The sequence below is a fragment of the Onychostruthus taczanowskii genome, unplaced genomic scaffold (assembly GCF_017590055.1).
Source record: "Onychostruthus taczanowskii isolate IOZ18803 unplaced genomic scaffold, ASM1759005v1 scaffold65, whole genome shotgun sequence".
NCBI classification, from domain to species: Eukaryota; Metazoa; Chordata; class Aves; order Passeriformes; family Passeridae; genus Onychostruthus; species Onychostruthus taczanowskii.
In genome coordinates this window covers 5250222-5394400 of record NW_024504233.1, presented here as the reverse complement: position 1 = coordinate 5394400, position 144179 = coordinate 5250222, and positions in this window count along the sequence as shown.

Here is a 144179-nt window from a genome sequence, read left to right as displayed (position 1 = left end):
GCCCCTGAATCCACCTTGTGGAACCGAGGTTTTTACATGATGCTCTACCAGACATCCTACTGAGCTGAACACTTCAGTAATCTAAATATGATAAAGTGGCATAATTTGGGGTTCGTTCACAACTCCCCATTCTTTTATGTGGCATTTCTTGCAGAGGAACAGACAGCATCTCTCATCCCTCCTAATTCTGATAAAAACATTCTATAGGCAAAGTATAACATTTAAAATGAAGTTTAAACTGTTAATTGTGCCTTTTATTTCCACTTCTTTTTCTGCCTTTCAGGGTTGTTGGGTTTTGTTTGGGGTTTGGTTGTTGGTTTTTTTTTTTTTTTTGTTTTTTTTACTGTGATTACAATACTTATCTGCAAGAGACAGGCTGTAAAATTAAAAAACCACTTCTTGGTGTAATTGTCTAACACCCAGCCTGGCTGTGCAGAACGTGGGTTTGGGTTCTACAGATGAAACACTCACACTTCCCAGCCCTTCCTGAAGGGCTCGGGGAAAACAGAGCTGGTTTCTCTCACAGCAAGGACACCAGGAAATGGGTGGCACTTATTTCACTGTGAACCACCAGGTCAGAAAGGATTCCACGTGTGGATTTTAAACCTACAGAGAATTGAAATTCCTGTTTCGTGGAGATCCTGGCAGCTGCTCTTTGGTCAGGGTGGGTCTGAGGAGCTGGCAGGTCATGCACACATGAGAAAGGGTGTTAGAGCTGGGGTGAGATGCAGGGAAATGTGGGATTTGGCTGGGGGATCACCACAGCTCTGTCCATTAATTAAATAGGACAAGGTAAATAACCAGGCCCCATTTGCAGATGATGTCTTTTCACTTGCTCAGCTTGTCCCATCTCAGTCAGATTGGTACTGTCTTGTCGAGTGCTGTTTTCATGGGTTTTTCTACATTGGAACTCTCAAGTCAAAGCTTTTCTCTCCCAAGATGAAATCATTGCTTTTTTTTTTTTTTTCAAGATGTGACTCAAGTGCAAACTGTGAAATCCTTTTTGTATTTTTTTTCCTTTTTGCCTGAGACTTCTCCTCCTGTTCCTTTCAGCAGGGTGATATTAAAGTGAATGCTCAATGCTCTTGCAATTGATCAGCATGTCAAAGGAAAAGAGCTGTTCCTAACTGTTTGCAGATCTAGCCAAATTCAGATCTATCACTGCAGGATGATTAGACTCCAATTTTTGGATCAGTCTCCAGGGGAATTTGGCTTGTTCCAAATTTAATTCTTGCTCCTTTTTTCCATCTGGCTGGGGCTTTGCCATGTCCTGCAAACCTTCCAGGAGAGGGACTCCGATATTGCAGCATCCAGCTCCTGTCAGGCCAAGGGTGAGGGGCAGGAAATGAGCAGCTGTGGTTTTAGATAAGAAAGCAGATAATGATAAGCAAGATGGTTTTTAATATCCGAAAGCAGGGCAGGCATCAAACGTTGGCTCTCACTAGAGAAGAAATAATGCTTGTATAACTTACACAAAATTAATGTTGGAGCCAAAATGTTGCTTAGACTCTTGAGAGAAGGTGTAATTTTGACAAATTAGCAGCTATCAGAGCAGACCATTTTGCTAATTTTAGTCTTTATTAGCTTTTTGTGGACTGTGAGAATCCTGCAGATGGCAAAGTAGAAAAACATGACAATGTCTTACGTGCGCTACAATTTTTTTTTGCATATTTTGAGAAAAAAAATACTTGGCATTTATCTGAATTTTCATGAGGAATAAGACTTAACCCACTTGTTGTAAAACTCAGGGTTAAAGATACCAAATTTGGGGGGGACATAAGAAAGTCCCAGGGCACTACAAAATGCTGGCCTGAGATGGCTCTGGAAGGTTTAGGAACCCTCAGCCTCTTTTTCTAAGAAAACAGAACATTAAACATGGATTTTATTTCTGACTGACTGGAACAAAGAGGATCTCACTTATTAAAGAAAATCTCACTGTGCCTGGGGGTCAATACAAGATATCCAAAATATAAAACTGACTAATCATTCCATGAATGTATGAGATCAGCTCCCTGTCAGGGAATGGTTCCTGCATTTCTGGATGCTGATGGCAGCCACAAACTTGAGGGATCCTCAAGGCACAGTGGATTCTTGAGCACAAAGACTGAGGGCAAAAAAAAATCTGTGCCAAAAATACATTGTCCCATGATAAATTTTCCAAATGCTTATCAGCATATGGGACTGTCCAGGAAAAACACAGCATGTGAAAAATTGCATGGAATCCATTGAAAATTGCAGGTTTAACAGGAAATACATTGCATTTAATAATCCTAGAATCCCAGATTGGTTTGGAAGGAACCTCAGAGCTCACCCCCTGCCACGGGCAGGGACACCTTCCACTATCCTGGTTTACTTCAAGCCCCATCCAGCCTGGCCTTGGACACTGCCAGGGACTCAGGGGCAGCCACAGCTTCTCTGGGCACCCTGTGCCAGGGCCTGCTCACCCTCACAGGGAAGGATTTTTTCCCAAAATCCCATCCAATCCCACTCCATCAGTTTGAATGCCAGGCCCTTGTAAAGAATCTCTCTCCATGTTTTCTGTAGATTCCCCTCAAGCATGGAAGGCCACAGTGAGGTCACCCCAAAGCTTCTCCTCTCCAGGTGAACAATCCCAGCTCTCCCAGCAGAGCTGCTCCATCCCTCTGATCATCCTGGTGCCTCCTCTGGGCTGGCTGCATGTCCTCTCTATTGGGACTTTCTGTGGAATAATATTAAGCTAAAAATGTGGTACATTTTGAAAAACAAACACAAAAACAACACTCAAAATATAAAAAGGAAAGGAAGAGGAATTATTTATTGCAGCAAATCCTTCCTCTCTCTGCTCAGTATCACCCATAAGTGATTAATATCCTTGCCAGGGTCATCAAAACAATCCTTCAGGATGCCAGTGGAAACAAGAGAATCTTCTGAAACACCATCTTTGGGAACACCTCTAGGTATTTAATAAATAGATTTCTTGCTGCTGGCTTTTTTATTCCTTTCACGGAAGACTCACAGAGCAGATTTTTGTGCCGTGTGAGCTGTTCAAAAGCAGTGCTCTCTCAGTATCTGACAAATCAGTGGATTACTTGCTGTACTCAGACACTAAAATTATACAGTAATCCCAAATTAACAAGTGAGACAGGCATTAGAAACTTTCCTGCACCACTCAAATGTCTCTTTGCTACTTATAATGACAATGGGCTGCCTTTATCTGAAATCTACCCGTTTCAAAACTAATTAAGTCGTCTGAATAAATTTCCATGTAGATGTCAGAGCTCTGTAACCAAACTGTGAAACAAGCAGGAGGTATTTGTTCCTGTACTTACATTTCAAACCCTCTCAAATCCTGCTTGAGTGAGCAGCATTAAACCAGAGAAAGCACAGAAAGAAGCACGGGGAATCCTCCTGGAGGGGAAAAAAAGGGTTCAGAAGTCTGGCTACTGGGAATGGAGATAGTCTCTTCAGCCTGGGTTAGGATGGTTTGTTCATCCCAAGCTGCTCCCTGGGAAAAATAAGATGTTAAACTATTAGCTTCCAAAAGTTGAGACAAGAGGGAGTTTGGCAGGAAGCTGCTGCCTGGTTCTTGACTGAATTTCCAGGTTCTCATCATTAGCAGCAGCTCAGCCTGAGCCCTCCCAGGTAAACTGGGGAGAGAGACCAAAGGTTAGGTCAACAACATATTTATTACTTTTATTGATCGTGTTTTTTTTTTTTTTTTTGTCTTGTCACTGTAGGTGGAAGAAAAAAGCTTTGCAGGTGATGTTGGAATTAACTCAATTGGCTTGTCTTTCAGAGATCCCTGCAGTGGTTAATGGGAGCTACATTAAAGGATGGCTGGAGCTATCAGCCAGAAACAATTCCCAAATGATCCCATCCCGGTGGGAGGAGCCCCATCCAAGGGGTACATCCAGAAGGATTGGGAAAAGAGGCTGTGAAGCTCAGGCTGTGGCAAGTACACGGCCAGAGGAGTTGTTGCTTGGTGTCCTTGTTACCTGAGTGGTGTGTTTGCTGACAACAGGAGCTTTAGGGATGGCACTGTGAGACTGGAGAATGTTGTATTTGCAGTCCTGTGAGAGACAGAGAAGGGACAGTGAAGAATTGAAACTCTTTTTTTAGATGGTAAATTAGAGAAAAAGATACTGTGTAGGAATCTTAAATCTCACTCTCTACTCCTATCCCTGACTGCTCTTTCCTCTCTAAATGAGTTACAAAAAATTGGAAGGAGATGCCCAGGGAAGTGGTGGAATCATCATGCCTGGAAGTGTCCAAAAACTACGTGGATGTGGCACTTGGGGACAAGTTTTAGTGGTGAAAGTGGTGTTGGTGCTGGGACGATGGCTGGATTTGATGACTTTTCCAACTTTAAAGATTCTATGATTCTATTAAATTTTAAGTCACCTGTTAATTCTTCAGAAGATGGCCAAGACCAGGATGTGGCCTGGTCAGCTCACCTCAGTTTGTGGGAATGCTGGAGAAGAAATTTTCCTCAGGGACTTCCAAGCTCATGAAAAACAATTGAGGTTTGCAAATTTCCCATGGGAAAATCAGCTGACCTGAGAGCTTCCTCCCAGTGTATGTAAAGTTTATGCTGCTGCATTTAAATGTGGAAATGAATGCATGTTGGTGTGTAAAATGGCAAAAGAAGAAAAGATTTTGAAGTTTAAAGATTTTTAAAGGTCCAGGAGAGGCTTGAAGTAGTTAAAAAATTCTGCAGCTCAAAACTGGCTTTGAGTTCCCAGTGGCTGAGTCAGAACCCCTCCTTTCACCAAATCTACATTCCTTGCAGAATGTAGATTTCTTAACAAAATAAAACTGGCACTGGTTTGTTATGCTGAGGTGGCAGGGTTACTATTATGTCCTTTTGAATAGAGCTGGGATTTTAATACAGAGTTTGAGAAATGCTGCTTTGTGCTTGGGGAGCTTGTGTAGCTCCTGTGTGGGAGGCTTCACACATAAGCTTCTTCCCAAAAAAAGGAAAAAAAAGACCCAAAATTGAGGAACACTGAAAATGTGAATGTCTATCCACTTGCTTGCAGTGAATGAAGGAGGAGAGCTGCTAGAGAAGAGATAGTGGCACAAAAAATAAAAGGGAAAAAAGGCTAAAACCAGAAGGGTTTACTTCCACCTCTGACAGGAGACCAGCAGTCATCACTATGTGCAGCTTCATGGCCCTCTCCAGAGTGAGGATGAAGAGAGAGTTGGAATGGGATCTCTCATTTACCAGTTACAGTGCAGTTAAGTTTCTCTTCTCCCTGTGGATCCCAAACCACCCTGATCCTACAGAGCCTTCCTGAGGACTTGTACAGCTTTAAAAGCCATCACTTTCTTGTAGAGATGGCACTGTCCCTGGGAAAATTCTCTTGCAGCAAGTAGTTTGTGGGGGCAATATAAATGGGGGAACCTTAAAGAATACAAAATGCAGGAGAGCATGACTGAAAACAGGCTAAATTAATGAATCCATGGAATGGATTGGGAAGGGAACCCAAAGCCCATCCAGTGGCACCCCTGCCATGCAGGGACAACTTCCACTAGCACAGATTGCTCCAAACCCTGTCCAGCCTGGCCTTGGACACTGCCAGGGATCCAGGGGCAGCCACAGCTTCTCTGGCCACTCTGTGACAAGACCTCCCCACCCTCACAGGGAACAATTCCTTCCCAAAATCTCATCTAAATGTTCCCTTCTTCAGCTTAAGGCCATTCCCCCTTGTCCTGTGTGGTGGGAGAGGCTATTCCATTAACCTTGTCCTTAGACCACGTGCTGGAACACCTTCACCAGCCCCCAGTGCCCCTTTTCCACCCCATCCTGGAATGCTGGTAACCTCCAGAGCATGCCCAGGCTGGCTCAGGTAAGGTATGTCAGCACTGACCTATCCATCTTCCATGCTCCAGTTGTGTCCTTTATTAAAGGAGAGCTCTGCTTGGTTATCCCTCACTCCACAGACACACAGGCTGAGGGAGAAAAATGCCAAAATATTCTGGAGCAGCCCAGAGCAAAATTACAAAATGAATCTGTGGTGCTGGGGATATCCTCTGGCTGAAACAAAATGGTTGGTGAAAAACAGCATGTTTTATTCATAGTGCTGTATTTCAAAGTGTATTTTAAAATATCTTCTTAATATTCCTCCAGAAGCCTAACACAGCACTTGAATGCTCTGCATATCCCATGGCTCTGGTTGGAATCATAAAGCACACGCTGACTCAGCAGAGGCGGCAGGGATCCAATCCCATGGAGTGAAGGAGCACTGACTGCTCAGCTTGGCACATCCCAGGGGATGGAGGGGAGCTGCTCTTGTCCATGGGCTGTTTCTTTCCAGCACAAAGTGCTGGTGTGACATGTGCCAGTCTGAAGGGGACACTGGGCAGCTCTTGCTGGTGCTGCTGGAAGAGACTCAGGATGGGGAGTTTGTATCCAAAGGTGAATATTGCTACTAAAATTATTAATTTCCCCCTGTGCTGGGCACTGCTGAGGCCACACTTGGAGTCCTGGGAGCAGCTCTGGATTCCTGATGACAAGAAAGACGTGGAAGGGGGACTGGAGCATGTCCATGGAAGGCAATGGAGCTGGGGAAGGGTCTGGAGCAGCAGGAGGGGCTGAGGGAGCTGGGAAAGGGGCTCAGCCTGGAGAAAAGGAGGCTCAGGGGGGACCTTGTGGCTCTGCACAACTCCCTGACAGGAGGGGACAGCCGGGGGGGGGGTCGGGCTGTGCTCCCGGGAACAGGGACCGGAGGAGAGGGAACGGCCTCAGGTTTTACCAGGGGGAGGCTCATCTTGGACATTGGAAATATTTCTTCACAGAAGGATCTGTCAGGCATTGGAATGGGCTGCCCAAGGGAGCAGTCACCATTCCAGTGGCTCAAAACCTGTGCACCAGTTGTTCTGGTGCTAAGCAATGCAGCTCAGTGGTGGGCTTGTCAGTGCTGGGTTAGTGTTGAACTCCATAATCCTGCAGGACTTTTCCAATCTTAACAATTCCGTGTTTCTGTGTCAAATAGCACCTATTTCATGCACTGTTATAAAATCCTCCAGTTCAGTTTTAAGATAGCCATAAATCCCTGTTTATTCCTAGTCACTCTTTTGGTTTTGCAGCATTAGCATTTGTAAGCGCCACCTCGGAGAGTTCCTGGTGCCTGTTTCATTTCTTTGTATGGAATTATTCTTGCATGGCATTTGTAATTGTTCCTGTCAGGAAAATGGAAACCTTGCACATATTCAGCAATGTGCCTTGGAGAGCAGGTAACCTTGGAGATCCATGGGATGTGCCCCTGGATAATGGAAATTCTGCAGATAGTTCCTGAAATACTGCTTCCCTCTTCATGAAAGCTGAATTCTTTCCAGAGGTAATGTTTGCCCTTGGCAAAATGAATTTTGATACAACAATGTTTATAAACAGCACAGGGCACCTGAAATCTTTCACATCTGTCAGATGTCCCAGTACAAAACTTCCTGCTTTTCGAGTGTGCACAGAGAGAAATGAAGGAAAAACTTCTGAGTGATGAGGATCCAAGGAATTGAAGCAAAATGGGATCTTTTATTGTTTATATTTGCATATGAAAATTGATTTCTTTTTCTGGAATTGCAGTTTCCCATCTCATTCTGCCCCTTGCAGATTGGCCATGAAACAAAATGTGCTTTTCAGAACAAAGTGAAGACCCTTTTCAAAGGTTCTGCCAGTTTTACGCTGATTCATCAACCTGTCTTTTAATTTAGCTCAAGCAGCAGTTTCTTTTTCACCTCCAATATCTTCATGGAAATGTTTTCATAGAGAACCAATATAGAAACTATGTCTGTGTTTTTCCAATTCCAAATTCCAAACAGCAACATGCCTACATGATATTAATAATAATAATAATAGTATTATTATTATTATGCTGAATTCTATCATTATTTTATAATAATAAAAAAGGACTATATTATATTTTTATATTTTCCTCCTAGATAAACACCATTAGAATAGAATCCATTTCCAGCAGTCATGAAATTTAGGGAAGCCTTTACCCCACAAAACAGTGCCTAGCACAGTAGTGTAAAATAGGCTTAATTTTGCTAATTAATTCTTTCTGTCACTCAATATTAGGTTGCCAGCCTTGGCAATAATGCTTAAAAAACCATTATTTGTTTTTCTGTTTGTCAGTGTGAAGTATTGGCTAGAAGGGTGTTTCCAAGCTTTGCCAGGAGCTGCACCTCAGGACAAGATGCACTCCTAAATTCCACAGCAGGGCCATCCTTTGGCAGTGCTGAGTCTCAGCAGCACCAGGGCATAGAGCCCTGTGAAAACATGTATTTACTTTATGACATGCAGTATTTTATGCAATTTATTTAATTCATGTACTTTTACCTATCATACATATTTTATTTTCTGTAATTTTATAGATATTTCAGCTAATAAGACTTTCACCATACAAATTCACTTTGGGTCTTGATAGCTGTTGGTGAGTGAATGAAAGGGGATTATGTTTTAAAAAAGATACCTTTGATGAAACTGTTTTAAATGTTAGTGAATTACAGAATCCCAGAATGGTTTGGGTAGGAAGGGCCCCTTAAAGCCCATCCAGAGCCCCACCCTGCCATGGCAGGGACACCTTCCACTATCCCAGGGTGCTCCAAGCCCCCTCCAACCTGGTCTTGAATGTGTAATAAATCTCCACAGGTACAGAAAACTCAATGATTTCTTTTGACTCCCAGATAAATATTAATAAATTGGGACAAAGAAAGACAGACAGTGCAGCATTATTAGAACATTTTATCAGAATGCATTTCATACAGAAGTGTAGAAAACCATGAAATGAGAGGATTTTTAATAAAACTGCACAATGTTAGTTTCTACTCATGTACACTAAGATTCTCTTCAAAATTCCTCTTAGTCCCAGAATGAGTTATCTCAAAACCACAAATATTATACAAATATTATATCCCTTTAGGCTAAAGAGAACATTAAAGATAAAAACAAAAGTGAGATATATTTATCCCCTTAGTCTGTTATATAATGAAATTCAACTTTTTTCTTGTGCATGATTTGTCTCCACAGAAAGAAATAACATATCAAAAAGTGAGAAAAAGGCAGAGTTTCTTCTTACTGAAATTTTTGTTTGAGGGGTCTGATTAATGCCAGGAAAAAATATGTCTCTGTCCTCAAGCTCTTTACTCAAAGAAAAATTAATAACTCCCAGTGGCTGTGGTGGTTCTGTTCCAGGGTTCTGTGCTTTCCCAAGCCTCCCTTCCTTCCAGGATTTTTGAACACAATGCTGGGGTTTAGGGTTTTTTGTAGAAAAAAAGAACACCTGTTTCAAGTATTGAGCAAAAACACATCTAGAGAAGGGAAGATGGCAGAATTTTTACAATTTAACATCTTAATGCAGCTTAGTGATGCCAACATCTCTCCTAACCAGGATACTGCTGGTGAGGTCATCCTAAAAAAAAAAAAAAAGGAAAAAAGAATCCATGAAGTTAGAAAATGGCATTAAACAAAGTAGCAAAGCTGGGAAGGGGCTGGAACCGAAATCCTCTGAGTAGTGGCTGGGGGTACTCAGGGAGCTCAGCCTGGAGAAAAGGAGGCTCAGGGCAGTCTTGGATCCCTCTCCACAATTCCCTGACAAGAAGGGGCAGCCAGCTGGGGATCAGGCTCTGTTCCCAGGAAACAGGGACAGGATAAGGGGATATGGGCACAAATTGCACCAGGGGAGATTCAGGTCAAATTGGGGAAAAAAAAAACTTCTTCATGGAAAGGCTGTCAGGTGTAATTGGGAAGGAGCTGCCCAGGGGGGTGGTGGAGTCTCCATCCATGGCAGTGCTCAAACTTCAGTTTGAACAATTAAATATTCGGTTAGAGGCTGGATTTGATGACCTTGGAAGTGTCTCCAACATTAGTGACTCTGTAAGGAAAGCACTGGGGAAGCTCAGCGTGAGGGGACCCAGCAGGTCAAGTCATCATTGTGCACACAGGGAGTTAAAGCATTTGGGTGAATTAAGAGCAAATGACACAGTGAAATCTGACACAAACTCCTAGGGGAATGAGCTCAATTAATTTTGTTACTGATCCCTTGATGATGTTAGGTTCATCTTTGCCACCCTTGCAGCAGGTTTGGGGTTGAAAGGGGATTTTCAAGGCACATAAGTTAGTTTTCCTCAGTAAGGCAAGGTGGTGGATGATAGCATGCTTGGGGACTGAAAAGCACTTTTCAGCTATTATAGATTAACAGCATGTTTACTCAGCAGGCTCTTTCTGGGTGAGTTCCAAAGCTAGCAGAAATGGACTTTTGTAATAATTTTCTTAAACCTATTTAATTAAGGAAATAGCAGATGTTTAGAACTGAGGCTGCCACAACCCCCAAACTCCTTGCTTTGGCTAAAACCATTCAAGCCACTCTCAACAAATAATACCTCATCAATCTTAAAAACCCTGTGTGCAAGTCAGTTCTGTTGTCTGCATAAATTTTCTCCTGTGTTCTCCTGGTTTTTAGCAGATTTAATTAGCCTGGTTATTTTTTGCTGGTTCTCTAATCCTTATTTTTCAAGCAGTGACTGTTTAGTTGTGTGAGCAGCTCCTTGCCCGTGCTCTAAATCCCTGTTTATGAAATATTTGGGTTTAATGTCTTCCTAAAAGGCACTTAAATAATTGCCTTTAATTTACCAAAGAAAAATTATTGGGAAATAAATCTTGTGATGTTTTTGGTAACCCTAGGCAAATGTGTATTGCAAATGTCTGACTGAAGTGAAGGATCACCAAAAGCGAAATTTGTGTTCTACCATGTCATTCAGTTCTGCCTAATCTGTCTGGGCTTTTCAGGGTAACCCCAAGATCTCCTGAAAACCCTCCTGAGCCTCCAGCTTTAGCTCAGTAGATTGTAAATATGTCATTTACAAGATGATTATTATGAAAACTCTTCTGAAGGACCTGAGAAAGAGGAATGTGGTTGTTCCTCTTTGAAATCTGATTTTGGTTTACAAGGCTGGAGGAATGTGTCTCTGAAATGGGGATTTTTCTCAACATTTCAGGATTCTGCTGAAGGAAAACAAGTAAAAACACAATTTTAAGCCCAAAATACTTAGTCGCAACAGGCCCTTAAAAAAACCAAGTTCTAAAATTCCTGTAGTTTGGAATCGTTCTACTTTACAAAGAGGAACTATATCAACTGATACCAACAGTCTTACAGCACCACTCCATTACAGCAGGTAGGACTATACGAGGAATTTTTTTACCTGATTGCTTTTTCCTCATCTAAAAGCAACTTCTGAGTTCTGACTAAACTTTATATGTTGTATTTTCTACTTAAAAAACAAACAAAAAACCCACCAAATAAAAAACCAAAAAAAAACAAACATGGGCAATAGGACATTCTTTTTCAAATCAATTTTTATAATACTGCAATTTCAGAATATCACAAGAGTGACAGGACAAGGGGGAATGGTTTTAAGCTGAAGGAGGGCAGGGTTATATGGGATATTGGGAAGGACCTGTTCCCTGTGAGGGTGGGCAGGCCCTGGCACAGGGTGCCCAGAGAAGCTGTGGCTGCCCCTGGATCCCTGGCAGTGTCCAAGGCCAGGCTGGACAGGGCTTGGAGCAACCTGGGCTAGTGGAAGGTGTCCCTGCCATGGCAGAGGTGGCACTGGATGGGCTGTAAGGTCCCTTCCAAGCTAAACTGTTCTGAGATTCCACAATTCTGTACTGCTAAAAGAGGTGCTGATTAGGTAAAAGATTCCCAGCTGAAGGAATTAATTAGGAATCAGGAGATAATTTGGTGTTTTAAATGGACTCAGTGCAGAGTGTGACGTAAAATGTTCCACCAAACTCCCTGTGACTTAAAGCTGCATAAGGCAGAGATTTCCACCCCTGTTCAAAGGTGCTGTGGTCAAGCTCTTTGCTCCTTCATGCCAGGAATGTCTCTGTGGTGATTTTGGAGTGGATGTGCAGACTGGGAGCAGAAAATGAACACACAGAGTGAGCTCAATTAATAAACCAGAAACTCAGTACAGCAGTGAGGAATGCAAGATTAGCACAAGCACTGCTTGGAACCATCTGGCTGAAATCAGCTTCTCCTCAGGAGTGGTGTCCTGCAGCTCTGTCAGGGCAGGCACCAGCACTGCTGATGTACCCTGACAGGCTCTCCCACTTTCCAAAGGCAAATTTTCCTGGATTTGCATTTCTTCCTCCTCAAAAAAGGGGGGAAAGCCCCGCCAGCTCCAAGCCATGGTTGTTTGTGAGTGCTTGAAATAGTCCAGGGCTGAGTTGTGTTTGATAATTAATTAAATGAGCAGTGCTGTGGTCACCTGTAAGGTGAACTGTGAAGCCAGGAGTGCTCCCCTCACCACCACTTCTCATTCTACCAAGATAAAACAGGTCCTAAACTCCACATGCAGCGAGGCCCAAATGTCCTCCTTTCTGCATGTTCCCAAGCTCTAATGAATTTCATTATTCTTTTTTTAATTTCCATGCTCTTGCAGAATAAAGGTCCCCAAATCATTAACTAATTTGATATGTCTCGAGTACCAATCCAATTCTCGGGTCCCTTGAGAACCTGAGCCATCTTGTTCAAACACCTCCTAACTCAGTTTCATAATTAGATACACCTTGATTGATGGGGTTTTGTATAGCACTTGCAGAGGGAAGGAAATCAACCTAATTGTTATCACAATTTAGCAGGTTTTAAGATTAAAAGTCTTAACCAAATCAGTGATTTCCAAGAGGAAACAAAGCCCTGCTCTGTTGTAGCACAAGGTAAGGACGGTCTTTCAATAATGAATTATTTGGGGAGGAAGAAATTGATATGGCAATTATTAAGAAAGTTATTTCCATGTTACATGCATTTTGGGTGAGTATTTATATGAAAAGAGGGACGTAGTATTACCTGTTCCTAATAACTAAGTCATTCCAAACAGGAAGTTCATGGTGAAATCAGTGTTGGAAATAAATTGTTAGGAAGAATTGAAGCAAAAGGAATAAAGAATTGTTTTTCTTTTTAATGAAACCCTTTCCTTTCAGAAGAGCCCTTTTCAATTAAAAAGGAAGTAATTTTGGAAGCCATGTTGAATCCCAGACATTCCTGCCTTCTCTCAGGCCTGAAGAGTCCTAATACAGCCAGGCATTGTGGCAGGAGTGACTTCAGGCAACTTCAAAGGTTGGACTTGATGATCCTGGAGGCCTTTTCCAACCCTTTAGTATTTTATTATTATTATTATTTCCAATATTTCCTTATAGCTGAGGTGTGAGTGACAATGTGCTAAAAATTATGTGCTAACGCCTGAGACAACACAGGCAGGAGTTTCTTATCAGCACTATCAAGCCTGTCCCAAAATCTCCCTTCTTATTGAACAAACTCATCTTGCAGAGACAGAAATAAGATATTGTTGGTCACTCTCTAGAACACAAGTTACTTTAGGACAGAAACAATGACATGAAAACCTTGCTCTGGGGGCAGAATCAGTGCTCTGGAGTGGATAAACTTCAAATAATTCCCTTCTTGTTTATGCAGCTGAATAAGACCTTCAGAGGAAGGCACTGGGATACATTTAAAGAAAACTGGAGCACGCTTTCCAGATATTGTTTATCCATTAGCACAGTGTGCAGAAAAAAGCCAGGATAATGGATATGGATGGGCAGAAGTATTCAAATTCCCAGGTATTTGAAATGGGTAGGATCAAATAATAACTTTCTCAAAATTTTGAGTGTTTTGGGAATAAATCAGGTGTTAAATCAGCTGGGGAAAAAATCACAAACCATATATTTCTTTATATTATCATCTGTAAGAGAGGTTTAATGTCTGGGAGTTATCCAGGGCACTAAAGGTATCAGCAGTTACAGATTTACACTTTGTGGGCAGTACTGACAAAAGTTAATTACGGGGCCTAGGGACTTATCAAAAGGGCAACTTTCTTCCATCTCTTTGGAAAGTTTGGGAGGAGCCAATTTAGTTTTGATTTGTCCCAAGGCTGATTGTCAGAGGCATGAGGAGGAGGTGTGTGCCACTTGCAGGAGTCAGCCAGGAGAAGAGGGGAGAAAGCCTTGTGTCTGAGGAGGCTTTGCCCAGCAGCCATTTCACACCCCACAGGGGTGAACACCAAGGACAAGCAGAACACCAAGGACACTGAACCCTCCACAGATGCTTCTCCAATTCATGCCTTGAGAAGGCTTACCTGGAACAGAGGCTAGATGGAGTTAAAGAATAAAGCAGGGATTTATTAAAAGGCCTCAATGGATGCACCTTGGGCAGCACAAGAGCCCAGCCAGGGCTGCACCCAAGAAGAACCAAAATGGTCACAAAATGGACTAATGGTCACAGGGGCTCTCACTTTTATGGGTTTTGGTCCATTTGCATATTGGAGTTAGTTGCTCAGTTACAGCTTTAGGTTATGAAGCCCCATCCTTCTTGTTTTTCTCTCTTCAATCCATGTTGTTGATGCTCTTGGGCCTGAGATTTGGATCATTTGTCCTTGGTCCCCAGCTGGAGAAGGAATTGTTTTGTCTCCCTACTCTGTGCAGAGAGCTCACCATCCCCTCTTATGAAGCTCAGAAGCACAGGCTAAAGCAGTACAGAATCTGAAAAATATAAAAGCTAAAACTTAAGGCATCACAATCAGATGGCAAAAGATCCCCACCAATGGACTGCTGTGGAAGGCTGGATTGGGCCCATGGTCTCCTTTGGGAGGAGCAGGTGGACTTTGGGAGGAGCCAGGGGGCATAAAAGGGACTGTACCAGAAGCTCTGGGGGCTTGGTGACTGGGGGTTTTTAATGTCTTGCCTTTTGGGCTTTTTGAGTCTGGGGGCCTTTTGGGCCTTGTGTTTTTGCTTTGGCTCCACCCTGCTGAGGTCTCCTTCTGGCCTGGCTTGTTTTTGCTCTTTTTGTCCTGGCTTCAGCCTGCCTTTTTGTTCTTCTGCCCTTGCTGGCTCTTGCTCACCCCTGTGTCTGTCCCTGCCTGAACCATCTGTGTCCAACCCTGCCTGCCTCCAATCGAGCCCAGATTCCGTTTTTATTTTGTTGGTTTTTCATGACCAATAAACATTCTCAGATACAAGGTCATCTTGGCTGACTCAATTTCATCCTAGACCATCTACTTTGAGAATAACTCCTCGCAGTTCCCCACAGTGGAAGAGAGATGCTTTACTTTGAGATTAGCTGTGGTTAACTGTAGCCTACATGTTTGGATGGAGTTGTGGTTATGATGGAAATCCCACCATAGGAGTAGGAATCTGTGGGAATGCCAGATTTCACTTAATGGCTATATGGTGGCAACCTTAGAGCAATCTGCTTTTACTTAATTTTGGGCACTTGTAGTAGCCCTGTTACTTCAGTCATGTCTCGTGGCAATCTTTGGGTTTACTTAATTTAGTTTTTGGGGTGTCTTAAGCTGGTTTTATTAAAATCTTTAAGAAGCCTTTAAGTTTAAGTTTGGAAGAAGTTTAGAACAGGACTCACTGTGCAGTTTTTATAGACAAAATCTGTGGCCAGCACATTGTGTGCTCTGGGATTTTGCACTAATAGTGGGGAGAAGGATGAGAAATGGGGAGAATTTTGATATTTTGGATGAAAACGGGCCTCTGTTCTGTAACCTCCAGTTTAATGAATAGCATTTCCAGCCAGGCTCTTACAAGGAGAAATTAAGCAGGTTGTCTACATGCAAATTTCTGTCTGCTTTGGTGAGGATCTCTTGTCTCAGATGAATGCTCATAATCTACTGATTGACAAAGGAAATAAATCTGATAAGGGTTGTCATCAGCTTGGAGAGGAAGGTAAAGGATATCTAGAGGGGAGATCTCTAAAGCAGAGGAACTTTAGTCATGGCATTAATTTACTTATTAATTGGCACAGAATGCACTTTCCTGAGTAGAAAAGGAGAAGGGAAACTGGAATAGAAGCTTCAAACTGTAAGACAGAATGAAAGGGACCATTATGATGCTATGTCAAAGGATGCTGAGTGATGTTCATTTGTTACACCATAGTCATCATAAACTCATTAATTATTAGGCATGGGGGAGAGCGTGTATAAAAGCCCTGTTGTGACCCAGCAAATAAAACAATACACAATAAATAGAACTTCTACTGTGTGGTCCAAATGCATGAACCTGATTTGTCTTTGCTTGCCTCTTGACCTACATATTTAATTTTTCTCTCAGAACGACCCTCACGTGAGTCCTTTCATTTGTCACAGCCTTACACACACACCTTATAGTTAAGGGTTAGGAATGCCACAGAGAGCCAGTTGTATCCTATTCCTATCAAACACAGCTCCAGCCTAGAAAAAATTAATTCCTATTAATATAATTCAGCCAGTTTTTATTAATGAGGTGTATTGAGGGAGGCGGTCCAAGCTATTGGACTGTGACTCAAATAATTTCTCAGTTCCTTCTGTGACCTTGAGCAAGCTGCTCAATATCTGTGGCTGGAATTTTCTGACACTCCAAAGATTTTAGAGGACAGTAAAGCTGATTGAGTGTTCTGGTTCATTGGCCAAAGTGAAAAAATCATGCAATAGTGAGGTGAGAATTGTTGGTAAAACAGGAAAAACAAGCAAACAAAAAACTGGAGAAGAAACAGGTTCAGCTCAACAATTGAGTTTTACTCTTAAAGTCCCTTTCTGGTTTTATTCCTTTTTATTATACCTGGGAAATTTCTGAAACAAATATTTGACTTGTATAAAAATTAAAACATAACAAAAGTGTTTTCATTACTCATGCTTTCTAGAACAAGCAATTTGACTTGAATAATCTAATTAAATGTAACTTCAAATTTGACTGCTTCCTGAAGCACTATTTTTAAATAAAAATCACAGTTTCAATGCCATGCTTTTATATAGAGAATTTAATTACAATTTTCATTATTTCAAGTTGGTAAGTTTTTAGAGACAGTGACTATGCCAGTATGAAAACCTCCAGCACTTCCACAGCAAGTGCTCTGTATTTCCTGAGCCTTCAAGGCTTTTTGGTAATAAAAATAAATAAATGGAGCTATTTTGACTTATGCTCAGCCTAAGCTTAGGTGACAGTGTAAGGAGGTGAAAGGGAAGGGACTGACTGCTGGATAAGCCTGTAGCCATAAAAAGAAAAATGCTGAAAGAAAAGAACTATTTCCATGATTTCATAAAAAGTGAAATAAGACATTGGAACAGTTGGTTTCTTATTGTGACGTGGGAACAGCAGACCCAAAAAGACTCATCCTGATGTTCAAAAGTCCTTATCTGGCATAAAACTTCCTCTGCTGGTTCACAAATGTGTCAATCACCCCTGAGCCGGTGAGGAGCTTGGACAAGATGGTCACTGCCAGCTCCTTCCAGCTGATGATTCTCTTGTGTTTTTCCATTTTGTCTATAAATTTTTCACAAATCTGTGTGAATTTTACATAAATCTGTTTCTGTTTTGCCCAAGACATAGAGACACAGTGGGAAAAGTGAAGGATCTTCCTCTGAGGTGCAGCTGGATTGCTTTGAGCTTTGTGTCAGCTCCACACAGATGAAGATCTACTGAATGCTGTGATCTTCAAAGGCATGGTCAAGGTGTGTAAGATCAGTTCTGGCATGATTACATCTGACTTATCATTTTCTGGGCCTACAAAAATAAATCTAACCAGAACCTGATTGTCTTTCCTCTCCTTCTTGTGTAAAAACTCTGGGAGAAATATGGAAAGAAACCTCTGAAGAACAGAGCTGGTGGAAGAACATGCAAGCTTTTAAAAACAGACTCCCTGTTGGGAAAATGATTCCTTATTAGATGTTTTTATTGAGACAGAGAGAAGCTCTTTCAGATGCCTGTTTTTCAGCTTTTAACTGGTTTCAGGCACTGCTGATTAATAAATATTAGTCAATGTGAGGCTGTTTTGTTGGTCTTGTGTGCACACACTGGGGAAAAAAAATCTGCTGATGTAAAGCCAAAATCCAGACTGAGCCCTTCTGTTATTGAAGAGTTTGCTTAGCACTTTTAAATATTCAGCATTTGTCTGTCAAATGAATTTATGGGAAACACTGGCACAACTTTAAGCCAAAAATCCCAGCCCACTTTTTAACAGGAGGATCTAACACCCCACTTCTAGGAGTGTGTGGAGATTCCTCCCTGGAGTGGGGACACCCTCAAGGTCACTCCTTGAGGCTGAGGAAAGAGATTTGGTCACTGGGATGGGTGAATGGCATCAATCCATACTTAATAACTGTTTTTCTAGCTTTAATATCATTGATTTAATAAATAACACTCATAGTTAGAGCTGTTTACACTTTCTAGTAAATAATTCTGATTAGATATTTATTATCATCATCAATTTAAAGAAATAATTTTATTATTCATATAATGGCCACTGCAATGATTTTGGGCTGGTTTCCTGAGGACAGTGCCTCAGGATTTGCTAATGGAAAAGCAACAGGCACATGTGAAGCAGCTGGAAAGAAATAGTTAAGCAGCATGTGTAGTGAATAAATCAGCTGGTGTTTGGAGCAAGGGTGAAATATGGGACAAGTCTGTGGTTTGGAAAGTACCATAACGCTCCCTAGGGAAAATGCAGATTGGACTTGGCTTTAACCTCTCCTGAAATACAGATACAGTTCACTGATAGGTCACATCAAAGGTCCCCTCTAACACCCCAACACGTCTGACTGTTGTCAGACAGACTGTAAATTGGATTGCTCCAATTATCTGGGCTCTGGGAAGAATAACAGCGCAGTAAATAAAGGTCTCTGGAGGTTTGTCACAGGCTTGTAACAGCTTAGTGAGTGCCAGTGTCATCCCTAAGGATCAGCCTGCACTGGAGCACTACAACATCTATGGACATTTAACTGCTGCTCTCCCAGGAGAGGATGTTGCTGCAGATCCTACCCTGCCAGTGTCTCCCAGGAATTTAGGGAAGTGGTGATGTGAATTGGCTGAGAATGTAATTTTCCTCTCTTCCCATCACACATAAAACACACGGCAGTGCCCGGACCAGGCAGTGTGAAGAATTAACACAGGCACTGCAAAGAACACCTGCAACAACTTAGAGCCACTTGGGAGTGCAATGCAGACATTCTAAAGGAGAAATTTGCACAGCTTTCTTCTTAGATTATTGTATTTGACAACTGCCAGGCTTTGTTTGGGGTTTGCAATTGGCGGGTTTCCTGTGCAGGGATTCTTAAATATAACAAAAAACCAAATAACATTTGGACCTGCTGAAAACTGAAGTGGAAGTAATTTGGGAGATTATTTATCTTGGATTTTCTTTTTTTTTTTTTTTTTTTTAAGTCATGGAGTCTGACCCCTGGCCCTGCACAGACACCCCAACAATCCCACCCTGGGAGCGTTGTCCAAACTCTCCTGGAGTTCTGGCAGCCTTGGGGCTGTGCCCATTCCCTGGGGAGCCTGGGCAGTGCCCAGCACCCTCTGGGGAAGGACCTTTTCCTAATCTCCAGCCTGACCCTGCCCTGGAACAGCTCCAGGCATATCTTTGTGTCCTGCAGCCCTCAGTGAGGCTCCTCAGTCTCCTCCTCCTCCCCAGGCTGAACGAGCCAAGTGCCCTCAGCCACTCCTCATACAAATTCCCCTCCAGATCTACATCAGTGAGTTGTGCTGTGTATCCTCCAAACCACTGTTATGTTACCTAGAGGAAGCAGAAGTTCTAAATAGATCCTTGGATAATAATTACAGGGAGAAGAGAAGAAATTTTGCCTTGATAATGTTCTCGGTAATTATCCTTTATGACATTATAAATCTGATTTTTTTCCCAAGTTTTATATCTGCTCATGTTCCTCTGTGAAACGGTGGAGTTTATTTAAAATTAGCAGCAGTTTTATTAATGACACTCAACATTTCCAGTAATGGCAGTATAATGTAAATCCTGTAAAGTGCTTAATAGGACACAGCTTCTTGTTTGGATGCGTGCAGTGATAAATTAGAAAGAAACTAATAAAACATGGAACAGAAGGAGAGAAAACTGGAGAGAAATTTCAGGAGAGTGAACAGAGAGATGTGGCTAATAATGATGCATATCACAGGTCATCACTGGACAGTGAATAACCTTTGTGTTTTTACAGGATTTTTCCTAAACTCTCTTAAATTTGTCAAGTTTTTTTTTTTTTTCCACCAGCAGTTCTTGAATTTGCATCTGAATGGATTAGGGAGGAGAGTACCTATAAGCTATGCCCTGAAAGTGTTCAAAGCCAGGCTGGATGGGGCTTGGAGCAACCTGGACTAGTGGAAGGTGACCCTGCCCAGGACAGGGAGTGGAATGGGATGACTTTTATGCCCCAGACCAGATTGCTCCAAACCCCCTCTGCAAGCTGGCCTCAGCCACCCCTTCCAGCACAAAACGTGGGCACATCCAGGATTTTGGGATATGCTGTGATTCACCTGAAGCTGCTTTGCCAAAGTGTACTTTGAGCTACAGAAGATTAGGAGACTCTTTGAGAGGCATGAAGGAAATCTGAAATTCTGCCTAGAGAGAGAACTGTCAGTGTTAAGACATTAACTACATATTGCTTGGCCAACTATTATATTTCCATCAAGACCTGGATTATTTAATAGAAAGTTCTTTTCTTTGATAAAACACGGATTTCACTTTTGCCATACCTTCAGCTCTCAGAAGAATTCTGTTAGTGTCAGTGAAATTTGGTATCTGCTGTGACATGAAGGGAGTTTGTTTTAAGAAATGGCTGAACGGTAGGGAGATCCCTGAACATCCATGAGATTCTTCACTGTAGCAAAAATGAGAGTGGGGTAGTTAAATACTCAGTTTAAGGTCTTCTGGTAAATGAGAGTTCACTCTAAAAACTGCAAAACAAAGTAAGCCCAAGTCCATTAGGCTGCCACAGACCTCTACTGCTTTATGATTTTAGTTGTCAGCAAAAGTATAAATACTTTTGGGAGACCCAAATCTTACTTCCAGTGCTAATATAAATCTATGATTTGTGTTATTAACCAGCTTCTTGCTGACCCATAAACTTTGTGGACTGTTTTTTATGACAGGAGAACTATGCAGGGTATGGGGGGAAAAATCAGTAATTTTATATATATTAAATGGAAGTGATTGATCTCTTCTAGCAATATAAAATAATAATGTTTGAAGTGACAGGAAAATCTGTGGGAAGCTCTGAATAATAGTATATACTAATGTTTAAATATATTATGACAATCCCTCTTTAAAAATCCAACTGCAGCTCTAAATCATGCTCTGATAGCCCTTATTATCTGAATTACGAGCAGCCATTGCCTAGGATGTGGATGCAGATATATATGGGGTTTAATTCTGTCATTTTTTAGCCCTGGTCAGTGTTTGGACATATTTTCCTACACTGACAGAAGTGTTTCCTACTGTCTGGCAGAAACACTTCTCCCTGTTTCCTGTAGGTCAGGGCACATCCAGAGCACATATATTTGTCCTGAAATTTACGCATTGTCCTAAAACTCGACTGGCTGGAATTTGCAAACTTGCCTTAAGGATATGGATGCCCAGCTCTCATTAATTTTAATTCAATTACTTAATTTGGTTACTCATTTCCCATTTTAATTTTAATGGGAATTGGGCATCCAAATCCCATAGGCAGGTTTAAAAATATCAGCCAGAAGATAATGAATATCCAAGGGAATGGAATTCCAGAGCAAGCTGGAACTTCTCTGCTGTGAAAGTTCTGCTGAAGAGCCACTTTGCTGCTTTGTGTGGTCAGGAGTCACAACTGAGGTTCTTCAGAGAAAACTCTGACATTTCTTCAGAAGTCAATGTTTCTGTCTGAGAAAAATACTAAGAAAATGTGGGGGGGTTTAAGCACCTTTCATGTTACTCAACTTTTGTTTCAGGGAAATTTCAAATAATGGTGTAAAGAGTCTATTTTTTCCTGCTGTTGTATCTGATATCTTTCATAAACCAAGTATTCAGAACTTAATGTCAAATTTAAAGCTGGTGACCAACCCAACAGGAGCTATTATTGGTCTTATTATTCTTAATGGCTTTTCTCTATTTTTAATGTTTCTGGGGAGCAATATTCCTTTTTCTTTTAATTACCAGATTGCAGCCTCTTTTGTGTACAACAGAACTATCCTGGAGAAATTAAATTTCTCAATTAGCAATGGAAAAAGAAGAGCAATTTAAATGGCAAAATAAGCAAGTCAAACCTCCCTTAATTAATTTTATCATTGCCTTTTTTTAAGAAAAAATGCAGTTTAGCTTCACAGGGGAAAATGTCACTTAATCATGCTACATTTAATTGGAACAAATAATTATAGTGAAATATTAATCATTATGTACTGAAGGCCCATTTGAAATTTAGTCAGTGTGAATGGAAGCCAGCCTGCTTCCTGCATTAATTTGAGCTGTAGCCTGGATCAGGTGTGTTTCCCAGGAATCTCTGTCCAATGCTTGCAGCCATTGTAAAGCTGGTAATAGCTTCCGTATAAAATTCCAGATAACTAAGGCACTGGATATGAAAATTCCCACTGTGAGAGCCTGTACACATCCTAGAAGAAGCATTAAGATGGTATTTTCAAAGCCTTGGATATGTGCTGTCAGTATCCATTGTCATGCTAATCCCATGTGGAATTTTGCCACTAAATTCCATGGAAGTGGAGTTTCTCAGTGCCATGAGCTTGTAAAGAATTGCTTTCAAGAAACGGGGAGGAAAAAAAAAAAAGGTAAACACTGTGATTGCATCCATCAGTTTCCATTGCATCAATCAGCTTCCATTTAAACGCCCTCTGTTGTTAAATTGAAATGAAGATGGATTTGTTGTTCTGGATGGTTTAGACATCTATTAATTATACATGCACATAATATTTAATTATTGTGAGTAAGTGTGGCAATTTTCTTGAATTAGAGATTGATTATTCCATTCAGATCCCAGCAATTGGACTTTATGATGTTTGTCAGTTCATAATTATCTTGGACTCGCTAGCTATGATGTGGGTATTAGGAAGTTTGGAAATCCTTGGAAATCCTACAATTTGAGGAGCCTCTTGTGGCTCACGTGGCCTCCTGGATGCCCATGGAAAGTCTGAGGCCATGAAGTTTATTTATAACTTCTTCCAAGCTCCTGATTGCCTCACCTTGAGCTGGGCCAGGGCAGGGTCAGGCTGAGATCAGGAAAGGTTCTTCCCCAGAGGGCGCTGGGCCCTGCCCAGGCTCCCCAGGGAATGGGCACAGCCCCAGGGCTGCCAGAGCTCCAGGAGAGTTAGGACAATGCTCCCAGGGATGTACAGGGTGGGATTGCTGGGGTGTCTGGGCAGAGACAGGAGCTGGACTGGATGATCCAGGTGGTTCCCTTCCAGCTCAGGGTATTCTGTGACTCTGTGATCTCTGGTAGAAGGGCAAGTGAGAAGAAGGAGAAAAGAAGACACACCCAGAGGATTTGCTGGTGCCCAAGCTGAGCTCTCTGATTTCAGCAAGCAATGAGTAATTCCATTGAGTAATTTCCTCCCCAGTGAACTATTCATATGCTGTGCAGTGTTTCCCTATTAAGAAAACTCTTTATGCTCCCTAGATTTTCCATGTGTCTCTGATGCCTCAGGTTTAGCTTTTATATTTTTCAGATTCTGTGCTGCTTTGGTGTGTACTTCTGAGCTTCATATTAGGGATGGTGAGCTCTCTTCACAGAGTAGGGAGACAAAACAATTCCTTCTCTAGCTGGGAACCAAGGACAAGTGATCCAAATTTCAGGCCCAAGAGCACAAACAACATGGGCTGAAGAGAGAAAAACAAGAAGGATGGGACTTCATGGGCTAGAGCTATAATTGGAGAATTAACTGCAATATGCAAATGGACAAAAACTTATATAAAGTGTCAGACCCCTTGACTGGTCATGCATTTTGTGACCATTTTGGTTCATCTTGGGTGCAGCTCTGGCTGGGCTCTTGTGCTGCCCGAGGTGGATCCATGGAGGCCTTTTAATAAATCCCTACTTTATTCTTTAATTCCTTGTGGTCTCTGTTTTAGGTCAGCCTTCACAAGGCCTCACCTCAGCACCAAGGGTCAGCTGAACATGTATTACCTGTGCAATCAGAGCAAGCTCTGCTCACTTTCACTTTCCCTCTCTTCCTGCTTTGGTCTTTCCCTGCTCCTTAAGTTTTCCAGGTGCCTGCCAGTGTTTTGCTGTCCCAGGAAGAGTTGTGGCTGAGCGTTCCTGCTCAGGAATTGGCAGCTTGCAGCCAAGGTGTGAGTGGAAAAATGTGTGGGAGAGGGGAAAGAGAGTGGGGTGGAGAGGGAGAAAGCTCATCTAAGCTCCTTTCTGGGAACGCTTTGGAGTTCAATCTTTCTGCCAGGTGCCTTTGACAGGAGTCAGGACTCACTGAATGGATGAAAGGGAGAGGAGAAAAAAGCAAGGCTGAGGCAATTTGAGATAGTATCCGGTGTATCTTGGAGTGAGACAGCATTCAAAGGCCAGGTTTAATTTAAGCAATGGCTCTGTGGAGTGTATTAACCTTTCCACCCTCCCTCCCCTCATGCTGAGCACTAACTGTCTTTTCTGGCTTTTTTAGAAGTATCTTTCCAGCTCTACTGCATCATTTTTCGTCTTCTCTTTGAAGGAGAAGAGTCCCTGAAATTATCTATTGGGAATCATGCTAATCCATGTGCTCCATCCCCCAGTAAGGAAGGTAAATATGGATTGTAAGTGGGGTTATGATGACAAAAGCTGGGAGGCGGGAGGATGGAGAGGCAGGAGTAAGGATGGCAGCAGGGTGGATGGAAATGATGGAGTTAGCAGGGCAAAATGAAGCGACCAGGGGGAATGTGGGTCAGATATTCTGCCAGTGTAAATGTCATAGGTGTGCTGGCTTTGGCAGGTCTGTGCCCATTTATTGCAGCAGGAAAGTTAGCTTTGCTTTCTAGTCCCAGCTAATTATAGCTGGTACCTCAGGCTCCTGTCCATGCATGGGAATGACCTGGGGTTTGTATCCTCTTCTTTTCTCCTCTGATCTCTGACCTGACTTTTGTAGTGCCTCCTGAAATACTTGCTGGCTTAGTCTACTGAGTTTGGCATCTGTGACTTGGCCAGGACTAAAAAACACCCCTCTACTCAGTATTTGAACTAAGTTCTAGTGAGGATAAATTGGGATTTAAAATGAATTTCTGTCCTTTTTTTTTTTTATTACAGACATTTTCCACTTACTTTTTAAATTAAGCTCTAAGAAAAGAGAAAAAGGAAACCCATCATATGCTGAAGTTTGATAAAACATTTTTTCCCACTTCAATGGTGTTTTGATCTGTAGAAATGCTGCACTCCTGTCATGACTGTCCCTCTGTGCTGGCCCTGCTCAGGGACCTCGAGTGCTGTGCCCAGTGCTGGGCCCTCGTGGCCAGAGAGACCTTGAGGGGCTGGAGTGTGTCCAGGGAAGGGAACGGAGCTGGGGAAGGGGCTGGAGCACCAGGAGGGGCTGAGGGAGCTGGGAAAGGGGCTCAGCCTGGAGAAAAGGAGGCTCAGGGGGGAAATTCTGGCTCTGCACAACTCCCTGACAGGAGGGGACAGCCGGGGGGTCGGGCTGTGCTCCCAGGAACAGGGACAGGAGGAGAGGGAACGGCCTCAGGCTGGGCCAGGGCAGGCTCAGGTTGGACAGCAGGAGGAATTTCTCCATGGAAAGGGTGCTCAGGCCTTGGCACAGCTGCCCAGGGAGGTGTTGGAGTCCCCATCCCTGGAGGTGTTCCAGGAAGGCCTGGATGTGGCACTCAGAGCTCTGGGCTGGGGACACGGTGGGGATCAGGCACAGCTTGGACTCGGTGGTCTTTTTTCCAATGTTAATGATTCAGCCATCCTGTAACACTGCCCAGAGAAGCTGTGGCTGCCCCTGGATCCCTGGAGTGTCCAAGCCTGGGTTGGACAGGGCTGGGAGCAGCCTGTGCTAGTGGAAGGTGTCCCTTTCCATGGCAGGGGTGCCACTGGATGGGCTTTAAGGTCCCTTCCAACCTAGACCATTCTCACAGGTGCAGCAGGAGGTGCCTTTGTGTGTCACAACAGTCACAAATAACAACTTCACATGTCTCCAGTATTTTAAATAATTCACACTGTATATATAGACCTTCACCACCATTTCTTTTCAGTAAAGAGTGAAAAAGAACTGGAAAATCAATGTACCAACAACTGAATCATTATGTCTGAAACCGTAACAGGGGTAGCGGGTTGAAATTAATTCATCCAGATGGCACCAGAACTCGCAGACTGGAATAATTTCTCTAATGCATATTAGGAACTAGCGGAATAGCTTCAAATATGGATCTGGATAAAAATGGCTTGATGTATTTTCAAGCAGCTCCAGTTCCTCCTGAGTTTGTGTAATGGATAAGTTCAGACACTTCTGACAAAGTGGTCCATGAGAATTTTTTAACGGGCTCCACCATGGAGCTCTCTCTACATGACAAATGGGGCTGCAAGAGCTCTCCTGGTCTGCAGACAAGCCACAGATGAAAAACACTGACAGCACTGCCCACAAAAAGAGCAAGTTGTGTAATTTACTGTGGGTCACACATTTTTAATGTTGTAAAGTTATATCCAAAGCTGTCACCTTCACAGATTGAGTGACCTCTTGTGATAGTAAAGGTTATGAAATAAAGAAATGCATCTTGCAACTCATTAATCATTAGAGAAACAGCCAGAAGGATTTCTGACTGCTGTTTGCAGGTACCAAAAAGTATGAGACCAAACACTGCTGTGAAAGTTTGTGGGGAAAATAAATCAAAATTTTGGAACAAAAAGATGTTGTATCTTCTTTCTGGGTCGGAGTGACTTTGATCTTTAACTACTTACAAATGAATCCAAATAGAGTTTGGGGCTTTCTGAAGTTTGCAAAAGTGATTTGCATTTCAAAAGACCCTGCAGTAAACACCGGTTAAGGTCCCAAAAGTGTTCTAAGAAGATGATTAACTTGAGAAATCCTTTGCTAATAATTAGTGGGGCTGACTCCTAGGTGAAATCACATATGGTGGAAAAAAAATCGTCTAACATGATGCACTGGAGGAAAGACTCAGAAGTCAGTATCTTTATGAAATCACAATTAAGTTTGTACTAGAACATTTACATCTGAGTTCCCAGAAATGTAAAGAAAGAAGAATGAAGAATGTTTAACAGCATTACAAAGATGTAGTTTACTTTTCTGGGAGCTCTCTAGAGCCACAGGAATTGATAAGCAATGCAATGGTTGGGAGGCACAGTGGGCCCTGGCTGGCACCAGCCCTGCTGCTCAGTTTCTCTGGAGCGCTTGGTGTGCAAGGTGTAAGTGTGTAAGGAAGGTTGCCAGATTCCTGAACACAGGGATGGAGCAGAGAAGGAACTGAAGTGCCACAGAAGTAGCTCGAGCAGTTTGGGATTGATGTAAATTATTATTTTAGATGAATCCTGTGTGGCTGACAAAACTGCACCTTTTTGATGACAAAACTTACAAAATGCTGGTAGAGCTCGTTTTTCCAGAACCAGGATGAATGGATGTAGTCTGCAGTTGTGAAGGACACCTGACTATGAGCTCTCAAGTACTGAGCCACTCTCGACCCTTGAAAAGTCCCTGTGTATGCAAAACAAAGCTGTTTAATTTGTTGCCTTCTGTATCAGACACAGAGTAAGCGAATTGTACCTATAATGGAGCCATGGAATGGTTTTGGGGTGGAAGGGACCTTAAAGCTCATCCTGTGCCATGGGCAGGGACGCCTTCCACTGTCCCAGGGTGCTCCAAGCCCCATCCAGCCTGGCCTTGGACACTGCCAGGGATCCAGGGGCAGCCACAGCTTCTCTGGGCACCTGTGCCAGGGCCTGCCCACCCTCACAGGGAACAATTCCTTCCCTATATCCCATCCAAATCTCCATGTCACAAAGTTGATGTCCCAGTCTGTCCTTTGCATCTTACACCTTGTGCTTTTTGTCCTTTGCCAAGACACGTTTATTTCATTTTGGTGAGGAAAAACACAAAGGAGGAATCAGGAATTGTTCAACAGCCCAGGATTCCTTCTGTCCCCATTCCATGGCCTTGCTGCACAGACCTGAGCTCAGATGGGACAAGCTCCACTCCTCATCTCATGTGGTGTGCTCAGAGCTGAGCTGCACCTTCTCCAGTGGTGCAGCAGACAGACAGTTTTGGAGTTGGCCTGTCTCCCCATCACCCCAGCTCTACGAAGAGATATTTAAACCAATCCTTGCTTTAGATATTTCTGTCTCCCCCTGTCACTGGACTGTCACAACACAACTCCCAGATGCCAATCTTTGTGATTACAGCTGAATACTGACTTTCCAGAATTCATTCTTTGCAGAGTGACCATTTCCTTACCAAGAAGGAAAGCAGCTGCTCTTGCTAAAGGTGCCAGAAGAGTTCAGGTTTCAGAGATCTCTTTAAAAAAGGCTGAAGAATATGCCATAAACTGCCTTTTTAATATATATATATATCTCCAGCAAAGGAAGACTTTCACACTGCTTTCCTTAGCAGTTCAAATGCAGACACTGGAGAAAGGAAAAAAGAGAAGTAAATTGTGAGACTATAGAAAAATTGCAGGGGAAAGCAGGGTTTAGATCACTGAAGGCTGGCACGGTGAGTGAACCTAAATGTTTCACTGTTTCCTGCTCACTGGATAAATATTTAAGTTTAAAGTCAGGGGAAACTTATTCTTAAGGGTGAAAAAAAAGCAAACTCTGAAAGGGTTTTGACAATGTAAAATACATCCTCTCCCAAGCTAGCTGATATAAAGAATGCAGCCTTTTAACATGCCTGGACAGGCTTTAAAAATGACTCAATAAATTGTAGAATTCAGCACATTTTCTTCCCAATTATTTTTGAAGAGATTCTGACAAATGTTTTCTAAAGGAGGAATGGCAGACTGTCTATTTTATTTTAGTTTTATGGTACTTTTATTTTTATCCTGTCATGAGAAGCAAATGGCAGAGCTATGATTAGGATAAGCTGTGTAAGAGGGCTCAATCTGCACAATTTATAGTGCAGCTTGCTTTAATCTGTCAGGGAACGTGTGTTATATTGCCTTTCAATAGAGGAGAGAGCTCTGGCTATATATGTTAATAAATTCCAGCCAGACAGTCCTAAAAGATGCCAACAATTGCTGGAAGTACTTGGAGCAGAAACTGTCTGCATTATTGAATCCTTGGAGCACTCTTTTGGATACTGTGGATTTCTTGAGCAAAAAGCAGACAAACAAAGAAAGCCCCCAGCAACTCTGCTGCTCAAAAAACCTTTGGGAAAAAACATTCAAAATGTAGTTACCATGATATTTTTATTAATTAGGATTTTAGAATTTACCAGCCTGATAAAATCACAGTGATGATGATGATGATGATGATGATGATGATGATGATGATTATTGTAAGTGATTTCAAGAATTTTGAGTAATTTTTTTTTGCTTTTTTTTTTCTTTCTCCTTCCCAGTTTTGAATTTATATGCTGTGATCTCAGTGCCACCCAAATCACAATGCAGGTTTGTTTATATCTATTTAGTAAATCTGAAAATCCCCACTTGACATGGGGTGTTTCTCCCTGTTTATTTATGGTTTTTATTGGATTGTCACTGCCATCTATTTTCAAATCTTCCCCTTCCTGCTGGATTGATTTCCTGTGCTGAGGTGAATGTGATAGGAAAATTAGATGTAGTATTTGCACTGATAGTGTCTGGGTTTGGATTCTACAACAAGCTTTGAAAGTTGAATTACAGGATTCTTGAAATGCCATGGAAAATAATTGAGGGTTCTTACAAAAAAAAGGGCTTTTCATGTTGTTCTCCATGGCTGTTTTCACAGTGGGAGTTGCAAGAAAAAAGTTACAGGTGTCAACACTGAATGTTACTCTAATCCTAAAGGAGAAGAAAAAGCCTCTTCTGGTTAAGGTTATGAAAATGAAATTTATGATCTTTTCCAGAAAAGGTAAAGGATTTGCTTTACGTAGTGGCATAGATAAAAAACCCAAACCATACATGGCTTTATTGCAGCCATCCAGTCCAAATTCACATTTAAACCTGGGTAAGGATTAATGAAGCCTTCATGGCAGGCACAGAAAAGCAGTAATATATACCAAAAAAAAAAAAAAAAAAGGGACATTATAGTCTCACATTCACGAGAAAAAAGAGGGAACAAAAATAAAACAAAATAAAATATGAAAACCTACCAAAGGAAGATGCTAAAGCTGCTATTTTTGTCTTCAAGGGTCTGCAATGCCACTTTTTTAAAAAGTCACTAGAGAAATCCTACAAATACCTGATTGCTAAGATATTTTTTGCCAACTCATCAATCAAGATAACACCAGAATTACAATAGATAACACCTGCAACTGAATTAGTGCAGGTGCTTTTCCAGCTCCCTATGACAAGGAGGGAGTCAGGCTCTTTTCCCAGGTAACCAGTAGAACAAGGGGAAAGGCCTCATGCTGCGCTAGGAGAGAGAGGTTCAGGATGGATATTAGGGAAAATTTCCTTACTGAAAGGCTGGCCAAGCATTGGAAGAGACTTTCCAGGGAAGGGGTGGAGTCACCATCCATGGAAATGCTCTAAAACTGAGCAGATGTGGGACTTTAACAACATGGGCCTGTAGCAATCAGTTGAAGGTTGGACTTTACGATCTTGGAGGTCTTTTCCAACTTTAATGACTCTTTGATTCCATAGCCATAATAATTTTTAAGTGTATAAAAGGCCACGCTGTGAGAAGGAGACAATACTTTTTATTAGACCCATTTTTTTTCCCTATAGAAAAAGCACACAAAGTTGTGGACCAACAGGACTGATTTTAAAAAAGCAGGTCTGTTCTGTCTCGAGTGAAGCTCCAGCTCAGCCTGCTTCTGCAGTGCTCAACTCAGTCTGAAATGGTTAATGTAAAACCCACCAGGATGGGAAAAGCCCCACAAACACGTTGCTTTGGGTGTTCTATTGTCTGAGTGGAAAGCACTCCCTGAACCCCACATCATCTGAACCATCTGCTCCATAAAACCGCAAACTCACCTCGCAACTCAAATTCGACAATTTCATCCCAATTTATTGCCAAGATATTGCCTTTTCAGTGGTTGACCTCTGGAGCTGGATGTCAAGCACTCAATTATTTTCTCACATCAGAAAGTTCTCCCAAGAAGTGATTGAATTCTTCTGGAATGAATTTTTGCTGAGGCACACCAAACTCTCTTATGAGGCGCTGAGGGTTGTGCGGCGCTAACGCTGTTACGGGCTCCCTCCCTCAGCACTGCACCTGCCTGTAAAATGGGTTATCCTCCCAAATGGTGACCTTACCAACAGCCCAGGATTAAAACTTACCTCACTGTTTCATTTTAATCTTTCCAGGAAGCTTTCAGACTGTTTTAATAAAAGATTGTCTAACAATTTAATAGAGAACAACTCGCTGCACAATGTTTTTTTATGAGGGGCTGTGGAAGTACTAAGGATATTATTACAACCTCTGGTAAGAACTTGGGATTCATTATAAAAGTTACAGCTTTTACAGTAATTTCTGCCAAGCCTGGCTGCTATCATCACTGCTGTATCATAGCAGAGGCTGCAAAGAGTAACTAAAACGCTGGGAAATTGAGATGCAGTCCCAAGCCCCCTGGACCTCATTTACTGTCAGTGTCCATTGCACTTCCACATCTTGACACATCTTCCAGCTAATGAGCAAGAACAAAGTTTACAGGCTTCACTCATTAAAATGCAGAGCCCAGTTCTCATTTGCATGAAGCCCAAGGTACATTTTTGCCCTTAACAGTTCTTGAGGTGCTCTCTTTTGGCTGATCACATAAAATGAGGGAAAAGAAGGGAGAATGCACCTTCTACTAATTGAACAAAGGGATGAGTTTAAAATGGGTAAAGGCAGCAATGCACTGAATTCCCAGAGGCATCTGCCCAAATGGAGGCAGCTCCTTTGGAGCACTGCCTTCTCTCTGCTCCCCTCCCTACTTTTTCCACTTCCCAAAGGAAAATTTATAATATCTTCAAATTATAACTCTATACCTAGTGGCACTTCCAGCCAGCCTGTAAAAAGCAATTAAAATAGAATATGCAGAAGGAATATAAACCCTCTTGATTCAGATCTTAACTAAATCTCCAATTAGAAGTTACAAAAACACTTTTCCTGGAGGTGTTAGTCTGTAATTGTCTTATTGCAGTTGTCAGGGACTTTTCCCCTTCCTATCCAAATTCTTAACAGGCTGAAGGATTTGGGGCTTTCAAAAACTAATACAGATCAGGCAAGCTGAGCAGTGTCACTGTCACTTTGTCACCAGGTTTGCTCAGTGTTTCACCTGAGCCTCAACCAAATGTTGAGCGTGGGAATTACACACTTAACTGGATGTACCATCTTTCATATAACATGAAAAACTCACCAAATGTGATATTCATTGTACCCAAATTTCATTATTTGGGAGCCAAACTCATTGCATCTGGCAATGGTGACTCACAGGGAGCTTCCCTGCATGTTGTTACTGTAATTCCAGCAATAATATCTTTTTTTCTGGGAGTTGGTGTAGGGAGGAACTGACTTTCCTCAAGTTTTCCTTCCCATCTCTCACTCTTTTTTTCAAGACAAAAAACCCCACTAATGATTACTTTTAATGGAGGATTCTTTTTTCTTCTTTTCTTCTGAGTTAATTATAGGCTATTAAGATGAATTCTTTAAAAAATCCTGAATTTTTATTTTGAGTTTGACACACTTTGTGTAACCTTCCACTACACAATCAGTGTTGCATCTGAAAGAAACTACTTGGCTGTATTCCCTTTTTTTATATAAAACCATGACTTTTTTGGGTCACGCTACATTTTAAGTTAGTTTACTGGAACCAAGCCATTTTACTTGATTCATTTATTAATTTCATTTCATTTCATTTCATTTCATTTCATTTCATTTCATTTCATTTCATTTCACTACTTGCTTATCTGCTGAAATAAAGTCTATAATTTCTGTTCTTTACTGGATTCACAATAATTATGTAACATATTACAAGCTAAAGATTTTGTCCTAAGCTTAAGAATTAAAAAAAATAATTAAAGCACTCTGCTTTTTGTCTGAATGAGGCAAAAGTATACAGGATAAGAATCCCATCATTTCCAACTAAAGGAAGCAGTACGAGGATCTTAAGATCACTAAGAAAAATAAGAAAATGAGGAGGAATAGAAGAAAATTACTTTATCATTAGAAAATAAACACTTCACATATTGATCTGGTTTTGAGAAAATACACAATTCATATTGCCAAAAATATCAAGTACATTTCAGACTTTTATCTTTGCAACATACACAGAGAACAATTACTCTTTGTACAAAACCAGCAAGGTGTATAAACTAATTTACTGCCTCAATGCCTGTAATTAATGTTTCCTAACTCAGCTCAGGTCATACAGACCACATTACACCTGTAATTCCCCCAGGTCATTGGTACTACATCTCCACAGAGCTGGTCAAAACCATTCCCAGGCCATGTTTTCTCTCTGGAAAGTGAAGATTACCGATCCTGCTGTTTCCCTGGAGGGCTGCAACATTACCAACACCATAAATTCTGTAAAGACTGAGTAATTTGACAAAGAATTAAGCAAATTACAGGAGAAATTAGAGAAATTATGGTAGAAGGAAAATAGTGCATTATTTTAACTGCCAGAGGGCAGGGCTGGGTGGGATACTGGCCAGCAATTCCTCATGTGAGGGTGGTGAGGCCCTGGCACAGGGTGCCCAGAGGAGCTGTGGCTGCCCCTGGATCCATGGCAGTGTTGTTGAAGCAATCTGGGACAGTGGGAGGTGTCCCTGTCATGGCAGGGGGTGGCACTGGATGGGCTTTGAGGTCCTCTCCAACCCAAACCAGTCTGGACTCAGTGAGAACAGGGGGTCAGTGTCTTTCTGATATGGAATTTCTTGTAAGAATTGGGCAGGAATGTGCAGTCAGGCTCTTTCCAGTGAGGCCTGGTGTGGTGAGGAGCTGGAATTTGTTAGGTGGACACCAGCCAGGAAAGTTTTGCATGTCACCAAACACCCCTTTGGGCCTGGAAGGAAATTTTTATACCTATCAAGTGGTCCTTTCTCTTTTCTCCCCCCATTCATCCCACATCTCATTAGCCCTCCCACAGCTGGAGCTGTGAATATCCCTGCTCAGTCTCTGCACTTTCCCTTTGAACATTGGCTATGACAGACAAATGATCCTGCATTAATTCCCGTCTAATATGCTCTCATTGGAATGTAGTCCACCATAGATTTTAAAATTCCTTCAGAGGATGCAGGAGCTCATTATCCATCTTCCTTTGCAGCCCGAGCACATGTGGCTGGGGTATTGCTCTATTAATCATGAGAACCCAAAAGCCTGTCTTGATTTAAGAACCCTGAACTCTCCATTAAACTAATTTCTGTCTGTCAGTCATAACATTAATGATATGATTAACACATGTTAAAGTAACATTAAAGGCTCTGATTTCAACTTGGAAATGAGAGGAAGTGTGTACAGAAGGGTTTTTTCTTGGCTTTTGTCTCGTGGAAGTTTTGGTGATTATTTTCAATATTTTGCTGGTGGCTATAAGGGAAAAAAAGACATTTCCAGCCCAAAAGTGATCAACAGAACTGCATTGTGATAAGAAATGGGTAGTTTTGTATTCAGGTGTCTAAGTGCAGTTAGAAAGACTGTTTTTAATATGACATAAATTCCAATTCTAATTTCTCTTTGAAAGTAAAATTTGACATTAAATAATAATGTGAAAAGCTCTGTGCTCCTATTGGCGTATGGACAGCATAATATTCTCAGATGTTTCTGTGGAAATCCTGGCTGAAGCCTTATTCTGCATTTATTGCATCTATTTACTGTATATATTAAATATATAGATCAGATATTTATTGCAGATATTGCATAAATGTTACAAAAAGCAGAGAGAGAAATATGTCATGCACTGTTGCATAGACAACAGTGGTGGAATTTTATTTTAGGCCCGGCTTTGATTTTCTAGACTTTTATACATTCTGGTATTCTTAATCCAATTTTTGCAGTCATTTAAACAATTTAAATGTTTTTGCTAAATCTAGAGGAAAATAAAAAGTATTTAGAGAAAGTATTTAGAAAGAGATGTAAACAGAATTTAAGCCAATGAAGCTATACAAATATTAATGAATCAGCTGCTGAAATAAGGTCCCTAAATATCTTTAAGAAGCCAGTGGATTTCTCAAAGGCAAAGGAATAATTCACACTGAATCCAAACACAAAGCCTAAGTACATCCCAGGTAGAACTGAGGCCCTTAGGAAGTCAAGGGTACAATTACATTTCTTTGGAGCCAAGGTCACAAAGCTGAATTTTCCTTCAGGGACAATTCTCACAGGTAATTTTATTCTTCTCTCACTAACGTTGATTAAAGTTTTTCTGTAGTGATACATAGCCCAGTAACTTGCAGTAAGTGAATTCTGCTATTATTTTACTGATAATTGGAATTTTCATAAATGATTTAGGTAGGAAAAGACCTCTGGAATCATCAGGCCTAACCGTTAACCCAACACTGCCAAACCCCTACTGAGCCATTCCCTAGAAATGACATTTTATGATCCTGCATTTGGCACAATGCAGAGATCACATCCCATAAACACCCAGTGAGAGCTCGGCTGCTGGACAAGCAACATTTTAGGCAGAACAGCTGAATTTTGTTAGCTAAAAATCTCTTTGTCCATTCTCTGTATTGATTATTATAAATCCAGGAAAATACATTTTTTTTACCCCTCTTACAGAATGGTTTGGATTAGAAGGGACTTGAAGATCACTTTGTTCCACCCCTGCCATGGGCAGGGACACCTCCCACTATCCCAGCTTGCTCCAAGCCCCATCCAGCCTGGCCTTGGACACTTCCAGGGATCCAGGGGCAGCCACAGCTTCTCTGGGCACCCTGTGCCAGGGAACAACTCCTTCCCAATCTCCCATCCATCCCTGCCCTCTGGCAGTGGGAAGCCATTCCCTGTGTCCTGTCCCTCCATCCCTTGTCCCAAGTCCCTCTCCAGCTCTCCTGGAGCCCCTTTAGGCACTGGAAGAGGCTCTGATGTCTCCCCACAACCTTCTCCTCTCCAGGTGAGCCCTCCCAGCTCTCCCAGGCTGGCTCCAGAGCAGAGGGGCTCCAGCCCCTGGAGCAGCTCCAGGACCTCCTGTGGACTCTCTGCAGCAGCTCCTGCCTGTTCTGGGACCCCAGGGCTGGATGCAGCAGGTGGGGTCTCAGGTGGGCAGAGCAGAGGGGGACAATTCCCTCCCTGGAGCTGCTGCCCACACTTTTCATCCACCTGAGCCCCTGAGTGCTTCTCCACAGGGCTGCTCTCAATGGCATCCTCTCCCAGCCTGTGCTCCTGTCTGGGATTGTTCCAAATCATGTACAGCACCAGCTTAAATTTCATGTTGAGTTCCTTGAGGAATTTTTTGTTACGGTAGGATTTTTTGGCTGGTACCAGAAAGTCAGCTCTTGGAACAGCAGAGTGATTCCTAGTGGTTATTCCAGTTTTTCTCCCTATGGGCACAGAGATCTGGAGATCCCTTTCACCCTCAGAGGAGACAATATCTTGGCAAAGGTTGTGTCAGAGTTATTTTTGGAATTGACCTGAGCCTCATCCCTAATTAGAAGATGAACAGTTCACCTCTGCTGGGTTTCTTTAGGCTCCAAGTTCTGAGATTCCAAACTCTTCCATTGCATTGCAATTTAAGCCCCACCACTCGTGTGTTTGCCTTAGGGTGGCTGTTCTCCCTTTTCTCCAGGCTGAAAGAGAAGTTCCTGTTATCTCTGGTGCTCAGGCACTTCCCCTTAGTGTTCAAATATCCGAGGGATGATTGCTGGTACACAGACTTGTACACAGGCTGCAAGAGAGGACTTCAAACACTGCTAAAGACCTTAGAGTTTTCCTGGGAAGCATATCCTCATCTGCTCATTTGCATTTAGACCCTCAGACTCTAAATATTTTGCTTCCTACATCCCAAGTGACTGCTTAAGCTATGTTTAGTACAGGAATATTGTCCATCATTCTCCTTATTCCCTCTGTGGAGGACAATGATTGGGATTATGGCTTTAGTAACGTGTCCTGGAATATTAAATTCTTTCAAAACCTCAAAGCAGTTCACTTTTGATATGAATGGAATGTGCACTTCAGAGGTGCTTCAGTGGTTTGTTTCAGCAGGGATTCTCCCCTGGGTTTGATGTGAAGCCCAAGACTGAACTGTGCTGTGCAGTAAATAAACAAACCATTCCAAAGGTTTTCCTTGGCATATGCTGGCTGCACCTACAGATTCCTGTGTTGAGGTGGAAGGCACGTTTCTAGCTCAGCACCCAAAACTCTTCTTATCCCAAAGCAGGGATGGCTTTAAATGGCAGGAGCCTTAATTTCACTGGGCTTTATGTTGAAATCTTTGCATTTCCTGTACCCCAGAATGAGGAACTCAATGTTTCAAGTGGAAATCTTTGAGGGGAGATGATTAAAGGTGAACTGAGCCCCTCTGCTCTGGAGCCAGCCTGGGAGCACTGGGGGTGTTCACCTGGAGAAGGCTCCAGGGAGACCTCAAAGCCACTTCCAGTGCCTAAAGGGGCGCCGGGAGAGCTGGAGAGAGACCTGGGGCAAGGGGTGGAGGGACAGGACAGAGGGAATGGCTCCCACTGCCAGAGGGCAGGGACAGATGGGATATTGGGGAGAAATTTTTCTCTGTGAGGGTGGGGAGGCCCTGGCACAGGGTGTCCAGAGAAGCTGTGTCTGTCCCTGGATCCCTGGAAGGAACACTTGGAGCTGCTGGTCCAGCTGTCCCTTCTCATTTCAGGGAGCTTGGACTGGCCAGCCTTGGAAAGGTCCCTTCAGCTCAAACTCTTCTGTGAATCTGAGATTTTCTTTTAATACACTTTTAAGGGTCAAGCTGTGAATGGAACATGAAAGGTGACACTGCTGAACCTTTTTCTGGTGAACAGACACAGAAGCTGTGTCTGAAGTGTGAAGATTCAGCAACTTCAGTTCACATTGGGAGCTTTTTAGTGGGAGGTGCTCCTGTTCATGGGAAATGGATGAGCTTTAATGTCCCTTCCAACTCAAGCCCTTCCATGATTCTGTGGTTCTATGAACTCTGGAATGCCTTCAGGTTTTTTTATTATTTTATCATCATGAAAAGGCAGTGCTTACAGAAAACAAACATTTGGAAATGCAATTCCTGCAGTCACAACATACAAAGTTGTTTATAACATAATGGTAAAGTCATTGAAACAAAAACTCTTACATTTTACTGTGTGGTGGGGGAAAGGTGTATTGCTACCAATTATTGCAATTTTAGTCTCATAATACTTATCTGATGTCTGTAATTTTATTAGATTTGGAAAAAAAAAATAGGGTTAACTGTTTTCTTACCTGCTTTCACCTGCTTAAACTTTGGCTGAACTGTGGTTTATTCAGGCCTCTTCTCTGAGTTGTGCAGGGAACATTGCACTGTATAAGGGGCAGTTCTAGGATGGGGGACATTAATGGAGCTCTAAAGGTTCCTAATGCCATTAAACTACTTCTGAATCAGGTTCTGGGTGAAGTTATCAGGCTGATTAAGTTATCCCAGAGAAAGAATCTATTTTCTTCCTAAAAGGCACTGCAAGCCTTGTGATCTTTGCAGAAGTCCTTGCAAACATGTTTTCCTTGCAGAGTATCTCAGGATTAAAACAATTGGCTTTTGCAGGACCAATGGGGAATGTTGCAATTCCTATTTAAAAGCTTTCCTTCCCTTCCCTTCCCTTTCTCCAGTGCTGTAACTTGGAGGCAAACGGGGTGTTCAGCCTGGAAGATGCTGACAGAGGAGGATGTGGGATGAGAGAAGGTGCTCCAGGGGTGGAAATGATTTACTGATGATAAACCCTCTGAGCCTTTTTGGGACATCACAAATGCAAGCAGCAGATCCTGCCTGAAGGCCTTGGTCCTCTTGCTTTTAATTTGAAAGAGGAAAGTAAAGTGATCAGCAGTTTGTCCTCAAAGGCTTTTAGTTTTAAAGTAAAAAGTAAAGTAAAACAGTATTTTCTCTATTTGTTTTTTTGCTTTGCCAGTGAAGAAGAGAGGGAGGAAGATTCCCCTGCAGCGCAGGGAAGGACCCAGACAGAAGCGGATATTTTTTTCCGAAGGACTTCTGGCCCATGGAGAAGAACCCTGGCAGAACAAAGGAAGAGTGTGAAGAAAGGAGCAGCAGAGAGATGCACTGGACTTGTCACAGCCCCCATTCCCCATCCCCAGCACCACTCAGGGATGATGTGGAGCCTGGGGAGAAGGTGTGGGAAAGGTTTTGTTTTAATTTGGTTTTGTTTCTCATGATTTAAGTCTATTCTTATTGGAAAATGATTTGATTTTCCCAGAGTACATTGTGCCCATGAAGTGATCTCCTTGCCTTTGTCCTGTGGCCCTGAACAACCCCTGTGTGCCACCAAATGTGGATCTGCTCAGGGCTCAAAGGTCTCACCTATTCCCAAGATGATCAGAGGGATGGAGAAGCTCTGCCATGAGGAAAGGCTGGGAGAGTTGGGATTGCTCAGCCTGGAGAGGAGAAGACTCAGGTTGATCTCAGTGCCTGAAGGGGCTGAAAGGAAAGATGGAGATGGGCTCTTTACAAGGGATGGAGGGACAGGACAAGGGGGTATGGACTCAAATTAAAAGAGAATGGGCTTAGATGGGATATTAGGAAGCAATTCTTGGCTATGAGGGAGGGGAGGCCCTGGCACAGGGTGCCCAGAGAAGCTGTGGCTGCCCCTGAATACCTGCAAGTGTCCAAGACCAGGCTGGACAGGGCTTGGAGCCACCTGGGATAGTGGGAGGTGTCCCTGCCCATGGCAGGGGGTGGCACTGGATGGGCTTTGGGGACCCTTCCAACCCACATAATTCTGGGATCCTGTAATACCCCAAACTTCTCCCTGTAAATCAAATATTTCTGAACTGTAAAGTCAACTGGGCACCGCATTCTATAATGAAGAGAAAATGTTAAAAGACACAGGTAGAATGGGGGAGATAATGATGTTAAAAAAAAAAGTTACTGGGACTTCAATTTGTGAGCTTTTCATGGAATATAAATGTAGTGTGGAAGGGGACAGCCTTATTCTCACTCAACGGATCCAGTCAAAAATAGAAAATAAAATTCCTTTATATTAAAAATAATGAAAACATTCCAGCTTGAAAGCATGTAGAAAATGTAGAATTGTTCTCTTGGATTCTCAGAGTCTAAAACGTTCTTTTTTTCCTTTTATTCCTCTAGTCCTGAATAAAAACCCCTTCACTGCTATCTTAGGAACTTTTTCTGAAATAGGAGCTGCAGCTCTTCCCTCCTGTCAATCAGCCAGGATCAGGAAAAGTACCACAGCAACACAGGAGAGGCAAAAGAGATGGTGCTGCTCATCTGAAATGGGATTTTTTTTTCTCTATACACACATGCTTGCAACTTCTGGAAGATTCTATCCCTAAAAGCTGAAATAAACATTGCAGGCCCAAATTCTACCCCCTCCTTTAGTCCTGGTAAGATCATACTCCTTAAATGAGGTTCCATTACATTTTTCATGGTTTAGACATGATTTATGAGGAAATTACCATCATCTGTCATCTGGAATGTTTCTAGAGGGCACAATAATCATGGCTGTCAATTACTCTGCTGCTGCATTTTGGAGATTTGTAGAATATGTGTATTTTCTGATACTTTGAAGATGACAGCAGAATTGTGTCCTTTTTAGGACTAACTACCCAAGTATAAACAAACATTAAATGTAGAGAGAAACCCACTTCTGCTGAGAAAGTTTGTGGATTACAGCAATTAAGTTGTAATACCATTGTTCTGTTTAATGTAACCACAGGAAAAAAGATATTCCTGTTAATTTTTCCTAAGATTCTTCATTAAAAAAATGGCAAAATTTAAATCAAAACTGGGTGTGCCATGTTCTGTCTATAGAACCCCATGGAAGGGGTTGGATAAGATGATGTTTAAGGTCCCTTCCAACCCAAACTATTCCATGACAACAGTCTTTAATTTCTTGCATCCTAAGAAAGAATTAATTTATTTTATCACTCCCAGAATTTAATCAAGAATTTCAAAGGTAATTATTGCATTCAGGTGACCAGACCTCCTGGGCTCCTTTCAAAGCCCACAGTTGGATTTCAAGTGCAGGAAAGAGGAGCTCCCCTGTACTCTGCTTGGATGCTCAGCCCTAGTGAGGAGGTGTCAGGCCCCACAGGAGCTGGAAGTGCTCAGCCTCTCCATGGAGAACTCCATCCCATTGCAAGTGGAGCCTCCAGTGCAGTCCAAAGGCCACTGGAGTTAATTGAATAATCTGATCCCTCCTGTTCCCAGTAGGAATTGAATGAGGCCCCAGGACACCACAAATGTGTCATGGTGATGCCTGGAGAAAGCTGAGCTAGAACAGAGGCCACATGGAGTTAAAGAATAAAGCAGGGATTTATTAAAAGGCCTCAATGGATCCACCTTGGGCAGCACAAGAGCCAAGTCAGGGCCACACCCAAGATGAACCAAAATGGTCACAAAAATGGATGACTGGTCACAGGGTCTCTCACTTTTATAAATTCTGCTCCATTTGCATATTGCAGTTAATTCTCCAATTACAGCTTTAGCTTATGAAGTCCCATCCTTCTTGTTTTTCTCTCTTCACTCCATGTTGTTTATGCTCTTGGGCCTGAGATTTGGATCATTTCTCCTTGGTCCCCAGCTGGAGAAGGAATTGTTTTGTCTCCCTACTCTGTGAAGAGAGTTCACCATCCTCTCTTATGAAGCTCAGAAGTACACACTAAAGCAGTACAGAATCTGAAAAATATAAAAGCTAAACCTGAGGCATCAGTGGCATTTAGCCACATCCCTCCCATTAATTAGGAGAGCACCTGAACTGTTGTAACCCCACCTAGCACCAGGCACTTGGCCTTTTCCACATTCAGATTGCCTTTGTAATGAAGGCAATTTGTAATTTCGTTCATTTTCGCTTGAGGAAACCTCCAATCTGATTGGCAGCTATTGGGAAATAAATACCTGAGCATTTGCAAACATCCCCTTAGGTGTGATGGGATATTCAGGGGAAAATCCCGAGCCTGGATGTGCTCACCAGAGCGGTTTGTTTGCTTATCCTGATGGAGTGAAAGGCTTTGCTAGGAGCCGTGTCCCTGTTTTACCACTGGGGTGTAGGAGAGTGTTATCCTAAGGCACTCAGCCCGGAATGCCTGGTGCTTCTGCTCCAGGACTGGGAATGGTCTCAGAGCAGCACTGATGGCAGCTCTGTACTGATTGCCTTGTTGATTGAAAACTTAATTAGGGAGAAATAGCTATCTCTGGCCTTTACATCCCTGCTTTTTTCTTGTTCTTCCCTGTACAACACACACACATTTGTGTCTAAATATATATATATATATTTGGTGATTAAAAATTTAGCCAGTTTCTAGGCAGTGATAGTTTCTGTCATGGCTTGTGTTTGATGTATTTTTTTCACCATAAAAATACTTACATAACGACCTCAACTTAAATGACTTCCAAAACAAGTGGATTATTTTTAATTCCTCCAATCTGCTAAAATTAGACCTGTGCTGCAACACGAATCATTTCCTAAGAAGCTTTATGGGATCAGACAATTGTTAAGGTTGGGAAATATTTTTAAGATCACCAAGTCCAACCACCAGCCCACCACCAGCACCGTGTTCAGCACTAACCCTTGTCCCCAGGGCCACATCCACACGATCTTCAAATATTCCAGGGATGGGGACTCCACCGCTGCCATGAGCAGCCTGGGCAGAGTTTGACATTTCTTTCAGTGATTGGATTTTTTTTTTTCCAATATCTAACTTGAGCCTGCCCTGGCCCAGCCTGAGGCCGTTCCCTCTCCTCCTGTCCCTGTTCCTGGGAGCACAGCCCGACCCCCCCGGCTGTCCCCTCCTGTCAGGGAGTTGTGCAGAGCCAGAATTTCCCCCCTGAGCCTCCTTTTCTCCAGGCTGAGCCCCTTTCCCAGATCCCTCAGCCCCTCCTCATCAGACTTTTCCTGGAGTCTGTTATCAGTGTTATCAGTTATCAGTGTTATCACCTTGGAAAACAATTCCATTTTCTTTTGGATTTGCTTCCTAGGTGATCAAACACTCAAAAATAACCAAACCCCCTGAAACGAAGCCTCAAAACCTTTCCTCTCCCCACCCCTCTTCAAACATGTTGAAAAGGCTGCTGGAAAGATTTCCTGTTGTTTGAGTCAAAGGTGTTCTTTTGAGGGGTAAAGGTTTCTCCATCCCTGGATAAAGATGACATTTTGCATGGGATACGTGGTCCTAAACTCCATTATCCTTTAAAGGCAGCAGCTGCTTTGGTGTCTGGTCACCTTAACTTAAAATAGATGAGCAGAGCTGATGAGTTCTTAATTCCCAGGTAATTTAATACTGCTTTTGGAAGTGTCAGCTTTAATTAATGAGTGAAAAAGAGTAAAGAGACAACACTATGGTTTTTTTTTCTAAAAAGCTGAAGTACAAATACAGTCACTTTTCTGTTTTTTTACTGATTTTCTTCTTTTCCCTTCACCTCTGAACTTATTTATTTCCAGGACTTTCTGGACCCAAACAAGTGTCCTGAATATGGAAATAACAGACTGTTTAGTGTGAGCAAGACTTCAAAAGATCTTGTTTATTTAAAAATAAAAAAAAAAGCAGCAGACAGATTAATTGTACAGTTTTATTTAAGACTACTTGATGATAAACTTCCTAAGAAGCCTATGAAATTATGCTGATTTATTTTAGAATTTTTGATTTGGCAGAAATAACTTAAAAAAAAATACAGTCGAGGTTTTGTACCTTTACACTTCAGAAATCTTTTTCCATATATAACATTGTTGTTTCATTGTCTGAAAAAGCAGATGAGGATAAACTCTTGGCAAAACAAGTGATGGAATATTTCCCCACTCCATATTTTGTCATTAACTGAAAACCCAAAAAGATAAAATTAGTGAAGACAGTAGGAAGAGCATAAAGTAGGGCATATGGGATGCAAACTGAAGTTCTTGGGGATAAGGAGGAATTTCAGAAAGAAATAGCCAATGTGAGGATTTGGGGCTGCTTTCATGTGGGGTTGTGAGGGCCAGGGAGAAGCAAGTAAGACAGTAAGAAGAGCATAAAGTAGGGCATATGGGATGCAAACTGAAATTCTTGGGGATAAGGAGGAATTTCAGGAAGAAATAGCCAAAGTGAGGATTTGCGGGCTGCTTTCATGTGGGGTTGTGAGGGCCAGGGAGAAGCAAGTGATTCCCCTTTTATGTCACTGGATCTTTGTCCTTCCCAGTGGGGCTGGAACTCACAATTCTGGAATAACTGCTGATGAGTCACTTCTGTTCAATAACTGAATTTTGGGTTAGGGTTTCAGCCTTCACTATCAAAAAGTGTTCCCAGGGTTCACCATCTGTATCCCTTTCTGCATTTTAAGCCCCAGAGCTGTGAATTCCTTTTTTCCTTTTCTTTTTTTTTTGAGTTACCTTTAATGTATTTAAGGAGTAGTATAATTTTATTGTTATATATTCCTTCAGTCTTATTTCTAGCCTGAGGAATTCTCATTCCTTCTTTTAGCTGTTGACAGGAATTTATACCTGTAGCAATGAAAAAAAAGGGAGGACTTTCAAACTATCTCTTTGGAGCATAAATTTCAGTGACTGCCATAGATTAAAGTTTCTAATTCAGTCAGGGTTTTCGACACCTGCCTCTAAAAAGGTCCTCTCGCTTCTGGAGCCATCGATTCCACCTGTGACACTTTGCTGTGCATTGATTCATAGACTCCATTAAGAGGATTTTACAGGAATGTTTGCACGGCACATGGGAGAGAAACCTCCAGATGAATGATTTATAAAGGGCTGCTGTAAAGAAATGGCAATGAAACCTCCAGTGTGGGCTTTTAAAAAAAGGCCTAATTATGATTTGTGCAATTGCTAATAAATAATGGTGTGAGCTGGAAGCCTAAATCTTGTGCTTCTTGTGCAATATCAGACTTTGCATGTTTATATTTCAGGCCACTGCTTTTCAGATTGTGATCAGACCCATAATAATGGGGCACATATATTATATGTTCATATTTTATATATATTTATTGGGTTCATGTCATATATATGCAGTATAATATATTTTATCCGAGTGTTGTTGATGAATGCTGATTTAATAATAGGAAAGCAAGTACAGGGAGAACGTAGCCTGTCTTTATCATCAGGAGTATCACACTAGGAACACCAGAAATTTCTGATTGCTTCTCACTGCATAAAATTCATTCTTTTTTCTGTGCAATCGGACCTTGAATGCCACAGAAGAAAAGTTATTAATATTTTCCTTAGGGATTTAATGATTGTTTATTTTGTTTCGTGTTTTAAATGGCTGTTGAAGTTTATTTTGTTCCATATTTTAAATGGTTGTGGAACCTCCCAGCTCTTGACTCCTCCAAATTTATGTCATTCCTTCCACATTGTGATCCTTTTAGTTTAAAATAGCGTCAGACAGACTCATCCAGAAAGTGTGGTGTGGTTCTTTTTGCTTCCCCCCAAAATTCCTGTGGGATGGTGCAAGAAGGGATGTGTTGTGATGATCCCAGGCACTGCTGTGATGAGTGTGCTGCACAAAATCATGCACCCCTCCAGCTTTATCCCAGGCTGTTTCTTCAGAGGTGACTGAGATTTAGTGAATCAACAAAATGGTTTTTAACAGCTTTCAAGTGGGCTCAAGAATGAGTTGCTGTGTCTGACACTGAGTGGCATCCAGAAGAAACTTTTATTATTTCAGCATCTGAAAGTGCTCCATATATACATATGTATGTATAAATCTCCTATTCCTGCTACAATTTCTTGATAATAAATACAGAATTTCTCTTAACAACTGAGCATTACAGTGTGAAAAACAGAACACGAACATGGTGAGTAGCTGGGCTTCCTTCCCCAGGGAGCACCCAGCAGAAAACTGAAAATGAGTCCCCACCTCATCCCTGGCAGCACTGGAAAAAGTGTGGTGAGAATGGGTAAGGACATTTCGTGGAGGAAAGCTCTCCAAACTGGTAACTTGTCTCTCTGCCCCCATAAATCACCTTTGGTAGGGAGTGTTGGTCCTTTTTGGTGATTATGACTCAGCACTGATGTTGTGATTGGATTCCTGCAGCCCCCAAAAGACCTCAGAGCACCCAGATTTCAGCTTTCAGATGTTCCCCATGGAAACCTCTGTGCTACAATACTTCCTGAGCCTTTGGAGACAATGTCTCATGGCTGGGAGAGGGCTGCAGATAACTCTGGTTTGTGGTGAGCTTGACCTGGATGGCTGGAAACATCACTATGAACAAAATGGCACCACCCTGTGAAAGAAATGGAGTCCAAAATTCTGCTTAGAGCAGCACCAAACTCAAGGGTTTATTTTTAAATTTAATTTCCCTCCTGACAGCCCCTTCTTGTACTCAGTCTGACAAGGAGAAAAGCCAGGGGAGTTTACATGTGGATAATATTGTACTTTGTAGGTCCTGGCAGTTGAACCTTTCACTTGGAAGATTGTCCTGGACAGTCCAAATAAAAGAAAATTTGGGCCCCTGAACTCAACCAGCATTTTCTTGTGTGAAATGCAGCACTTCCAGCACCTCTCATGGAGCTCACCTGCCCCTCCACTGCATCCTCAAAAGCACAAGCCCTGGGTTTCTGGAAGAGTGGTGGAGATATGTTCCTGATTTTCACTCCTTTCTGAAGTAATTCTATTGCAAGGAGGACAACACAGAAAAAGACAACAGACGCCAAATTCTGGGGGCTGCTTTTGGGCTCTGCTGTGTCTCATCCCTGTCTGTGTTTTGCTAACAGAGCTGGAGCTGTGGCAACACCACATCCTTGCCAGCCAGCTCCATCAGGAGCTGATGGATCCATTTTCCCACAGCAAAAATGTCATTAGGGTGTTCAATCAGTCTGTGTTCCCTTTTTTATATAAAGAAATGCTTCTAATATTTTAACAACTTTAAAGCTGAAATGATTAGCCTGCAATAAACTTAGAAAACCCTCTAGACAGAAAGAGCTGTTCAGGGCCATGTAAATCCAGAAGCATATCTGAACTAGCTCAATATTTTGGAATGTCATGATGTATTTGGAGAAATTTTTAATTCAGTTGAAGATAGTTCTTTTCAAACTCCTGGGCAGGAATGAGTCTCCAGAGGCCAGAGCTGCATTTATAACAAGCTCTTTAAGGGCCTTGCCTGATTCTAGGCTCCAGCAAAAAAAGAGCAAAATATTGATGAGTAGGCAGTGCAATTCCCTCTCCAGAGCCTTGTGGTCAAATTAATGGAATCAATGCACCACAAACCAGGAACCCCTTTGTCATATTTATGTCACTTCTGTAGCATTTACCTATAAGACAAAATGCAGCCATTAGAATGTGGCTGTACTGCATGGGCACATTGGTGAAATGGAAGATGATTTTAAATCACCTTCCCCTTCCTTATTAGCTTCATATTTCCTATTTGCAAAGCTTGTGGCCAGAACAGATAAGGAATACAAAGGGCAGGAGGAATGGGGAAGGGTCTGTGCTGGCATGGCAGAGAGCTCAGCCTTGCATTATGACACTCACAGAATCCCAGACTACTGTGGCTTGGGAGAGACTTTAAAGCACATCCAGTGCCACCTCCTGCCATGGGCTGGACCGGATTTCCACTAGCCCAGGGTGCTCCAAACCCTGTCCAACCTGGTGTTAGACACTTCCAGGGAAGGGACAGCCACATCTTCTCTGGGTACTCTGTGCTAGGGCTTCACCACTCCCACAGGGAACAATTCCTTCCCAAAATCCCAATTAACCATGACCTCTATCAGTGCGAAGCCTCTTGTCCTGTCATTCCAGGCCCTTGTCCAAAGTCCCTCTCCAGCTCTCTTGGAGCCTTTTCAGGCACTGGAAAGTGCTCTAAGATCTCCTAGGAGCCTTTTCTTCTCTGGGCTGAAATGCAGAGAGCAAGGATGCAAAAGGATCTAAAAAGCTTCTTTGGTTTAAAATATTTGCTGTCATCTGCCAAGTGTCAAACCCCCATGTTGGTACCAGTGTGATAAAGATATCTCCTCCCTGTCCTCCTTCCTGCCATGTTTGTTGTCAGGATGGAGGAGGAAAGCAATAACTTTTTTGGATTAGCAACAGCAAAGTTGTTAAATTTAATCCAAGCCCATAAAAAAACCTCTCTCAGATCCTGTGCTTGCAGAGACCCAACACAGTGAGCCTGAGCAATGCCTGTCTGCTAAACAAAGGTAATTAATGCAAAAAGCTGCCTGGTGTGTTAATTAGAAGATGATCACACTGGTTTCACACATGCTGGATCCATCCCTGTGCCCCCTGAAGTGACAGGGAAGCACTGTAAACTGCTCAAACCACGGCACAGACTGAAATCCTCCCAAACTCTGTCATTAATATCACTCCCAGTGAATCCTCTCCTTTGACAGACTCAGCTCTCAGTGCTTTACCCAGAAGAAAAAGTGTTTTGACATTAGATTCTGGAAAACTTAAGGCTTGGGGTAGAGTTTGACAAGTGAAAAGCATTTGGAGTGGGATTCATTCATCTCACACTGAAAGGTGGATGGCTCCTGGCTGGGTGGAATTAAAAATAAAGGGAAGAAATTAACTTGCTTTATGGGTTATTATCATCTATGATGTCTCTCTAATAGTGTGCTTTCCTAGACTGCTTTAATAGTCACCTTAAACAAACTGGAAACTTTTCACATCCTGCAGTAACATAGGAAAAATTCAGCCCAGGAAAAAATTCTGATTACAAATTGTTCCTTATCTATCTGTGATAGGTTTTAGGGGTGGTTTGTGGTTTTGTGGTTGTTGATGGGGATTTTCTTGTTCATTTGGGGTTCTTTTGGCTTTGATTTAGCAGTTGTTTCTTTCTTTTTTTCTTTCTGCTGTATGCATTATCAAGAGAAAATCTGATAGCAGTCCAGAGGAGGCACCAGGATGGTCAGAGGGATGGAGCAGCTCTGCTGGGAGGAAAGGCTGGGAGAGCTGGGATTATTCAGCCTGGAGAAGAAAAGCTCTGGGGTGACCTCACTGTGGCCTTGCAGTGCCTGAAGGAGCTGACAGGTACAAGACTGTTTGCAAAGAATAAAATGATAGGACAAGGGGGAATGGCTTCCTACTGCCAGAAGGCAGGGTTAGATGGGATATTGGAAAGGAATTGTTCCCTGGGAGGGTGGGTAGGCCCTGGCACAGGGTGCCCAGAGAAGCTCTGGCTTCCCCTGGATCCCTGGAAGTGCCCAAGGCCAGGTTGGACAGGGCTTGGAGCAAGCTGGGCTACAAAAGGTGTCCCTGCCCATGGCAGGGTTTGGAACAAAGTGATCTTTAAGGCCTCTTCACACCAAAACAACTTCATGTTTCTATAAAAATGAAAATTATGTAGAAGAAAACTGCCAGCGGAAACTCAGGTTAGCTGAGGATTGCTCTGCTTTCTCTCACCTTATCACAAGAAATCAGCAGCCCAAAGCAAGCCATGAACAATTCAGCAATTCAACATTTCACTAATCTTGGTCACAGGAGTAGAAAAAATTTACTGCAGTTCCAGGGATGGAAGAACTCTTGTCAGTTTGTTTGGTTGGCTCGTTGATGCTGTTTAAGTTGAGTATTCAAGCAGGGCATGTTTGGCTTTGTGAACAAATATCACTGTGGTGCATTCTGCATTTCATCAGAGAAACCTCAGCCTCAAAGTGATGTCCCTAAAGCTTTCCATCAGCATCATCAAGATCTGCCATCAGCTGGAAAAGAAATAGGGATTGGTGGGCAGCACCCCTACCAAAAATGGTTTGAAGCATCAAAATTCTCTGCTAGGGCAAGTTCTGTGTTAATTCCATCACCATTTGTCTCTGAGTGAGCCCAGCTTGGTCAAGCTGAGTTTATTCCGTTGTTCTTCCACTTGGTTTTCCTCGTGCAAGGACTCTTTTCAGGGCTCTGTGGTGCACAAAGCAGGACTGTGCCAAAGGGCTAAAGAGGGCAGAGAAGCTGACCAATAATCATCAATCTTGTGATTCGTTTCTCAGGCATAACAGAAAATAAGTGGCAGTAGCTGTGCTCTCTGATTTATTTTCTATGCTAATGAGATCAAAGTGCTGCTTTGTGCAGCCCTTGGAGCTGAATTAATGGGGAAAATCTTCATGGCTGTGATTGCGTGGGGCTGTGGCAATTAAAAACATATTGTTTAGCAGGAGTAAACTCACTAATTAAAGAAAGTAAGAGCAATGAGATGAGTAAAGCCCATTTTTAAGGATTAATTCAGAAAAACAGGAACATTTTTGATCTTTATTTGCAGTCACTCTACAGCCAAGGTCACAAAGCTCCTAAGAAATCAGCTCAGAACACCAACAATTACAGCAGTCAAACCAGTAATGTTGAAGGAACTCACAATATATTTTTAAAAATAACCCTCCAGAACCAAAACCAGGATTCTAAACCACCCAGAAAGCCTGAGGGTTAATGGGATTAGAGATGGGTGTAATGGGATTAGTGGCTCTGCCTCGGGAGCAGTGTCACTCTCTCTATCAACAGAGACTGTGAAAGAGTGACTCAGATACTGTGTATTCCCAGGGACCAATTCCCAGGGAAATTCTGCTGGAATTGCAGTCACTGGGAATTCCCAAGCAGTGAGGGAGCCAAAATGAACCAGAGCTTTATAATCCTGATGTAAAGTATTGGAAAAAAGAGCTCCTTATTGGACAGGTGGCTTTGGGGAAGGATCTTAATGCTGGTGGTGGTGACAGACAAAGGGGTTTTCTCTTCTTAGGCTTTAGCTGGATTTTGCTTTCATTGCAGACTCCACATGATTCCTTTGTGGCCAGCAATTGTGGCTCAGGAATCCATCCCAAGAGGCTGCACATGGCCTCCATGAGGGATAGCACCTGCAAGGAATCAGAAGAGGTGTGGAACTGCTGCCCTGAGCCAGCTGGGGATCTGCTGTAAGGATGTCTTGGCTCAGGGTATATGAATAAAGAGAGGAAAACTGCTGTGATCTGGCAGAAATGAAGGGCACAATCTCAAAAGCCATAGCAAAGTCCAGTTTAGTCAACAGTCTACATCATTTATGGGTGTAAAAAACCCTATCTAAGCAAGAAAACTTTAAGGAGTTTTCACTACGTCCATAAAAAATTTGAAGATTTACTGAGGAATAACGATTTGACCTCCACTTTTGAAAAAAAAAGGTATTCTTTATATATAAATATACATATGTACACATATAAAATATACATATATTTATATATTTTTCTATAACTTTATTCCACCATATTGTGGTGAAATACATTGTTTTATTGTACCTTACTATAATAGATGAAGAAATCTGTGTTTCTACACCTCTACCCAGTGCAGCAGGATTTTCAATCAGATTTTACTAATGTGATACTTCACATGAGGAAAACTGAAGACCTTCAGTCCATTCAGAGCACAGATTTCTGCACATGTATTGTCCTCCTGAATCTGATTGAAAATGTGAAAGCAATAGTAATGTCATCACTACTAATGGGATTATGCAGAGTCATTAATTACTTTTATGACTAATTTTAAATAATTATAAATACCCATTAATTTCTATGTTGATTTGCTATGGATTTGGGTTTCTTCCTTCTTGTACTCAGTCTTAGTCGCAGAAGATTTGTAGGAAGTTTAAATTTTGTGTGCAGAGGAGATTTATTTGCATCTGGTGGTGGTGGAGCAGTTCACAATGTCCTTACAGAGACCTGAATCCCAGAGTGGTTTGGGCTGGGAGGGACCTTAGGGATCATCCATTCCATCCTTGCCATGGGCAGCGAATCCTTGGATCAATTCTGGGACAAACAAGGACTGCACAGGAATGTTTTCCAGCCCAGGAGCCCAAGCTGGATTATTTAAACACCACTAATGCCAGAATGTCTCCTGGAAGCCCTATAGAATTGGCAGGTGGTGTCAAAGACTGCTTAGCAACAAGTGACTTCTATTTTGGGAATTCTGCTCAACATCAGCCTAAAAGGGCTGGGACCTTCCCCTTGCCATCTCTCTGAGTGTGATGTGCATCATTTGTCAGTGACTGCCCATCTCCAGTGAGTTTTTGGGGACTGACTGATGAACAAGTCCCAGGTTTGGGGGAGATAAGAAGGAAGATACATTATACAGAAATTACAGGGAATTATGGATGCATTTGATAATGTACCAAGGCAGAAAGGTGATTATTTGATGCTGTTGTTAATTTGGTTTGTTCATGGATTTGTTGTTCATTTATAACTCCTGATGTGTGGGGTATGGCTGATGCTTCTTTTGAGCCTCACAAACAAACTGCAATTAAAAGCTTACCTGCTTTAACTCCTTTTCCATTTACTCCCATTACCTCCTGCATTCCCTGACCTAGGAGCTCCCAGAGTGTATAAAAGCAGCTTTTCAGTCCATTGTTTGCTAAGTGACACTTTTGGTAACTCGGGCCTGCACTGGAACTCAGCTGCTTTTCTGTATTATTTTCCTCCCCTTTTGTTTGGATTGGCCAGGGTGGAAGCTGATCAGCTCCCATCTCAAAAAGAAAAAAAAAAAAAAAAAAAAAAAACAGATAAAAAAAAATCATCCTTATCAGAGGGGCAAAAGGAAAGATTTTTTGCAAGCTTTTTGAGATCCTGGGTATCCTCTTGGCTTTGAATCCTACTGAACCCAAGCAGAATTACATACTTAGAAAAGTTTTAAATCACAAGTGTGATTTTTGCCCCCTGGATTTGTTCATAAACAAGCTTTTGTGTTCATAAAAAATCATCTGTGTTTCCTTTGAACAACTTCTTCTCTTCCCTGGATTTCCTCCCTCATGCTTTCCAAGAGGAAGGAGAAGCAGCGTTTGGTGTGACTCTTTCCCTGCCTTTCCTGTGTCTTGCTCCTTGCTGGAGTTTCTGCCAGCAGCTCTCAAAGGCTTTTCCTGCTTGAAACATGGAGCCTGCTGGACTCCTGACCTGGGCTGATTTAACAAGGATCATTATTGTTCCATGGGCATGGATAATTGCAGCTCCATCCCAGGCACAAAGCCCTGGAGTTTGTAGCCCATCCAAGGAATGTGTTCTGCCCTCCTTGCCTGAATGATGTGAAGCGAACAATTCCTTCCTTGCTGACTTCTGCAAGGAGTGAAACCAGGAAAAAATAATCAGCTGCATGAAATATGAAGTGTCTTCCCTTTTCTGAGCATTACAAGCATTTCTGAGTGTTACTCCTTTATAAAATGCCTTTCCAAAAGTTTTTAATGAAGGCAGGATGAAAGCCAATGGAGTAGTAGCTGAATGCTGCTTTTTTTCTAGTTTAAAATAGACATTCATTTTCTTTTTACCTCTCACTCATGTCCATACATCATTTTGCCTCGCTCCTACAAATGTGCAACTCTGGAAAGTGTTCTCATTACTTTTACCTTCCTATCACACGATTCCAAGATCCATTGTATCAAAGATGCTACATAAAAAGGCAAATTAAAATTGAATTGCAGTAAAGCTCCTAAGAGAATTCAGTGCACTTCAAAGAGTTTACAACTAAATGCACGATGTGGTGGGAATGGACAATTAAGTGCAGGGAATCAGTATTAATGCGCTGGTTTGTGCTAAGTGGTGAATATGGGATTACGTGTATTCTATTTGGGACCTTTAATTGCAAATAATAGTGCTGGGTCATATATGTTCAAATGTGTAGAAAATGTGCTTTCCTGGAAGGTGGAATGGAGGATTTGTTTCTTGACACACACAGTTAGGGATTGTTTGGCAATAACTCCCCAAACAACCACTACTTTTAGGTATCTTTATGTTTTCCGATCTCTTATGGAATAATTTAATAATTGGAGATTTCAGGAAGTCAGTTGGGTAAGGTGGCACTGAAGTGGGGGCTGGTCTCTTCTCTCAGGGAACAAGTGACAAGATGGGAGGAAAGGGGCTCAAGATGTGCCAGGGGAGGTTTAGGTTGGATATTCAGAAAAACTTCTTTATGGAAAGGGTGGTCAGGCATTACAACAGGTTGTCCAGGTCAATGGTAGAGTCACTATCCCTGGAAATGCTCAAAAAGAGAAAGAATTTAGGCAAGAAACTGCCTGGACATCTATCAGCATAAAATTTTATTATTATTTCTCTTATTAATAAGAATAATTATGTTTTTAAAAAGGTGAATATTATCATTTCAGTCACTCTTACAGAGTCTGAGTAGTGGAAACTAATACAGCTGGGCTTTACCCAAAAATAATAATCTGACGATTCCAGGACTTAGTGATTCTTTTGGAACAAATCCTCATTTTTAAAGTCAGAATAGAAGGTGGTTTTGTGAGTTAGTCAGGCTATAATCTTTATCCCAGCGGGATCTGCAGTTCAGAAAAGCCAGGTGAGGAACACTGCTGCCTTTCCAGAGGTTCCCACTGAGGATAACAGCAGTAATTATCCTCGGGATATCTATGCCCATCTCAAGTGCACCAATTAGTGACACTTGAGCCTGAAAGGAGGTGAAATTCCTTCCCAGCAAATGGTCCTGTTGCCAGACAATAGGAAACTGTTTGTCTTTCTCGGCCAGTTACAGACCTCCTTGGTTAATTAAGATCCTTATCCATGTCTGAAGCCCACAGATCCTTTGGTGTGCTTGGGAAAGGGAAAATGTAACTTGTAGCTTCTACATTTGCTCTTTGCCCTGAGATAAATGTCTCTGATATGAAATTCAGGGCACTGAGCACGTGTTTGGAGACTGAACACAGGAGGGAGTCAGGACAGTCCTTTCTGTAGATACCTCTGAAGGTATCTCCACATTTTCCAGCTGGGACTGGAAATCAGATACAATTTTAGCAAAATATAGCAATAAAACACTATCATGGAACAGTTTGGGGTGGAAGGGAGTTTGAAGATCAATCCATCCCACCCCTGCCATGGGCAGGCACACATCCCACTGTCCCAGGCTCCTCCAAGCCCCATCCAGCCTGGTCTTGGACACTGCCAGGGATCCAGGGGCAGCCACAGCTTCTCTGGGTGCCCTGTGCCAGGGCCTGCCCACCCTTTGACACCACATTCCAAACCATTCTATGATTCTGTGATAATTCAGGAAAAAAAAAAAAGAAAATTGGATATATATATATATATATATATATAATCAAAAATACCATCAGCCATTAAGTCAATGAGCTATTTAAATAAGATTATTAATCTAGTGATTTTTAAAAGGCTCCAGTGTGACACAGAGCCTTGGAAGAGGTGTGTCCTTCCTTTCAGAGTATCAGCAAAAGATCATCCCGCAGAAGAAAGGAAGGAGTTCCCCCAGCCCTATGGAGTTGTAATTTGTAAAAATAAATGTAAAAGACATTTCCTGATGGAAGGAAGAGAATGCAAAGCACCCCTAGTCTTGCCCAGCCTGACAAATTACAGCAGGGAAATGGCAGGACAGGAACAAGGAATTTTTCACCTTCTCGGTTAAGAACCTTAAACACTTCTGTTTACAGCCCTTATCTCCAAAATCCCACAACTCGAGATTTAATGCAAACAGTTTGGTTTTGTTTCTCTGATAGCAATGTGCGGGAAATGGATTTGTGATACTTTGGAGAAATACAGTTATGAAAGATGTATTCATTGAAATGAATTATTAAAGATGTATTCATTATGAAAGATGTACCCTTTGTAGGACCTACAAAGGGTAATTTTAGATTATTAGTTTTAAGTTATTTACAGCATGGTATAGTTAAAGTTGATAGGTTAAGAAACATTTGTAGTGTATTGTGATTAGGAAATAGTTGGGTTTTGATTGTGATGGTGTGAATTATAACATCTGTACTGTCTCACTCTTCTCATGAGACTGGAAATGGAATAAAAGTTTTAAAAATGCTTTTTAGTTGTTCTACCTCTAGCTCAGAAAAGGGTAAAATCCGACCAATGAAGAAAAATCTGCAGAACAGAACCAAAGAAACTCTTCCTGTCTTTGATATGAGGTTTATTTCTTCCACATCAGCTGCCCGGGCAGTGGTGCAACAAATCCACGGAGAAATGAACAATGAGCTCTAGGAATCAAGTGCACAAACTGGTACGTGATGCACCAATAACAGATTGTTAACATTTAACCCCACAAATCAATAATACACAAATTTCCAGGGAACAAATCCCTTCTCTGCAGGGGCACCTTTGAAGTCCTTAGAGTGAGTTAAATTCTGGCTCCTTGTGTGCTCCAGGTGGGAATCAGCTCCCATTAGCTCTCTATGAGATGCAGATTTCCCTGCAGCTCCCTCGCAGGTGCAGATTTCCTGCCCTCCCCTGTGCCCTCACTCCATCCACACCTTGCCCAGCAGAACAGGGGAAATTTCCCATCCATCTAGGCTGATTCAAGTGAATCAGAACATTGCCCCTACACAGCTCAACAATGAGATAATTTGAATTCTAGTCTATTATTAAGCTTTTGAAACAGTGTAAGATGGAGTTAAATTGGGATATATTCTGGGTTCTTTCTTATCCTTCACGTTTTCTCTTGACATCTACCTACTTAATTTTTCTTTCCTTAAAAAATAGCAAAAGAAAAAGCCCTGAATGTGCCACAGCTTCTCCTATATCTTTGTTAAGCTTTGTATGGTGCCACAGTAGGAAGAAAGGTTCTTTCTTTCACATTAACAGCAGTTTCTCCAAGTTGCAAGTGGAATTTAAAAGATTCATGTTCTTTGTCTCTATTATTTTCATGATGACGATGCTGAAAAGGCTGTTGGGTTTTTTTTTTTTTAAATCTGCCTCACACTCCAAATATTCAATACATTCAGATTTTCATCCTCGGGTTTGATTTTGTATATACTGCGAGGTACATGTCACTGTGGGAAAGAGAAAAGGGAATTGTAAGGCTAATCATGAATTATAACTCATTATTATGGAAACAGAGGTGTCCTACATCTCTAGGAAAATGGGGAAGGAGGCAGTAAAGAAAAGGGGGAAAATAAAATTAAGCATTTTGGTTTTTTTCACAATTTTTTAAATGTTATTCCTGTGTAAAGTGTTGGCATTTCTTGTGGGTTTAACATTTGTGCCTTGCCTCTGAGTGCCAAAGAAACTTTCTTTTGGCTTGCTTGCCCTCCTTAAACATTTCCAGATTGGGAAAAGTTGCTTTTATGACAATACTTTCCTTTATGGCATCAAGATCATTACACTTTGATGTTGTTGCAGTAAAATTAGGGGATGTGATGAAGTTAAGTGCAGAAAATGTTACCAAAGCTGCATAAAAAGGTCATAAAAAACTGTCTAAATAGACACTTTACTGGAAATTTGAGGAGTGGGAGAAGCGGTGGAAAATATGTTTTGCTTTTGGCTTATATGATCTAATTTCTCAAAACTGGATCATGTTTCTAATGGCACAATCCCCATGCTTTTTACAGCATTACTTTTCTTGAGTCTCTCTCTAAACAAGCTAAAATCTTGATTTTGCTCCAGTCCAGATGAACAAGAATTATTTGGAATGTTACCTGTGAAGTTTTGAGTGTTCAGATCCCGTTATTTTAGAGTGATGGATGAATTTCACCCATCCTTTCTATTATTTGGGATTAAAAATAAAAAGGGGAACTAATTTTAAAAGTTCTTTGTAAGTGGCATCTGGAAAGCAGATCCCCAATTTGAAAAACCAAACTAATTTTAAAATAAACTCCATTTTAGCAAACTAAGTTTATCACTGACATTTGTTATCAGTAGAGCAGATCCATTCAAGTAGCTCTAATTCCAGTTCTAAATCTTCTGCTGGTGGATCTGGTGCATCTTTGGAATTCTGTCACTTGAGCTGTCATATTTTGAGGAAAGACTCTAGCACAGCTACCTGTTTTTACACCTGGCACAGGCAGAGAAGAAGGAATACAACAAAAACAAGAGGAAAATATTAAAATGGAGCTCCCTACTTGATCAACTCAGTGGTTTTGGTCTGAAAAGCTGCAGATTCACAACACAAGAAATAGCTACCATGTCCCTCAGACAGAGCTACTTGGATTTATTCCTTATTTAGTTTGGGGTTTGGGGTCAACGTCATTATCAGTCCCTGAAGATTTCATTTATTTGTTTCACAGCAAAATTTTTGGTAAATACTATTAATAGAAGGAGGAAGGGAATGATATAAACACTGAGCACTGGAGCCTGCTTCAGTGTATCCCTTTCATCTGATATTTAGGGAATATTTCTGTAGAGGATTTTAACCATATTTGATAGAAAATGGGTCTGCATCCTCAATACTATTCAAGAGAATATGAAGAGAAATGTGCTGAGTTTAGAGTTGAAATTTTGGTTTCTGTCTCCACATTTATTGATCCCTCCTCATTTCTCCCTTATGTGTCTCACATAATTCCATGAGATAATTCTGGGAACATTTCTGTTTAACTTCCAGCTGGGAGCAGACGCCATGTGGCTGCTGAGTTGACACTCCCAGCTCAATAATTAAAGTGATGTCCATTACAGATCTGCAGGCTTGGGACACCTTTCCCAGTCATGGCAGTCAATCATTCCCGAGGGCAGCTCAACCTTTCCTGCATTTGCTTTTCTGTGGATTAACATCTGCCCATAAAAAAGGCGTTGCTGTCAGAGCTCAGCTGAGATGCTTTCACATGGAGCTGCAGATGAAAGAGAGCTCTGCACACCAAAGTAAAACAAAGTTTCCAGGAAAAGCCATTTTCCCATTTCTTTAGCCCAAATGGGAATAATTTTAAATCCACTGGTGCTGATTCAGCAGTGATGCAAAGATGGGGGTGTGGCACCAGACTTCTTGAAGTGCTCACAAATTTCCTTCCAGTTGCACCCAAACAAACACTCTGAGACTTGAGAAATTAAATACTTTTTTACTATCACAAAAATGAGATTTAGTTTGATGAAAGGAAGTTCCTAGAGCATTTTATGGGGGGAAAAAACTGTTTCTGAACATGCCTTTTAATTTTATTTCTTCATTCTCTGAAATTTTGGTGAAAAATGGGAATTAGAAACACTCCCTCTCCAAGAGAAGAGAAAGCAGAGAAAAAATTGGGCAATTTATGCAATGGGATCCTTGAACTTTTAAAAATATTTCTGCTCTTGATGTAATATTTTTGTTTGATGGAAATATGGATAGGAATGGCCAAATCCACTCCTGTTTTTTCCCTCTCCTAGTCTCACACTCACCTGGCTTCTGGAGGAGTTCCCTCACAGAAGGGTAGGACCAGGTCGGCGTTGGGTTCTTCTCCCAGGGAACAAGGGACAATAAAAGAGGAAACAGCCTCAAGTAATGCAGGAGAGGTTTAGATTGGGTATTAGGGACACTTTTTCATGGAAAGCCCCAGAATAAGCTGCAATGATGGAGTCAGCAAATGTTCAAAAAACATGTGAATGTGGCACCTGGGGACATGGGTTAGTGGTGAGCCCAGGGGAGCTGGGGTGATGATATTAAAGGTATTTTTTCAAGGTTATTAATTCTGTGATTCTGTGGTTCCATACTTATTTCTCTGGGAATAAGGACCACCACCATCCTCTCTTTCATAGTAATTACCTAAAGGCCTGATGGAGACTGGGATTATCTTTCCAAGCTAACTCTACCTTCGTTGGGCAGGTTCCTCTTCCTAAGAGCATCTCTGCTGAATAGAAAAGAATACCACTCTCTTACAGATGTTGCACCAAAAGATATTTCAAGAGAATGAAGAAAGCGAATTAACCTTGGCTAGGGATGAACCTCTCCCTTCTCTAACAACCACTCGGTGCTCCTTACCTTGGGGTCTTTTCACAGAATTCACAGAATTCACAGAATGACTGTGCTGGAAGAGACCTTAAAGGTCACTGAGTCCAACCCATGCCCTAACACCTCAACTAATTGCTCACTCAATTGCTCTCCAAAAAGGCCATATGAAGTGAGGTGTCAGGGGCCTTCCTGCTGAGCCATTCCAGCTGGGAAAGGTGGGACACAATTCCAAGGAAAATTAAACCTAAACCACCTAGAATATGTTTAGTGTGTGTGTTTGTGGTGGTGCATTCCCCCTGCTGTGCCCAGGCTGCTCTGGATCTGAGAAATGCTCCTTAGGCCTTGGCCTTGACAACAGCCCAGCCCTTCCTCAGCTCATCAGAAACATGGAAGGGGCTCCCTGTTCTGTGAGGCAAAAAGAGTTAGTTGAAGAGAAGCTGGTAAGAGTTGCCTTTGCCCCTGAAGGAGTTCTACTAAGGCCATCAGCATGGAAACAGGGCAGAAAAAGAAATAAACGAGGGGCCTGGGTCCTGCAGTTAGATATTGGCAGAAAACAGTGGTGGAGGCCGCTTTGCACAAATGATTGTTGATTTATTGTAGCCAATGAATAGGTATAAACTTTGTGAGAAGGTATAAAAGACAGCATGCTGCTAAAATAAACAGAAAAGAAGCCTTCTTAAATGCATTGTGTTCTTCTGTTTGTTAGATCTTCTTAACACTGACAGAAACTCTCTGCTCCCAGCAACCGCTGCTGTCTAATGAGCCGTGTTTTCCTTAAGAACAGCCTTGGAACTGTTTTTTCTTGCCTGAACAGCCTAACATCCTTGTTGTTCCCACACTTTCAGAGAAAGTGCCCGCCCACAGTGTGGCTGGAAATGAAACATTGTTATGACCAAAGCCCCTCTCTTGGGGCCCCATAAACAGGGTCCAAAATGAGGCCCTCGGAGCTCTCCTGAGGGGACTCCTGGCAGAGCCAGAGAACTCTCACATTTCTGTACTTGGAGCATCCCAGCCAGAGATAAATGCTGGGCTGACACCCTCGGTCCTCAAGGCCTGACCCTTCCCCTGGTGGGAGATGCAAAGGCATCCAAAGTGAGCTCTGTGGGGGATTCTTTGCAGGTGCCTTGCCTGCACACTGGCTCTGTGTGTCTGTGTGCACACACGTGTGCATGGGCTATAGCAGATTTGGGAGATATGCTGCTCTCTCAGTGATGCCTTGTGAAGGCTGACCTAGAACAGGGACTAGACAGAGATAAAGAATGGAGTAAGGATTTATTAACAGGTTTCAATGGATCCACCTTGGGCAGCACAACCCAAAATGGGCAAAAAAATGGATGACCGGTTACAGGGTCTCACACTTTTATAAGTTTTGATCCATTTGCATCTTGGGGCTAATTGTCTAGTTATAGCTCTATCCATGAAGTCTCCTCCTTCTTGTTTTTCTCTCTTCAGTCCACTGTTGTTTGTGCTCTTGGGCCTGAGATTTGGATTGGCTGTCCTTGGTTCCCAGCCAGAGAAGGAATTGTTTTGTCTCCCTACTCTTTGAAGAGAGCTTACCATCCCCTAATATGAAGCCTAGACTTACAGAATAAAGCAGCACAGAATCTGAAAAATATAAAAGATAAACATGAGGCATCAATAGATGTTTAAGTACTGTGGATATTTAAGTAAGTTATGGCTGTAAAGAAGCTTGTGACTTATGACTTCACCTTACTTAAATGCTGCTAATGTTGTTCTTCACTAAGTTGCTAAGTATAACTTCAGAATTTTAAGTTAGGTAAATCTTGTTAAGTGTTATTCCTCTATTAATTTGTTAAGGTTAAGCTATAAATTAAGTTTCAGGTATAAGTTAAGTTAGGTGTAAGTTAAGTGTTATTGCTTTCATTGCTTTGTGAAATTGTCAGCTTTAGGTTAAGTACTGTTGAGTTTTGAGTTTGAGTGCTCTTAAGCTTTTGGGCCATGTTCCTTTTTATCCTTGCCCTCACGGTCTTTTGTCACAGAAACATACACACACAGAGTTCTTTGTTCATTTCTGTTTGGATTGCTTGAGTTTTTTTGCTTTTGTTGTTCTGTTTTCCTTTGTTGTACCTTAACTCTCTTGTAAGCAGTAGAGTGAATCTTGCCAACAAGCTTGTCATGCTTTCAGTTAATATTAAATCTAATTTTTGCTCACACACTTGCCAATGATTTTTTAAGTGATCTGAAACACTCATTTGTATCAGTGCTGCATTGTAGCCCCCAAATCTTTAAAGTGCTTGCTAAAGATCTCTTGTTGAAATACTTTCAGCCTCATCTGTTAATAAAGGAGCTGTCTGTGTTTGTGGTTGGAGGACTTCCTTCCAATTCCTTCCCAATATCCCATCTAACCCTACCCTCTGGCAGTGGGAAGCCATTCCCTGTGTCCTGTCCCTCCCTCCCTTGGAAATTGTCTCTCTCCATGTTTGTCAGCTCCTTCAGGCACTCCAAGCTCCCAGTGAAGTCACCCTGAAACTTCTCCTCTCCAGGTGAACAATCCCAGTTCCCCCAGCCTTTCCTCCCAGCAGAGCTGCTCCATCCATCTGATCATCCCGGTACCTCCCCTGGACTCTCCAACAGGTATTTGTGGTAATGGACCTATTTTGGAGAACACCACAATCAGTACTTTAATTAGACCACATTAGTTTCATTATCTGGCTGTTTCTGGAGGTGCCTTGGATGTGCCAGAGGGAAATGAAGAGAGAAAAAGAAAAAAATCTCAAATAAATAAATGTGCATGGACAACACTATGGTGAGGACAGGATTAGGTGAGCAGGCTGGAGAGAAGAACCACAGTCTAATTTGAAATGCATTTTCTCCTAGACTTGATGATAATGAATCTTGTATGAATATTGCTGTTAAATAATTTGCCTTTTGCTGTTTCTCCATTGATAAAACAGAGATACTGATCATTATGCTTTATAAAATGTCCTACAATCTACTACTAGTATGTAAATACACATAACTGTATGGAGATATGCACATCTTTAATGATTGTAAATGAGCACGGCAGTAGATTGACATTTTATGCATAATATGTTTTCAATTTACTTCTTAAATGACTTAACTATGATGATGATCTGATGTGAAAGAGTCTAATGAACTGATGAGGGCCAGCATGACACCAAACCTATCAAAAATAATTACCAAATCCCTCTATATGTGATGAGTAACTCCAGAATAATGTGACAGGAACACTGCCATGGCAGTTCAGGAATTTCCACTCCACAAATGTGTTTCAAACTGAACAACATATACACTGAATTTTTCAATTTCTTCCCTGATAAAATGAATCCTCACACCTTTATTTCACAAATCTACCTCTGTACCTTGAATTACTAGTTGTAATCCAGGGCATTAATTTAAAAGAAGATGTAAAATAAGCCTTTTTAGTTTTTTATTCTCACCATGTTTTTTAAAAGCTGCTTTGAATCAGGGCATGGAGTGCTTTTATTTCTTCCTATGAAAAGCCCATTCCTGCACTGCTTTATTCAGGTGTTGCTCCCATCCCTTTGAACAGATGTCAGAGCTTTCCCTGTGTGCAGGACACTGGAGGCTCCCATATGTTCTGTGTCACTGCAAACCTCTGATAAGGCAGTGTCTACTTTATTCTGATATCACTGGCTGGTATTTCAAATGCAACCAAGTTGTAAATCTTGACATTATAAATAACAGCTGTAGCACACAAATTCCGTACTGATTTCCCAGTCTAGGAAAAAGACCCAACCTTCCCAACCTCCTGTTTGGTTCATCTGCAGCTTTGATCCCCACTAGACTGTATTCTGAGAAGGCTGGATACACTTTGGATATCATGGTGACGACTTCTTACTACTGTTTATTTGCCTTCGAGGCTACCTAAAGGGTTGTATTTAAATTTAATCTAAAATTTGCCAATTTGGCTTACCACCCAAAATTCCTCTGATATTTTGATGCGTTTTTGGCTATTGAGCTGTGACAATGGCCGTTCTGCTGCCCTGTCAGCAGTTTTGTGTGGTCTGTTCTGGGAGAAAATGTTCCTTCAACAACTGAATATTCACTGTGCTAAGTGTTAGGGGTTTTACTAAGCATTTTTCCTCTCCTAAATCCCTTGAGGTCATGCATTCCAGTGGAGCCCAAGCCACTACCAGTCTTGATCTATCCAATATTAGTGAGCAATTGGTGTCTCTCCCCTGGATAAGGATCTTATCTCAATGCCCTCCAAGGATGTCCTTTACTGCCTGCAGCCTGTTGTGCCCCTCTCTCAGGATTCAGTGCTATTGAGTCCTCCATCAGGATCAAGGATCTCTAGAAATTTCTTCTAGGTGTAGGAAAATTTTCCAGACTGCATCAAAGTAGTCATGGAAACAAATTCCTCATCCTCAAGAATTGTATAGGATCCCCTGCACTGTTAATATGTTTTTCAGACTGATGGTGTGAGGGATTTCAAACCAGGGGCATTTGGTATCTTAGAAGCAGCCTCAGGTTGAAAGAGCTTTCACTTCACAGGGAACTTGAGAATAGAAACAATAAGGCAAAGAGATTACAGAATTATTGTTATTGTTGTTGCTATTATTATTGCTGTTGTTATTTATTCAGCTCCTTTCTAGGAACGGCCCATTGAAGATCCTCAGCTGTCAGATAACACTGGAGACATAAAATGGACATTGGCAGCTAATTAACTGAGGGAAAAAACAAATAATCCAATAATAATTATGTGAGCAACTTCTTGCAGAAAGCTTCCTTCTGCAGACATTTCTGCTGTTTTCATTACTTTGATTATTATAAGGCTACATATGGTGAGTGGCTCCTGGCTGTGCTCCTCATCCCCACAGCTGCTGGTAAGAACTCAGAATGAATTACTCTATTTGGAAAATGGGATGAAAATATGGAGAGAAGTGCTCCAGGGGCCCTGGCCATGGTGGTGTGTGAGGAGAGGAGGCTGTTCCTGTGGTTGTGTGTAATTTCCTTGGCTCTCACTTGTGTACATTTTCCATTGATCTTTAGAAATCCTCATGCATTCCCTTTCAGATTTGGGTTTAGCCTGCTTGCTTTTGTAGATCTCTCATTTCTGCTGTGACCTGTGGCTGAGGGTTTCATGGACATCTGCTAAATGAGATTTTTGCAATTGCCTCTCTTGTGCCTTTTTTTTTCCTTCAAAGCTTTTTTTTTCCATTTGGTCTCAATCTCAGCCATGTTCTTCAGCTACTTATTAATGTGTGTATCCAGGTTCAAATTTACTTTTTGGTTTGCAGAACTCTGTTTCTTTACAATAAATGTCCTTAGTCAGCCATTCCCTCACATTTTGTGTTTCTGTTGTACCCACCAAGTTTTTCCAGAGCACAGTGACATTTCCCCCACCCCTCCGTATCTCAGTTAATTGCTGAACTTATCAGAGACTGTTACATATTTAATATTTGCCTCTGAATATTTGTTGAGAGAAGGGAGCTTTATTTTGTATGGGACTTTTTTTTCCCTTGGGCTGGGCTGAACTGAAGCACTTCTTTCCTCCTGAAATGGGAGTATTTTAGAGCATCTTTACTTCTCCTTGAAAGCAGGAGAGCGTCCCAGTGATGACATCACCTTCCCTGGCATACAGAGCCTTGTGGCAGCTTTGTTAATTAATCTCTGTGTTATTTCTGGCTCCTTTCTTAGGGGTCTGATAAATACGTGTGAAAGTCTCATCATCACAACACTCCAGCATTTCCAGCAGCACTTTTCCTCAGAGATTGCCTTCCACAAGTATTTTAAGCCTCTTCCTCGACTTTGCCCTCAACGTGTGAGGATTCTGCATGGAATTGTGGTGGCTGCATTTCTTCCCCTCTCAGGAGCTGTCTCACTGGTGGGAGACTCAGGATTTAATTCTTCCCAGTTTTTGCTCACTCCTCTGCTGAAGATCCATTTTTGACCTGCCTTACATCAAAACCATTTTGGCTGGAGGTTACCTGGGGGCTCTGCTTCCATTCCTGTGTCAAAGGTGTTTTGTAAAAATACTCTCTGATCTTGTTTCCAGGCTTTGGATGTTTTCACAGCTAAAACTGTCTGGGAATCATATCTAATTCCCCATATTACATTGCTGCATCATCTAAGGATTGGCTTTCAGAAATTTGGAGTGTTTTTTTTCCCAATAATGGTATATGATTCCCTATATACTGACTCCAGAAGAGAAGGAACAACTAAGAAACATTAAGAAACATTAAAGTACATTGTTGTCAGGCGGTGAGAGGAAATAAAAATCAGATTTACTTGCTTTGGAAACAGTTTTCTTAAAAAGCCCCAAAATAATTCTCTGGATTCAGACATTCAGTGAAGCCTACAGAGGTTAATGTCCATTTTTATATTAAATTACTGTTTTAAGAATGACCACTCTGGCACATCATTGGGGCATATCCCTCCCTTTAGGGCTCAGCTATTTAGATGAGGTTCAACACAGAGGTCCAAAGGATTTTTAGGAATACACTCATCTCAGAAAATAACATCCAACAATTATTTATAAAAGAGATAAAATTCAGCTGATGCTCCTGAGAGGTCAGTATAGAGAGTGAAGAAGCTCAGTGAATAAGACACTTCCTAAAACAAAAGTGTTAAATATGGTTGTACTTCTTTAGAGATGTTTTTGGCAGAAATGTCTGTTGCTGTCCCTGTTTCAGAAGGATGAAATTAGAAGACTTGAGGCAGTGATTACATGGTTGAAGGTTTCTCATCTTGTTCAGGCACACAGTGGACAGAACATCTGATCACACCCAGCTTTAACATTCCTGCAACAGAAACATTTCTTCTCCCAAAGTTCCCACATCAACAAAATCCACTCATTTATGGCAAGATTAGAGCTCCAAAATGCCTTTTTTTTAACCTACAGTGGCACTCAGACTTTGTTAGGTGATACCAGCTCTGTCAGAGCTATTCTATGTCAGTTTTAGAGTGTTTATGAAAAACACAGTCAGTTCAGCTAATTATTAACTATGAATGATTACCATCAGAAGGTTTAATACCCTGTTGAATCAGTCAATATTCATCTTGAACATCAGCATTCTTTTGTTTTTTCCTCTTGTTTTTTCGAGTGTTGTCCAGTAATATTTATTAGGGGAACACATGCAAAGATAAGTGCAAATTTTGGGGAAGTGGAGTGCTCAGAGGCCATATAATGCTATTTAGGACTCCCAGGCTGCAAGGGGAGAGAGTGTGATGGGGAAAGAACTTGTCACACGTTCCTGACAGAAGGGATGGACAGAACAATAACTGCTGGATGTGCTGGAGGAAGCACCAGTGATGAAAAGCTTTGGAGAGGACAAAAGCAAGGCATGATAAGCCCAGCTGAGGTAAGCAGGACAGAGGCAGAAAGCAGAGACAGACATACCTGCTGGTTGGCTTCTTTTCTTTATTTAGAACTTTGGTCCATGGCAAAGCCTGCAAAAAATACTGTCTAATAGTGGAGATGATAAAAAGAGGGCAGATGCCAGGCACATTTAGGGCACAAACCCACCATAATCATGCAGGATTTATGAGGCCTGAAGTCAGAGCCTGCAACAAATCTCAGCCTTTGTTTAAATATTGAATCATTTCCCAGGCTCCCACACCCTATTTTATGGATTTGTGTTTGTTTCAGATGGAAGAGGCTTCTTTCCTTCTAGTGGGCAAAGATGCAGCTAGATATCGTGTGTGGACTTGGGAATCTGTGTTTTAATTAATTTTATTTAATGAATAACCATTAACCATAAATAAAATAACCATTTTATTTAATGTTCAAAGACCATTCCTCACCTGATAAAAATTAACTGACCCAGTGGAAGCTACAAGACCAGATCCATTAATACAGTCATCCCATGGATGTGAAAGGGGCTATTATACTATGGAATTAGGTTATGATAAACATGGCTTTTTTGCCTACATCTGTATATACATTTGAGCATATTTTTATTGATATCCATATTTCTACATATATATATACACATGTACCTTTGCATTACTTAAACACATTTTTCCTCCAGTGTTATCTATCATTTATTTCCAAACTATGTGGCTGCAAGTAATAAGAAAAGAGATTCTGAAGCAATTTATCAGCCTTACTTCTGTAGGACCTGAGTTTCTTGAGCCCAGATAATGACTGTTGTTTTTCTAAAATTAGAAGCTAATCCTGCCATCCAAGCATTTCAACAACTGCTTCTGTCTGGGGTGGATTTAAATGTGTTCACTGAATTTTCTTCTGTGCACTGAATAAGTTACAGAACATTTTAGCCTTTTTTTCCCTTAAAAAGCATCTATTTCTAATTCAGGAGAAGGCTGTGGTGAAACAACACAGGGGCAGTGAGGGTGGTAAGACATCTGGTCATGGGCAGTGAGATAACACAGCTGGATCAACACAGAGTCACATTCTCAGCCCTGATATCAGGAATCAGGAAAATGGTAGAAGCTCTAATTGTGTTGTCTATTATAAAGGGTAGGTTAATACAGGTCTTTTGCCCTCAGTGAAATATTAACTTTCAGTTACTCCACATAGAGCTGTTTTAGGGCAATCCAGCAGGATGTGACCAGAATTACCTGGGCAATAGACAAAGCTGTGTGCAGAGGTGGCTTTTGCATGATTTTGGAGGTAGAATGTGCCTTTATATCAGATTTCCAGCTTTTCTGACTTGCCATGAGCAGCTGGTAGCATCCAAAGGGTGATGTGTTCAGATGCACCCACTAATCCTCTCTGGGAGACAGAGGCACCACCTCACAGCTTGGCAACTCCTGAAGCTGCAGTGAGGTATAAAAGCTCTGATTTAGCCCTTGCCAGCAATTTAATCAGTGATCTCAGGGAAAATCTCATCACTGAGACAGTGGCCAAGCACTGGAAGGGGCTGCCTGGGGCAGTCACCATCCCTGCAAGGGTTCAAGAAATGAGTGTATGTGGCACTTTGAGATATAGTTCAGGTTGGGTTGAAAGTTGGACTGGATGATCCCAGATGTCTTTTCCAACACTAATAATTCTCTGATTTTATGATTAATTTTTTAGTTGGTGTTGCCTGTGAACTGAGTCATTCCCTAGAATGGAAGAAGCTGCATCTACTCTGTCTGTGAACAGCCAAGGGAGGCAATGTCACTGTGGTGATAACATCATCAATACCAAATTTGGGTGTGGATTCTGCAAAACAGGAGCTAATGGACAAATAGTAATGAGGAGAAGGATGTTTATCTGGGTGGCAGTTTAGGTGGAGAAATGCAGTGCTCAAGGCTGAAGGAGAACCAGCCTGACTTGACAGGGGCTGGAAACCAGCAGCATTTGCGTCTATCAGGGTAGGAGGAGAAACTCCAGGACAGGAAGGAGGGGTTAAAATGGAAATCAAGGCTGAAGGAGAACCAGCCTGACTTGACAGGGGCTGGAAACCAGCAGCATTTGCGTCTATCAGTGTAGGAGGAGAAACTCCAGGACAGGAAGGAGGGGTTAAAAGAGAAACTCCATGGCCTGGAAGGACAGATTTCAACCCCAAGGCACACTGGCCTTGGCAGCTTCCTTTCCACAAGCAGCAATTCATCAAAGAGAGGTTGCTGAATATAATAAAAAAATGAATCTGTGGTTAATGTGAGACTGAGATGGATCTGCTGATGATTTTGCTTCTCAAATATGTTGGCAATCAATAAGAAAATGGGAATTCATGCAGTCAATGAGGCAAAATGAGACAGAGACAAAGTATATGGCAATAACTGAAGGAAGAACTGGGTGAGCAGAGGGAGAGGAGGGAGACAGATACCGTGTAAAATGAAGATGGTCAGTGCTGTTTGCTGGTGCCCAGGAGCAGCAGTTCAAGGAATACATAACAGGGCTCTCAATAAAAACCTCTGTGTCACATCCTACAAGCTGCTGGCAAACTGAAAGACAAATTCATGAAGATACAGCTGGAAGACAAATGGATGATGGTGCTGCAGAGTCTTGTTGGGGCACTTAATACATCCACCAAACACAGCAGTGCCACAACAACAGCCACTTGTCACATAAACAGCTCAGGAAAAAAAGGGGATTTGGAAAAATAATTTCTACCTGCAGTGCATCATCACAACAGGCTTGTAAGAAAGGTCAGTCAGGCAAAATATTGGTGGAGGTGTTCATAAAGTCTAATTTTAGTCCTGCAACATCAGGTGTCCTCTTGTGTTCAAGGCAGGAGCTGTTGTCTTCTGGGAGGTATTCCGACCTCACATGGAAGCGAATAAACCCTGTTGAGCATGGCTGCCCTACCCCTCCTCCCTCAGACCACAGTGACCATCCCCAAACTGCTGCCACCAACCAACCCTGCCCAGGGCCTGGCACTGTGCTCTGGGACAGGGGCCAAAGTCACACCAGGAGTGTCACCTGACTGCTGTGGACAAGTAGTTTGGAGGACACCCAGGGCAATTAACTGTGGCTCCTGTGGGGTGATGTTCCTGCTCACAGTCATTTTCATGTGGGCTGTGATTGTCAGTGTCTCTGGGCTCTGACAGGATGCAGTGAGTGAGCCTTGGCATCCATCCAGAGGTCAGGCTGGACATTCCATACCCTTCAAGTTTCAGTGTAAATGAGGGATGAACCAGGACAGGAGCCTGGCTTTGCCCTCCAGGCACAAGAGGTGAGCATGGGATGGAAGGTGCATCACTTCAGCATCTCATTTATCAAGTGTGGCCACACCAGCTTTCTGGGAGGAAATCACAGAATCTCAGAACGGTTCAGGGTGGAAGAGACCTTGAAGATCACCTAATTACAGCCTTTCACTAGCCCAGGTTGATAGGTTGATCCAAGCCCCATCCAACCTGGCCTTGGACACTGCCAGGGACGCAGGGACAGCCACAGTTTCTCTGGGCACCCTGTGCCAGGGCCTCAGCACCCCCAAAGGGAACAGTTCCTTCTCAATGTCCCATCTAACCCTGCCCTGTGGTAGTGGGAAGCCATTCCCTGTGTCCTGTCCCTCCATCCCTTGTAAATAGTTTTTCTTCATGGTATGATCCTGTAGAGAATTAGAAAGTGAGAAAAGTCTCAGCCACTTCTTTTCTCCACTTCTGAGGCAGCAGTGCTGCTAATTAACTGCAGCAGTTAATTTGGGCTTGTAGAAACATGGAGGGAAACCTTCCAATAAGGCTTGTGAATCTGATGGGGAGAGGTCTCCAGCTAGGAAATGGTGACTTGGGAACAGCTTTAACCCAGCAGCTGAAGAACAGAGATGAGCCATCTATGGAATAAAATGAGAACAGCCTAAAGAGACATGTCAGGATGTTTAATTGACCTCACTCATTTACAGTGACCTTTAGGGAGAGCTGAAGAAATGTGGCACTGTTACTGGCACCAGGGTGACACTGCAAATACATGTAAAAAAAAGTATGTGTTCAAGGAAAATGTTGATTTTGTGGCAGGTTTTTGGCTTTAGAGAGAAGATTAAAAGAAAATAAACGAAAAAGAGGATTAAAATAGTAGGTTCTGTGTGAGACATAGTCTCTGTCAACTAGAATCAAGCAAGGATAAGGAATCCATGGATCCAGAAGAGTTTGAGTGGCTGCCCAGGTGTGTACCACAGCTAATACTTCCAGCCAAGCTTCACACAGTCACTTTTTCCCTGGACATAAAAGCCAAGATTTTGGCTATTCTAACTCATTTTGACTCCATGAGGATGATTTTAGGGTCACCACTGCATAAAGGCAGGTGAACATATCTGGCATTTTTGTCTGTGATGAAAATAGTTGGTAAAGGTCTTAGAGCTCTGTGCAAAGTGACCCAGAGGGGAATGACACTGATTTTCTGCATTTTCCCAGCAGGCAGAGCCCCGGCTTTGAAATGCCCAGGCTGTGCTGGACTCCCCTGACAAATTACAGACGTGTGGGTGTTTGTGTGTGTGTGTGAGTGTGCACATCCAGCTAAAACCCCTCCCTGGCAGAGCTCTGTTTGATTAATACCCACTCAGCCCCTCCAGGCATCTGTGCCTTGCAGGGCTCAGTGCTGGGATCACGCAGAGCTGATGGGCTGAGGTCAATCACGCATTCCCCAAAGCCACAGCAGGGAAAGCACCAGGAGCAGGACGGGCTGAAGGTGCAGAAGCCACCCCTGTCTCACCAGGCTGGCAGCTAAGGAGCTGCCTGGGGAGCAGTGAGCTGTCAGGGAGGCAGCAATAATTACAGAACCTTGTCCCCAGAGGCAGCAGAGAGGTGTGGCAGGTAATCCTGTCCTTGGCAGGTACACAAGCTGTGCTCTCTAATCCCTTGCCCCAGCCTCTCCACGAGGGAGAGCCTCTCCAGAAGCCTCCCCTCCATTAATTGCATGGATGACAGCCTGTGGTTGCCTCCACTTGGCATCCCTCTCTTTACATTCAATTAAAGTAGAATAAAAGGTGCAGATGTGGAAACAGCCACCGATAAGACAGAGGCTCTGCTCTGCCCTGTGACTCCTTTTTGGGAACTTTCAGATCAGCTTGCAAGCAAACAGTTTTACAAAAGATCATTATTTTCACTCATGTTTCTCTCAGTCACACCTCTATGAAATTCAAATCAGATTTTTTTGTGTTCAATTTGTGGTTTAGGGGAAATATATTCTGTGCCTGAATATATTCTTCTTTACTTTTGTACTTCTAGAAGGCATGTTAATATAAGTGCAATAAATTATGTAGTCTCTGGGAGTTTGGGCTGAATAATGAATTCAGGATTTTTGAATAACAGTAGTATGAGGAATATCTCATCAAATGGTCATTTTAAACCCCCCTTAAGCACAGCAGTGCTACGACCCACTTAGTAATGGGGGAATAAAAGTTATTTAATCCTAATCACTTCTTTGTGGCTCCAGTACCTTAGAAGCCTATTTATTACAGAGGTCATCTTTAAGCAATAATGAAAAAAAAAATAAATAAAAAGATTCAGAGCACTGCTTCACCCTCCCAACATGCTGCTATGTCCTGGGAACAGCTGACATCAGCTGTCTTCATGACCCTGTAAATGCAGGCAGGAGTAACCAGCAATAAACAAACTCAAAATTAAAACTTTAGGCAGGTGCTATTTTTTTTTTTAATATAAGTGCAATAAATTATGTAGTCTCTGGGAGTTTGGGCTGAATAATGAATTCAGGATTTTTGAATAACAGTAGTATGAGGAATATCTCATCAAATGGTCATTTTAAACCCCCCTTAAGCACAGCAGTGCTACGACCCACTTAGTAATGGGGGAATAAAAGTTATTTAATCCTAATCACTTCTTTGTGGCTCCAGTACCTTAGAAGCCTATTTATTACAGAGGTCATCTTTAAGCAATAATGAAAAAAAAAAAAAAAATTCAGAGCACTGCTTCACCCTCCCAATATGCTGCTATGTCCTGGGAACAGCTGACATCAGCTGTCTTCATGACCCTGTAAATGCAGGCAGGAGTAACCAGCAATAAACAAACTCAAAATTAAAACTTTAGGCAGGTGCTATTTTTTTTTCCTAAGATGACATAGATCAGCCCCAGGTAGAGCTAGAGCATATTTCTGTGACCAAAGTAACTATTTTTTGTCATCTACATTTCCTCTGGCTGTGGCCTGAAGAAGGTCTGTAACATTTATTGCATAGGCTGAGCCAAACTGCTTCTTCTTCACCATTTTTCCTAAACCTAAGCCTTTCCCTAACCCAAGACTAAATGTCTTGGAACTCACATTTCCCACTGACACCATTACTGCCCTGGGGACCAAGTGGGTTTTTTGTTTCCTCCAGCTCCAGGAACACACAATAATAATTTTACCTCCTGAACTCTGAACTTTCCTTTCCTCCAAGTCTGACTTAGAGCATCAGGGTCTTTCTGTCCAGGAACTCTTTGTGGTTGTCCAGCATCCCCTCTCTTCCAAGTCTTTTGACATGGAGCACTCAGGTCCTTTGTGAAGCTGCTGCTTTTTTATCCTGAGCAACATGTGCACCCTTAAATCCAAACAGTTGCCATGGGAGACAGCTCCTGCTCTTCAATCAGCTGTTCTGTCTCAGGTCCAGGTAACACTGAATCCTTTCCTCAGCCCTCAAATATCAACACTCCTGAAGAACAATCAGCACTTGAACCTTGAGTTTCCTTGACCTTCGCTGAAATCTTAGCACTGAGGATGTAGAACTGAATGTGCTCAAGAAAATGAATGTGCTCACTCTTCCCATCTAGCAACCCCTAAAATACGCAACAGGAAATTCTCCTCTGAAATCTTAATTTTTCTAGTCCTGATCTAAATCTGAGCCCGCACCTCAGCCTGTAAAATTACTGGTTTTAAAGTTCTCCCTGATAAAAGAAAACACTTCAAAATAGGTTAATATTTGAATTCACTCCCAAAGCGCTTTTCCATGGCTTTCTGTTGTGTACTGAGTGAGCAGGAGAGAGCAGGTGTGTTTTAGCTTTGATAGCTGCAATCAGCTCTCATCTGGAAAGGTAGATTTTGTAATAACCTGATTAGGCAGAAGCATCACTGGCTGTATTTGTTGGTGTAATTGTCTTTCTCTCTCTCTACTTTGTTTTTTCTTTTTGGCAAGTTTCAGTTTTCGCTTGAGAACACCATAAATTTCAGATAAACACAGTGCAAAGCATTTATGACTTGCCATAAACAACACTTAAGGATGTTAGAGCCATATTCTGTTTCCTGTTCAGAATCTGTTTTGTCTCTGGTGCCACAACAATCTGTCTCGCTCCTGTGCACAGCAGCACTAATTGCCCTTAATTGAGAAGAGTGGAAGCTTATATGGTCCAGTGGGTTTCTGCTGGATTTGGATGATGAGGGAATCCAGCCACTGGAATTATACCTGTATATTGCTGCTTGGACAGTCACAAACCCTGCAGCATGAGAGACCCCCTCCCTTTATAGGCTGTATTTTGAAGCTCACATAATTGTCGACAGTTATCTAAAGGTTTTAATATTCCCTTCCATCTTCCTGACTGCTGAAATGCAATCTCAGTGAATATAATGAGGAGGAAGCAAATTGGTTTCGTTATATGGAACTAGTTTTTCCTCCACGTTTCTGCTCGCTGTTAAGAAATAGAGGGATAATAAAAATATTTCTGCCAAGGAAAGTTGATCTGAGCAGAGTTTTACACTCTCCATATTTCCCAGGTGGCCATATAAAGGAAGGAAAAGATGGAGGCATAGATCCAATGGTTTGCACTAACACCCATTAAAGCCTGATACAAACACAAGCAATTTAAGCCAAGGGTGATTTGTGTGGATACACTCAGGTTATGGTGCTTCTCAGGAGGAATTTCTTCCTGGAAAGGGTGGTCAGGCATTGGAAGGGGCTGCCCAGGGAGGTGGTAGAGTTCCCATCCCTGGAGGTATCCAAGTGAGGACTGGACATGTCACTCAGTGGCAAGGTGGGAATTCTGATCCTGGACATCTTTCCCAACTTTAATGGTTCTGGGATTCTTCAGTGGGGGCAAACTCCAGTTGTCTTCAGTAGTCTTTGAAAAATAGGTTTCAATACCAGGACCATTTCTGTTTATAACAGATTCATCCTTTCCCCTTTCCTCTTCTATATGTTGGCTACTCAATGTGCACTTAACTCATGGCAATTTGTCAGAGAAATTTTATTTCCTATTGCTGAGTCCACCACAGGAGCATTAGCAGCTCTGTTGCACTCGGATATTGCCCCCCAGATATTGCTATGCTTGTTTTCAATTTTGCGTCCTGCTCAGCACTGTGATGGTTAGGACAAAAAATCTGTAGTGTGACCTTCTCAGCACCCTGGTAATGACAGGGTGGGAATGTTCTCAGCAGGATCTGAGTGTGTGACATGCAATGTCTGCTGGAGATCTTATCTGTGATAAGATCGTTCCTTCTTTCCTCAAGGAAGCACCAAAAAGCCAAAATAGAGTAAAATATGTGTTTAAATGAAATATGAGAATATACCAATGTACTATAATTTATAAAAATAAGAAAAAACAGAAATTAAAGCCAAGAATAATCCAAAATTATCCAACTTTTCCTAGGCAACTCCTCCAATGAGAGACTGTTTGCTGGTGCCTGCTACAAGCAGTAATTGGAGAAGTTTTCCAGCTCCAAAGTGGATTCATAAATTAATTCTCAGAACAGAAGGTTATCATCTCACCAGAGGGATGAGCATTTGGACTGGCCTAAGTTACAGTATCAATTCCTCTGGCATTAAATAACCTTTCTCTCCCTGACACACATTAATGGCCTTTCAGGCTATGGCTTGGAGTTTTCCCTGCCATTTTCTCTCCCAGAAAATTCTTACATTGTTCCCAGTTGTTACAACTCGGTTGAAATCCTGCTCCAGATACGGTAAAGACAAATAAATCATCCAGTCAAAGCCCATTAGAGACTCGGGGTAGAAACCCAGTACTAAAAGTACAGGGCTTTGCTTAATTGCGTGTTTGTATTCCACTCCAGAGAGGGAGGGGAAATTTGCTGTGGAAGGGTTCCAACCTCCATATTAGGAAAAAAAAAACCACCCAACAGACTGGGGAGAAAAGTCTTTGGGAATTTGGAAAGGGCAAACAATTAATTTATCTCCTGGGCATGGCTCTGGGTGCAATCTGAAATCAAACCACTGGGCCCTTTTGGCAGATGGAAATGGCATGTAATAAGCAGGATATGGCAACAAGGATGGGGGGAATAGGTTGCATTAAAAATAGTCCAAAAGAAGACTCCTAAAACATCATACAGATGGGGGCATGCTCATAGAGTATGGAATCATGAACTGAAAATTCTTTCATTACTGAATCTACATTGCAACGTGGCACAACTTTATTTAACAATATCAGGGCCAAAGTTACCAATAAACTGGAGCAGAAAAAAAGAAAATAACGCATTCTCAAAAAAATGTAAAGGTGAAAAGCAAAGACCAAAAAAAGGTGGGAAAAAAAGCTTGAACGGCTTAAAATTCTCTGTTAACCTCTGTTCTTCTGTCACTTCCTGTTTGTTTTGGGGAAATTTCAATTAGCAAAACTTAATTTTAGAAGCAATTAAATATTATTTACAGGGGCCTGGAGTAAGAGGATGAGGGGGAATGGCTTCCCACTGCTGAAGGACAGGGTTGGATGGGATACTGGAAGGAATTATTGCCTGTGAGGGTGGGCAGGCCCTGGCACAGGGTGCCCAGAGAAGCCGTGGCTGCCCCTGGATCACTGGCAGTGTCCAAGCCCAGGTTGGACAGGGCTTGGAGCAATCTGGGCTAGTGGAAGGTGTCCCTGCCCATGGCAGGGGTGGGACTGCCAGGGGACAGGCTTTTAGATCCATTCCAAAACACTCTGGGACTCTAACAAATGCAGGCTTGACAGCATCAAATGTTTTTTCATATGGCTTGTGTTTAGGTTTGGGTTTGGTTTTCCATCCTCCCCTGCTGCTCCCTCTTTCTATGTTGGATCCACCTGAGAATAGGATTTTCTCTGCTGTATAATGCTGATAAGAACCTGCCATTTTGTATTTCTGAATTAAGAAATAGCCTCTCAAAATTGTGAGGGAAAAGATTTCATAGAAGATATGTGTATCCTTGCCTTTCCAGATATCATAAAGCTGGGAAATAGTTTTTACAAAAGCAGTTTATGCTGTCAGCTTCTGTTTTGAAAGCCAGTGAGAGATCACACATGAGAGTTTGCAGTGGTCTAAAGTTCAGTCTTGTTGTATTTGCATTTCTTCCCTTTCTAGGACTAATTAAGATGATGCTTCTGCCTTCTATTGCAAAGCAACATGAAAAAAAATGTGGCAAGTTATTAATATTGCTGTCTCAGATGAGGATTCTCCCTGTACAAGTCAGGCAAGATAAATAGGACAGTGCTTAATAAACAGAGATAACAGGAAAGAATTTGTTCCTGCGCTCCCTGGTGAGCAGGGGACGTGTCACCCTACACAACGTGAGGGTGTCCATTGAGACAGGGAGACAAAAACCAGCTTCTCTTTCCCCTGCTTTTTTCCCCTTGGTGTAACATTCCAGCTCAAATTTTCATCCTCTGGATATCTGTAGGGAGAAAATTCCAAAAGCCAGAGCTCCAGGAGGGTTTGGACAATGCTCCCAGGGATGCACAGGGTGGGGTTGTTGGGGTGTCTGGGCAGGGACAGGGGTTGCACTCCATGATCCCTGTGGGTCCCTTCCAGCTCAGGATGTTCCATGGAGGTGTTTTTCTGCCACAGCAGTGAACTGATGAAACCAAAATGAAATCAAAACTTGGATGCTTTGTCAGCACGAAGTTTGTTTCAGGTAGAAAAATTGTGAGGCAAAAAGAAAACAGCAGCAGCAGAGGAATGAAACAGAATCTGCTGGGTTAAATACTAATTATTGCCTTTAAAGCCCCAGTCATGCAGAAAAGTCACCAGAGCTGTTGGAGGGAATTACAGGTGGAAGGGGATCATTCCTGTGTTTCCTGACCATGTTGAAGGCCTGAAGCTCATGACTTTTAAAGGCTTTTTCCAAGTTTAATGATTCCATGATTCTGTGAGTTAGGCATTCCAAAAATTGCCAGAAGGGATAACATCACAAAGGCATATGAACAACTTTTAAAATTATTTTTTTTTCCAGAAAAATTCTATTGTCTCCATTTAGAGAATGAGGTGGATCTCTAGAGGCATTTCCATGTTATTCTGAGCTATAGGAACAAATATATAGGGGGAAAAGAAAACTAAAACTGTCAGAAACAAAACATCCCTTTAGGAAAAGCTCTGGCTGGAGAATGTGGACACACAGATGTCCACCAAGTTCAGTGCAAAGCTGGAAGTTGTATGTAGGAAGCAGGGAAAAAGAAATCATTTTCTGAAGAAATTCTGTCCTGGAGGTCTCCCAGTCTCTTCCCGAAGAAAGCAAAAATAAAGGAAGCTCTGGTTTTCTTCCCAGCTCATTTCTTGCCACGCATGATTGCTGGATGCAGTGGCAAAGTCCACCAGAGGAGATGTCTGGAGTGAAATCCCTGGGATTGGCTTTGGCCTCACATTGCTGAACCAGCAGGTGTAAAGCTGGTGTGAGACCAAAGAGAAGCTGATGCTCCTGCCCTGGTTTGGTTTTTCTCTCTTGGCCAGGTTTTCCTTACAATTCCAGAGGTACAACTCCATATTTAGAGAAAGGTTATTTGTTTCTCTCTGTAGTAGTTCTGAGCTTTGCCTTGGCCATTTACCTCTCTAAATTCCAGGCTCCATATCTGAGTCACTGTGATCTTCCCTGAAAAATGATCCCTTGGGTGCCCCACTTCAAATCCAGCTTGAAGTGAAAAACCTCCAGAGGTTGTGTTAGAAGGGAAACGACAAAAGCAATGAAAATACAAAGCCAGAGTTGGTTTGCTAAACAATTTTATTTATGTCCCTCTAGATAATACATAATGTCACAATATAGCAATTCTTGTGTGAAACTATAACTTGATTTTTAAACCACAGATCACCCTTTGTCTCAAAACTCTCAAAAGATAAAACTGTGATTTCATTAACTTGATGTTACCAGTGAATGATTTGTCAGAGGGTTAAACTGAATCCAGCTGCATTTCTCTGGCTGAAATAAACATTTTCAAGTCACAGTTAAGAAGGATGTTAGTCAGAGATCCTGGCACTGCAGAGATCCCAACACCACAATAATCACAGACCCCCAAACCTGCAGTAATGACAGAACCCACCCAGCCCTAGAAACAAGCCCTGTATTGCTAAGAATGACAGATGTGGGATGAGACAGGGACTGAACACAGCTGCTCTGGCACACAAATCAAACACCAAAACCACAACTGCATGGCCCACTTTGACCTGCAAAATGAGTGTTCAGGATTGTTAGCTTGTAACTGAGGGATAAACCAAGGTTCTGGTCACAGCTCCAAAGCACCCAAATAAGTTGGCAACTGCTGCCCTCATTTCAAAACTGGCACAGGAGCTCAAGTCCTGCTGAAATTCACTGTTCTGGAAGAGTTACCCTTTGATCAGTAAATCTTATCAAAATGCAGATATTTCCAAAAGGGATTTCAACTCTTAAAAAAAAAAAAAAATCCCTCTAATCCTATCTGACAAAGAGTCTTCAGAATTTGACAGGGAATGCTAATGACTCCCACTGCAGGGACCCTTTAAACACACAGCATGGATCTTCTTGGAAGCAAACCACGGAATCACAGGATCATGGAATGCTTTGTGTTGGAAGGGACTTTAAAGATCATCCAGTTCCACCCTGTTTCCAGGGACAGGGATGCCACTCACTAGACCAGGTTGCACCAAGCCACATCCAATGTTCAGATGGAAATGGGAGTTCCAGGTAAAACCCCTTAAATTATTAAGGTTCTCCATTGTTCTAGGGAGTTCAGCTGAATTTTGACAACCAAATAGTTGGGGGTTTTGTTTGGTTTGGGATTAGGCTTTTTGTTTGTTTGTGTTGATTTGGTGGTCTTTTTTTTTTTTTAAACTACATTCTATTCCTTTTTGTCAGGTTAATGATTCAAAAAAATAGTATCTCAAAAACTTGAAAAGTTTTGGAAGAGAGTATGTAACAGCATCAAAGAAAACCAAGCAGAGCTTGTGCTGTGCAAGTAGGCCTCACACTGGAATGACCAAGCAAGCCTGAGCAGAGAGGAGGAGTTTGCCCCCAAAACTCCATCAGAGGTGGGCTAGGATTCAGTTCTTTTCCTTGATTGTGTTCTGTGATGCATGAGATGCTTATTGTAGGTCATTCACAGATTTTTCCATTAAATTCCTGCTACTTTCATCTTTCCTACTCTCCCACTAGGGATCCATTCAGTACCTGAAGGACCTGACAAGAAAGATGAAGAGACGCTATTTACAAGGGATGGAGGGATGGGAGAAGGGGGAATGGCTTCCCACAACCAGAGGGCAGGGTTAGATGGGATACTGGGAAGGAATTGTTCCCTGTGAGGGTGCTGACACAGGATGCCCAGAGAAGCTGTGGCTGCCTCTGGATCCCTGGCAGTGTCCAAAGCCAGATTGGATGGGGCTTGGAGCAGCCTGGGCTAGTGGAAGGTGTCCCTGCCCATGGCAGGGGTGGCACTGGATGGGCTTTAAGGTCCTTCCATCCCAAATCATTCCATGGTTCTGTGATTCCATGATCATTGCAATTCCAGTTACAGCCTCCTGGTTTCTTTGGCCTCTTTGTTGCTCTGCTCACTCACTGCTCACTGCTGGAACCTCACACTTGGTTTAAAAATATAAAGGAAAGTGGACTTAGAAGTGTTTTCAGCTGCCTCTGCTTTCATCTGTGACTCCACTCCATTAATGGCCTTAAACTTCCCCCAGGAGTTTTGATGTGGGTAAAAACCCTGGAAAAGAACTCAGCCTCTGTTACCTCACCCCCATGGGTGCTTGTGAGTTAAATCTCCACTGCTGCAGATGGCACCATTTCCATGAATGAGTCTCTTCATGTGCCTGGATGCTTTTCATTCGAAATATTCTCTCATGCTCCATTGGTTCTGTGTTTGCATGTGCTGAGGCCCCGTTTCGTCCTGACTGTTCAGCTTTGTGGGAACTCCTGCAGGGAAAAAATGGTCATGAACTGTTTTTCTGCATCTGGTGCCTATAAATCTACCCTTGAGCCAGGAGAAAAGTTGTTTAACTCAGGGAGGTCTCTTGGTAAGCCCCAAGGAGAGTCTTCTGCTTCATTATAAACACTTTTGTCCTTAAAAGAAACACTTATTTCTGTGCCTGCCAAAGTCTGGGAAAATCATCCACAGACTGCAGTTGTTTGGGAACCAGGATGCACCACAGTGCTACCATGTAGATTCTCATTTTTCTCAAATAACTTCTTTTTCGTAAGTTCATTTCATATGCCAGATACTTTTAAATTAAATATCTGGCTAAATACCTGAAGTCCTCCTCCCAAGAACCTGTCATATGAGAGAAAGGATAATCATACAGTCACAGAATATATTGTTTTGGAGTGACATTAAGCCCATCCAGTCCCACCCCTGCCATGGGCAGGGACACCTTCCACTGCCCCAGCTTTCTCCAAGCCTGTCCTTGGGCACTTCCAAGGATAAGGCAGCCACAGCTTCTCTATAATATTCCTAGTTCTATTTTTAGTTCCTAGTTGGTGTTTCCTTTTCCTGTTTCATCCTCTTGGATGGAGATCCAAATTAGAAAATAAGGCAAGAATGACATTCACAGCGTGTCTTATTGCCTTTGTTGTCACTAGGACACACTTAGGTCATGTCATCAGCTGTGACAAAAGTGGTGAGCAGACCACATTTTGAGCGTGGTCCAGTTTTGAGCTTCATTCCTCCTGAGCTGAGTAGAATCCTTTGAGCCCAATTCCACTTGCACTTGAAAAATCCCAGTGGATTCAAGGATTTTAATCACACCATTTGATGCTGACATTTGAACCATTTTAACTGCAGTCTTCTGTCTGAATTATACTACAAAAATTAGACCCACCCAGGTTTTTTTTCCCCTCCTCAGATGTGTGCTCCTGCTCTGCCTGTTCCGTGGTTCAGGGCTGGGTGCTTTTCTCTCTTTAGCGAGCATGGGGCCATGCAAGCAGCAGCAGCCATCCCTCATGCTGTCAGGCCTTTCACCCTCAGTCAGCCTTGATATTATTTATATTCTGCTTGGTGAATGAGAGTCTTTTTCATCTCTCTTATTCCAAATAGAGCTCTGCATTTGTCTGGAATGAAGAGTGCCAAATCCCTTCGTTAACATTTTTAGGACAATGTGCTCAAAATACCTGTCCAAACCTGGGTGTTGTTTTCAACCCTGGGGTAAAAGTCTGATTTACAAATATTCTGTGGAGCACAGGGGCATAGGAAGGATGGGGGGAACCCCAAAGCCCAATATCTGACCTGACTGCATTGGGAGACCATCCTGGTGGCACTTCCTGCCATGAGTCACCTCTCCCCAGGTCACCTCACATCTCTGCCTAGGGGAATAGCATTGGGAGGATTGTATAAGATTTATGGGATGTTTAGGAAAAGGCTAGGAGATTGCTGTATTTTTGTAAAGCACGGAAGATATTTCTGAAGTGATATTCTTGCCTTATTTTTACATGGAAGTGTGGCACAGTGGGAAGAAAGGGAGAGAAAAAAAGAGGTTTGTTTGCTTTTGAAGAGCTGAGGGTTCCTCAGATAATGAGCACTTCCAGTCTATTTGCATCTGTGTAGGCAGCCCTGCCACGGCTCCACAGTCTGCTGCTAGAACCAGGATTACATTTCTCAGCCTGCCAAGCTCTAAATCTGAGAAACACCACCCAGCACAAGGAGGCAGAGAGAGGCAAACAGGACACAGTAAATCCACCAAGCCAGGAAGGATGGGAAAGGGAGGAGTGGATTTGCATGTTGTGAACACAGGGTGCTGTTCCCTGCCCTGTGCTTTGTGATTCAGGGATTGCCCTGCAAATATTTCACAGCCATAAAAGGGAGCACACGGCAGTGCCAAGGAGATGGAGATAAATCTATATCAGAAATCAGGGAGTGCTGAGAGATGGGGCTGAGATAGACCTGAACATAGAGATTTATAATAAAAACCTGACAGAAAGCCTGCTCTGGATATGTACACTGGTGTTAGAACAGCTGACAATGTGAAAGCCATTTATTGTTGATAACAGCACAGGGAAATTCAGCTTTTGTCCATGCCAAATTGCTCCTTTTACACAGCAAAACAACGCATGTCAGCCAGTTCAAGACACTTCTGTTTAAAAAATGTCACTTGGAGGCAGTTTACACACACACAGACACCAATCTAGGCATGGGATTGCCCTGCTGATGGAACAGAATTTAAAGGAGGGATATCCACCATCACTCTCATAAAAAGATGGCAGCAGCTTTTGGATGGTGGGACTCATAAAACTTACATTTGGTGTGCATTCTGCCAGCTGTTGGACAGAGTGCTGATTCAGGACTGAAATTTTTCAGGAAGCAATGAAAAGGTCAGGACACGACACTAAAAATGGTTGTTTGTCCCATCTGGATCTTATCACTTCTATTCCCTGCCTATATAATCTTCTCTTGATGAATATATTATACAAATGCGCTCTCCAAACTGCTGTTTGAAAAATCAGACCTTTTGATGCTTTTTGACCTGCGTGACAGCCTCCCCTTTCCATAGAAAGTGCAGGAGGAGCAGGGCAGGGATGGGACAGCCACAGCTTCTCTGGGCACCTTGTGCCAGGGCCTCCCCACCCTCACAGGGAAGGATTTCACCCCAGTATCCCCTGGAAATCCTCTCATTATGTTTGAAGGCATTAATAAAAGCAGCAGAACTGTGGTTTGGGTGAAGCACACCCGAGCTGTTCACCCTCACTGCAATGTGTGAGAACAACTTGACTCGTTATTACCTCTGCTCTTCTGAGCTACCAACTCTGCTCTGCTGGCAGGGCCTGCAGCAGCTCATGGTCTGTTAGGGGAGCTGATTGTGAGTTTACACTTCATCTTTGGCGGAACAACATTTACATCTTTCTTTTTATTTGCATACCTAAAACAAACGCAGGAGGCAACCTTGCGGCTGATTTTGCTCCGTGTCAGGTCCTGCACGTTCCACAAAGTTTAGTGTCACGGAGAAAAATGACAGAGCATTTCATTTGTGCTTGTCTCACTGGGGACAGGTTGGGAGGCTCAGAGATAAGAACAGCAGCTTCCAGCTATCAAGTGAGCTCGGGTTATGATGCAAATAATTGTTACTGCCATTATCTTTGAAGGCAGGTGTTTGGTGTCCCTGTGAGGAAAAACTAGGATCTCTCTAATACTTCTAAAAAACCTTGTTTTCCCACATTGTAATAACTCAGCAGACAATGATATGACTGGGTTGAAATATGGAGTGGGAAGAAAACATTTCTATAAGTGACAGAAAGTATTAATATAATTCATCTCCTATTTATTAGTGGTCGTCTGTTGTCAGGAAGCGCTAAAAAGTACACATCAATGGAAACAAATTGTAAATTATCTCAGCAATGTTCTGTCAGGTGAACCTGATAGGGAAACTCCAAAATAAATCACCTGGTGTGTTTATAAAGCAAGCAAACAACCAAGCAAATCTCAGTGGAGGCAGCTTGCAGCTGTTTTATTGCACTGATAAATGTGGGACAGGGCTGGGGAACAGCACCAAGGCAGGTCAGGGGCTGAGCTTTCCCTGGGCTTGACACCAGAGCTGAGGAAAGAGAGCAGCACATCCATCACAGCCAGGAGGATGGAGCTGGATATGCTCATCTGCAGGTGGAGAAAAGAGAAGGAAAAAAAAGTCAACAAACCAAACAAACCAAAAAACCAGCAAAGAAAGTCCCCAAACTCACATCCATAATGTCCACAAACTTGGAAACATTAATGGTGAGCTTTGGGAATGTTATCCTCACTGGCTGTTCCAAGTGAGACCCATTCCTGAGGATTTAAGGGTCTTGGAGCCCTTCTCCAACCTTTCTGATTCTATGGGATAGTGGCCCCTGGTGGGTTATCAGCCACCACCTGTCTAGAGGGGACACCGGGACATGGCTGTGGCCTGGACATGTCCCAGGCTCTGGGGATCCCTGGCTGATGGGGTCTCTGAGGTCGAGATGACCCCGAGGTGTTAGAAAGTCTCTTTTTCCCAGCCCCACGACCTGAGAAGAAGCCAAGATGCATCAGTTCTGCTTTTCAAGGTTGTTTATTTTTCCTTAAGATTCTTTTTCTGACTCACTGAGGTCTGTCTGGCAGGTTAGTTCATGGCACACTGACCGCCCTTGGGGTGGTGTTAACATTTTATGCTAAGAACTGTGTATACTTTATTCACAATAATTTTCCAATACCTATCACCTATGTCAGACAGTCTGTCTCTACTCTAAACCAATCTAAAAGTGCCAGCATCACGCAGAAGATGGAGGCTAGGAAGGAGAAGAAGGAAGGACAGGGCACACCCAAATCCCTCCATCTTGCCTCCTGAACCCCCATTCTAAAAACCCCAAAATTCTACTTTTCACCCTGTGACAAATTAACTGTCATTCTACTTAAACTCTCCTGGCTTGTACAACTTCATACAAAGCGGGTAATATTGCCATGGGTTAAAATCAAAGGCACAGATGTTTTTGACTCCATGCCAAGGTCTCTGAACCCCCTGCCAGGGCCTCGAACCCTCCAGGGCAGCCAGAGGAATGTCCTGGCTTCTGACACCTGGCCAGTGCCTGGGACAGGAGAAGAACCCTTGGATACCTCTTGGTCACAGACACCAATTTACCAACAGGGCTCTGCAAGGGACAGCCTTGGGAGCTGCTGTCCCAGAAAACCTCATCAGGAATCCTAAGGTTCTGCTTGCAAAGTTCTCATTTTACAGCTCTGTCATTGAGGGCAAAGCTTGGCTCTTTCCATACCTGTCTCAGGGCTGTTTTGTCATTTCCAACCATCTTCATCCTAACCAATAATTTGGGAATGTGACCTAATGCCCAATACTTCATTAAAGTCAAAATCATTTACTCCATTTCCTAAATCTGAGGTGAAATAAATCAGAGAGGTGCAATATCCAGTAGTTTATGGTAAGTATTTTACTTGACCAACACAAGGAATTGTTTCAGCAATGCTTGAACAGGGAGAGGTTTAATACGCATGCCTTCTTTAAGTCTAATAATTTTCTTTCTTGTCCATTACTCTGAATAGTTTTCTTTTGGAATTATCCATTTTGTTAATCTCTCATCTTGATTCACAGCTTAGACCATTTTTTTGTGTGTTTTGACCAAGATGTACAGTTCCAGATGGAGTGATAAAAATAACCAAGGCATTTTAGGTCAGGATTGAAGTATTGTAAAGCTGTTTGCAGACACTGCCACAATACCTACCCATATGGGCCGGGACTGAGCATGAAAGTTAGATTTCCAACTCTCCTTCCCAAGCTGGAATGATCACAGCTTCAACATCTTGGGGCTGTATACTCTAAATTAGTCAAATACCAGGCTGAACATTTTAGAAATTAGATGGTGGAAGAAAAAGAAAACCTCAAAAGTTTTCAAACTCTGTGCCACTGTACAGAAGTGTCAGGGTTTTTGTTTTTGTTTTTGTTTTTTCCAGAATGGCTCTAATTTTGGTAATGCTCATTTTTCTCTTCGTTGCCTGGTTTTAATTTAATGCTGTGTGATGAGTTTCAACAATGAAAAAAGAATTGACAGGGTTTTGCTGCAACTCCCACACAGTAAATTATTTGTAAGACAATCCACTGGCTGCCCCCAAGAAAATTTAAAAAATCACAAAGCAGTCATTATTTTCATAGCTTATTTAGGGAGTTACACAGACAGAAATAATGTGTGACCTGCAGGGAGGAATTATTCCAAGTCCTCTGAGAGTTGTTCCATTGCTGAGGACTCTGGAGCTGCAAATCCCCAAAGTATTTCCAAAACAAAGTGCAGATTTGACTACCCTTTGCAATTGCTGGTGCTCCTATTGGCTTTAAATCTCTGGCAAGGACTAGTGATTGAAAAGTGCTTCCTCAAATTGCAGCTAGAAACTGAAGAGATCCTTAGAAAACCCTTTAGAGGAAAAAAAAATCCAACAACTTATAAAGTTTTCTCCCTGATTTTAGTTCACCAATTTTGATACCATTAGAGTGTCATTATGTTGTTACTGTGACTAAGGCAGGAACAGATTTAAAGTTTTCCTTCATTTTCAGGGTATCTCTAAACAATTCCCAGTGCAGAAAGGGAATTACTGAGAAGGGAAATTCAGGTGCCTTTTTTATTTTTGACAGCATCCTGTGCTCTGCTTCTGACATTATCAAAAGTGGGAGCCTATGAAGGTGAGAAATTGCTTTAAATGTCACATGTGATTGACAAAGCCAAGCCTCCAGCTGGCTGAAGCTCCATGGGTGTCAGGCCAATGCACAGGCTGAGATCCTGGGTGTTAATCCTGCTGAGGAGAGGCTGTGTCAGGATTGTGCCATTCCTTTATCATACAGGCAGATTTTAGCTTTAAACATGCAAACACACAGAGTATAAATTCATTGTTGTTTAATATCTGCATAAATGGCACAGACGATGGATTGCACGCTCAGGTTTGCAGGTGACACCAAGCTGAGGGTGCAGTGACACCCCTGAAGGACAGGGTGACATCCAGAGGGACCTGGACAAGCTCCAGAAGTGACCCTGGGAACCCCAGGAGGTTTAACAAGGGCTGGTCAGGGCAACCCCGGGATCAGCCCAGGCTGGGAGGAGCAGATGGAGCAGCCCTGGGAGAAGGACTTGGGGGTGCTGGGGGTGAGAGCTGGAGCTGCCCCAGCCCTGAACCCCTGCCCTGGGCTGAGCCCCCAGCCTGGGCAGCAGGAAGGGCAGGGGGATTCTGCCCCTGGGCTCAGCTGAGACCCCACCTGCAGAGCTGCCCCAGCACAGGGAGGAGCTGGAGCTGCTGCAGAGAGCCCAGGGGAGGCACCAGGATGGTCAGAGGGATGGAGCAGCTCTGCTGGGAGGAAAGGCTGGCACAGCTGGGAATGTGCACCTGGAGAAGCTTTGGTGTGACCTCACTTTGGCCTTGCAGTGCCTGAAGGGGCTGACAAAAACTAGAGAGACAATTTCCAAGGGGTGCAGTGACAGGACAAGGGGGAATGGTTTCCCTGAGGGCAGGGTTATACGGGATATTGGGAAGAAATCCTTTCCTGAGAGGGTGGGCAGGCCCTGGCACAGGGTGCCCAGAGAAGCTGTGGCTGCCCCTGGATCCATGGAAGTGCCCAAGGCCAGGCTGGATGGGGCTTGGAGCAACCTGGGCTATGGAAGCTGTCTCTGCCCATGGCAGGGGGTGAGAGTGGATGGGATTTAAGGTCCTTCCAGCCCAAACCATTTCATGATTCCATGGTTCTGTGACACATACAAGCAGCAATATGAAGAATAGATATTAATGCCCCAGCATTCAGGCAGAACAAAGACTGATTTAAAGGCTCCCTCAGTTCATTTTCAGGCATTATGGTATTTGCTCTTTGAGCTAGGAGACAGATACAACTGCCTTTTAGCAGCTTAACATCTAGACTTTTAAAAAATATGGGACTGCTTTAATCTCATACAGAAAAAACATTTTCTGTGCTTATACAAGCAGTTCCATTTACACTTAATTAGTATTAGCATTACTTCTCTGGTAGATGTAGATTTTACCAACTCACAATATGAGGTACCTAACCAAAAGGGTTTAAAACTGCTGTAGAAACAAAGTGATTGCTATGAGAAGAAAAAGAGAAGCAATTTGCCCTGAGTCAAAATGAACATCCCTGGAAGAGGTGTAATTTGTTTCTAGAGATGTTGATCTATGCAGCTGTAGGGCTTCTCAATTTTCCTATCTCTTTTACAGTTCCCGTTGGGCACTTTGCATTAAAAGGAAATATGGAGACTCAGAATCCCAGGATCATTAAGTTTGGACAAATATCCAGGATCACCGAGTCCAAGCTGTGCCCGATCCCCACTGTGTCCCCATCCCAGAGCAATGAGTGCCACATCCAGGCATTCCTGGGACACCTCCAGGGATGGGGACTCCAACACCTCCCTGGACAGCCCCTGCCAAGGCCTGAGCACCCTTTCCAGGAGAAATTCCTGCTGCTGTCCAAGCTGAGCCTCCCCTGGCCCAGCCTGAGGCCATTCCCTCTCCTCCTGTCTCTGTTGGTGGGCCCAACCTGCCCACCTCCACACTCCTGTCAGGTTATATATCTGGAAATTCAGGAGGTGAGGTGAAACCCATCTATTTCTAAGCATCTCTGACAGCTGAGGAAGTGCCTGGTGACAATTCTATTCCATTCTCCTCTGAAAGCAGAAATCTGCTGCTCATGGGCTCCTCTCTGCTCATCCTCCTGCCATTAGCAAGATGTGTTCTCCTGCTTGCTGGATTTTCCCACAGACAGCTCCCAGCTCCACCAACTGGGCTGCAGTTTTAAATTATATCAAATAGCTCCCAGTTCCTTCCCTTCCAAGCAAGTGCCTTTTTCTCTGCATCCCAGTTTAACAGGAAAATTGGAAAATATTTTAAGCAAGTGTTGTTAATAGAGCCCAATTTGGCACTTACATCCTATATTAACATATCAAACACAGTTTAACATTCAAAATCTCTCCTGTCTGGCAGCCAGGAAATTATGCCATAATGTTAATGTACATGGCCTTATTAAATTGTGCCTCTATAATAGGGAGTCTGTTATAAGGCAAAGGGAAGAGCAATATATCACAGATATTGCAACACACACCAGCACTGAAAAGATAAAATTTCAAATATGTACTTATGCAGCTGCTATCTGAGTATCTTTATTTTGGATATCTTCATTAAATAACTTATTTTTTTCCTGAAAATAAAGCAAGAACTCAATAAACCACTATAGACAGATAGTGTAGGCACCTGGAGAAAGGGGATGGCAGGGGTAAAACAATAAGGAAGGAATGCTATGGGCACATAAAACAATGTAAAACCACACAAAATTGGGGCAATCCTGCCTCCCTTCTCCTGCACCATCTCATCCCACTGCTGTGCCACACTTGGGTCAGTGAGGCAGATCAGTTCACTGACCTGACTGGAATTTAACTCTGGAGGAAAAAAGGCTTTTTGCTGACTCATGGAACATCTCTGCATGGTTGTTTTAACAATCCCAAGGAAATAGGTGACAGAGACAAGGGAGTGGTGTGGGGCATGGAAGAGGGAGATAAATCCTTCAGCAGAAACTGGTTGTGAATGAAACTCACAGCAAGAAAATGCAATCAATTGTAGAAAAATCCTCAACAAAACCAGTGAAAACTTGAATTTCAAGTTTTGCCAATTTATGTAATTTAAAACAAATGCCTACATTTCCTAGAATTTATATTTCAATTTTATTTTTAATTTCCAAGCAGATTATTTATTTATTGATTGATGTTGAATTGAGACTGTCCTTACAAACCCAACTCAGAGCAGCTTCACTACATTCCCACTCCTGCAGTTCCCAGAGCCCCTGATGAGATGCAAACCTTGGGAATTAGCATCCCAGCTGCCTGTGCTTTCTGCAGAATAATATTTCTCTGGAATCACAACATCTGGGAGCTGTGGAGTCACACTGCTCCTTCTGCTGGCACTGCTGCCAGGAAGCTGCATGGTGTGGGAATGGAATTCACCAGGAACTCACTGCAAGGAACTTACACATTAATTCTCTATATAAAAACATCCATTCCCTGAGACTTCCATAGCAATCTGAGCAAGGAGAGCCCAGCCATTCTGGAACAAAGGGGAGAAAAATAAATAGCTGGGCGATCTGAATGAAACTGAGGAGTCTCTAACCAACTCTCACAACTGAAGTTCAATTTTCTTACTCTTGGGAAATGGGAAAAGGGGACCTGGAGCATCCTGTATCTGGGAAGGAGAGCTGCACCCCCATTCCTGGGTCTTGCCAGCCTCCCACATCCTCTGCTGTGGTTCCTTTGCCTGGCTGTTCACAGTTTACCTCCAGAACACACTGATCTTGGCATCATTTTAAAATAATCCTGGATAAATGAGACCTTGCTGATCAATCTCCTACTCCTGGACTTCTTGGGCTGTTCCCAGGACCCACAAAAGTCAACAGAATTAAAGCTTCTCCCTGAAGCCACTGGAGCTTTAGATCTTTCTGCTGTGGCTAATTAATCTTGTTCATTAGTTACTCCCCAGCTCCCCTTCCCTTGTCCTCATCACTTCGTGCTGGTGCACATTATTCTTGTCTTTTAAACATTAATTGTTGCAGTGCAGGCCCTTCCTGGAATGCATTAAATTAAATCCCCCCCAGATATCCACCTTCCTCCTTTTGCCAGTGCCTCAGAGGCTGGGGAGCCAGGATGTGGCAGGTGCAATACAGGCCAATTAAAAAGCAAATTTGTGCTAACTGATGGCTAATCTGCACTGGGAACCACCAGTGACATTAGGGGATGCCTGGGGAAAATTTTCATTAAGCAAATTCCTCCACTGCTGGCACAGCTCTGACACCTCCACATGTTGTGGCTTTTGCAAGGTGAGTTTCCTACACTTTCACCCTTGGAATTTTTTCCTGTTCTCACTGAATCTTGTACAAACCACTGACCAAGGGACAAAGAAAGGCAGGGGTGAAGTGAGTTAAACCAGCCATTAATCTGCTTTTCAATTACCTAATTTTTGTAGCTACAAGAAGTAAAAAAACAACCAAAACAAACCAAAACAACAACAACAAAAACCACACAAAAAACCCCAACAGCAAGCCCAAAACTCTTTTAAATTTCTACTTATTTAACAGATAATATTGGTTTATGTATGTTTAAATATATGTGTACATATTCATATATGAGATTGCAATTCATATTCACTAAATGGTAAAACAAGTGTGGTACCAGCTGAGCTTGTGACCTGCTCAATTGCACAGCTGAATCCATGGTCTGGCACCTCAATATATTCAAAATCTACCGTATATTTTATTGGTATAGATGATGTATCACATATAATGTATGGTATATGATACATAAAGGTTCTGTATTAATGTAGAGCGGAGAATAAATAGTGCAAGTACCTCTTTTCTCTCTCTACAACACTGAGAACGTTATCCCAGATTTGCACCATACTAAAACAGAATGAAATGGAATTGTGTGAGCCAAAATCCTTACTGAGTGGTAATTTCCACTTCCACTTGCAAATATTGATGCAAGATTAAATTACTTTTCCACTTTCATTGTGTGGAGATCTTCAGAAGATGTTTGCTCTGTTTTGTTACTTTGAGAGAGCATAAAACCATAAAATCTTGAAATGAAGATTTCCAAAGCTCAGAGTCTGTTTGAAAATGGTCCAGTCAGCTTAGCAGTGCTCAGAGGAAATGTCCTGTACCATGCCTGATGGTGATCCTGGAGATATTCTATTTCTTGTAAGGGAGAAATGCTGTGGGCCAAGGTTCGCTGCACTTTGGCAAGCAAAACGATGAGGATTAAATGTGTTAATATGTTGGAACCCTGGATGCTGAGGATTTTAGACTTTGTGCTGACAGGCACTGACTCCCAAGAGAACACTGCATTTGACCTGGAGAAGGCTTCCAAAATGGAATGACAGAACTGGGATTGTAGGTGTGGAGTTTGAATAGAAGTGTGTAATATCACATGGTGGAAAACTTAGAGTTTAAGGTTTTAGATTATAGTAATATCTATAAAGCAAGATGGAGTTTTTAGGATGAAGGCTGGTCCTTCATCTTCACCTTCTCCACCTTCTTCTTCACCTTCTTCTCCATGGGTTTGGGTGGTTTTATGTAATTGGATAAAAAAGTCCACACTGAGGGCCATGGGTGGTTGGTTATTGGGTTAAAAGCAAAAATAATTTAGGTGTCATTTCTTAATTAAACAGTTTATCCTTTAAAGGCCTTGTATAAAGAGAAATAGGTCTCAATTTTTAGTTTGTTAGAGTGAAGTACTGTAGAACCCATGGTTTGTGAGACTGTAATATAGATAAGAACTAATAAACATCTGAGTCCACACAAGAAATTCCATCTGGAACATTTAATCCCAACCCTGGCAAAAAAAGAAGTTAAGACTCAACATTCATGCCTGTTCAGGTATTTGTAATTCCTCAGCAGGCAGAATGAAGCCTTGCCTGTGTTTCATTTGCAGGTGTGCCCCAATCCTTCTGGAACACACCTCACAGCAATTTCAATTCCTTGGCTCTGTGTAGGGACAATCCTGGAGAAGAAAAATCACTGGGGAGAGCCTGGCACTGGAGATTTTGTAGGAACTGTACAGAAGGCTACAAAAAAGGCCAAGAAAAGGCAAACTCTCCCCATGAGGATCAGAGGGATTCCCCCAGTTCTTGAAATAAATTGAAATAAACCTAAACCCCACCGTATTTACATTTCTCATGGTTTAGAGAAGGCTTTTTGTGTTTGCTGACAGAGAGAGGGTATAGAAAAAAAGGAAATGCTGAAAACATGGATTGAGATGGACAAGTGAGGAACTGGAGTGTGAAAGATGGGTGATGTGTGAGCAGGAAAGGACCTTTAGAGGTCATCCAGTGCCACCCCTGCCATGGGCAGGAACCCCTTCCACTAGCCCAGGTTGCTCCAATCTATCTGCTCCAATCTATCTGGAACAGTTTTAGGAGCAGCCACAGATTCTCTGGGCACCCTGTTCCAGGGCCTCACCACCCTCACAGCAAAAATATCTGTAAAATATCTGTAAAATATTAGGTATTAACTCATTTCTAAATTGCTCTGTATTTTGCTGTGTGGATACAATTAATGAGTGCTTGCTTTCTGAATATTGCTGATCATTTAGGGGCTCAGTTTATATAAACAAAATACAATTTCCCAAATGCTCAGATAAAGGGTTCTAGAGGTGTCCAGCTCACGTAGGAGAACATTCAGTGTAAGTTCATGAGGCTGTGACATCAATATATAACACTACATCTATATGCAGGGCTGGATTTTATGCTGGATTTAAGGGGTTGTGCTAAAAAGCCCAAATCTGAGCCAAAGATTGGTGCTGTTTGTTTTGACACACTGTGCCTACATAAAAAGCAGCCTGTGTTTGTTTTACAGATGTATTTTCCATAATCACCCCCACCAGAGACAGTGAATGAAAAGCCCCAGAAGTGTTGCTCTTGTATTTATTTTACTGATCCATCCAATTTTAGTGGTGTCTTTTATTAAAGAGAGATTTTGAAACAAAGCAGCATCTCAACTGCTAAATCAGCTTCAATCCAAACATCTAAATTCTAATTTTCAGCTAAACCTGAAAAAAACCCCAACAAAACTGCTGCAGTTTTTAAGCAAAACCAATGTATTGAGTGCCAGGATCTGATCTCTTTGTGCTTAAATTATCACATTCCATCATTTTCCTCTTATTACTTGGTTCCTGAGGCTGGGGGCAGCTCAGTATTTCTTTCCTATTGGAGATGGGAGGCAGGAGGAAATAAATAACATCTTTTACAATCCCACGCTGTCGATACAGATGCCAGATTAATGGCTCTGGAGAACGATGAGCTCTGATACAATCGAGGGGGAAAAATTGTGTCTGCAGGAAGAATAATAGGAACAAAGTGCATTATCTGCCTTTCTTCAGTATTTCTCAGCTCCTTCTTGCCTCATTGGCTGGAGAGAGATGGAGCTGGGAACAGGATGGCAGGGGAGCCATCATTTGCGTAACCTGACATCAACTTTGACAATGTTCAGCACTTATTTTCTCTTTTCTGTGCTTTTTAAATGCACATAGAAATTATGGGTTCTGTCAGGTAGGTTTGGTTTTGATGTGTCTGTGGGGATGATGGTTGTGCTTCAAAAAAATAACTTTAAATCAGAGCAGAAGTCCTGGAAACAGTTTTCTTGGAAAATCACGGCAAAGATTGTCGTGCTTTCATTTTTTCATTTCTGTCTCATTGAATGACCCTTTCAAGAGATGGATCATACTTTTTGTTCCTGAATAATAATTTTCCCTTTTTTTAAATCTTAAGGAGGAGGACACTTCTCAGACTATCCCATTACATCCCAGAGCATTCCATAACCTACTGTCACTTGGTGGTTCTTTGTTTTATTGGCCAGGCTGCTCCTTTAGTGTCAGTCTGTTCTTTGTGAATAACAATACTATATTCCTGGAATAAAACTTTGGCATCAAAAAAGAACAAGTCAACTAAAATATCAAACTTTTACAAGGAGGAGAAGAAAGCAGCAAAGGATTTCAATGAAGTCTGACAAACCAAGCTATTATACACTGTTAAAAAAACCCCTTCTGGCTGAAAACCTCAGTGATAGGTAATTATATTTCCAAATGAGGCAATCATTGTTAAGCTATGAAGAATATAATTAATTTTATAACATTCTGTAGTGTTGTAGTCAATACAGATAATAGACTTTTTGAGATATTAGCTGTCCAAACACATCCAAGTCATTTAAAGAATCTCATTGTGCATTCTCTTTCCCGAAGTCAACAGTAATAAAGCTCTTTTCTGTCACTCAGATAAACTCAGACAGGGGCTGAAATGAATTACTGAATTTAAAGAAATGGGTGCAGCTCCACTTCACAGACATTCCACAAGTTTCCACCTTTATTTCAGAAGTCTTTTGGTTTGCAAACACAGCACACTTCAGTTTGCAGAGGGCCAGACTCGTCTGTTTTATAATCACACTGATTGAAGCTAAAGATTTATAGGAGAAGGGGAAAAAAAAAGAACTAAACAAACCAAAAATCTAAGAAACAATTATTCTTTCAGATTAGGGACCATCAGAGTTGCTTTTGTGGATCTTATCAGGGACAACAGAGAGTCCACCAGAGGAAAATTCATGAGGTGAATTGCAAATTGTTAAAAAAAAAAATTAAAAGTAGGAATTACTCTTTCGACCTCAGTGAGCAAATCTCTCAGATCCTAAAACAAAAGCTTTGCCATGTAAAAATACTCTTCTGCTTGCAAAAAAAGATTGATTCTGGTGCCAAGATCAGTCCATAGCTACAATCTCTGAAGAATACAGAGAGGATCACAGCCCAAACAAGAGGCCAGCAGTTCACATCTTAGAGCAAAGCTGAGGTCTACAGAGGCTTGTGCAAACAGAGCCCTTTGGAAGCAATAGATGCTTGGAGAGAGCCCAAGGAGGAGCAGACTGCACTGTGTCCAAATCCCCACTCCACAGCTCTGTTTTTGACTGAAAAGCAGGACTGCCCCACACCTGAGTGTTTTAGGGTGGGCAGGGTGATGCACAGGGAGAAAAAGCAAGTGCCAGTGTGGCACCCAGCTGCTCAGGAGAGGAGTTTGGACCTGCAGGAGAATGGCTGGGCTGCCGTGTGCAGGGCCAGGAGCTGGACTTTGCAGATCCCTGTGACCTTGTTGGTGGGATGAGAGCCCTGTGGCAGGGGGTGGCCTTTGGGTGTTTCCCTGACACAACAGGACACTCTCCGCTGCAGAGGGTGGGCTGGGATACTGGATCTGTGTGGGAGCACAGATGTGACATCAGGGCAGAACCAGGTGGAGGGGACCAAAGTGATTGTTGATTCCCAGAGAGGCTTTGTGGTGCCAGGAAAAACGCCATCTATTTGCAACAGCAATCCCTCACAACAATGTCTGTTGGTAGAATCCCACAGGATTCTAGCAGCCTGTGCTGTGCTGAAGGCAGAAAGGTAAATACCATGGGATCATGGAATATCCTGAGCTGGAAGGGACCCACAGGAGCATCCAGTCCAATCCCTGCCCTGCCCAGACACCCCAACAAGCCCACCCTGGGAGTATATCCCTGGGAGTGTTGTCCAATCTCTCCTGGAGCTCTGGCAGCCTTGGGGCTGTGCCCATTCCCTGGGGAGCCTGGGCAGTGCCCAGCACCCTCTGGGGAAGAACCTTTCCCTGATATCCAACCTGATCCTGCCCTGACACAGCTTCAAATGTTCCCTGGGTCCTGTCCCAGGTCAAAGAGAAAAAAGTGGAAAGAAACAAGGAGTGTATGCTTTCTTTCCTTTCTCTGCTCCTCAAAGTTATTTTAGGCTCTGAGAACCCTGACCTAGTGGAAGGTGTCCCTGCATTTGGCAGGGATTTGGAACAAGGTGAGATTTAATGTCCATTCCAATGCAAACCATTCCATGATTGTATGAATTTGTGCAGGTACAATATTTGGAAGATGTCCACAGGTAAGTTTTGTGGGATGGAAGAAAAAATAGTTGTGGCAAAGAGCTTGTCTGCCATTCACACACTACTGTTTCCTGCAGACTGACATAAATCAATCAAATACTCATTGTGTGCTTACAACTTGTGGTAAGGAACTGAAACCAAGATTTTTTTGGTAACTTTCCCCCCCACTACAATGACAGTAATTGGCAGGACATTGAAGGACAGTGAGCTGTTCTGTGCAGTATTTTGACTCAGCAGTGCTGGGCTCTCCTAAGGAAGTCACATACCCCCAGAGCACACACCTCTTTTGGAATTCAGAGCAGGGATCAATGTTATTGCTGCTGCCCTTCACACTGTATGTCCATACTGGCTGATGTCAGGGGCAAAACATAAGGTGCTTTCCAAGATGATGGGAAAAGTAGTGTGGAAATGGCTCTGCATCAAATTACCAGTGTGAAGGGAGTCTGTGAATGCAGAAAAGAGTGCAGGTCTCTCTGCCACTGCACAGCTCATTCCTGAACACAGGACTCATTTGCAGAAATTATACAATTATTTTACCTCCTTATTGCACAGAAAATTTTAGTCACAATGGGAACAACGTGAACTTCAAACGTGCAACGTTCCTTGTGAGCAGACCTAGAGAAATGCTGCAATTACAGACTGCATTACAGTCATAGGTATTACAGTGAAAACAAGGCTTAATGTATTTAGTTATTTCATCCTCAACTAAACTGTGTTTTAAAAAGAATTGTGATTTTATAGTCATAGCAACTTTCCTAGTCATAGGAAATTCTTAGAAATGAACAGGAACCGTGCCTTTATCCCACAAAACCCACCTGCTCTGCTTCTTTCCTTCAGGAGGAGAGGAAAGAAGGGAAAAATGAAATACTAAAAAACCCCTCTGAATGTTAAATGCAAGGAAAAATTCACAATTCCTGGGCAGGGAACACTGAGAGGGAGAAGCTTTTCAGAGCAGTGCAGGCTTGTAACCATTAGTTACAACAGCATCTGAAAAGCCTGGTGACACAGTTGTGCTGAAAATTAAAATGTTAAGTACAGAGTTTTGTCTTTTTGGCTTTAGCAGTTTATCTGTGTCAGCTTCAGTCCAGGCTGGACTGGACTCGGGAACTCCATCCTTGTTTTCCTGTGCAGCCCAGGGGCGTCCATCACCAGCAGTGCATTCCAGGTCCCTGGTTACCTTCCTTCCCATTATTAATCCTTTCCCTTCCCTTTCCAGCTCTTCCCTCCCTTACAGAGGACCACTTGTGACAGGTTCCCCATGACTTGGATGTTCCCTCCACCAGGTTTTCCTTCTCCTTCCATGCAAATGCTTTGCTCCTTTGTTTAAAACCTTCTCTTTGCCTCTTTAATTGTACAAGTTCTGAGTGGAACAATAGAACGCAATTTAATAAAGCAAACAGATTAATAGAGAGAAAAACAAGAGACATTAAATAATAGTCTCAGCAATTAGATGAGGAAAGGAATTAAATCACTTAATTTGAGGGCCTTAGCATTATTCACTGTAGAACTTAATTTGAATTAATATGCAGCATACACACATTAATAAATGTCATATATGGGTGGCTCTTTAATGAGGAATATTGAAAGTAATAGCAAAAAGGATTAATCTTTATATTCTCAGTAAAAGTGCTTATTTAAGGTCTGGCAAAGTACTGTTCTAATGAGGAAGTTATAATGTAGAAATAGAGTGCTGTGAATGAGACAAGGTTCAGCTGTTGGAAGAGCTCTTAAGTTCAAAGTGAAATAAATGTGGCTGTTTATTGGTTTTTTGCTGTTATTTCCCTGTCATCTGGGCCAGCCTTCTGCTGCAGTGGCTGTTCTGAGCACGGGAGTGTAACTGGAACTATGGGGGATGTCAGGCTTTTCCACAAGCTGTTCCACTCACTTCAGTGCTGCATTTTTCAAGGGTTAGCCTGGCTGGGGCTGTGGAAATTGCAAGGTCATTGCGTTGTATTTCTCCTGATTTTTGGGAAAAAATGAAAAGTTTTTTACTCTTTGGCTCAGTTTCAGAAGTTCTGAGGCAAATGGTCAAGGTTTATGAGAGAAGTGGGTTTGGGCCATCACAAAGAATAGTGGAATTTTCTCTGTTGGCTGGAGCCAAGAGGCTCATTTAATAAAAAATGATCATTTTTAAGCAGCTTCTGGAGGCAGGTCCTGAAGTTGCCCAATTAAAATGTATTTATTTTATCAGTCAATCCCCCTAAGAAGGACTATGATTGTAAATCATGCACTACACCACCCAAAGCAATATCCATATCTCTTTTCCCAAGGAAAGGAAAGACAGATCTTATGAAATTGTTGGGGCTGGAAGTGTCCCTCAGATTTCATATTCTGCCCTTGAGTCAGTGAAAGAATTTGGGACTCAGTATCTGCAATCTCCCTTTATTGCTGAGAATCTGTGAAATTGCCTAATGATTTGTTTTATGTTTAATTTCACCTCTTCTGGTTAAACTCTGTTGCTCTGTGTGCAGTGAAGAGGAACTTTCTTTTTTTCTATTTAATGTTCTGGTGGATACTCCCACACAAAACACCAGTGATAGCAAAGAACCAAACCCAGAAACTGAATGTTGCTCATTCATTAAAAGCCCAACATGATTTACTGGCCTTGTTACAACAGCATTTTCACAACTTAGCATTTTATTTCTACAAGTGCTTAGTCACTGAAGTAAACATTCCAGCTTTTTAATAGCATTTCCCCAATAGATATATTTAATTGATATTCCACAGTATAAAAAGGGACTTCACACTGGCATAATTTAAACCACTACACATGAATATCAGTATTTTTTCCTTGAAGTTCCAGAAATTATATAATTGCTGCTCTTCTAATTGGATATGAGTGTCACCACCTACCACAGGGCATCTGATTGCAGGAATGGCTTAAGTGTTCTGTCCCGTTAAAACCCTTTAATGGCAAAGCCTCCATGAACACAGGAAAACCAGAGTTAGCAGAACTCTTATGCTTTTAACAGCTTGCCAGATTTTATTAGACTTTCTGAGATTCTGTATTTGCTGTTATATCTAAACCACTGAGTTCTTATGAGGACTGACATGTTTTGTAACAAAACAAGTAACTTGCAGTGCTGTGGTGGAAAGGAGGGAAAACTGCAAATGTATTCATCTGAAATAAGTTATTATGAAGAGATTTGGGAAGGGAATTAATGTGATGTGTATTTACACAAGTACCTGTTTTTTCTCTGTTTCCAGGCTTTGGCAGAGAACCAAGGATTTGTTGTTTACTGAACACATGGCTGTGCTTCCACGTGGAACTAAAATTCTGTCATTCCACCCCGCTTACAGGGTGAAAAATAAATCCTGGGCCTATTTTTAAAAGATCTCAGTTTGGCCCAAAGTGGCACAGCACAGCAAACCTCTTTCATAAAATTTAAATATTCAGGATGAGCCTGTTCAAGCTCTGGGATATTGACAGTGAGGATGTTATTAATCCAGAGAGAAGCCAGGATCATATTTTCCAAAGGTGCCAAACTCTCCCTTGCAGAAGTTAATTAGGTGCTCCAGGGTCTGTGTGTCAGAAAAATGGAAGGTGGAAAGGTGGTGGAAGTTAGTGAGAAAGTTCTGATTGGACAGCAGAGATAAAGTATTGCAGTTCATATTTATATAGATTACATATATAATATATATAATACCTTATAATGTAGTGCTATATTTATTATATACAATAGAATAATTAATGAATACATAAATATTCATAATGAGTAATGAATACAACATAAATAATAAATATAATATAGACATAATATTATATATTAAATAATATATAAATCATATGCATAATATATGAGATAATATAATATGAGATTTAATAACTATAATACAAGTAATAATATATAATGTGTATATTACATAATATAAATTAAATATTAACTATTAAATACAATTATAGCTATAATATATATTTATATTTAATATATAGATATAAATAAATAAATAGATAAATACATAAATAAATGTATATAACCCTAACATATGTTCAGTGCTGGATAGAGAAATGTGCTGATCTTTAGCGTCCCTGCCTGCCTGAAGAATTCCCCAGGTTCCCAAGCTTTTATTCCATAAAATGCCATTGGGAATGCTCCAAGCAGCTTGTATCTGTCCAGTGAGGAGTCCAGCCACATCCAAATGTATCAGACAACAGCATTGAGCTAGATGTGTTCCAGTAACAAATTTAAACTCAGTAGGTTGACTTTATTATCCTTTTATAAGTGGGAGGGCAACCCCAATGAAATATTTGCCATGGTAGTCCAGGAAGAAGGAACTTGTTAGCTTTTTGACATCATCCAGTGGAATGGTAGGGCTGAATGGGGAAAATACAAGTGAAGATTACACCAAAATCTGGATAAATGTTAATGCAGCACATTTCACAGCTGGAGCTGGGCCAGGGCAGGGTCAGGCTGGAGCTCAGGGAAAGGTTCTTCCCCAGAGGGTGCTGGGCACTGCCCAGGCTCCCCAGGGAATGGGCACAGCCCCAAGGCTGCCAGAGCTCCAGGAGGGTTTGGACACCGCTCCCAGGGACGTACAGGGTGGGATTGTTGGGATGTCTGGGCAGGGGCAGGAGCTGGATCCATGATCCCTGTGGGTCCCAGCTCAGGATAATCCATTATTCTGTGATTTAACCAGACTGAGGTAATAAGCAAATTCCTAGTAAGTAAAAGGTCTCTACCTACTGTGCATGGCTCCTACACACAGAGTTTTTTTTTATGGATAACTTTCTCTTGGCACATTTCCCACATCTCTGAATATGAGTACATGTGCACTCAGGATGTCTCCAATAAAAATAGGATAATAATTTTAGATTGTATTAAAAAAGAATCCACAGGCTGCTTAAGAACCAGACTTTCTTTGATGTTCAGGGGAATATTTCTGGGGAAAATGCAATATTCCACCCCTAGTTCAACTGAAAGAAAGGGATGGGGGTGGGAAGACTTCTTTAATTTTCTTTTGTTACTTTGCTCCCACTCAGACATGCAAAAATAGTGTTTAAAAGCCATTTAATCCCAGCATGCAGGAACAAAGGAGTGCATTTTTGCTGTTTATATCAATCTAAGAAGAGAGCAGGTATTCCAGACTTATTGTTGTCCTTATTGGAATACTTAGGGGTATATTAAAGCAGACAACAGCCATTTGTCCCAATAAAGCAGCAAAAGTATTTGCCAATTTATGTACTCCAGCAGCACTCTATATTAAAGCCAAGGAAAATCTTTACTTTAGCCACGAGTTTTTTTGTAAAGAAATTCTCCTCTTCCCATATTTCAGCCTTCTTGGCAATTTCCAGGCAATCTCTCACTTGTTCCCAGCAAAGGAGCAGTCGCCCCAGGATTGTGTTGGATAATTTGGGAGCACAGGTGGAGGAGAACACAAGGTGTGCCAAGCACATCCCAGATTTTCTGCAGACAGAAAAGCACCCTCTGAAATTCCTTCCAGCTCTCTCAGCTGTGTTTACACATTTCTGCTTCCATCCTGCAAACACTTCTGTGCTGAAGACACGCAAAGATCTTCTTGGGAATGGCATCTCCCTTCAATTCCCAAAGTGTTTTGTCACACACTCCTCATGGCATCCAGAAAGGCTTTGGTTGCAAGGGAAATCAGACCTGCTGGGTTCCACATGGCAGAGAAAAGGTGAAAATACACTCGTGGTCTCCATGAGCATGTGGGGTTATCTGCAGCTGGTGTTTTTAGCAGCAGGTTTTAAATCCAAAACTTTATTTTTATGTAGTATAAAAGAATGCAGAGATTTTAGCAACGAAAGTTTTTTGACACAAATTCAAGAAAAAAATTAAAATAAAAATCAGTCAATCTTCAAAAAACCAACAACAGTGAGATTTGTGATCCTGATTTTAATCTTCAGTGCTACAGCTTCGCTCCCACTGCTTTGAAAAATACAAAAAAGCTTTTTTTTTTTTTTAATGGCGTTGAAATTTCAGAGTTACTGACAAAAAATATGGAAAAGAAACACAATCCCTTTAATATTTATTTTAACTATTATTCTCTTCCAAATTGCATTGCATTTTAGTGTCACTCTTTAGTGACACTGTAGTTCCTTCTGAGATGAACGATGGCTCGATATTATTTAAATGAAGGACAAAATAATTGTTTTCCCCACTCTCTAAAAGCCATTTTATCTGTGAGACTTTGCTGTGCATAGAAGGAAGACAAGTTAAGGGAAAGGGGGGATTTTTCCTCACTTTAGTACTTGCACAAGATGGAAGTGCTGCCTATTTAAGCACAGATGTGAGAATAATTTAAGGAGTAGTGTGTCCAATCCACCTCCTCATGCATTTGTCTTGCTAGGAAAGCCCTTCACAGGGAAAAAATATGATTGGTGGGTGAGTTAGGTAGGGATGAGACACCTGGAATTTAGTGCTTACATGGTTTTAAGAAGTCATGGATGATGTGTTAATCCTGCTTGTGTTTATCCTACAAGCATGGGCTTACATAGAGAAATACAGACCAGAGAAAAGCAATTGAGAATATATTACAGGAAACAGGGTGATGGCCTCTTTTCCATGCTTTTATGGATGTCTAAAACAATCCTGAACTTTAGCACTTTTGGAATTATTAATTTTTATGCAGGTGTCTCATTGCTGTAAACAATGCATTATTTTCTGCAGGTACCTATTATTGCCATATCAGGACAACAGAATCAATCTTGGCCTCAAAATAAATTAGACAATTCCTTCCATACTGCTTTTATTGTGTAAACCATCAAAAAAACAGGTTTTCAGTTATCACTCCCCAAGTTCCCATGGGGTTTTTTCCTCACCAGTCTTTCAGGTGAAGTTTATTTATACAGCTCCTGTGTGTGTCAGTAAAATAGGAGATATGAGAAAGGGAAAATCTGGAAATGTGGGAAGGGCCTCACCTCTGCTCTATCTTATACATCCTTTAAAAAAAAAAAAGAAAAAAAAAGAAAAAAAAAGAAAAAAAAAGAAAAGTGAAATAAAATTATTTTATCATCCTTTTGGTAGTGGCATTGTAGCAGACAACTGTAAGGCTTTGTCCTGAGCATGTTCTTCCACAGCCCAGGAAAGATTGTGTGCTGGGGATCAGGCTATCAACTTCTGAAAGTCTCAGGAAATACTTCAGAGAAGTGTAAAACTGGCTGAAAACTTCTTCAGCTTCCCACTGGGTGCAAGTTCTGCTTCTCTGGATGTGCCCATCGTCTGTGTGACAGTGGATTCTTGGCCAGGAAGGCTCTGGCTGAGTGAGACCAGGGTCAGAACCTGGGAATACCAGAGGTCTGCAAGGATGCACTGAACCATCCCAGCCCACTGTGGGCTTCATTAGAGATAAACCTGTGTTTAGAAAAGGAATCAAAAGCTTTGGAAAACCTTTAGGGAAAGCCTCCCATCCATCCCTGTGATGGGGAATGGCCATTTTGTGTGTAGAAGTAAATTGTTACAACACTTATAGTCACCAATAAATCATAGAGGAGTCAGAATCATGGAATGTTTTGGGTGGGAGGGACCTTAAAGCTCATCTCATTTCACCCCTGCCCTGGCAGGAACATTTTCCACTAGCCCAGGTTGCTCCAAGCCCTGTCCAACCTGGGCTTGGACACTTCCAGGGATCCAGGGGCAGCCACGGCTTCTCTGGGCACCCTGTGCCAGGGCCTGCCCACCCTCCCAGGGAACAATTCCTTCCCAATATCCCACCCAAACCTACTCTCTGTCATCCCTGGGCTTCTCTTCTCCAGGTGCACAATCCCAGCTGTGCCAACCTTTCCTCCCAGCAGAGCTGCTCCATCCCTCTGACCATCCTGGTGCCTCCCCTGGACTCTCTGCAGCAGCTCCAGCTCCTTCCTGTGCTGGGATCCCCAGGCTGGATCAATATCAATAATTAAAGAAATTAACTAACATAAAAGAAACCGAAGCCTGTTCCATCACAGAGTGTTGCACACACATTGATGCAACATGGCAAAACACTTAAAAATGCTTGTTAACTTGGAGTTTGGATCATTTCTGTCAGGTTTAAAGGGACTAATTCACTGCCAACTCCCCATTAGGTGATGATTCAGAGTTTATGGAGCCCCCTGAAACAGTGCCATTAGAAATGCCAGATGTGTAGCTCCAACATGCTTAGACTCTAATCCAAACATGTCATCAGCTTTCAAGGTGTTTGTGCAGATCAAGGGAGAGGAGCTTTTCACTTCAGCTTTTCCCTTCTGTTCTGCTAACAGGGTTAACACATGTTTTCCAAGGACAGGCAACAGGATCCTGGTGCAGACAGTTGCTTAGAAGAGTAAAAGACAGATTGAAGCTGGCAGGATATTAAATAAAGTTAGGCACTTTCAGGTTCCTAATCAAGCTTACAGAAAGTTTACAAAATATTTATGAACTTACCTTTCCTTTGAAAAGGCTTTTTGTTGTTGTTGTTGTTGTTCCAAATATAGAACTGATTTTTCTATTGAATTTTTCTTCTCTGTTCCAGAGGCTCTGACCTCTCTCATCAAGGCATGACTTTGCTTTACTTGTTATGCAAGAGCTCTGAGTCATATAAGAAAGGAGAAAAGGCAGCAGACTCTCTCTTTTTTTTTTTTTTTTTCCTGTTCTTGCAGGAGTCTGACAAGATTCAGCTTAACAACAGCTTATTCTTCTGTCTAATTGGGATGCACAGTGGACAAAGTCAGAGATATTTTAAATCAGAAAGTAAGAAAAGTCAAAAACTTCCCAGGCAGGAGAATACAGGACAAGGACAGTTTGAGGAGACATTCTATCATCAAATTTTCTCATTGGCAAAACATTTTAGGCACTTTACTCTACTTTTTTTTTTTTTTTTACCTCTTGCACATCAAGGGTACTCAGACAAGCAGAAATAATGGCCTGTGGCTAATGATTGAAAGGGAATGTCAGAGAACTGCTAACCCAGACACATGTGCCTTATAACAAATTTCCCTCTTCTCCTTGCTTTCCTGCTCCATTCAGGACAAACAGCAGCACTGCATATGCTGCTGTATCTTGGAGAGAGAGAATAACATCACAGCTTGGGAAGGACCTCCAAAGGCCACCGAGTCCTGTCAGACAGGACAGGCACAGTTACAGGAGGTCACTCAGGGCCTTTTCCAGCCCCAGGATTTGCTGTCTCCAAGTATGAAAATTTCACAGTGTCCCTGGGAAATCTGTGCAAATTTTTGGCCACACCACTGGCAACCATTTTTCTTTCTATCTAATCAGAATTTTTGATGTTTTGGCTTGTTCTTGTTGCCTCTTTGTCCACTGGAGCACAGCTCTGAGAAGAGTGTTCTGTCTCCTCTCCACCCTCCTATTAGGCTACTGTGGAGAGCAATATTTTCCAGTTTGTTACCAACTGGAGGTTTGCCCTGGGCTCTGGCCATTTCTCCTGGGATCAGAGCCCTCCCCTTCAGAGTGCCAGGATGCATCCCAGTCTGACGCTGTCTGCAGAGCTGCTGAGGGTGTTCCCTGTCCTGTCATCACAACATCAGCACCAGTCCCTGGGGCTCCTCACTAGGACTGACCACCCACTGGCTGGACCAATCACCACACCCTCAGACCAGTTTTCCAGCCCATTTTCTGCCCACCTCATGCCCTTATTAATCCCATGTCTCTCCACTTAGGCCAGAAGACTTTTTATGGAAGGCTCTGTCTATGACCTTACTTTAAAGAAGATAAACAACACCCACTGTCCTTCCCTGGCCCACATGGCCCCTTGTTTCACTGTGGAAAGTGACCAAGTCAGGTCTGGTTTTCCTTTGGAAGACCCTGGATGGATTTTATTGGTCTCAAGCTGTTCTGCATGGACCTGGATCCTTAACAAGATGAGGAAGCTTGAGGGAATGAGGTGAAGCTGACAGGTTTGGGATTTTCAGTCTCCCTTGCCCTTCCAGCAGGTGTGTGGGATGTGACTTTCTCCTGTCAGTTTCCTGCATCTCCTGGCATCTCAGAAGTGATGGAGATGGTAGAGAGCAGTATTGCTTGGGACAGCTCCTGGGAAGCAGCTCCCACTTTTATCTTAGTGACAGGAAGAAACATTTTAGAAATGTCCTGGACTGACCTAGGAAATATCAGGGGAACATGAGCTGCTGCAGGAAAGATCTCAAATGAAAGCAGAAAGCTGCTTCATCAGCTACATAGATAAATAGATAGATAGCTAGAAGAGAAACTAAAATATGATGGACCACCATTTTTTGGCTGTCTGATTTCTCTGTCTTCATAGGAACCCATTTGGTTTACAGAGAAGAACATCTGACTGCTCTCTGGAAAAACAGACTTCTGAGAAACTACGCATAAACTTATGCTAGAAACAAATATTATCTTATTCCTATATATTATATATTAATTATTATGCATATAAGAAGCTGGGCCACCTCTTTGTCTGAACCAGACATGCTTCAAATTGTAATCATTCATTATGTGACCTGCAGAGATAAAATAAGCTTTAAAAATTTGTTGGTTTTATAGTCAGGATAGCCAACACCTGGATTTGTCGTGTTTTGTCCTTGGTGAGAAGGGCTTTTCTTTTCCCCTGCATCTTATAAATTATTTTGATATGCTTGCAATTTTCATTAAATATGATTAGTAGAGGCGTGTAGGTCAACAAGATTGACCAGGGATGATCTTGATTTAACTTAAGCTGAGAAGAAAGTCAGCAACGCAAATATTGGGAGACGACAACGGCAGATCAATTGGATTATGATTTTCGGTGCTCTTGGTTGAGTGATTAAAATGACCTGGAGAAGAACTTCCCTCAGCACTGATTCCATTTAAAAGGTGAGGGGAAGGGCTCCCATCATGTGTCAGGAGTTGGTTTGTTCCTCTGACGGGCACTTTCTGTATGTGTCAGGTTATAAGATTAGAGACCCTGCAGGCACCTGTGTTTTAACTGGATTTGGGAAGACATGAGGAACCTGACTCTTACTTTTTCCCCTAGATCAGAAGGGATGTTTAACCAGCAGCTGTATTTGTTTTGAAAGATGCAATTGGATTTAGCCTAATCCCAGAGACAGGGAGAGAGAGCCTGGCTTTATTAGCTGCTCTGAAGGGAGGCACCTGCCTGAATCCAGGAGCACTTTGCAGTGCTTCCAGAGCCAGAAAGCTCCAACTGAGTCGTGCTGTTTATTCTATAACAATATGTTCTGATAGATTTCCAAATTGATGATGCGAGGAGCCAGGCACAAATTGTGATTTACAGCACTGTAATGTTGCTATCCATTTCCTCTCAATCAGCAAGGAAATCTAGCACAAAGTGCTTACTTGTATACCAGGGAGAAGCTTATTTACATCTACCTCGAAACCCACCCAATTGTAAACACATTGTGGCTGAACACAGGGAAATGAAAAGCACTCAAACATTTTCTCTCAGCAGTTTGTGTCTAAGCACACGGCAGAGCCTGTGGTGCAGCGTAATAGGTTGTTGAGAATTAGCACATTGTGGGGAAAGGTCTCTGTGCTTGCATAAATGAACAGCCTTGAACTGGGTTTTAGCAGAGTAATGGGAGACAAGCTTTAAATAAATGAGGTTGGGGGGTGCTTTTTGCACTGCTCGAAATATTTCACTTTTGTAAGGTTAGTGTGAGGAGAAGAGTGTTTGGTCTTTCCAGGGACAGGAAGAAGGAGGTCTCAGCTCACACTGAATTTCTGTCCTTAGTTGTATAAATGCTTCCCACCTCATCCAGGAATCAGGGGTGACCAGGCATGTTCCAGAAACTCAGCCCTTCTCAAATTGTTTTGAGCTTTTCTCGTTGGAGGAGACAACAACAGTGTCAAAGTTTAAATGTTTTAGGTGAAAACAAAAATTGAATAAAATGAAATAAACCAAAACCCCACCATATTTACATTTCTCATGGTTTAGAGAAGGCATTCTGTGTTTGCTGACATAGAGAGGGTATGGAGAAAAGGAAATGCTGAAAACAAGGATTGAGGTGGACAAGTAAGGAATTGGAGTGTGAGCAGGGTGTGAAAAATGGGTGGTGTGTGAGCAGGAAATGATCTTCAGAGGTCATCCAGTGCCACCCCTGCCATGGGCAGGGACACCTTCCACTGTCCCAGGTGACTCCAAGCCCTGTCCAGCCTGGCCTTGGACACTGCCAGGGATCCAGAGGCATCCACAGCTTCTCTGGGCACCCTGTGCCAGGGCCTGCCCACCCTCCCAGGGAACAATTCCTTCCCAATATCCCATCCAACCCTGCCCTCTGGCAGTGGGAATCCATTATTCCCCCTTGTCTTGTCCCTCCGTTCCTTGTAAACAGCCTCTCTCTGTTTTTTCTGTTGTCTCCTTCAGCTCCTGGAAGGCCACAATGAGATCAATCTGAAGCCTCCTCTTCTCCAGGTGAACAATCCCAGCTCTCCCAGCCTTCATTCAGAGCTGTGCCCAGAGACAGTAATGTCCTTAGTAATCCACAATATTTGCTTTGGTCAAGTTTAGTAAAGAATCTTTAAATTTTTTTCTTCACATAGTAATGTGCCTTATGATGCAGGTTTAGATCAACTCTCCAGGTTTCTCATAAATTTTGGAATATTTCTAACATGAACTGTTGGAGAATTTGCACCATGGTTCAAGGAGAGGTTCAGTTGCCATCTGATGTGCATCCCTTAAAATTCTGGAATGATTTAGCTCTCAGTTTTCAACTAAGGGAGTTATTGACAAGAGAATGGCAGATAATTCAGTGCAGCTACCCAAAAATCAAAGCTGGATATGAACCTGGGAGATGCAGACAATATTTCCACTTTCACTTTTGGTAGTTCAGCTCCAACAGGTTCTTCCTAGCCCTGACTTTCCTGGGTGTTTATTCTTCCCTTCTTTATCCTCCTTGACTCCAGATATCATAGTGGATGGCACATTTTGTCCCAGCAGCAGCTGCTTTTTGGGGAATGTGAGATGGTTTTCCCAGATATATTCACTGCTAATTCCACCAAATTCAATACCTATAAAACATCAAATATATTTTTTTAGAAAAGCATACAGCAGCAAGGGTTTTATGATGACAACATCATAAAGAAGAGAAATATAAACCAAAATACTTATTTTATGACATCCAACACATCTTATTGTTTCCACAGTTCAAGGAAAGATTAGTGAGCACTGTCTGGAAGACCAGAAAATGTGATTATTTTAATGGAAACCACATTCTGCACACACACACTATGGCTGAAGAATGGCAAAATAAATCAGGGAAATATTTCCATCAGTATCATCTCGCAAGTCCAACTTTTTTATCTTATATCAGGTGGGAATACTTTAGGAAGTAAATATTTTCTTTATCTCTCATTTCGCTTTTAACAGCATTCTGTGTTTATCTTCTCTCTGTATTGCCTGAGATTATTTCTTTTGAAGAGGGAAGATGGAAAACAAAACCACACATTTTATTTTGTGACTTCCATCTTTTATGGCCTTATTATCTGGATGGCTACATCTCCTTGTGTACTGTGCATACACGAGAGGTAAAGTAATTAAAGATTTTAAACAAACTGTGCTTTTAACAAGGAAAGTTACGCACACACAGAAGGATGAGCTTTATTTCTTATTTTTAAGGCCTCTCTTATTTCCTGAAGAATTAAAATCATTCTGTTGTTGATCTCTGGGAGGGGGGAGGGTATTTTTGAGGTAACACGTGAGATGAACTACAGCAGAAATCATCATGTGGAGATAAAATTAGAATTTCTGGAAGTGCCACTGAATGTGCAGCAGTAAAAGTTTCAATCTTAATAGAGCACAAAGTAGCCAATGGACAAACAGAACAAACTCCACATGAGTAAGGCCTGGTTTTAAGCTTTTGAACACAGTTCTCCTGAGTTCAACCCAGTTCAGCTCATACTGAAATTAAGGGCATGTTTGAAGAATTTGAGCATCATTTCATTCAAGGAGCAAAGAACCTACATTATTTTTAGGATCTCATATACATTGAAGGTTTAAGGTAGCAGCAACATTTCTCAATGACATTTTGTAATAACCTAAAAACAAATTTCCAGCTCTCCATCAAAAATTTCCCAGTTTATTGTTAAAATGTTGCTATAGGATACATTTAGGAGAGCATTTATAATGAGTCCTTTTTGGTGTATCCTTGTTTTAAATACATTCTTTACACAGTGAGGGAAATATTTACTATAATATGCAATCTTTATTCTATAATGCCTGCTCTAATTCTCCCTGATAAATTTCACTTTGCCTTTCCAGCTCTGCGTGGTGCCTTTTTTTGTGTTTGGAATCTTGTTAACATTTTTAATAGAGTATCACCCCATGAAATTATAGACCTTAGGGGATAAATTAAGGTAAAATAGCAAGTAAAAGGATCACTGAGGTGTCATTGAAATTGAAATAAAACTTTTAAAGGAAAAGCAATGTTTTTACTGTATCCACAAAGAATTGTTGCTGTGGATTTGACCCCCCTGAGTGTTCCCAAGTCCTGTTCTTTCTCAATACTGGTTTACACAAAATCACTCAAATAGGATGAAAACCATCTCTGCTTACAAACAAACTTAATGGGAAGGAGAGGAGGAAGAAAGGAAGGAAAGCAGAGGATGTGTTTTTCCTACTGTGAGTCCTTATTATTCTGGATCAGCTGTCTTACTAAATGTGGATTTTCTTCTACAAAAACAACCAGAAAGAGTATGCACCTCATCATAATGAATCACTGTGATCTGTCCTAGCTCAGAATCTGGAGCCAATGGGATTTAAATACATCAAATATTCAAAAAAGTTAGTATATGTGGCACTTAACAGTGTGGGAATATTGGTCAAAAGTTGGACTTGATGATCCTGGTGGTCTTTCCAACTTTAATGATTTTATGGAAAGGTAAATGCTTTCACAAGTCTGTTCTGTACACTTAAAATTTTGATAAAATTTTATTAAGTAATATAATTTTTCTCCCATTTCTAATATTCCAATTTAAATTTTCAATGTTTAACACAAATAGCTAACAATCCTGTAATCAGGTATTTGTGTTCTGCACTAGGACCAAACAATTTTAAAAGCAGTTTCATGACAAGCAGTTTACTTGATTTGCAGTACAATACACCCGGAAAAATGCCAGAAGTTGGAAGAGAAAAGGGAACTCTAGAATGCAAAGCAACAAAAAGATTTTGTCAGTCTCTGGTATTTATTCCAACCTTGTTTGTAGTAAAACCCCCATTTTTTGGTTGGTGTCTCTGCTCCAGGTGCAGCATAAAGTACCTGACATCCTGTCACTGAGATAGATCACAAACTAAAGGGCCATATGGTTAAATTATTCTTCATTTTCTCCCCCTGTCCTTTCTGCAGCCCATGTTCCTCAGGCAAGGATGGGTGAGAAACCTGCTGCCCATTCCCGCTGTAACAGAGCTGAGCGCTGGTGCTCCCATTCATTTTGATTATTTGGGATTTGAACCTCCTTTCCCAGGAAACGCAACAAAGAAGTGCCAGTGGCAGTAGTGACAAAACTGCTGCTCTTTTCTCTCACACCCTCGAGCTGCACTGTCAAGAAAACCTCATTCCCTGTGCCAGCCTCTGCTGGTTTTGGGGATGGCATTTGTTCTTTTGTCTCTGAAGTGTGGTGTGGAACCTGGGGCAGCTGCCAGGGAAACAAAAGGAAGGTGTTTTTCCAGCGCAGAGCTGCTGACTGCAAACAATCTGCCAGGCAGGGATTGTTTTCTCCCCTAATAACTGTGAACACAGCAACTCAGAGTCTTCTCCCTCCTACTCCGAGCTGTTGAAGCAGGTAACTAGTGGCAGCCCAGAAAGAACACGTGAAACATCAAAACTCTGGGTTGACAAGGCAGCCCTGAAGAAGAGCTTGCTCTATCTGCACATCACAAAATGATCTTTAGTGTTCCCCCAGCCTTTGGGGTTCCCCAGCACACCTCTCATCTCATCACACTTAGGGACCTCTGTGGAAGCCCAGGGCACCAGGAATATTTCTCTGTCTGCTCTGGGGTGCCCTGACCCCCAGGGGAGCACTGACTTTGACCCTCATTCATGGAGACTTCAAGATAGACTGGAATCCACAAAAGGGTGCAATAGATTATAGAGAGTAGTGTAGGTGTATCACTTGGTGGAAAATTTAGGGTTTGGGATTTTAGTATGTTGTGGATGGAAGCAAGATGGAGGGCACAGGGTGTCGTCCTGGGTTTCTTCTTCATGTTTCTTCTTCCTTCTTCTTCATGGGTTTGGGTGGCATTTTGTAATTGGGCAGAAAAGTCTGCATTGCAGCTCTGTGGGATCAGTTATTGGGTTAAAAGGGAAAATAATCTAGGTGTCAGTTCTTAATTGGATAGTTTAGTCTTAAAAGACCTTGTAACAAGAGATTGTTAGCCATTTTGTGTCTTCTAAAGAAAAGCTGCTGAACTCACAGTAATGAGATTGTTGTACTGATAAGAAATAAACACTTGAGTATGAACATGAACTACCATCTCAAGTGCCTTAAATCCAGACCCAGAGAAACCAACAACTGGGACCCCCACAACTGGTGCCTCCATGTAAAAGTGGCAGCTCAGTAAGAAGAGACCTCAGGAGAGACCTTTCTACTCTGCCAGGAGAAAAGCAGAGTTCTGATGTCCAGCAGGAGCAATTTCCGACTCATTAGCATTTCCTCTTGCTGCATGCAGTGTTTAATAGCCATTCCCCCCCAGATCCTCCTTCCCATTGACCCTCTCTGTCCCATCACCATTTGGAAAAGGTTCCACAGCCCCCATCCTGCTTCAGTCCCTGGTGCTGTCTAACAGAGCTCTTTTCCAAAGGGCTGATCTGTGCCCTTTTACACCTAGCTCCACATCTGAAGGAGCTGACAGCCTGTCCTTAGGAAAGATTCCTGAGCTGAAAATAAGGATTTAGCGTGATTACAGCTCCCTTTGCCTGATTTGGGGTGGGTTGGTTTTTTTTTTTTTTTTTTTTTTTTCTTTTCTGTTAAACACCTCTGCCAATGGCTTTGTTATTCCTAAGGCACAGGGCAGTTGGAAGCTGTCAAATGCAGTAGCATGAATTCAAAAATATCACTCTGTCTCTAAATCAGGATCACAATTATGACCAATCCTTTTTGCTCCAGAGATCATCTCCTGTTATCTGAAGCAGAGATATTAGAGCAATAAAGAACTGCTGATATTTGTGGATGAATTCTGACCAAAAAAAGGGTTAATGAAATCACCTGGTTAGCAGTGCCATATTTATATGTTTTAGAAAAAGGCTAATTAAAATGGGGTGCATTTAATTACCATATAAATTCTAAGTTGCCCCAATTGAGAGTGGGAGGAACATGAGAGAACTATACCATTAAGCACTTGAGTAGGTGAAATGATGTCCATAAAATGCTTGTTTAATCAGTGTGGGTACAAACTGGTGAGAGCCTGCTGGTGTTTTACAGTGTTTCCACAGTCAGGCTGACAGGTTTGAGTTGTTTTTTTTTAATTCTTTGTAGGTTTTCGATTTTGTCTTTGCATTAGAACATCCTGCATCAGCCACAGTGTGGGATATCTCTGTGCAGCTGTCTGACCTTATCTCCTGCAGCAGCATAATGGCACGAATAACTCTGGTAATTGTAGGGCCAGTGACAAAGAGAGGATGGAGCAGGGCAGGGATTGGAAAGCATCAAGCTGCAAGCACTGATGGAGAGGAAGAATCACATCATTGTGGTGTTAGTGATGCTTCCCAGCCTGGAGCCAGCTGCCACAGCAGTGAGGGAAGCACAGCTGGCTCAGGAGCTGGGTGAAATAACTGCTGCACAATAGCTGCTGCATCCCTGCTAAATCAGTCAGGGCTCCTGGAGAAAGATTATGGGGATAACTGAACACCTGCGTGGGTCTAGGAGCAGAATCCATAGCTTTGCTCCCAATTGGAGGCAACTGCATTTGGAGATGTAAGGCTAAGTTATGTCCTGTCTGTCTGAAAAAGGCTGTGCCTCAAGTGCCTGAGAGGTTTCTGGCATCCTTGGGTACCTCACTGAATGTCTTTGTGCTCTCCCAGCCACCTCAGACAGCTGTTCCTCATTCATCAGGAAATATGGGGCAGACTTTGCTTTGCATATTGGTAACAGAAAGCCATCAGCAGAATTTACACTGCAAATAATGGTGCAAGGGAGAACAAACTGTTACAGCAATTCCCAGCAGCAGAGAGACAGGAGCTGCCTCAGGCAGAGTATCTGGGTGTTTGTGGGTATTAATGTGCATCATGGATCATGGAGAGGCTTGGGGGGGAGGAACATTAGAGCTCATCTCATTCCACCCCCTGCCATGGGCAGGGACACCTTCCACTGTCCCAGGCTGCTCCAAGCCCCATCCAGCCTGGCCTTGGGCACTGCCAGGGATCCAGGGGCAGTCACAACTTCTCTGGGCACCCTGTGCCAGGGCCTGCCCACCCTCTCAGGAAAGGATTTCTTCCCAATATCCCATCAAAACCCACTCTCTGGTCTCAGGGAAACCATTCCCCCTTGTCCTGACACTGCATCCCTTGGATCTCTCGTGTTTCCTGTCAGCCCCTTCAGGCACTGCAAGGCCACAGTGAGGTCACCTCAAAGCTTCTCCTCTCCAGGTGTACAATCCCAGCTGTGCCATCCTTTCCTCCCAGCAGAGCTGCTCCATCCCTCTGACCATCCTGGTGCCTCCCCTGGGCTCTCTGCAGCAGCTCCAGCTCCTCCCTGTGCTGGGGCAGCTCTGCAGGTGGGGTCTCAGCTGAGCCCAGGGGCAGAATCCCCCTGCCCTTCCTGCTGCCCAGGCTGGGGGCTCAGCCCAGGGCAGGGGTTCAGGGCTGGGGCAGCTCCAGCTCTCACCCCCAGCACCCCCAAGTCCTTCTCCCAGGGCTGCTCCATCTGCTCCTCCCAGCCTGGGCTGATCCCGGGGTTGCCCTGACCAGCCCTTGTTAAACCTCCTGGCGTTCCCAGGGTCACTTCTGGAGCTTGTCCAGGTCCCTCTGGATGTCACCCTGTCCTTCAGGGGTGTCACCTGCAGCACTGTGCTTGTACAGTACTGCTGATCTTGAGAATGAGATTAGACCACTTAAAAAGAGGAAATATGTAACAAATCCCCTTTTCAAAGACAATTACACATTGAGATGACCTTTTGTGAGAGGGGCTGTGTAATTGTTAATTGTGACTGACAGCTTCTTCCCACAGCTGGGAATCTGGTGCACATACCAGTGCCTCCCCTCCTCATCAGGCTGCTTTTTTAATATTTATCAATGATGCTGGGGTTTTCATGCATTTTATTATCTATAAAGGTTGGCCCCAATCTGTTTATTTATTGCTTCCATTTCCCAAGTTGCTGTTGTCAAACCAGTCTTTTTGCATCACAATACAAAGATCCAACAAAGATGTTTATGAGGTTTCTCTTCGTTCCCATTAAGATTTTGTTATCTCAATTTCATCCTCTGCCAACTCAAGTAATTGAACTAAGTCCTTACTTCTTACCTGGGTTCATTACTCAAAATAGAAGAGGATAAGGATATAATTGTGAAAACATCAGTGTTTGAAAAGGGTAGAAGACACAAAGAGAAAGAGAGTCTGCATCCTTAAGTGAAGGAACGTGGTGTCTAACCCTTCTCTGCTGGATAGAACTTAATGATGCTCCCCCTAAATTAGTGAGTGTGGTAGATGACAGGATCTTTAGGAAGGATATAAGTTTCTAGGCTTTGAAGAGGAAATAGATTTCTATTTATGCAGTTCTTCCTTGGTGCTGTCATCAATTGATCTCTACCTTGCTGCTGTTGTCACTTGTCTGTGTTTGGAAGTGCCCAGGGCTGGTTCGGATGGGTTTGGAGCAACCTGGGCTAGTGGAAGGTGACCCTGCCCATGGTAGGGGATGGCACTGGATGGGCTTTGAGGTCTCTTCCAACCCAAACTAATCTGGGAGTTTTTGTTTAATAAGCACAGAACCTCTGGAAGCTCATGGCAATTGGGAAAGGATGGCTGGAAAAAGCAAACATCACTTAATTTTCCTGAAGGACAAGTAGGAGGATTTGAGCAAGCTTAGGCTGGCTTGCCCCATATCACACTCTGAGAAGGTGACAGCAAATAATCCTGGAACCATTTCCCAACACAAGAAAGATAAACCCAGCAGTCAGCAGGAATTTATGAAGGGAAGATTGTGTTTAATTAACCTGGCAGCCTCCATGGGCTTGGTGGATCAGGCAGAGCAGTGGATGCTCCCACCTTCATCAAGACCATGTGTGTGCTCCACGGAGACCCAGGGGCACAGCCAGGTCTGTCCAGGGGCCTTGGACACCCATCTGTGTCCCCAGGCCCTGCCCCTGCTGCCACCCAGAGCTGGGGAACCTTTGTGCAGTGCCATCTCCTGTGCACACCCTGATATGCCTTTGCTGTCACCCCACCCCACCTGGGTTGCTGTTGGGTGGACACAGAGGTCTGGGATGTGAGGCACAGCAATGGGAAGGCAGCTGGAATAGGGTATAATGTGATCAAAGGGAGCCAGGGCAGTGATTGGGCACATGGCTGAGCCAGGTGGCACCTGCTTACACAGAACTTATCCCTCTTATTCCCTTTTCCCTTTATTTCCCCATATTTACCCTTTCCAATCCATTTTTTATCTCCAATCTGTTTTGTTTCCCCTGCCTTTGGTCCTTCCCTAAGCATTCCGTATGGAGTCTCACACATCTCCACACTGCTCTTAAAACATGTCATAATTAATTTTATGGTGTCTCCAAATGCCCTTCTGTGGCACCCCATAAGTTCTATCCTCCTGTAGGCTGCAATTCCCTTTATTTTTCATGCCTTTCTGGGGACAAAATTTATTTCCTTGACTTCATATCACATCAGGAGCAGAGGGCAGCTCCTTGTTTGTCCCAGCAGGTGCTTTAAGTTCTCCCTGGTTGCTGTCTGTTGCCTTTTCCTTGTGTTTAATGAGATTTACCATTAGTCACATAGCCAGACTCCAAGTCCTGGGAACCAAGCAACATTTCAACTCAAAATTCACTTTCCACAAGACTTAATTTTCACAGAAATCTGTCCTCTATCTGTAATTAGGAAAATAAAATTGACCCCTTTTGCTTTGAAGCTGGCTCATTCTTCGTGGAAACATTGGCAGGTTTAATTCAGGTAGAGGTATTTGGGGTGGTGTGAGTCCAGGTGTGCTTTAGCTACTGCCATGTCATGGACAGTTTATTTTGTGACAGTGCAGTGGCTTTTATTATGCTTAATATATGTTATGTTATGTTATGTTATACTTAACATATGTATGGTCTCAAAGACACAGATACAGAGCAAAACCCCTGTGTGCCATTGGTAGCAGAGTATAAAACTACTTAGGATAAAGTCCTAAGGGTGCTCCTGAGCAACCAGGCAATGTGACCCAAGGACTCAAAGAATCATGGAACCATTGAGGTTGGAAAGAACCTCCAGGATCACCGAGTCCCAGCTGTGCCCGATCCCTACTGTGTCCCCAGCCCAGAGCACTGAGTGCCACATCCAGGCTTTCCTGGGACACCTCCAGGGATGGGGACTCCAACACCTCCCTGGGCAGCCCCTGCCAAGGCCTGAGCACCCTTTCCATGGAGAAATTCCTGCTGGTGTCCAACCTGAGCCTCCCCTGGCCCAGCCTGAGGCCATTCCCTCTCCTCCTGTCCCTGTTCCTGGGAGCACAGCCCGACCCCCCGGCTGTCCCCTCCTGTCAGGGAGTTGTGCAGAGCCAGAATTTCCTCCCTGAGCCTCCTTTTCTCCAGGCTGAGCCCCTTTCCCATCTCCCTCAGCCCCTCCTGGGGCTCCAGACCCTTCCCCAGCTCCGTTCCCTTCCCTGGACACATGTGAGATGTACAATGAAGGGAATGAAAGCAGAGAAAAATTAAGTACTTAGCAGAAGATATGCCTAACAAAATATTTAGACTAGTCACTCATTATCTCATAATTAAAAAAGAAAGTCTAAAGGAAAGCAAATGAAAAGTTGTCTTTCAAATAGGTATTAAAATGCTAATGTTTCATGCTTTTAATGAAGGTTCTAATAAGAGTGGAAGATGAGAGTGATTGTAACGGGTGAAATACCAGTTCCCACTTTAGCTGTCATTTTAACAACATCATTTTGTCGTTCTGTCAGCTTGTTGGAGCTCTGTTGCTCCCAGTGTATTTCATTTCCTCGCTGAGTGTCTGCCTGTGTGAGGCAATATTATTCCAGTGTGAAGTGTCTTCATCTCTGTGCAAGTGCTTGAATTAATCTTTAATCTTTTATCCAAATTAATTTTTCAAAATTATTTTTGAATAAGCTTTTAGTGCCCGTGAAAGGTGTGAGATGTATTTATTCACATTTTTCCTCTTTTTTTTTTCTCTCTGAGTCATGACATGAGATGCATCTCTCATTCCAAATGACAACTTCCTAGATAGAAAAGTCTCTCCCATTGTATCTGAGGCTGCAGCAGTGCAGATTTGCCCATATTAACTATCATAAGTTAAGGCCATTAAACAACTCAGCACTTCACAGCTGTAATGCTTCCTATGAGCTAAATAACTTTGCAAATGACTTTGCACATTCATGAGAATTTCGGACCCACCTTCTTCCACTCTGTCATGTTCAGCTTTAAATTCAATTTCTTTTGCATTCCTTCTCCCTTCTAACTGGCACTGATTTCAGTCATTCTCCAGCAAAGAGTTTTGCCTGTGAAAATATGAAGTAAAATTTCTAATTTGTTTCAAAGAGGCAACAGAAGAAGTCCAGGGAGTTTAAGGCTGTCACAGCAGAGTTTGGTTTTAGCTGGTAAACACTATATTCCATATGGATACTCACCTGTTTGGCTGTTCAGGAGGGGATAAAAATCAAAAAGAATCCCCAAAACACACAGAAAATCCATATTTATTTATTTATTCATAGCAGAATTTTCAATTAGTTCAGAACTGAAGTTAAATATTAAATATTTGCAAAAAAGGGCATCCAGCTGCCCGTGGCCAAGGAAATTTGATGGCACTAATGGATTTTACCAGGACTGCAGTTTGAGAAGACTGAGGTGTTATCCTTTCCTGACAATTTCCTGTGACTGTCACAAAGTCTCCCTGCTGCAGTTTTTCTTTAATATTTTTCAGCAAACAGCACTTTCTAATGCAGGAACCATCTATCCACATTCGCAGAACAAAGAGGGGAAATCTCTGTTAGTCTGGAGGATGAAAAACTAAAGAGCTCAGTAATGGAATTCCAGAAAACACAGAGTGGTTTGGGATGGAAAGGAAGGACCTTAAAGCCCATCCAGTGTCATGGGCAGGGACACCTTCCACTGTCCCAGGGTGCTCCAAGCCCCATCCAACCTGGCCTGGGACACTGCCAGGGATCCAGGGGCAGCCACAGCTTCTCTGGGCACCCAGTGCCAGGGCCTCGCCACATCAGGAATTTCTTCTCTGTATCCCATCTAACCCTATTCCCTGTCAGTTTAAAGCCATTCCCACTGGTCCTGTCACTCCATCCCATGTAAATTGTCTCTCTCCATCTTTCTTCTATCTCCTTCAGGTAGTGGAATGCCAAAATTGAGCCAAAGCCTTTTCCCCTCCAGGCTGAACAATCCCAGTTCGCCCAGCCTTTCCTCATGTACTCCCTGCATCAGGGAGGTGCTATCAGTAAAAAGAAATTTAGTTTTCTGTAATTTTTAGGATTTTAAAAACCCCCAGGATGAGAAAGTACAAAAAAAAAAAATCAGTTCTTGCCTGCACAAAGCCAAAGGAAAGAATGTGTTCTGTGAAAAGAAAACCTAAATACAATTAGCTGAGGGATGGATGCCTAGCAAGCTTCCAAAAGTTGTCACCATGATATTTGCATGAAAAATCCCTTCGCCAGGATTTTTCTCCTGAGAAGCTGAGCAGCCTCAGAAAAGAAATGCAAACAATAACTATCTGCTGCTGTGGAATGTGGCAGGTGCAGCTTTGATTGGTCTCACGTGAATTGTTTTTACTTAATGACCAATCCCAGCCCAGATGTGTCGGGACTCTGGTCTGTCATGAGTTTTTATTAATCATTCCTTTCCTAGCCTTCTGATGTGTTCCTTTCTCTCTATAGTTTAGTATAGCTTTAGTATAGCATTTTAAATATAATTAATATAATATAATATAATATAATATAATATAATATAATATAATATAAATCAGCCTTCTAAGAAATATGGAGTCAGACTCATCTCTTCCCTCATCCTGGGACCCACAAACACATGGACAATAAGTGCTTGCAGACTCTGGGTTGCACGGATCCAAAGAGCAGCCCCTTGAGGGGCAGCAGAGAGGAGAGAGCTGCCCAGCCTGGGAACAGCTTTCCCCTGAGGCTCTGAGGAAGTTTCAGAGGCCCAGAGGCACCAGTTTAATTCCTGGTCAGATGTGAGTTTAATTCCTGAGTGCCACTTCTCCCTCAGCAGCTCGCAGCCAAGGCATGATGAGCTCTCAGAAGTGACAGGAACCTGCTGACCTTCGGATAAAGGGGATATTTTGGTCCCTGCTTTACAACAATTCCACAGGCAGCAGAGAATGCCAGGCTTTTATGGCACTCCAGGCTGGTCCTGGAGGAGGGATGTCAGAGGAACCATGTGTGGTGTCACAACACACAGGTGGATCCCACAGAGAAACAGGGAGCAGCAGGTGATGATGGTATTTAAATTGAAATTATCTGTCTTCTCTGTTTTATACAAACTGTGGCTGTAGGTCGATTTTGTCTGAGTTAAACACCTGATATTTTACAGTTCTTATGCTGACAGAATCTGCACAATTCCTTGTTCCATCACAAGGCTTTGGATTTCAGATTGTGCTGGTGAGAAGCACTAGGATTAGCACCCATTCTTTTCGAGGAAGCCTGGTGTTCCTCACTTTATTCAGGGATTAACCACGGATGAGGTGGGTTCATGTAGCACTGAGTGCTTTACAAAGACCTCTCAAAGCCACAGCAGTGTTTCTTCTTGCTTGTCTAAATCTGGCCTTTTCTTTTTGTATGCATGTTTCCTTCTTTTTGATGCATATTCCCTTTTTTGGAGGCATATTCCCTTCTTTTTGATGCACATTTCCTTTTTTGATGAATATTCCCTTTTTTTGATGCCTATTCCCTCATTCCTGGAATATTCCACCTGTTTTAAAGGGGAAGTGGGAAACTGCTGTATGAAAAGTGAACTCCCAAAATCTCTCTTCAGTGCCCTTCTCTTGCAGCAGTTCATGTTTCTGAGAAGGGAAGAAATTTCTGAGAAGGGAAGAATATTTACAGAAATATTCTGTAAATTCATGTGATTTCTCACAAATCATGTGCTCAACTTGGTCCAAAGGAGCTGTATTGTCTTTGCAAACATATTGAAAGGGGAAAAAAAGAGTAATTTAATCCAACAAATGCACCTCCCACACGATACAAAGTGATATTTGATTTCAGGCTCATCAATTTTTGTCTGCACTGTAGTTTTCAGTGATTTGCTAAGCTCTACCTGCTAAAATATTACTTAATTCATAGATATTCCAGGTATTTTTTTAGAAACTGCCAAAATAAACCTACCATGTGTTAGTATAATTTAGCACGTGAGGCTGTTGATACAAACACACAGGTATAAACAAAAGTACTTTACTAATTGGTTGCTTTCAATTTATTGATTTAAAATAAAATTTAACTTTTCAGTTGTGAAGTGCTCACCTGAAAACTTGGTCCTTCTTAACAGATATTGAGAGAAAATACTCATTTCTACACAAAACTTTTAATTCAGATATATATTCTTAAAGTGGTTATTGAGATAAAATCACAAGAACAAACAAACCCTTTAAATTATTTATTGCAATCATTTACATTTTGACATTTACATCAGCAGAGCTTTTTCACTGCAATTCTTAAAAAGCAAATAAAAGTCAAATGCACTGAAAATGCAAAATCTTTTCGAATGTTTTGAGTAATTTCAAGTTATTATAAATGGTGTTCAGTAAACCCCGCAGACAAATGCTGAGCCCCTAATCAGTGAGGTGGGTCCAAACCCCATTATTTGATAAGATTAGATCCAAGACTGCTTTTAGAGCTTTTTTTTTTTGAGGTCTTCACGTGCATTCAGTGCCGTGGAGAAGCTGTAGCCACACTATTTAAACTCCATTTTCCAGTGCAATCCCCTGCTCATGCCCTCCCTCTGTCTCCCATGGCTCTGCCTCTGCATCAGTGCCTTGATCTGTCTCTCCAGTAATTTTAGGCAAAGGCAGCCAGACTTGCCTAATTTAATTTAATTTAATTTCCCCCTTGAAGGCCGTGCCCCTGGCTGTGCCTTGTGCTGCTCTTTCTCGCTCTCTGCCTCTCCTGCTCACATTTCCCCCAGCTCTGGGTTATTTTCATGGCCACTAAATACACTTCCCTCTGCTCTGGGACCAGCCTGAAAGGAAACTCTCTTTCAGAGCACTTTCAATGGGTGCAGAAATTTACTTTCCCGAGTAATTCAGGTGACATTTTAAGCTCATTTTAGCAATCTCCAGCCAAACGTGATTAAAAAGTGAAGCATGTATTTTAGCTCAGTTTCATATTGAGGCTTTGGGGCATTTATATACATTTTCTAAATATGCATATAAGGAATATCACAGAGGATGCTGACTAAAAATAAGTAATTTAAAATTTCTTCCACTTCATCAATTATGGTGCTTTAGTGGTGGTGGCTTTTGAGCTGTAACTAACACTGGCTGCTACAGTGGATCAGGAAATACTTTGATTTAGTCTTATGAAATGAGTAGCCTTTTGAGGGAAACTAAACTTAGATTATTGCTCAAGCAAAGGAAAATTAAAAACTAAAATTAAAGCACAACAAAAACTGACCCCAACCGGTAACAAAATATTTATATTTTGTATGTGAGAAATGTTCTATTTACTGGAGGAATTCCCATGTGAGGAAAGGCTGAGGGATGTGGGAGTGCTCAGTTTGGAGAAGAGGAGGCTCTATGGGATCTTATCAATAATTATTAATATCTGATGGGGTGGGGCAGTGAAGAAGATGCTGCCAGAGGCACCCAGTGACAGGGTATGAGGTAAAGGGCACAAATAGAAATAAAAAAACCCCAAGTCTGGACATAAGAACACTGTTTTGCCTTGAGGGTGATTAAACACTGACAATTTTCACCCCCAAATTTCAATCACTTTGAACATAGGGCAATCAGTGAAAGGATCCTGATATCTGATTCCTTTATCTCACTTCAGCAGACAATACTTTCTGCATGGTCACAAGGGTCTGCAATTTAAAGTCTGATTTAAGTTGCACTAAATAATTTGAAAAATGTAAAATTAAATGCATGTTCCTTTATCTCTTAATGATATTGCAGAAGTGCTATAATGCATTTTAAAAGTACGGGGGCAGCTACTCCCTGAGGCTTTCAATTCCACTTGGAATCACATAAAAAGAGATGATAAAGGACACATTTTAAAAAAATTACACAAAACTTGTTTGTTATTACTTGGGAAAAGATAAAATACACCTTAGCTGCTTCTCATTTGAATGTGTTATATTCCTTTTTGTTTCCCCTCTGTAAAACATTTTTATTTTCTTCTTTTACTTCAGACCATGGATAGATAAATATTTTTCACTAGGCTACAATAAACAATAAAAAAGGATTGGGTGCATTGCTTTGATAGTCTTCAATATAAATGTATTTCCAATGGCACTGGGAAAATGGGGTGAACAGGGGTCTCTCAGCTCTTTTTAAGCCAGAAGGTCAAAATAATGAGTAGTGAAAGGATACTTGGTAATAAATGTGGACAATGACCTTAAAGTGTTTCAGGGGAAATTAATTGCAAGGGGCAGCAGAACACAGTTTAGGAATTTTAGTCTCTTTTCCCTAAGAACTCTGTAGGGTTTCCAGTCAGGCAGTAAAAGCTGTGGGTCTTTGAGAACCCAAAAATGACCCCAGGTAAGTGTGGTCAGGCTGCTCCCCAGCTCTGTGTCGCACACCCGAGCATCTCCAGTCCCCAAAATATTAATGAACACATCAGATAACCCGTGAGAAGTCAAATGCTCACCAAAATAACAGGTGAATTTTCATTGAAAGAGCAACACGTGGAAAAAAAAAAAAAGCCTCTTAGCATGTAGGTTGCAAGATTTCAACACAGAATGCAAAGCTGAAGCCAAAATGTACTTAAAGAAATGTGCTCCTGCAGAGCCCTTGGTCATGTTAACTACTTGCAGGTTGTATTTTGAGACAATGAGAGGTCAAATGGCTAAAAGAAGTAACAGAGTGAGCATATAAATTCAAATGGGCTGATTTTGGGAGAGTTTGGAGTCTGGACTCATGAAAAACACTGAACAAGTTGGAGTTTTTGTGCAAAATCTGTAGGCGGTGCTCATTGTGATGTACAGTAGTTCTGCTGAATCTTTAATTTAGTGCAAAACATACACACCTCCAGCTCACCTGACAAAATGGTACAAGGTGGTAGATTTAGTGCACACCTGTGTGGCAAAAGACTGGGCAAGAGTGTGTATTTGCAAATAATTAAAACATAATTTTGGAAAAGCTTCCCATTAAAACACCTTTCCAATTCATTTACTCTCGCCATCCTTTATTCCAAGATCAATTATTCCACGATAATGTTGTGCATGGTTTTACGAGCGCAGAGCTGAATGGAGATTTAAAGGTGGGTGTTGGAGAGTTTCAAGATTATCTGTTATTCCTCAGGCTGCAGCACTGCAGAGAAGATAAATTAAAGAAGCAGAGGCAGAAAAGAAAGCAGTGTTTCAAAGGAATAACCACCTTTATGAAGAAACTACTCAAACATCTGGAGGCAGGACTGTGACTTCCTTATATCCCTGTTCCCATTATCTGCATCCTGCAAGTGCTTCAGGATCATCAGTTCACGGGATCAGGCAGAGAAATGAACCTTCCCTGCAGACACAGAGGATGTGTCTGTATAGAGAGAGAGAAAGAAGTGGGCAAAACCATTTTGTTTTTGAAATCTCAGAGCAGATTGTGATCCTCATCCCATGCAGAACAGAGACATTGCAAATATTCATTCCATTATCACACAAATCTGCTCTGCAACAACAACCAAAAAAAAAAACAAACCCAAAAAAAAACCCCAAGCAAGCTCCCAAACATGACCTGTTTAGAATAGAAATTAATTGCAAATTGTTGTAGCAGTGTTGCCTCTATTTGCCAGCTCTAAGAATAATAATCTTATTCTAGAGGAAATTAATTTTGATTCTTAGTCTTTCATCTCACTCCTTCTTCCAACACAGGGCCAGCCCCCTTTTTTCTCCAATGTCTTCAACTCAGCTGGAGAGCAGCTCTGAATTTTTTTCCTAAAAGTAGGAACATATAAAAACTGGCATATACCCTCTGGGTTAGAACAGAGATTCCCTGGCTCAATATCTCAGAATCACACAGGATCCCAGAGTGGGTCGGGCTGGCAGGGCCCCAGTGGCTCATGCGGTGCCACCTCCCTGCTCCAGCAGGGCCATCCCAGAGCACAGGGCACAGCAGAGTGTCCAGAGGGCTCTGGAACATCCCCAGGGAGGAGCCCCCAGAGCCTCTCTGGGCTCTTTGACCACACATCTTTAATTTGGATGTCTCACACCAGGACTCAAAGGTTTTCTTCTGCTGGGGACAATCCTGGGACCAGCTTTAAGGTTGCTTGTGAACAAAACACACCCAAGAACCAGTGGCTGCATCCCCCAAGGCCTGCAAAATGAGGAGGTGAGCAGAGCCCCCCAAAAATGTGATCCTTTTTGTTACCCTCTAGTGACAGGGAAAGGTTTCTAGCAGTTTAGCTGGAAAAGTGAAACCTCAGGAGCCCAGGTTGCTGCAGAGGCAGAAAGAGGATTGGTTTCTACAGAGGCTTTATATTCCCCACTTGTTCTCCAGTTACAGCATAGATTAGGTTACAGCTGGGTTTGGGAAATTAAAGCTCCAAGAACTCAGTTTTTTACTTGATTTCCTACTTCCCACCCCCCGACTTAGATGGAGAGCTTATGCTGGGAACATTGGACTGAAGCCTTTGGGAAATAAGCTTAAAGAAGTGAAATTGTTCAATTTTGTTCAATTCAATTTTGTATCATTGCCAGAGACAGGAAGAGGCTGATTAGAGCTGGAGGTTTGGAGTGGTGGAAAGCCTTATGGTGCCTTTCTGTGTTACAGCCAGTGCGATGATTTTAATTAAGGTTTAGGGCTTGGAAATCTGAAAGTGGCTGTTCTACAGGACCACAGGAATAAAGAAGAGGGACAATAACAGCACGTCCTTTTTGTGGTCTGTTTGTGGGATATAATGAAGGTTGCTGTTAGCAGTGTGCTCAGGAGCAGGCTGGGAGCCTAAAGACCACACAATCACTCTCCTGCTGGATGCTCCAAGTCCCTCAGGGCTCTGTCAAGAGAAAGCAGTTTCACTTTCCCTTACAGCAGGATCAGAACCCTGACTCAGAGCACGTGGAATTGAGATTTAGGAAGAGGTTTAGCCTGGGATGGTGTTATATTCTCCTGGGGTGATGCTGCAACGTGACGTCACTTTTGTTTGGCCTTCCTACAGATATTTTTCCCTTGATTGTGATGCAATTAGAAATTGTGATTAGTGCCAAGGCCTTTTTAACAGCATTTTAACGTGGATCACCAGTGTGGGAAAAGGCTTGCTTTTATTGACTGATGCCTTACATTTAACTTTCTGTAATCCACTGCCCAAGAAATTATGGAATAAGTTTATTCACATTAAAACCAAAGCCAAAAGCTCATTTCCAGCAGTTTCATCATGTGCCATTAGAGTTAAATGACAACTCTACATCTTTAAAAAATCCTCTTTGAATCTCTAATGTTTCTGTAAAACCCAGGAGATTTAGAAATGTACAGTGAGATTATCCTAACTCACCCCCAGTGCCTCTTTCCCAAATATCAATTAGCACCAGGCTGGTGTGCACTTAGGGATAAAAGGAAGGTCTCAGCCCATTTTCTCACTTTCAGGATCCAACAGCATCTAGTAAAAAAAAGTGTTTCTGAATACGGATAATCATGTCTTGGGCTGCCATGTTGTTGTAGGGCTGTAAAGCTCTGATGATACTTTAGCAAGAGTCTTTTTTCTGCCTCTGAGGGGTTTGCCACAGCTGACTGCACAATTTTGATTCCAAAACATCAATTCTTACCTTAAATGATCGATAAAATAAAATGTAGGATAAAGTTTTCTCCTAAACTAATACCAGCCAGTCCCATAACCCTCCACTGGGGATTTTAGCCACCTGGCTGTAGTAGAAAAAAAACATATTTTGATCTCTAATATCCACCAAGCCATTCCTTATCACCAAAGCCCTTGCAGAATGCTGCAATAAACCTTTAATCTTTAATTTTCTTTAATCTACTCTTAATGCTGATCAAATTTTAAAGCGTCATTACCTCTCCACTAATCCCCCTCCTACCCTCAGGAATTTGTAAGCACAGAGAAACAAACTGGGCTTCAGAGCCTTTGTATTTCCCCTTTGGTGTCACAGCCCAGAGCTGCCTACCTGGACAAGAACTTTTCCCTAAATCCATGCTTGGATTTAGCCCAGCACTGAAGGCTTTCAGGATCCAATATATAGTGTGGGATCCTTAATCTTTAAGTTCTAAAACCCTTGCCATCAAAAATGTAGAGCCCAAAGCCTTATCAATACACTAAAAATAGGCTTTGATTCATCCAATCCCTTTGGAATTCTCATGGTTGTGCTGCACCCAAGGGTGAAAATTGATCCTTCTGCACTTGGCTGCTCTGATCTGACCAGAGCCATATCCAGAATACATATTAATTCACTTTTGGACAATTAAAAAATAGAATTATTTTTGCTTTCATAAGCAATGTCTTTTTCTTTTTAGTTGTTTAAATTGCAGTCCAAAGTTATTTGGACCAGCAGTAAATATCCATCCTTAAACCAAGACTGAGTGCTGAGGGGTAAATGGTAAATCCAGAGGACAGATGGAAGAGACAGCAGAGATATCAGCAGAGGCAAGGCAATTTAGGCAATTTCCAGAGTGCTGAGCCCACAGGCACCCAGCAATGGATAGCCAGCACCACCACCCAGCAGTGCCCTTTATTTCAGCCTGACATTATGCCCTGGAAGACGTGGCAAGGCTTAGGCCCCAGGAATCCCTTCCTGATTCCAGAGCATCCAGCCATGATCAGGGCATGAAACCCAAGCTGTAATTACAGCTATGGATGCAGAACCCATGGCAAAATGCAACTTAAGGCAGTGGCTCCCCATGATAACCTCTTATCTCTTGGTGGTAGATAAGGGGAATCTAATAGAAAATATCTTCTTCACATCCCCTTCCCTCAAATCTTAACCCTAAGCAGAGTCATGACCCAGCCTTGGATTACACCAGGGAGCTGATAGCTCCAACAAAACGGGATATTTGATAGAAATCTTTAAGGGCAGCAGCTTTCTGCCTGTCTGTGCACACTGCATTAACCTCAGGGATTCCAGCCCCTCTGCACAAAAACTGCCTCCAAAACACCAGCTCCACACCCAGCTGGCTCCCCACTAGCACTTCCCAAAACGTTTTAACAGTTCACCCTTTTATCTCCTCTGACATAACCTGAAAATAAAAAAAAAAAAATTGAGCTCATTGTGCTTTCCCATCCCCCCCAACAATGCAAGAACTTCTTTGTTAAAAAAAATTAAAAGGTGCTAATCTCTCCAAAACTTCTGTGACTGAGGATAAAATCCTCTGAATTTCTTTCAGAGAGCTACATAAAGATATACATTACCTCACCTGTAAGGAATTGATGAAATGCACTCCTGACTCACTTGTCAGTACATTCCCTGGAAATAAAGCCTGGAATTTCCAACCAGGCCTTGCTTGAACCTCAGCACTGAAAGGACCAGCAATATCAGCCTACTAAACACTTGTTTTTTATAAAGATTTTTTCAGTTCCCAGAGGAAAAAATTCCTCAACCAGCAACTGTAATCTGTTCTGCAGAGGAGAATCAATAATTGGCAGGAAACAAAATAATAAACAACACTGTCCTGCTGGACGAGGAGAAATGGAAATAAGAGTTCCGGTGCAAATGAGGACTGACAGAAACAAGAGAGGAGAAAACGAAACCTGCCATGTAACTCCATTTGCAAGAAAATGGGGTTTGCCTGCAATTTCATCATGAGAGAACAAAAACATGGCCAAAACACCTCTGTGAGATGCCCAGAATAGAGTGGGTTTTCCTTAGCACAGAAACACAAATATTCAGTAAATAGTTTTTATTCCAGTGTCAGAACCTGGGCAGGCTGCAGTATTATTTGCTGGGCTGCTATAAATTGTCTCATTGTCAGCTGCGTGGCAAAATTCAGAGCTGCAGTACCAGAGCCCTGATGAAAAGAGTTATTTGGCCTCAGAAAATGCAATATTTGGTGAGATTGATCCAGGAAAGACATTTCTTGTCCCAAAATGGCTCAGTGGTTTCAGCGGTGTGAGGTGAAAGTCACCTTAAAATTTAATCTTGCTCCAAGCTTTTCACTTCCCATCCCTTCTCCTTTCTCTGTTTGTGACATTGGATAGTGCAGATAACAACATGATAACATTGATTCTAATAAATTAATGCTGATAGAGTGCTAATAATGCCAATTACACTTAATTCCCTTGCAAACTGTAGCTATTTCTGTGTCTTGAACATGGTGCAGACTGGAAGGTGCTGCTCAGTTGAATAAAATATTCTGATTTTAAATTCAGTAGCCTTGCAGTCATTGTAATTAGGACTCGTTATTCTTACATCTCAGCTTGTTAGTGTGGTACCTTTTTATACCCCAGACTCTGAGGGTCTCCAACCTACCAAGGAAAAAAAGTTGAACAGGTTTGTCCCTTATTCTCTTTCATTTGAATTATTTTTTTAAATCAGGCCACCATCAGAAGCTGGGATTGCCAAGGGCAGCTCTTGCTGAGTGTGATTGGACTCACGAGTCTGCCCAAGACTCTTTTTGCACTAGAGCAGAATGCTCTAAAAACAAGATCAGAATTAAGGCATCAGAAAAGCTGTGAGTGACATCTGAACACAGGTTTATGGTATTATAGCTCAGTTTTCATTATTCATACATTATTTAGTATTTCTCCACAAATAAACCCCTGATATTCTACACCAGGACTCCTATCTACTAGATAAAGCTTTTCAGCAAAAGTGTGATCACTCAAAAAACAATTCAGAGTATTGAAAAGATCAAAATGATAATTCACAATATGACAATGCTCATTTTGGATAAGCAGTTATTACTCTTTCCCCCCCAGCACACAAAATGAGTCAAGATTAATCCATTCTTCTGAGAAAGTTTACAAAGAGGCTGGAGATTTTCACAGGATGTGAAAGATTCACGCCTCCAACCTACTGACACTTCTTTCTGGATGTAGCTCCATCTTTCTTGGCTCTCAGCATATAAAATGATCTCTTGGATTATTAGAAAGAGAGCTGACAACTTGCCCAAAGTCCAGAGTTCTGGGAGTTCATGCTTAATTAAAAATAATAATACTCCTTATTAATTTGTCTAAGACACCATCAGCCTCTCTTGCTGGGGATAGTGAATGGCAGGGGAAGTCTCTGCCAGTAAATCTTGAAAAATATTTCAGGTTCAAAACCATGAATTCTTCTCATATGTAACAAAGCTAAGCACCAAACTTGAGAAACTTGATACAGAGCATCTTCTCTGGAATGAACAGATTTCTGTGTGTGTGAAACACACTCCTGAAACTGGAGAATTATAGCAGAGGGGAGGTGGGAAAAGGGAAGTTTTCTCTACAAATAAGACAAACATGTATCTCTATAAATTTATCCTTCAAATGACCTTTTTCTTCTGCAATAGCTAAAACAATGAAACAAACAAAAAAAACCCAACAAAGAAAACAAGCACAAAACCATGAAGCTTCTTTCAGCTTGTGGCTGGCAATGCTTGCAGAAGTGGCTTTTGGAGCAAAAAATCTCCTTGAGACATTGTCCTGAGATACCCACCCCAGTGTGGGAAATATCCTCTCACAAGTTCTCTTATGGTTTCTTTTCCATCCCTCCATGGAGAAAAATCCCAGTGTTCCTTTCTGATGGAAGCTGCACAAAAGGGTGGATTTAAGAGGAAACAAGATCCTGCAGTGGATGTTGGCACCTCTGGGTGACTTTCTGGTGTCACATCCTGTCAGACTGTGCCCGTTTCTGACCCAGAGATGGGGAAACTGAGAGCTGTTTTAAAAACTTTTATTCCATTTTCAGTCTCATGAGAAGGGTGAGACAATACAGGTGTTATAATTCACACCATCACAATCAGAAGCCAACTATTTCTTAATTACAAAACATTATAAGTGTTTCTTGGCCTATCAGCTTTAGCCACACCATGCTGTAGATGCCTTAAAGCCAATCATCTCAAATTACCCCTCGTGGGTTTTACTACAATGCATCTTTCAGTTTTATTTCTCCAAAGTATCCAGTCTTTTTTGCAGGGCCACCCTTTGAAACTTGTTTCCAATTCCATGTCTCACTCAGCAGTCTGTCCTGTTCCGTGGCATCTCTGAGTCAGCATTTCTTATCTCAAGGTTTACACAATGCACACACTGTGTGAGCCTTCTGCCAGGCTTTGAGATATTTATACAAATCCATTTCCCACCACACCCCACCACTACTGGAATGGTCACCAGTTCAGTGCATTCAGCTGTTCTGGAGAAACACAACTTTTTGGAAAACAAAAGTTTCTATGGGGTGAATTCTGCCACCTTGATCTCAGGAACAACACCAGAAGTATTGGAATATTCCTGGGAATATTCCCTGGAATATTGAGGAATGGCTGAGAAGGAACAACTCCAGAAGCAGGGAGGAATATTCCCTGGAGTGTTCCATGGGGAATATTCCCTGCAGGAATGGCTGGACAGGAATAGCAGGACTGGGACAAGGTCGTGGTGGTGACAGGATTGGGAAGGTGTGGGGTGGATCCTGGGATGAGTACAACAGGCCCAGCATCATCACCAACACAAAATATCGAACTGTTTGCCTTGTAAAACGTCCACATTTTGACTCCTAGCCAGGAACTGGAGCTCACGGAGATGAGAACAGAGCTCAAATCTAATTTCATCGAATGAAGTGAATTCATTTTGAATCGAGGAGCTGAGCTGAAAGCTATGACAATTTATTACTTGCTCCAAATTAATTAAACTTCAGGGAAGAAGAAAAGACCAGAAAATTGCTTGTTATTGACATAATTAAAATGCATCATTTGTTCTCCTATTTCATTTTTTTGTTTTGCTAGGGAAAAAAAAAAAAAAGCTTGGAAAGAAAGAAGCTTTTTGAGTTAGCAGTTAAAGTAATTAAAAGTAATAAATTCCAGCATGTTGAGATGAAGGTATAGATCACTTGTTAAGGAGGGTACACAGTGTCATTTACTGGCATTAGAGGAGATTTGGAAGCATCACCTGATAAGTGATAGCTGGCAAAAAGCATCAGCCAGCACAGAGATTGATTTCTCAGCAACCTCCTTGAATTTAAACACAGTTCAATACTGCAGGAAAAACACTGTCTCATGCAGAGCTTTGAGAATGGACAGAGAGCAGGTAAAACATCCCTGCTTCCTTTTGGGAAAAATGGTGTTTGGCAACAGACAAGTTTGGAAAACATCAATTTATGTCATAAAAATGTTGAATTAAAACCACTTGGTAGAAAAAATAAAAATAAAATTGTACAACAGCTCATGGGAAAAGGCATATTTGGGAGGTCAACTCTTTCTTCTTAGTGGTCAATTAAACCACAATGAGCAAAGTGAGGTCATTTAAATAAATGTAAGTACTGCAAAATGGAGGAAAAAATGAGAAAATTCAGCACCAAAACCAGCTCAAGGGTTATGGCACAAGTTCTGTGAGATGGCATCAGACAAAACGGGATTTGCATCTTGCTGTATCCTCCACTTCTCACCCCTTGATGTATTACTTCCTATATTTAAAACGTGCATTATCAAAACATAGGTGACCTTTATATTTTGGCAGGATTTGCTCTATTTTCAAACAGCTGAGTAACTGCATTTTAAAAATAGCAGTTTGAAGATCACACAGGCCAAACCTCCCACTCTGCTGGTGGTGAGGCCTTTCCAGACAGATTCCTCAGGAAATCGTCAGTGGGTGATACAAATCAGCAGACAGGAAATCATAAAACCCCTCCCAGCTATGAGCAAACTTCTTTTTCCAGGTGATTCAGCCTTAATGACGTTCACATTGTGTCTGCAAGAGGAGCCTCCAGTGCAGGAAAGGCAGCAGGGATGGAAAATCAGAAGGAAAACTCTGCCAAAGTCACGTGGATAAAACCAAGCAGATGTTCATGCTTTAGTGATATTAAATTCTGTCACTGCTAAGAAACAGCAGATGAAAGACTGTGATGGAGAGAAGAGGGAAGATTCTGCCAGACACCCACGCAGCTGCTTTCCCTCTGCCCCTTCTCCACAGGGTGGGGAAGAGAATTTAATGGGAAAGCTCAAGATGGTGACAGGGAGATCACTTACCCATGACTGTCATGGGCAAACCAGGCTGGACTTGGGTAAACAATTTCACTTATTGCCAAGTATTAACACAGTAGGATAGTGAGGAAGTGAAATAAATTTAAAATAAAATCATCCCCTCTCTCTCCTTTCTTCCCAGGATTGAAGAACTTCTTCCCTGGGCAGTGACTGAGCACTGGAACAGAGACCACAGAGGGTGTGGAGTCTCCTCACTGGGGATGTTCCAGAGCCATCTGGACACAACCCTGGGATGGGATGGCCCTGCTGGAGCAGGCAGGTGGCACCAGATGAGTCTGACCCATCCTGGATTCTGGGATTTGCTCCCAGCTGTTGTATCTCCTCCCATATGGGAAACCAGGGTTGTGGTCAGTCTGTAACTCTTCATCTCTGCTGGTTCTTCATCCTTACTCTTGAGGTCCTTTCCATGGCATAGACTCCTTCAACAACAGACTTCTCCTGGCCAAAAGTCCTGCCAGAACACCTGGTCCTGTGTGGGCTCCTCTCTGTGGGACACAGGTCCTGCCAGGACCTGCTCCTGTCATGGCTCTGGACAGGCTGCAGCTTCCTCAGGACACATCCCTGTGCTCCAGGGTGGGCTCCTCCAGGGGCTGCAGGTGGATCTCTGCCTCCTTGGGGACTTCCAGGGGCTGCAGGTGGATCTCTGCCTCCCTAGGGATCTCCAGGGGCTGCAGATGGATCTCTGCATCCCTGGAGACCTCCAGGGGCTACAGGTGGATCTCTGCATCCCTGAGGATCTCCAGGAGCTGCAGGTGGATCTCTGCATCCCTGGGGACCTCCAGGGGCGGCAGGGGCACAGCTGCCCCATGGAATCTCAGGGGAATCTCAGCTCTGGCACCTGGAGCAGCTCCCGCCCCTCCTTCTGCCCTGCCCTGGGTGTCTGCAGAGCTCCCTCTTTCACATTTCCATATTTACACCTCAAGGAAACCATTGCAGAGATGTCCCCCGTGTCACCAGCTTGGCTTTGGCTGGAGCAGGCCCTTGGACATGGCTGGAATGAGCTGTGTCCATCCCTGATCTCCTCTCACAGCTTCACCCCTGCAGCCCCCAGGTGCCCAAACCTTGCCACACCATTCCAAGAAAGTGTCACAGCCTGTGCCATCAGCACTTGTGAATTTATTCTTAATCTCAAGAGACTTCACATTTTTTTAATTGAAACCCGGCCTTGTTGTCTCCATAAAAGAACCCAGACATCATTTTGGTTTAAAATGCACTTCTGTCCCCCAGGGCAGAAGATGAAAGTTGGAAAATGTGAATCTTAACAGATCAAACAGCAGAAGTAAATTAAAATGGAATAAGTTGCTGCTTTCTGAGCACATGGCCATAAAGCAAATCTCACAACTAATGGCTGTTTCCATTAGCCCTAAAGCAGCCCAATAGTCAAGATAAAACCCCACAGTGTTATGTCCATGGCATCCTTCAGCAGTTTCACACTCATTAAGTATTTCTGGACAGCACTGTGATTTTATTTCAGGAGCAGGGAAGAACTGATGGAAAAGCAACTCTGATAAACCCCAAGCTCTAAAACACTCCCCCAAGGCCTATTACATTGTATTTGATCCTGAATTCATCAGCAGCAAGCAATCGGGAATGTTGGGGGTTATTATGTTGTGTTAACTCTTACAGAATGCATTTGAATCCTTAGATCAGACTTTGCAGGGATTGAAGAAAGACACAAGCAAAGCACTGAGACATTTTCAGTGCATTCTGTCTGCCTTCATTGTCACCCAGCTCCATTTTCTGCGCAAAGCCACGTGAAAAATGCCCACACTGCCTCTCACTGAGGAACATAACACAGTTAACAGCAAACATAACAGGGCCTGAAAATAAGAATTTAAACCATCTCAGCATGGAATTCCAGTCCCTGGAAGTGTTCACGGACAGGTTGGAACAACCTGGTCTAGTGGAAGACGTCCCTGCCCATGGCAGGGAGTGGAATGAGATGATCCTCAGTCCAACCTGACCTTGAGCAATTCCAGGGGTGGGGCAGCCACAGCTTCTCTGGGCAACGATGTCTGACCATGCAGACTGAATTCGAAAGGTTTTTTTCTTTTCTTTTCTTTTTTTTAATTTTCTTTTTAATTTTCTTTTTTTACTCTTTTTCTTTCTTTTTCCCTTTTCCTTTTCCTTTTCCTATTCCTTCCCCTTTCCCCTTGCCCTTCCCCTGTCCCCATCCCCTTCCCCTCTCTTCTTTTTCTCTCCTTTTTGCTGTTTCTTTTCCCCCCATGACTGTACAATTTCTCTTTGAGGCAAAGAGGTGATAAGTGCTATAAACCCAGATGATCCCTGGAATTTCAGAGATATGTGGAGCACTGTCATTCCAGCATCACAAGAGAAAGCAGCTGAAACCCCTGATTAATGGCTGAAGGGATGTGTAGCCACGGCCCTTCCCCAAAACCCTCTGCTGCAGAGAGAGAAGCTGCTTCTGATGGGTTTTATAGCACTGTGCACTTTAAATCTGCCAGGGATAAGAGGGTGCTTTAGCTTTGGAGGATGGCAAACCCCCAAAAGCTGGGTGTGTGCTCATGTAAAACCAGCCAGGATTGATGGACGTCTGCAGGGTGGGAGAAGCTGGGAAATGCTCACAGGCTGCAAATTCCAGTGCAGAAATATGGAGTCAGGCAGCCAGAATTTATGGATAAACTGTTGGGAAGCTGGCAAAAGAGCCTTACAGCCATTTAATTATAAAGGGAATGCTTGATGTCTGTTCTTGGTGTAAGTTCTCCCTATCCACTCTAATTTATAAAACAGTGGTACGGAATTCCAGAATTCCAGAATCACTAAGGTTGGTAAAGTCCTCTAATATCAAAGCAGCATCAACACCATGGTCACCACAAATCCATGTCCCCAAATGCCACATGCACAGGTTTTTTTAACAATTCCAGGGGTTGTGACTCCACCACTGCCCTGGGCCAGTGCCTGACCACGCTTTCCATAATGACATTTTTCTTCATTTCCAATTTAAACCTCCCCTGGTGCAATTTGGGGCAATTTCACATCATCCTGGCATAGAAAAAACTGGTAAATTCAAAAGTAAGGGACAGCTTAAAAATCTGGCTCTGCTTTCACTTGTTGCTTCATTTCCTTTTGATTTCATGGGACTGGTTTGATACAGGCAGGCCAAGACCTCATAATCCACAAGTGCTTAATTATGAAATGTGAAACTTTAGTTAAAGGCTCTGATTAACTTGTGCAAGTTACAGACATTCAAAGTTTGGAAGTTATGGAAATTAATTAAATTATAAAAAATATTCCATTATTTAATTAATTGAATAAAATGAAGAAAAATCAATATCAAGAAAAACCAAAGAACAAGCAAAAAATTCTCTCTCCTTCATAGAGCCACAGCTCAAAGGCATCAAGGAAATGGGGCCTTACCCCTTACCCAAAATAAATTTAATGCATGAAACAAAGAGGAGAAAGGAGGATTGTTGTTGGCAGTGTGGAATTAAAAGTGACCTTGATCCTAAAGAAATCTCTAATGAAGAGTTAGAAAAGAAAAGAAGTCTGTGGGGAAGAGCATTGTGGAAAACGAGTGATAGGAAATGCTTTTCCACTGGAAAAAAAAAAAAAAAAAAAAAAAAAGGAAATAAATTTTCTTAACAAAGCCCAAACAAAACTGTGCCAGGGAGGTTTATGCTGGAGCTCAGGGAAAGGTTCTTCCCCAGAGGGTGCTGGGCACAGCCCCAAGGCTGCCAGAGGTCCAGGAGAGTTTGGGCAATGCTCCCAGGGATGCACAGGGTGGGATTGTTGGGGTGACAGGGGCTGGATCCATGATCCCTCTGGGCCCCTTCCCACTCAGGATATTCCGTGATTCTGTGCAAGAAAAAAAAAATCAATTTAAAATGAAACAATAATGTTGAATTTTAATTCTGCAGCTTCAGCATCTGCCTTGCTCACAATCACATCATCAAAACTTATTACAACAGGAACCCACTAATTGTCTGAAGAGCTGAAAGACATTCGAAACAAAGAAATTCCTGTTCACTAGAGATTCTGAATGCAAATTTGCCCCAAACTTTTTCCCAATAAAAGTCAAAGTGTCAAAACAATCTGCCTTTCACATAGACTTACTTTTGATATATATATTTTTTTCTCCTATTCAAATACAGTAGTTGCTTGGAAGTGAGAGGAAAGGCTTGGAAGGACAACCCCAAAGGTTTGAAAGGTGGTGAAGGTGGAATAACAGTATTTAAATCTCCCTGCATAAGATTTCTGCCCTAGTTCTGTCCCCTGCTGCTGTGTCCCCCACACATCTCCACATGAAACATTTTTTTTTTCTGGTCAACACTCTCTGGCTGTGGCTTTTGTTTAGGTTATGTCAAACCTTGCACGTGGCTGAATATTAATTTTATATTCATATATATTTCTATATATAAAATACAGAAATTAAATATATAAAATTAATATATTTCTTCATATTGATTAAGACATTATAAAGCTCTTTTGGCATGAGTGAATGAGAGAGGTTCAAGGTAATTATTAGTAAGCACTGGGTGAGAAGAATCAAAGATTGCCATGGGACCATGTTAGTCTTCTTCAGACTTAGCTGGGAATAGCCAAGAGCTCAGCTGGAAAAATGCAAAATGGATAATAATAGAAATTATTAAGAAAAAAATTAAAACACTGAATCATACATCCAAAATACACTTGCTGAAAGGTTCAGTGATTCAGTTGTGAGTCTAATTGTGCATCTCTGCCCTTTTGCACTCTGTAAATACCTTTGTTTCTTGAGGGAAATCCTCATTCTGCAGAACTTTGGGATCTGCTAAAAACCCAGGTATTGTGGAACTGGATAAGCTTGTTTTTGCATAATTGCAACTGGGAGTGTTATGTTACAACAGCAATTCCAGTTGATGGCTCCAATTTTGTGTTTTATAAGTTTAAGCCAATTATCTTTCGATTCACACTCAGAAAAGGAGAAAATTGAGGCTGCAATAATTCTGAGGTCCTTAAGATTCCCCAAGTTGTGTTTTATCCCATGCTGGTTGCATGGCACTTTTATTCCTAGGAAAGGGACTTTGATCAGAGCTTGATTTGGCTGTGAACTCCAGGAGGTATTTTTTGGGAGGTGAATTAATTTTGAATAATTACCTCTTACCCCAGGGTTGTCAAATCTGGATGTGATTGAGGCCTCTCTTTGTTCCTCTTTTGTTCCATGAGTGAATTTTTTGTGCACTGAGGGACTGAGATGGTCAGAGTCTGGCACATGTTCCTTAAAGAACAATGTGAGGTTTATTCATATTTTCTCACCTTTCAGCAAGTCTATTTAAAGAGGTTTATTTTTGTAAAAGACAGACAGAGCACCTTAAATTGAAAAAAAAAAAATCCATGGAATGAAGGACTTAGGAAATTATTGCAATTCATCACAGAATAATGAGCCACTTCAGGAGTAATAAATACAGACCAACTGAACAGGAAATTCATGGAATTGCTGCATTCCAGCTGGTCCTCTCCAGGATCCCAGAGAGGGAACTGGGGCTATGGAAATGGCAGGGCTCAAGTCAAACTGGTGGGGCCTTCCTATTTTTTTTTTTAATATAAAAACTGAAATTAAGAAAGAATAATTTGTTTTGAATGCTTTTCCTGTGTCCTAGGTTCCAGTCAAGGTGATTGGCACTGAAAACCAAAAATCTGCCCCACCAACAGAGGCAGAGTCACTTCAGAGCAGCAAGACAATAAAAAAGAGGCAATGGGCCAAGCTGGAAATTGGGAAAGTCCAGTCGTATGGGGAAAAATCATCACCAAACTCCAGGTGCCTCTTGGAGATGCCCAAAGTCAACTGGATGAGGCCAGAGAGCCCCCGGAGCTCCCTCCAAAGTTACTTTCTTGGTCTTAATGATCTTTAGCAACTCATGAAAAGCAGTCCTGTAAAGGCACCACAGGCGTTTCTTTTCACCAAAGGTAAAACACAAGGAGAGAAAATCAAATCAGTTTCCTAGCTGAAGATTTCATCTCTGTTTCTCACCTGCTGGGGGTATCAGCAGCGAGGATGGAGAAACCACATCTTCCCTCTGCTCTGGAATGGGCCTGGGGAAGGAATAGACAGCAGGACAGGGAGAATAGGAATCAGAGAATAATCCCAAAAATAAAATATCAATCTGGCAATAGAGGTTCAAACCTTATTAGCATGCCCTAACCTGGCATTTGACACTCCATTACTGAAGTTATTCCTTGGTGCTAATTTTATTTATGGTTTCACTCAGATCCCCCCTCATTCTGTGCAGCACCTGCTTTATAACTCAGCTCCTCACTCGCAGGGAAAAGAGAGAGGATGAGCTTTAAAAGCCAAATTTTAAATGCAAAAAAGTATAAAAAATTAACATACAAATGGGAGCAGATGTTACTTTCATAAAGGTTCACAGCACACACACAAAAACTCCCATGCTGATCACTGCAGAGGTTTTAATCTCTCTGCTGTTCCTTCCACCTCTCTTTTTTAAAATTTGGAAATAATTTTAAATACATCTCGGGATTTCAGGATAGATGGCCATCAGTTTGGTAGTTTGAGTTTGTCTTTTATTATTTATTTTTTCTTTCAATATATTTACTCCCAAAGAACCAACCCAGCTCCCACCTAGGGCACGTTCTAGTCCAGGCTCATGGAACAGGATATTCCTAGGGACTGCAACAAGTTTCCAGCTTAATCCCATATACCGTGGCAATGTTCTTGTCTCACAATATTTAAGTCCAAATAGCAAAGTGGGAAGATTTTGAGAGAAGTATCAGCTGATCCAGTATGTCTTTGGTCCCCAGATTTTAATCTAAACTGAAGCATTTTTCCTTTACCTACAGACAGATTGGAGAAGGCATCACTTCTCTTCCCTCAACAATGGATGGTTGGATTTTCCAGCTCCTGCTGACATGGCATCCCTACAAACCAGACTCACATCTCTGTAGGATTTCCTGTGGAAATCAGCAGATAAATAATTAAACGTGTTTGCATAGTGGAAGTTAATGAAAGCAAATCAGGAAGCGTTCCTGAGCATGGAACTGGGGCAGGATTTTGTCTTTTAATCATTGTGAACAGAAAAGAAACAGAGGGAAAGGCACCAGAGAAAGAGCTGAAAGTTAATTAAAATGCACAACCTTCTGGTGTTTCCAAATTACAGATTGACCTGGGGCAAATTTCCTGTTCCATCCACCAGGATGTTCTGTAAACACAGACTTACAGAGGGTTTGTTCCTTTAAAATAATATGAAAAGGCTTCTTTATCTTTCTTTTACTTTTATTTTTTGGCCAGCTGAGTAATTTAAACAGGTAGGATTCTGTTATTTACCATGCTCATTTGTAATCTTCTCTCACATATTTCTTTAGAAATTGTTGGTTTGTTTTTTTTTTTTTTCCCTCCAGCAAATGAATCAGTTTCTAAACTTCTCACATAAAGGAAGGTGGCTTTGGAACCCATAAAAACACAGCTGCACAGGACAGGCTTCTCTGTAGCTCTAAGGTAGGTTATATTTCCCACTTAAAAAGTATTAATTTCTTTTTCATTTACACTCCAGATTTCTGAACTTTCACTGTGACATTTCCTAAAGATCACGTTACTCAAACCCTTCTATCAACAATCACTTGTTAGAAAGTGTTAGAAAATCAGCTGTTAGAAATTCCCCCAGAGGAATTTATGTCTTCTCTGGGAGATGTATCCCCTGTGTTCATCAGGCTCTGGTGTTTTGAAGGACTCCTCTCCTGGGTTCTGCACGATTCTCTACTTCCAGACTGAAATTTCCTTGTTTGCTGTCCAATTTGGGTCTTCTGTAATTCCAAATATCCATAAAATTACCCAGGAACAATAAATGTAAATTCACAGAAGTTCTTTTCTTTGGGTGGAAACAGCTCCATCAAAAGGAAGAGACGTTGTATGGAACTGGAACAGTGACTTGGTTTGCTCCTGGCATGAACAGAGACAGTAACAAACAGCAAATTAATCTCAGAATCATGGAATATTCTGAGTTGGAAGGGGTCCACAATGATCACTGAGTCCAGCTCCTCAGGGAATGGCCCGTTCTTGCATGAATATGAAGGAAGGCAGAAGTGAGAATGTTTTCATTTCTCCTCCTTTCCCATTTTTTCTTTTTCCACGTGCTGGATTGGAGCCTAAGCCCTGAACTGCACAGGTATTAAACACAGAAAGCCTGCAGGCATCTTTTCCTTTTCTCTGCCAATTACCTGCCTTCAACAGGGATAAATACTTAAAATTTTTAGGGCTCTCCACTGAATAAACTGGGGAAATCAATCTGTATTTTGAGGAATATTTATTAGTCCTGTTTAATTGAGGTTAAGATTATTTTTGTTCCAATTTGGCTGAATAAAAGAGTAGAATAATGCTGATAATATCTGCAGATAGACTATGCCTGTAGTGCTTCCAACAACACTCCCTTATTTAGAGATTAAGGAAGTGATTGGATTCCACCCAGACTAATTAATGGTAATCTACAAAATCATTCAAAGGCTTTAGTCTGGCTTGGAAAGTGTTGACTCTAATTCCTCTTAAACTCTTTCAAACTCAAACCACGGAGCCAAGAGAAGTTGAAAACCTGAGGAATGGTGGCATTGCTAAAACCAAAACAAACAAAAGTCCCAAACACAGTTTACTTGCTTTAATCTGTACTTTTTAAGGTGGAACATGATGAGCTGGTGATTAACAGGAGAGCCAAGTTAGCAAGACTAGCTTCAACCCCCCAGAATACAAAATGGAATGAAATGAAATAAAATAAGATGTAAATAAAGCACCTTGCATTTGAAATGTTAAATACAGGAAGGGAAAAGAAAATATTAGGAATGTATTATTTGTTCAGGTTTCTGGAACACAGGGTTTGATATCAGTGAAACCCCCCACAAAACTCTAAAATATCTGTGCCTGTTATATAATTATATGCTTGTAGGATTACAAACATGTGCAGAGAAATATATTCAGAGAGACACAGAGGCTTAACTGTTTTAGTTTTATCTCTCTGGAAAGATGCTTTGGATGAAATTCCTCATTTTCCTCATTTTCCTCATTTAAGTAAACCAGCAAGTTTAGAGCACTCAGTTCCTGTAGTTTTTATTTTATGGGGCCAGATTTGGTATCACAGGCAGGAGTGGAACTCTGAGGATGTTGCACCTGTGATCAAGAGAAACCTAAAGTGTAGCAGATGGAAGATAATCCATGAAAAGTGGCTTTTTTTTTCAGGGAATAGGGTGATCCCAGGAGTGGCACTGGGCAGAAACCAACAGGACCTGCCTGACATATGTCTCTTCCTGGGACTCCACATTCTGGAATTCCTGTAATTCAATATCCTGACCTGTCTTCTGACTTAGAAAAAAAAAAAAAAAAAAAACCCCAAAAAAAAAAAAAACCCCAAAAACCCCTCTCTGGCACAGATTTAGAAGGAAGGTAGGCAATATATTTTGGGGAAATGAACATTTTCCTGTAGTTCACAGCAATTGTGCTGTAATTGCTCTGGGCCAGCTTTAAAAAAGAGGCTGTCCCAGAGGGAGGAGAGAGAGAGGGATAATGGAGAAAATGTATCAGAGCTGTGTAAATGAATGCTCCTGAAAATTAATAAAGGAAGTAGAGGAGGATGGATGTCAGGGTCTCAAAAATGCTGCAATGGAAAAATAGAATAAAAAGAGAATTATTATCTTGGGAGTGACTAAAAACAATATAAGATTCTTTAAATATATAAAGGGAAAGAGATAAAGGGCTGAAAAGTGAAATAATTAGCCCACTAAGGGATTAGGGAGAAACTTAATATAAAGTGAACAGGATAAAGTGGGAAAATTAAATGAGTTTTGCACTTCTTAGTATTCATGAGGGAAATCTGAGCTGGAAGAGGATAAATAAAGGAATCCTGTTTTCCAGCTGCTGGATGGTGCAAGGTAAAGGATGTCACCTGGACAAGATAAAAATCACTAAAAGCAGACACAGCTCGAGGGAAAGCCGTTATCCCTTCTGTAACTGAGAGGAACAAAGAGGGAATAAGAGACTGAGGAGATTCTTTGGAGAGAAGGAGTGCACAGAAGAAATAGAGAAATAGGGAATGACTTATCCAGATCCACAATTCCAGTTGTGATGATGCACAATGGACAACTGCAATGTGAAAAGTTAAC